This window comes from Dipteris shenzhenensis, chromosome 21 (genome assembly GCF_047967505.1).
Source record: "Dipteris shenzhenensis isolate YYH24624 ecotype China chromosome 21, Dip_SZ_1.0, whole genome shotgun sequence".
NCBI lineage: Eukaryota > Viridiplantae > Streptophyta > Polypodiopsida > Gleicheniales > Dipteridaceae > Dipteris > Dipteris shenzhenensis.
The window spans coordinates 13,264,157-13,408,335 of record NC_141616.1 but is presented as its reverse complement, the minus strand read 5'-3'; the positions used below and the strand labels follow the sequence as shown (position 1 = coordinate 13,408,335).

Sequence of the window (144,179 nt, the reverse complement as noted above, 5' to 3'; positions counted from 1 at the left end):
CACACCTTCCTAGTGTAGTCATCAATAAACGTCACATAATAATGGCATCCACCAATAGAAGCAGCTTTGGTTGTCCAAACATCTGAATGGATCACTTCCAAAGGTCTTCTGCTCACCTTAGCATTTTTGGGAAATGCATGTCTGGCCTGCTTACCCATTTGGCATGCTTCACATACCTTTTGCATTCCCTCAACTCTGAATTTAGGCAAACCTGCAACAATGTTTTTCGTTTGCATAGATTTCAGCCTTTGTATATTCACGTGCCCAATGCGCTTGTGCCATATCTCAATATCTGCAATGACACCTCTCCCATGCGCAAACATAGCAGCTTTCACCTCAGGCATATCAACATCCAAGGTGAACATTCTGCCATTTTTGTTGCCTTTTGCAACCAAGCGGCACTTATTTTTCAAGTCCTCAACAAAGCATCCATCAGGATTAAATCTAACCTGCAGACCTTGCTCAACCATCTGGCCAACTGAAACCAGGTTCTTAGTGATTTTTGGAACATGAAGTACATCTGCCAAGTACTTCGTTTTGCCATCCTGCATAGCCAATGGCACTTTACCAACCTGCGTAATTGGGTGCGCAGTATCATCACCTGTTTCAACATAACCTGGCTTATCCATATTCCTAACATCATGAAACCACTCACCATGACTGGTCATGTGGTTAGAGGCACCTGAATCAACATACCAAACATCATTGCAAGCTGCAGCATCTCCTGACATGGAGTTAACCATATGCTGCATCACAAAAAGGTGCTCATTTCTGTCGTCACCATGCCCACTTGATGATGCATAGTTGCTTTGCTGCAACTTCCCAAATTTGATGTCATTCTGCTTTTTATAGCATGTATTCTCCTTGTGTCCAGGCTTTCCACAATAATAGCATTCTGTGCTGCTATTTACTTGCTGGTTCCTTTGCCATGAACCACGGCCTCTTTGGCTCCCCCTGCCTCTAGAACTACCACGTCCTCCTCCATAGGACTGGTTTTCCTGTTGTTGCTGTTGGTTCTGATTTCCTGCACGGCCACCAAAACGGCCTCTTCCTCTACCTCTGCCTCTACCTGTATTCGAGTAGAAAGCAGTCTCTTGAGAAGTTGAGGTGGCTGAACCACCATTTCTTTGCTCTTCACTCAGCAAGAGAGCAATAAGTACCTGAAAATCAGGAAATGTTTCACGGACTCCAATGGATGTCTGAAACTATGCATAATCTTTCCCAAGACCATTCAAGGTCACGGACACTAAGTCCTCATCATCAACAGGTGCTCCAATGGAGGCAAGAGAATCTGCAAGGCCTTTCACCTTCAAGGAATACTCATTTATATTCAGATTTTTCCTTTGCACATTGTGCAACTCCTGCTTTAGCTGCATCTTTCGTGCTTTGGTATTTGTGCTATACAGCTTCACCAATGTATCCCATGCCTCCTTAGGCGTCTCTACATCCTGTATATGCACAATCATAGAATCTGAAATGCTAACAGGACAGCCAATACAGGCATTTTCTGGCTTTTTCATGCCATTCTTTAAAGGCCTTCAATTCAGCAGGAGTGGGAGCAGCACCCAAAACTGGTTCTGCAGTTTCACCACTGATGTACTCCCAAGCTCCCTTTCCCATAAGGAAGTTTGTCATCCTGAACTTCCATGCTTGGAAGTTGTTCTTGTCAAGCTTCTCACTGACAATGGTAGACAGATTCTCAGACATTTTACAAATCACGAATTGCAACAGCAACCTGTAAACACAGCAAATGCCTCACAAGGGCAAATAGCAAAACTTCTGCAAAAAGCCTCACAGGGGCAGATCTGCAACACTGACGAAAGTGGTATTTCACCACACAGTCACTTCCTAGTGACGATTTTGCATCAACAGGCAACAGGCATGAATCTGCAACTCCCAATATCTTTGCACACAGGTGGCACCTTTCCACCGACTAGCCGCGCACAGCGAAAAACAGGGCCTTTTTCTGAGTGCCTGCGAAGAACTTCCGCCTTCAAAACGGGCCTCGAAACGGCCTCAAATCAAAAAAATAAAGTCACCGAGGGCTTCGCCATCGCTCGCAGCATATACTACGCTCTCGCCACACCGGAAGGGCCTCTCAATCTGAAACAGTGCACTCCTGTTCTTCTGGCTATGCTACCTGCAGAGATTTGCTCCCAAACTCGAAATAGGAAAGCAACACTGGTCCTCTTCCAGGACACCACAAACTTGGCTTGCTTTCTTGAGCTCCTTACCACGAACAAGGCTCTGATACCATGTAAAGAATAAGGGAGAGAGATAGGAGACTCAAGTTCAGCTTTCTTCACAACACACAAAAGAGAGAGGACACAAGGTTGGAGGGTGAAGCCTTTCTTCACTTTTGCACACAACAACAATACAATAGAAGAGGGAAATACCCTATATGTCAAACCCTAGAATATGTGGTTCATATGTGAACCCAAACCAAAAACATACGTGGTAGTCTAACTACACCACGAGTACAACTAACATAGGCGGTGACATAAATGATAGTCATCCAGGAGATATATCGGGGGTAGAGCTTGATATCTCAACATATCTATAGGAGAATCTACAGTAGTTATAAAAAAGTTAAGTATGAAATACAGCACCTCATAGATAAACTATTTCCGTGATTGTCTTTTGGTCACTTACTCGTCCTTCAAATAATACATTTTTTCCCTCACGAGGATGCTTTAAGAATTGCTCTATTATATCTTTGGCAGGACACAATCCATTGTTTGACCATAAATCATTGGATTGATCTACCATAACATTAACAAACAAATGAACCCAACATGCCTTGAATTGTGAAAACCTGGCACAGTTGCACACCTGCCTTGAATAGTGAAAACTTGGCATAGTTGCACAGATTGAATTGCTACTTCATTCCTCTCTCAACTGTGATAGCTTACTATTGCATCACATGAGAAGTTATTTTAAATTCGGTTTCTTACAGAGGCTCTTTCAAAACATAGAATGTAGAAGATACCTTCTTTACAACCACTTTTTGTCAATATAACTATTGAGTCAAGTCGATGTAGATCCCATCAAAAGTGTGTTTCCAATCTGCTATACCTATGCTTCTGCATTTCATGTATAAGAGGTAAAAAGTAAATTCATTCATTGGAAATATCGTCCAGTAGGAAGGGCATGTACTATGTCACATACAACTTGATTTACTAAGACGTATGCATATGACAGTGAAGGCATAAATGTCTTGGAAAGTCAGAAAGAAGACCATGTTTATCATTGGACATTTATATCACATAAAAAGTGCTGTAGGTCGATTCTCAAGACACCACAATGTGTCCCTCAAGCTGAACATGTTTCTGTTCATCTTTGTTGTCATTCAAGCCTAGTGACTGACCCCAGATTTGATGGCAATCATTGCTGGATCATCAACCAAACATTGCTACTTCAATAATTAATAAAAATCTTGCATTCGTTATATAGGCCCTAGAGGATAGGACAAAAGTGATAATTTTTAAGGTTCACTAGAGCCTTTTCCTAGGAGGGTTTTCGTGGTGTAATGGACATAGTTAGCCTTTGTTTGAGGTATGAACATGTTCTAGAGGTATTCATGGAGTTGTGTGCACCTGAACTTACTCATATGCATATCTTCAAGTGTACACTCACGTTCTTCTGTCAGTGTGCTTACTTTAACAAAAACAAGCACTCCTTATGAGCACTCACCTTATCGGAGGCCATACCTATTTACTTTCCACTAGACTCTTAATATTCTTAGAATAATTGCATGCATTTCTAACAATTCCACGTATCAAAAGTGTCTATATGTGCATGCATGCGTGTGTGTGTGTGTGTGTTTATACATACATACACACACACACACACACATATATATGTATACATATATATAGATACACACACACACACACACACACACACACACACACACACACATATATATATATAGTGATCATGCATGCTTAATCTTGGTGGTGGGTGAGTAGTGGCTAGTAGTTTTAACTGCTCTGCCAGCCCAGTGGAATGATAGCCATGACAGACATGGCTGATGACAGCCACCACCATCGGGTAGTAATTCCCACAAAATCATGAAGCCCAATCACCTATAATCCCTCATTACCATGCACTCTAGTACTCTCTTGAGCATGCAAGCCCACTGACTGGTAATTTATTATACTTGTAGTATTATATATATATATACATGTATATGTGTGTGTGTGTATACATACATACAACCATATGTATGTATGTATGTATGTAGGCCATCATCTCCCGGTCTTTTAGAGTCTTATGACACTTACTACTAGTGGTACCACTAGGACACTGTCCTAGGGTTCCCCTTTGGTTGTTGATGTGATGGCTTTTAGTGTTTTGCTCCCTGTTTGTACCTTCTTTCGCTTCCTTGAGCCTACAGTGGTATCAGAGCACGTTCATTGCTCTACGCACATGCTCCCCTTACTTTGCCTTGACCCTTGCTGCTCTTCAAGCTCATGCCATACATCCTTGTATGTACTCCAGCTGCAACAGCAATCATCTGTATAGACGTACAACGTACCTATGTCAACCGTACCACGGCAGCTTGTACAACCCTGCATACAAATCTATTGCAAATCTGCATCCCTCCGTGGAAGTGTCATATAGATTAATGGCTTAGCGCTGGTCATCCATACACACAATTCTAGGGTACACTACGTATAATAGGCACCGTACAACATGTTCACTCTTGCCCGCACAAATTTGTCACCAAGGTATAGATTTGTGTCAACTACTTCATGCTACCCAATGCCATGCACAAAGGAACTGCTCATCAATGCTTCTATCACCACCAGCATTGTGTCTTCATTAGTCATCATTTATGCCTATGTGTACACAATGCCATTAGCAATCGGGAGTTTTAACCATTGCACACAAGTGTGAGATTCAACCATCTCTATGCAAGCCACCATACAATAGCGTGTTGATGATTTCTACATGAAATGTGTCCTACAAGTGTTATCCTTCCTTGCAAATTGTCATACTATGCAATCATCATAGCAACAATCGTCAAATTTGGGGCTTTACAATCAACATAGCAAGAATCATCAAATTTTGGGGCTTTTGCAGTATTTGCCCTTCGTTGGCTTAATTTCATTCCAAATTTGGGGCTTTTGAGTGCTTTGATGTCATATTGCCAATTTGCAGCAATTTTTGGAGCCTTTTCCTCAATTTGCCCTCTTTTGCTACAATTTGCCCTTTAGAAATTGGGGCTTTTTACATTGAGCTTGAATTTTGCAAAGGACAAGGCCTTTGGAAGATTTGTAGATTTGCAAGTTATTTTGCCACATTTGCTCAAAAAATAGTGACATTTACCTGCTTTGATCTGAAATTGGCAGTTTTCAATGAAATTGACAAGAAATTGCAGAACATTGCAGGACATTTGGTCACATTTGCAAAGTTGCAGCTTAATTTGAGGCTTTTCCACATTTGCCCTCTTTTTGGCCATTATTCCCTTTCAGATTGTGAGGCTTTTGCCGTACAGCCATTATTGAGTGACGAGCGGTCACCAATAAGATTTTCTTTCACCATAGCAAACACGAGTGCTCTCATTGCAGGGAGGCAAATAAAAGGGGACGAAGTGGACAGGAGAAGGAGAGAGAAGGAGAGGGTAGGGGAGGAAGGAGGGAGCAAGGGGAGGAGGAGGGAGGAAATGAAGAAAAGGAAGGAGGTGGGAGAGGCAGAAGAAGAGGAGAAAAAGGTGGGGTAATGGCAGGGGGGCATGCTGGTGGGAGGGTTGGAGGGCAGGAAGAGGTGCAAGGTAGCAAGGAGGGGAGGCAAGGAGGCGGAAGGGGGGGGGAGGACGGGCAGAGGGGGGGCAAAGCAGGAGAGGCAATGGGCAGGGGAGGCGGAGAAGCGGGGGAGAGAACAGGGCGGGGGGCCAGAGGTGGAGTGGGGTAGATGGCGGAGGTGGAGAGGGAGGAGGAGTGAGGGGCAGAGGTCCCCCCTATATGTGTTGAGGGTGAGAAGCTTGCATCCTGATTCATTTTCAACCATGTTCAACCACCTCTGAAAGCATGAGAACACTTCAGATTTGGCTTTTAAAGCATATACCTAGCAATATCTTGTGAAGTCATCAATTAGAGTCATGAAATATTTGTACCCTCCAATGGCATTTGTCCTCATTGTGCCACAAACATCACTTTGCACTAGCTACAATTTCCTTTGTGAGAATTTTGGACAATCTTTTTGAAAAGGAAACCGATGCATCTTACCCAAAAGACAACCCTCACACACATATTTGGAAATAGTCTGCGTTTGAGGTACATCATTTGCCATGCCCTGTGAATGTAAGTTGGTAAGAGCTCTATAGCCCCTTTTGCAAAGTGCCAGTGAGAACTATAGCATTGTCATCATGAAGATCATATACTAGGCATCTGTATCCATCAAATATCACTGTGAAACCTAAAGTGGCAATTGCTGAAATTGAAATCAAGTTGACTTCAATTCCAGGCACAAAAAGAACATTTGTCAAAGTGACAGGATGACTTGAAATGGATGTCAGCTGCACATCTCCAATTCCTTTTATAGCATAGGAAGCATTATTAGCACATGTGACAGTCCCGCCTCGAGGTGCATTAGCCAAGGAATGAAACAACTATCTACAAGAGGTTACGTGCTTGGAAGCACCACTATTAAAATACCAAGACTGAGCATCATTAGCAAAAAAGAATGCATCAACTTTGGAGGGATCAAAAGAGCAATGGATAGCCCATGCCCAATCATCTTGGAGAGCATGTGCATGTGAGGCATCTGCTGGCTGATGGGATTCAATTGCATGTGAGGCATTTACTGTCAATCCTGCTTTCTTCTTCTTTGAAGCAATACGCTTCTTGGAGTCTGAAATTTCATGCCCTGGCTTGCGACAATAGTTGCATCTTTTCTTCTTTGACTTATCTACTATATTTTGAGATACATTGGAGGAATTGCCACTATTAGACGCATATTTAGGCTTGCCCATAGGCTTAGAAGCCTTGCCTTGTCCTTTTTGTTGTTGCCAAAGCAAATGCATGATCAAGAATAGTAGCTTGCCTATTAGCATGAGTTTGCACTTTCTACAAAAGCAAAGTGACTTACTGATCAAATGAGTAGCGATCAGGATTTCCATTGGCCAAAAGTCTTAAGGGTTGTAGCAAACCCTTGATATGTGTCTGGCAGTCCATTCAATGTAGTGCTAACAAGCTAAGAATTAGGCACCACTTCATCAATATTTGCAAGTTGCTCCATGAGGTCCTTGACCTTTGTTAACCATTGTCATTGGTGCCATTAAGATTTAGAGACTTCTACTCAATTTTGTTGGACTTGTTTTGTATCTGTGTATCTGGCATCAGGACTTTCTCTTCTAGTTTGTAGCTCATAATGTGACATGGCAGTACTCTCCAATGAAATGGCTTTTCTCTACTGCTACAAAGCTCAATTGATAAGGTTTCTTATCATCCTTATTATTTAACACGAAATCCCCCCTCTTTGATTGTCTAGTTAGATGAGCTGCCTTGTATGCAAGGCGATTTTGTCCATAGATGTTAGGGAGGATGAGAGGAATGGTTTTGAGAGACTATAGGTGAGGATCTTATCTCAGATGATTTTGGGGGAGAGATCCATACCACATGATATCATTGTAGTTTGTAGTGAGGCTTGCTATAGTTTGTAATGAGACCCTTACACATAGATGTATCATTCTAGATTATCAAGGGAGTCGAGAGGTGTAGGTCTACATGAGTATCCAAATGGCTCCAATTGTATGGAATGTCTATCATCACCACCATACCAATACTCCCTAGATGCCCCTTCATTGTGCTTGAAAGAGTATGAGATCAATCAGATCATTGAGACTTATGGCAGGTTTATGTCCGTAGGACATGGAAATCCCCTTAGCACCCATGTGTGACTAGGCCAGGATACCTACAAATCCATATCTCATGCAGTATAGATTGCCATAGGCTAGCTTAGGACATCACACCACATGACATTGGAGAGATATGCAGCTCTGCACACTATGCGACATACAAGAGGCAGAGATTGAGGAGCATGCCTTCATGTATTGCCTGCGATCGTATGAGATCCTAGGGAGGTACCATGGTATTTTCACCAAATGGTTTACTAACATAATTTGAGTCACTAACCATCTAGTACAATCATCTATACAACATTAATCATGATTCAGGTCCAAGCTCATCAGACAATACAAAATCCTAACATTTAGAGACATCAAGGTAGTAGGAAGCGGTGTGGAGTCTGATGGACCTTGATGTTGAGAGCGTTACTGGCTCTTTATTGTTGCTCAAGTAAAGAAATTAAAATAGTTGCCTTTGCAAGCTTCACGTTACACAATGCCCACCCACTTAGCAGCCACCTTGATGGCCATCTATAAACATCATGGCAATCTGCACCTCTATTGTGAGGATGCTCCTTGGGACTATCACTATCCAATGCCAAAGATCATCTACCTCCTTTCGAAGATCAACAATTTTAGCTTGGGTGCATGAGGAAATTGTTCCTATTGGATACAAGTTCCATGAGCGCTTAACCCATTTGAGGTGTCATCATAGCTACCTCTCAACATTACCAGTGTGACATCACCCCTGAGTATGCCTTATAGAAATGAGTGAGGTGCGCTAGCGTGACAAATTTTTGCTATGTTCGAGAGACATCACAACTCTGAATGGGATCCTAGTTGGCATAGAGCTTAGATCATGCACCTCAGACAATGCTGAGCAGGCCATGACATGACATGCACATTTAGAGATATCAACTCTCTCTCTCTCTCTCTCTCTCTCTCTCTCTCTCTCTCTCTCTCTCGCATGTGCATGTGCATGCGCGCTCGTGCACACACACATGCACGCATGCACACACACACACACGCACATGCGCGTGCGCGCGCGCGCGCGCACACACACACACACACACACACACACAAAACACACACACACGTATCCTTTTTGCTCTAAGAGGCAATCTTGCAAGGAAGATGACATTTGTTTGCAATCTACAGGTATCAAAGGAGAAGGAGAAGCATAAGAAAGATAATAAAAGTCAAAACTAGAGGAAATTAAGCTCAAATATGTAAACAAATGCTCCAATTGCAGGTCCCACTTCTTGACTTGCGAGACAATTCTACTTTGCTGCCAGATATAGACCTAGATGATGCAGGTATGATACAAGTATTTGCTGATAGGCGGGGCCGCGGTCACATCATATGGGCATGCACTGTTGTATATGGGTAGGATGCATGATCTCATTATTTACAATGGTCTCAGTCATTGGCCCTCTTTAGGTGGTTTCACATATTTTCCATAGGGGAAGGCTCCAACATAGTTGACTACATCATGGGATCCCCTGCCTTGACATATTGTATCCACTGACTTCTCTTTTGCACACCTCCCCTAGGGGTAGACCACACCTACCTCTTCTTTAGCATCTCCACCCCTCGTCTTGCATTACAACCCACATCACTCATGGCTCACGCTACCTGGGTGAAAGCATGATAAGGTCTCCAAAGTAGTAGTATCCCCTCAGACATCTGCTATTTGAGTAGTAAAGCACTCATCTTTAAAGTCTTATATAATATATCATTACTAAAATGTGCTTTTTAAGACTCTATACTATCTTTATTTCATAACTTGCATCAAAAAGTCAAAGAATTTGATTTATCATGATAGACATTGCGTGCTATTTTTTAATGTATATAGCTAAAATAGCTAGACACCTTACCGTGCTTTCACCCACCTACCATGACATACACTTTGACTGTAGTCTCTCACATAAGTATTATACCCACCTATACATATTGCTCACATACATCGATCACATATTATTGTTTGGGGATTGTGCTACTTTGATCACTCGCTCACTTCACAAGGCTGCCCTTCATGCCTTCCCTTACACCACTCACTCCACATGCCCCCTGCCCCTTGGCTTTGTCCTTTGCAATAACTGGTTTGATTATGAGTACAATGCTCTTCATCCTCAACTTTGATTTGAGACTAAGCATAGCCTTCCAAGCAAACTAGAGAGCATCATCGATTAGTATAGCCAGATGAAGTTGTCTTTTATCTGTTGAAATGCAGAGGACTTACTATACATTTTGTTTAGCAACAACTCCAAGGACTTTTTGAAAAAATTCCTTGAGTGGCAACCCCCATCACCCCTCACAAGCACCCACTACACTTGCATGCTACATGACATTCCACACCAGCTTGCTCCTGACCTCTCACACACCCCTCATCCTACCACGCCAAGGGGGTATCAAGGATGCGATATTGAAGCTTCATAATGCTTGAGAGAAGGATCATGAGGGGTTATGTACTGAGTATTTTCCACTACATAAAGGATTGACATCTTAGCCCCAATCTTAGCAAAGCCCTTCAATGAGGTAGTGTGTCGAGTTGGCTTTCCACACATTGGGACTCTCAACACCATCGCACCCTTTCATAAGGTAGGGGATCTCATGAGTTTGAAAAACAATAGGACCCATCATGATTGGACATGTCATGTCTAAGATATATGCATTAGTACTCAATATCAAGGTCAGCTAATTCACATAGATGAAAGGACTCAAACCAGAGGGGCAAGGCGGCTTCTGACTTGACCTCATGACCATGGATCACATACTCACACTCAAGAGTGTCATCGAGGAGGCTAGGGCATGGAGATAGAGGGTATATTGTGGCTTTGTGGATTTCGCAAAGCCTTTGATACTATACTGAGGTCTCTCCTTATTAAATGTTTATAGGAGCTTGGGTTATTACCATGAGATCACGAGCTATTATGGCACTTTATGATAGAGTTTTGAGTAGGGTCTAGACTAGAGCTGGATGGACAAAGGAGAGCATGAGCACTACCAGGGTCAAACCTCCAATCATGTTGGCCTCCTACATAGATGAGCTAGAGACATTTATAGAGACATTAGAATGGGCTGGATGTTCTCATGCTGGCTCCATGATTTAGATCTCGTTGTATGCAGATGATATTGTGTTGTTATGCTCCTCTGCAAGGGGTCTCTATAGACACATAAATGCATTATAGTCATTATGTAAGTCACATGGTTTGAAGATCAACCTAGATAAAACCAAGGTCATGATCTTCAACACATCCCTTGTCCTATTTTTACAATGAGGTTGGCAACATAGGCCCTTTTAGTAGAGGGTATGCCTCGTTCGCTAGGTTGGAGTGAAACTCACACTTTTAGGACCCTTGGACCAAGGCTCTCCTTTTCCACTCCTTGGTCCAACCAACGAGCATGTACAATAGCCCTTATTGGGGATCGGATCTCTTTGATGTAGAGTGGGATCAGTTATAGTGTCTCTAGGTTCTCATGCTATCATGGATGATATGCAGTAAGATGGAAGTTTTGCACCAGATCATTTAGGCTAAGTTTGGCTCCTATCCACTCTACGGTTTGATGTGACATTCTAGGTCATCACTTATCTGTACCATGTGAGGGGATATGATATTGATCTGTCTACCAACTAAGCTAGGAAAATAAGTGTATGTGGTCTGTGTGTGTGTGTGTGTGTGTGTGCGCGCGTGCGTGTGCATGCACGCGTATGTGTTTGTGCATGCACGCATGCACGTATGTGCATGTGTATGTGTGTGAGTGTGTGCACATGCGCGCGCATGCACCTGTGTGCATGTGCACATGCATGCATGCATGCGTGTGTGCACAATGTGCATGCATGCATGTGTGTGAGTGTGTGTGCAAGCACATGTGTGTGTGTGTGTGTGTGTGTGTGTGTGTGTGTGTGCATGCATGCATGTGCACGCATGCACGTGTGTGTGTGTGTGAGAGAGAGAGAGAGAGAGAGAGAGAGAGAGAGAGAGAGAGAAGGAAAGATACACATTCAAAACACTTTAGAAACTAAACAAAATTTTGGGGGGGGGGGAGAGAGAGAGAGAGAGAGAGAGAGAGAGAGAGAGAGAGAGAGAGAGAGAGATCTATTAACGTATGTGGGAGAACTCATGGGTCTATGACACAAACCCAAAAAGTGACTTATTACATCTAGATAACTAGAGAGTTAGGGTAGTGCACAAGGCTCACCTCCACTTGAGTTATTATAGGGCATAGCTTCATTCTAAGTCTAAGAGTCTTTGGGTTTGGATTTGAAGTCTCTAATCATTGCATGCCCATTTGCTTGCTTTTGGATGGTTCCTTTATTCTTGTGAGCTCATTGTTTCTCTATTTCAGTTGGATTGGTGTGAGCTCTTCAAATATCCAAATCTTTGTACCCTTAAGCTTATGTGTTTATCTGAGGATCTTGACTCTTGCTACCCTCCCTCTAAAGTAGACCTGTGCTTGTGTGCCATTATTGCATATATCATGTTCACCCATTCAAGTTGGATTACTTCCTTCTTAAGACATGATTATTTCATCTATGTCTTTCTCCTCATCTTCATCAAGGAAACCCTCTTTCATCACCCCAATGCCTAATATTTTCTTATCGCATGCTCTAGCTCCCTAGTCTTTTAGTTCCACATAAATATCTACTCTATTAAATTTATTGTTGTCATTGGTAGCCATTTATTGCTTGATTGAGCTCACTTGATTGGTGATCATGTCCTCAATCATGGAGACAAGTATCGGTGCCAGTGGAGATGCATTAAATTTATGTATAGCCTCTATAGGAATTTCGTGCTTTCCATTGCTCTTCATATCTTGCCATTTCCTCTCAAATGCTACAAGTTGAGGCTTGAGCTCTTTGATTTCTTGTTGCAAGTAATAGATTTGTTCCTGTGGGTTTGCAATGATCCTTTGTCCCAAATGAGGCTTTTGCATATGGAGCGGGAGTCGATAATGCTACAATGGTGAAGTATGAGGGTTTGCTAACCAGAGTTAAGGTAGGAAATGGCTTCATACTAGGAATATCCATATTGGCCTACATAAATATGAGTCCCCAATGATGTAACTAACTCCTAGGTTGGGGGCCAGGAGTTTATCCCAACCTTGGGGGTGGGTGTTTGGAACTTTGAACCTTAGAGTTGACCTAGAATTGAACAAAGGGTACTGAAAAAAACTAAAAGTCGATTTCAACTAGTGGCACTGAGAAAAGGATCTATGAATTGACAAGCTGATGAGTTAGGAACACCACAAATAGAACCTGGCTTTGAGCTACATGCGACCTTCTTCTCTACTGGCGACACTTGTATCCTTCTTGGGTGGTAATGTTGGAGTTGGTTGTCTCCTAGATATTAGCGATGCTATAGAGGGAGGCCAAGGAGAGCTAGTATTAGATGGGGGAGCTCTACTACTAGGCATTTGAAGGAGGAGAGTTGCTAGGCCATCTAGGTGGCTAAGAGAGGAGAGCAGCCAAGGTAGAGCTAGACAGGGCTAAGGGAGGTTGAGCAAAACTAAAATGGAGAGGTTGAGGTACTAGGTGGCTAAGAGAGGAGAGCTACTGTGTGTGTGTGTGTGAGAGAGAGAGAGAGAGAGAGAGAGAGAGAGAGAGAGAGAGAGAGAGAGAGAGAGAGAGAGAGAGAGAGAGAGATTTTTAAAGTCTTCAGAAGATTCATGGGTCTATGAGACTATGAGAAATCTAATGCTAAATGCTAAGTAGTACGCAATCATAACATCATTATCATCATATCAGAACGCATCCAATGTCAAGTTTGGTCAGATACATGAAATACATGAGGGGAGGCCCCAAAAGGGGGCATGGGAAATCATGATGGGCCTTATGGTGGGTGGGGCTGTGCTAGCATGAGGTCAAAGATAAAACGTTGGCAATGTTTTATCTCATCTCAAAGATAAAACGCTAGCAACATGGGTGGGGCTCTGTAATCATACTCTGAGATGAGCCTCTCTGTGTGTCCAATCCATATCTTTGCGATCTGAGTAAAAATTCTATGTGCCTAACAACCTCATGGATGATGGTGGCTAGGCATCTCTGATCTGGATAGGAGAGGAATCAAGAGAGCCATTTCTGAAGAGATAGGAGAGGAATCAAGAGAGGAGTCCACAACCATCTCTAATTTGGATAGGAGAGGAATCAGGAGAGGAATCAAGAGAGGAGTCTGCAGCCATTTTTTAAGAGATAGCGATAGCAGCCTTGAATCTAATAGTATACAAGGCATCTAAAAATGAAGTTCTCCTCATACTCAATCTCTTGTTAATCACAGAAGGTGTAGATGCTACTTTCTGTGGGTATTCACTTAGCTCATCCACTCTCCATGGAGATTCGATGTGATGAAATATGAAAATTTCCGATAGAGATCCTTACTGAATGTGGGAGGTGGATTCGAGTAAACCCTGGAGGATCAACAAAGCCCTCCTCAAAGATATGCAAGCAATGATCCCTATAGAAGCAAAGCTTAACTACTAGGAGCTCACACTCTATGCCAACCAATCTTGAGTGTGTAGCCATAGAATATCCTCCACACTAGTTGTTACAGTATAAGACAAATCCAAGGCTCCTCTGAAAGAAATGAGTGTCTGAGGAGGGGCATGCAAAAAACAAAAAAAGTAGTGTCATCTGCCAAATCATAGCTATGAGTTTCTATTATGTCTCAGGGGAAGCTTCAGCCCAAAAATATCAGCTTGTGATCTTTGAAAAATGTCCATAGCTTCAGCCACAAAGAGAAAAAGAAAAGGGGCAAGAGGGCATCCTTGATGGACTGATATAGAAATATGAAATCTCTCTCCCCCAATTCCTTTAATAAGTACCTGGCTATGGGCTACTCTGTACAAATAGGAGATCCCTCTAATCCATGCATCTGAGAATCCAAAACGATGAAGGTTGCCCTTTAGGAAATCCCAATCTACTGTATCATAGGCTTTTTTGAAATCCAAGAGTAGAATGGCTTATTTATGGTGGCCACTTTGCATAGCCCAATATGAAGCCTCCCAAAAAGAACAAATATTATTAAAAAAGATCCTTCCATGCACAAAGCCCATCTGCATGTCATGGGGATGAGGTTCAAAAGATAGGGTTGCAATCATAAGCTAATCGCTTTTGCTAGAATTTTATATAAGGTGCCCAAGAGAGTGATTGGTCTCCATTGTGACACCAAATTTCTACAACCCCCTTTTGGAATGAGATGCATGAGATTCTCTGTAACTCATCCAGAAATAGTATGAGCATCCCAAATACCTCATAGGGTTGAGATGATGTGTTCCCCAATCTCATCCCAATGAGCAATAAAGATTGCTAGGGAAAGGCCATCTAAACTAGAGCACTTGCACTTATGAAGAGGAGTGTTGAATTCTGTATTGGTGAAAGGTGCATCTAGCAATGTCCTCATCCTTGGTTTCACCAATAGTGGAATATGCTACCAAATTTGGACCCTAGTAGCATATCCGACGGCGTATCAAGATCTGCCTGCAATGAGAAGGGAGGCATTAAAATCAGCTATCCACATGAAGGTATGTTTATCAATCTGCAGAACCCCATCTGTGTCAATGAGGTGAGTAACACTCTCTCTACATTGTCTTAGGCCATGAGCAGAGAAGAAGTGCTTATTGACTCTACCACGCATTTGAGTCCAAAAGGACTCTCATTCATGAAAGGCATACTCTGCTCTCTGTGATCTAGAAATATCTCTTGAAGAGCCCTTGTTGTAGCAAGGATCCTAAACTAGCAATCCTCATTGGCGAGAGAAAGCAGCAAGGAATTCCTTACCCAACCCAAACTAGTGGCGAAAACAAACCCTTCGATGGGGGAAGAACTCCTTCTTGAAAAGTGAAGGAGAGGACCAAGTGCAAAAAAATCTATGGGTGAAAGAACCCATCCTTCTAAAGAGGAAGCCAACCTGGAATAAAAAATAATACCAACCCCTTAGGTATCACTATGGTTTTAGTCTGAAGTACTGCTAATGTTGCAACCTGAGGAGGATCATGAGAGGTCACTAACCACAACCAAAACGAAAATGTCCAAAGCCCCTAGTGTGGCTAGGTCAAGGGTGTGTGAGGTCCTCTGAGATGTACGAGTCTGAGGTGGTGCTAGAGGAACACTCTGAGGAGGAATAGTCAAAGGAGGTCGTGGAGGAGCTACACCAAAAGAATTTTCGGGCATCTTTTTCTTTTTCAATCAATCCCTAGAAAAATGCCCAAAGGTCTTGTAGATCCTCTATTGGTCTTGTCTGCTTGCAATCTCAACTCGCTATTGAAAAAAGCAACCATCAAGGCACTAGAGCATGATATGATCATCGAATAACTTAAGGTTGTCAACAATAACCCTCACTCTAGGAACCCCATCTAATTTGACTGCCTCTACTACTAAAGAGGGTAAATCAGGGAGGAGGGGGATCTCAGTGACAACTTTGAAGCACTCTCCACTAAAAGCAAGAAGTTGATGGTAGGCTCGGGGAAGTCCAAGAGACCTACTGAAGAGTGCAATGCCATGACTATCCTCTTCCACTAATACCGAGACCATGTCCTATACCATCTGGAATTGCAATGGTGCCTTATGGTCAAAGCCATGGAACCTCTCAAAGTCTTACACGGGATGAGACAATCTTCTATATAGAGAAATATCAGAGCCCAGAGTGCCCACTACAAGTGGTTAGTAGATACACAAGTAGATACCATATAGAGATGAGATGAGGGACATAAGAAGAATATGAGGGTCAGGCGGGGTGGTGATACTTTACAGATCATCCCTTATCAAGGCAATCTTTGTAGAGAGGATGGGAAAATTTTCATATTACTCACATGGCAATTCATGACCTTTTCATCCACAATATGCTATTTCACATGGCAATTCACGACCTTTTCATCCACAATATGCTATTTCCCATGCAAGATATTCCACTTTTCTAGAGATGTATGTGAGGAGGCCAAGACGTCACCATATGCAGCCCTTCATCTAGACATTATAGACTTCTTGAGACATGGATAAGTCCTCGTTGGGGACTTCAAGGCAAGGATACGTGCACATAAGGTACCACTTCTAGACTTTTGAGATGATGCAATCTTGCTGTGAGATATGACCTAGACAATGCAACTATGATATGAGTCTTTGCTAACAGATGAGCCCTAGTCGCATCATATGGACATGAAATTTTGGATGTGGTTGGGGTACATGATCTTATCATTTATGATGTTCTCAGTTGATGGACCTCCTTAGGTGGTTTCACCTATTTCCCACATGGGGGGAATGGGGGGGGGGGGACTTCCAGTGTAGTTGACTACATCATGGGATCCCTTTGCTTTCATATCACTAACTTCTTTGTTTCACCACACCCTCTAGGGGAAAACCACACCTAGCTCTTCTTCAGCATCTCTACCCTTCGTCTCACAACACGACCTACATTACTGATCACTCATATCACCTACCATGATATACACTCTGATTGTAATCTCTCACTCAAATATTTTGCATGCCTATACACATTGCTCACATACATCGATCACATACCACTATTAGAGGACCGTGTCTCTCTGATCACTCATTCACTTCATGAGGATTCCCTTCACACCTTCCCCTACACGACTTGCTTTGCCCACCCTTACCCCTTGGTTCTACACTCTACAATAGCTAGTATGATGGTTTCTTCATTCTCAACTCAGATTTAAAATCTTTTGAGAAAACCAGAGATGATGTGTGAGTACTGTCGATTAGTATGCTCAAAGAAGCAAGATTTTGTTTATCAAAACCAGAAGTAATACATATTTTGTTTTAGCAACAACTCTAAGGATTTTTTGGTGGAAAATCCTTGAGCGGTGATCCCTATCACCCCTCATAGACACCCAAGTCTAGTACACCTATGTACACACACTATATGACATTCCCCACCAACCCACTCCCGATCTCTCGCACTCACATCGTTCTACTTCTTACACTCTTTTCACCAAGGGCAATGTCAAGGATGCATTATTAAAGCTCCATAATGGCCAAGAAAAAGACCATGAGGGACTATGCACTGGGTTTATTTCATATAGGACAAACATCCTAGCCTTGATCTTAGTGAAGTTCTTCAATGATGCAGTCTGTCTTGGCTTTCCACACACTTGGAAACTTAACAACATTGCACCTATTCGCAAGGCAGGGGATCCCATGAACTCGAAAAAGTACATGACCATCATGATCGGACATGTCATGTCTAAGACATATGCATCAATACTTGACACAGAGGTCAATCGATTCACAGAGATGTAAGGACTTGAGGCATAGAAGCAAGCTAGTTTTTTACGTGTCCATGACCACATACTTACACTCAACAATGTCAACAAGGAGGCCAAGGTGAAGGCAGAGGGTCTATTATTTCTTTGTAGATTTCCACAAATCCTTTGACACAGTACTGAGGGCCCATCTTACTAGACATGAGCAAGGTTATGATGAGGAGATCATATGGGCTATTATGGCACTACAAGAGGGTCTCAAGTAGACTTTGGATAGGAGCTGGATGGATAGAGGAGATCATGAGCACTATTGGGCTAAGGAAAGGTTGCGCACTTTCACCAACCCTATTTGGCCTCTATATACTAGGGGGGGCATGGTTCCTTGATTTATATGTAGATGATGTGGTGCTATTAGAACAAGCTCGAGAGTTTTATGGAGACATTATGGAGGGCATGGTTCCTTGATTCAGATCCTGCTATATGTAGATGACCCTAGGGGGGGGCATGGCTCCTTGATTTAGATCCTGCTACATGTAGATGACATGCTACTATTATCTTCTTCTATAGAGAGCCTCTAAAGACACCTAGATGTGTTACATGCATTCTGTGAGTCGCACAAATTAAGGGGCAAGCTTTATAAGACCAAGGTTATGATCACTCCAAGATATTCACCCCAATAGCTATGCATGGAGAGCAGTTCACTTTTGATGGATCATCAATGGAGATTGTTTCATCACACACTTATCTAGGAGCTCTCTTCTCTATTCTTGTTTCATGATGAGATTGGCTATACAAGACCACTTGAGTAGAGGATATTTTTCATTAGCTCAGCTAGAGAGACAATGCTTTTACTCATACATTCGGGACCCTCAGGCCAATGCTTTTTTTTTTAACTCCTTAGCTTGACTAGCAAGCATGTATGGTAGCCCTTGTTGGGGGTTGGGTCTCTTAGATGCAGATTGGACTAGGATCACGATAAAATCCAGGTTCTCATCTTATCATGAATGATATGACATGCCAAGATTTCAACTTAATACATCCAAAGAGGGTTTGTAAAGTAGGAGGGGCAAAACAACCCTCCCCATTAGGTGCAATGTGGAATTAGTTAATTAGTCAATATGAGAGAGAGAGAGAGAGAGAGAGAGAGAGAGAGAGAGAGAGAGAGAGAGAGAGAGAGAGAAGAGAGAGAGATTTATCAATCACATGAAAGGCCAAAAGGGCTTATGAGAGTACTAAATGTTTACTAGTCACTCGACTAGTAAAACTCTACAACATTTTTTCTAGTCAATTATTGACTAGATATCTAACTTTATAACATTTTTGTTGGTGGGCCCCAAAAGTTTAGGCATCATTTGGTAATGTGCCCACATTTGTTGAGCAATGCTCTGTATTTTCTATGTGTGTTTATAGCTAATGGGAAAGGTAAAGTAAGAATGAACACATGAATATTACCTTTTGATTTTGGCTTCTTAAGTAGACTCCATATTTTTTGGGGAAAGTGTGCTAATGCTTTACAATGCAGAGTGATAAAAAATTGTGCATCACAAATCAACATCATCGTGTGGCAACTCTGATTAACAAAAATTCAATGTCTCATGATGATAAATGCCGATTCAAATTTGCAACCATGTGGCCATCACAATATTGATGTTGGCATGGGGTGGCAATATGTCTATGTAACCAATGATCAACTTTAGACTATTATTTATAGCTTGTGGATTAACCATATTTTAACATTAAGCAAGGAAGTTTTTAGTTTTATCTTCCTCAATCTAATCGATGGTGCTAATATAATATTTCTTTTTTTGCATCGAGGGAGAGATAATGGTGGAGAGCCATGGTTGAGTAAATGGGAGCTCCAACTAAATACCCTTCAATGGAGACCGCACAGAATTGATCTCTTGCATTTCCAAAGTCCGCAAATGAAGCTTCAAACCCCACCTTCTTCATCTTAAATCAAATAGTGCAAACTTTTTGAAAGAGTAGATATACAAGGAAAGTACTCAATCAGGGTCTATGATTGGTTAGGAACCAATTGGTGTATCTTGATCTCCCTTTGACTTTTGGCATCCAAGTGGATGATTTATCTAAGAGGTTAAGAAAAGTTATAGGTGTTGAAAAGGAGTACTTCAAAAAGGGCACCCCCACAACGATGCATCCACATTAGATTTATAGTTCAAATACTAAAATTTCTCATAATGGAAATAAGGGGTAACATTTTAGATAGGAGGCATTATGTTTTAAGCAGGGATGTTTTTATCGAAGCTATACTAATATATTAATATAAAATCTTGGTGAAAGTTTATAGCGGTAAATTTTTAGTTTCGTAATATTAATATAACATAGTAAGGTTTTATATATTTTCTTCTCAAATTTGAAGTAAAAGATGCAAATCCTGGCGAAACTTCATATTTTTTTGTACAAAAGTTTCAAATTGTGGCGATTTTTTCAAACATTTATTTTTATTAGGACATACAAACTTTCGGCACCAATTTAAAAGTTTTGCTTCTTAACGAAACTAGCCTGAAAAAATCATCCATGGTTTTAAGAACTTAGCAAATCATTTATCCTTGCGTTGTAGTTGGATATCTAATCAATCATTGACTAGCATAAACAGATGTCTCAAAAGACAAGGAAAGAAAACAACAAGGTGATTATTTGGCAAATAAGAAACTCATAAAGAATATTGAATTATATTTGACAAATGTTTACGAGCACTTGTTAAGATTATTGACAACAAACAACAATCAAGTAGATATTGATGGGGCCAAGATTGGCTTTCTTAATATCTAGGCCCGTAACAGTAGGGGGGATTAGGTCTTTGGAGGATGCAAGTCAAACATTGAAGCCCAAGTCAACGAGACAAATAAGAAGCAAAGGGAATGAAAGACACAAACTACAATGCATGAAAGCTACATGAAAAGGGAATGAGAGACACAAACTACAATGCATGAAAGATGTGATTTTGTATTTGCATGCACCATATTGCCAAGAATATGCTAGAAACGAATGCAAAATACAAAAATAGAGATATAGTAGATTCCTAGGGTGCATAACAATATAGCCTTAGGTACCAAACCAGATAATCTATGGTTACTAGACTCCTATAGCCCCTTTTAATCTGTTAATGTAATTAACCAGTCTTGACTAAGGAGCAAGTATGATTGTAGGGAGTCCAAAGTATTACTAAAATGCAAGAAATGCATTAGAGATCAAAACACAAGCAATGACCATTTTCATCATCCTTTTATTGGGAGGTGGTTGTCACAAATCAATGCCAAATGGACATGAAACAATATGTTATGCAAAGTGGGTATATGCCTTGCACACTATTACTCCACCAAGGGCTATATGTACAATTGATGCATATGATAGTTGATACACATATAAGTATTATTTGTAATAGCCAGTGGATGAGATCGGTTGAGTGGTACCAATTCAGGATGGAGTTGTACGTGTTTATGGATCAAAAAATATTTGAGTGTATTGGATAGTTATAGTGGCCCGTAGGTGCAAGATGTACCTCATGGGGCAGTCCCCTGGACATAGTCCTTTCAACCAACATAGCAGAGCATATTTTTTAAATAGCTAAATGCTAACTTGATTTATTTAATAATATATTTATTGATATTTAGAAACATACAAATCCCAGGTATTGGTCAACTCTAGGGACACAACAACTTTTGGTCGACTTGTTGGAGATGGCATTTTACCTTGAGTGAATATACTATCACTTTTATCGCTTTATTTTTTTCACAATAAGTGAGACTTATTTCAACTACGTCTTAGTGCGTAAGATTGATATTATTTTTTTTTATAGATTCGTTCTCAAATCGAGTTCTTTGTTGCAACTCCAAGTTTGAGACTAGTTTTAAGGGGACACATGCACCAAGGAAATTATTATATTGTTCCTCGGTGAGTTGAGGGGGCCAATAGACCGGATCTTTGTATGCTTCTTGGGATACAAAGAGTGTGTAGGATGGTATGCATTTTTTTGTGGGCAAAATGGAGATTACGTATATCAATTTTGCATTTTATTCATGCTCCTGCACATAAGTATTCTAACTAATGAGTTGCAAAAGTCTTTTGGTTTGACAATTGTAGTTCTTAGCTTGATTTATTTGCCTTGAATAGGTACAATATGGATTTCTGAGACTCCACAGTACAAATGTGATCGACACCCACGTGGGACTGCAGTAAATAGATGTAGGATTTTTTGATTAGGACAGTTCATTTCTTCCCCTCTTTATGAATGGGCCTCATATATGGATGTGTTCCTTTGTTTATCTATCCATATTTGTGACCTCCTTTTTGGGGGACAAAATACACTCAAGATTTTATGCTGTGGTTCCCCAAGGAGTTGCTGGGATCATTAGACCACATAGCACCTCTATTCCCATTTGGGATACAGGGACTATGTGAGCTTTGGTGTTTTCCCTGGGAATCTTATGTACATATTATATCCTCGCATATTGATACATTATTCTCGTATGTATAATTTGAAGTACACTTATTCATAGAGCACATTTTTTGTTAGCTTGCATTTGATATTAGTTTGCTTTTTGTGTCTTATAAAAGCTCTTTTGTTATGTAGTTGGTATAAGAGATCAACATACACGCCTTTCTAACAGTGCTAGCTCTAACCATGACACACTTGATAAATCTGGTGATGTTAGTAGACTAATTGCAACCCTTTCCCTCATGCATAATAAAAGTCTCTCTCTCTCTCTCTCTCTCTCTCTCTCTCTCTCTCTGCATGTGTGTGTGTGCGCGCACACGTGCGCATGTGAGTGCACAAGTGCACATTTCTGATTGTGTTAGAAGGTGGGGGTTGTGCACAAGGGGGGGGCATTGCACAAGTCTTTTTGCAAATTTGATCCTTAATCCTTTAAATCCCAAATTTTAAAATTTTGGGTAGTACATCCCCCACTTAATCCAAAATACTCCTCCCCCTTGTACTGAAAGAAAAGTAGTGCATAGGATGGCCCAACTCCACCCTATTGAAAGGATGGAATTTTCTTTAAAAGATAAAATTCCCTTGTTTAGCATCCCGAGACTATTGTCTTGTCCTTTTGGATAATGCAAATGTTTGTCTCATGCTGTTTTTCTCTCCATTTTGGAGCATAATTAGATGCCTCTTTTTCTGTCCTTTTAGATTCCTTTTAAGCGGTGGCTCAATTGTTCCCTTCTCTACCTTATTTTTTCCTTTTTGCCCAACCCTTTTTGGAAGTTTTGTTGCCTTTCCCTTTTGTATGCCCTTTAGTTTGAGCTTTTTCTTGTGTTAAAAGGGTTGATTTTGCAACCATTTCTACAAGGGTTTTACATTAAAAAGAAGAAGCATGTGCAATAGGTTCCATGTTCCATATTCATGGTTAATTATTTTAAGATGTATTTTTGATTTGGTTGGTCTTGTGTTGCATGTTGACATAGAAGGGTGAAATATTATGCACGTCTAAGATGTCATGATTTTAAAAGATTACAATTGTGAGGCAAATACATTTTACAATTTCAAGTGCAAACAGTTGCAAAAACACATCTCAAGAAAATAAGTTTTGCATTTCACATGTTCATTACATAAAAATTCTAGCACATAGCTAGCAATGTGTGAAAATACCTAATGCCCAAGGGGAACTAGCTGCATTGATTTGTCTCAAGAACTAGAATTCCTCATCAAAGTATTGGGAATACAATGAACGTCAAGCATATCCATTATTAATTGCCAATTCATCATGCCAAGTTTTGTGATCTCTACCATGGTATTTCATGCACTTTGAAAAGTATATCTTGCAAATACATTATGGTCATGTCTGTTATCACCACAAAACATTGGGGCACTAATTGATGCATTTTTTATTGTATCAAACTTATATTACTTTTAAAAAGTTGGATATGTGCCCGTATTACTATTAAAAATGTAATGTTAGTATTATCATTAGTATAAGTATCAACACAAGCATCAAAATAAACGTAGAAAACCTAAAAAAGTTATCGACACTCATGCTAACGCTATGTATACAAAAAAATTTCCCTAATCTACCAATTTTTAGTAATGATAATATGCTTACATTGTTTGTACAGTATGCAAGGACTTTTCCAATGACTCATTTAGACCCCTTTCTACAAAGATACCAAAATGTCACATCCTCTCCCCAAAAATCCATGAACATCTTAAAGTATTACATAAATTAGTTTGAAGAGGATCTCATCCGAGCATTACATTAATCATTCATGAATAAGGACACATCCTCATCCTCATGCCCTCATCGCCCATTCTACTCTCTCCTTATCATCCTCATCACCCTAGGTTCCACCTCCCTTTTCAAACTCTATGCTCAAGTGCCTATTCCCTTGCATCTCCCACTTAATGCCAATGCAAAGTCATTATTTGAATTTAAAGTTCACAAAAAAAGTAAGAACTTAAGAGTTATGTATTCGAACACTTATATTGATGAAGAGTTTTCTGAAAGTCTCACCCCTTTGCTCCTTGCCTATCCCATCGTTGTATGCAATCTTATACTCATGGGTAGTGCAATAGCAATCTATCTTCATTTTTAGTGTAGCACAAAGATGCTTTAGCTAACATAGTCACTTTAGAAAGTACACATGTATAGATAGCACCAATTGAAGTGTAAAAGAGGCTTTGCACCACTAATCCCATCAAAATTAAGGGGTTGCACACTTGTTTCCCTACACAATGGCCTTTACCCACCCCATATGGGAAAAATGTTCAGGATGAAAAGTGCCAAAAATATCACAAATAGTTAGTTGCATAAATTGTCTTACGAAAAGCTCAATCATCAATTCAAAGGGCTTTGCACATTTATTGGCCGAATCGACCATATTTACCTACCCCATATATGTAGAGAGTTAGCAAGAAAGATTGAGGGACCAATGGCAAAACTAGCAAGAAAGATTGGGGAACACTATTGTGATGGGGCTTTTATGAGTAGCGAGAGAAATGGGATTGAAAGGTGAGAGGGGCCAATGGTGTGAAATGCCACAGTCCAAGGTGGAGGACCATAAAAGCTAGAGAAGGTATAACCTCCTCATTTTTCTTCCTCCGATTTCAATGCTTAAATCAATGGCTACGGAGGCTTAGACAAAACCTTCAAATTGTGTACTAACACTTATACCAATGTTTATTCAATATTCTATGTTTTGATGCTTTTGGATGATTTTGCACTAATTTATAACCCAAGGTGTTCAACTTGTCCCAAGTTCAAGATAGGATTATATTACAAAGAGGATACCATGCGTATTGTAAGAGATCGTCCGAGTGTCAATGAAGTAACATTTGGTCATATTCAAAAGTACAGTCCGTGCAAGGCACTTCCAAATTCTAGAACCAGAGGTTTGATATGAGGCCACAGGCCACCAATCCACAAACCTCTAGATTATTGCATTGATGTTTTTTTACATCCCAAGATGACAAGGTGCCATGACAACATGCATGGACCAAGGCAATGAGCATCATTGCACAATTGACCTCAAAAATATTTACTCCATCTTAACCATGGATGAGCATTCAGAGAGATGTATGCAAGTTGAGGAGGATGTGCATGAAAATAAAGGGATACAACCTCATGAGTTTGCTTATGATGAGTCAATGGATGGCTTGATATGTGCATTCTATGGTAGAGAGGAAGATGGGATAGCCTAGTTTGCCAAGGATAAAACTCGTACCATCGTCCCTGGATGGCATAGCTTATGGATTGGCATGCTCAAATTTGCTTGATAATGACACACTATTGTAAAACCGTGGCAAGCCACGGGCTATAATAGTGCAACTCCATGAGCATAATTTCTCTGAAAGCATGCATGTTCATCAATCCGAAACCTTCTTCCAAGTAAGTGGTATTGCCAATCAACGTGTGTAGGGCCAGATACAAGGGATCGCAAATTGAGTCCCATCACATCGGACGACTAGCAAGAACACTAATGAATGCCATCTTGTGTTGAACTAGGGTAGCAAATGGACGTGCTGTCACCCTAAGAGCCATCTGCAAAGAATAGAAATAAGAAGACAAGTCACTTCAATCTTCGAAAAAGTATCGTGTGGAATCATGCTTTCTTCACGGAAGAAGGTGAAAGCATTATGCCTGCAAGGGAGCAGTAGTATGCAAACATTATTCCTTTTGCATAATTTGCATGCAAAAAATGCAGCCGCCCAGCTGCTGCTGATCGACTTGGTCCCTCATCAATTTGGGTTGCTCTTGCATCTTTGTGTTGATTTGAGAAGGCGATGATTTTGCTTCTTCTTCTTCCACCTCCCCAGTCTCCCCATATCCTTCCTTGTTTTGAAGTTTCCTCTACACCATCAGCCCCACTGCCTCCAACTTGCTCCTCTAGTTCCACGCCACTACCTCACCCCCTCTTGCCACAGCTGTGCCTCCTCACTCACCCGCTTCACCCTTTCCTCTAGTTCTCCATTCCTGGACCTCGCTTTCTCCAACTCCTCCGTTTTAGTCCTCCCTCTATGGCCACTAGAATCTGACGAGCCTTGCTCTCTTCTCCTCCAAGCATTGCTTCATCTTTTCCCCTGTCGACCATACATAAAATATCAACGTGGATTACACAAATATCATCTTCTAAAAAGCTTAAAAATTTGGCGCGGATAGCTGCTCACCTGGATTTTGATCACTTGTTTGATCTCATCGTTCTGCAATTTGTTGGTCATCATCGACATGAAAACTGAATCAGTGTTTAACCTCCCGCTTGTCAGAGGTATAGGAGGGTTCAATCAACCCGCATCAAACAACACACGGACATCACTTGAGAAGGCTCTAGCTATTTGAGAGGCGCTATTTGGAGGATCGTTACCATCTTGATAGCAACCCATCTTAGCCATAGAGGTGTTCTACCTAGTGACCACATCTAGAAATTTTCTGGACCTCTTAACCGGCCCTGCTATATTGCATGAAAGCCCATGGGCAGAACCGCCGTTCCAAAGAACTTGCTATTATAAATCGGTTCCTAAAAAGAGATGCATTCCTACTTCCGCAACATCATGTGTTTAATTAGCCATTCCATAACGGAAAACCAATGCGTGAAACAATTCGAAATGAAAAATCCTGCAAACAGGGAAATTCAATAGTTGTCACCTGTAACATAGAGTCAAGACTCTTTTTTGCTAAGTTGGGACTAAAGCTTTTCAATAAAGCAGTTGCTGCAGCGTGAGAGGAGTTCCAAATGGGTTGGAAGCAACGAAAGAGATGACCCAGCTCCAAAACTAGAGATCCTCAAGCATGGAGCGTCAGATTCCACTGATAAACGGACTGCTCGACGTGTTCCAACGAGAGAGAGAGAGAGTTCTTAGGCGACATGAGATGTGAGAGGATGGACTCTATAATTGACTGATTACATTTGACGGTCCAAATTAATTAGATCAATCCAAGGGCCGAGATTCTTTTAATGGTCCTAACCACTTAGTCTCCTTAATATAGTATAGATTGTAGAATCTTGTAGATGGAAGGTCTTGGACAATATACAAGAGAAAAAGGTCACGGCTCAAGGAGTCATGCCATTTGCACCTTGACTTGGCAATGAACACAATAATTACCTTTGGTTGTCAATCGACCTCATGGTCGAAATGGCCAATAATTGGAATAAATCGTGACACCCTACCATGGCTTACAATAAAGAAGAAACACCTCATGTTGGCACAAATCGTATAGGTCAAGTACAACATCAAGAACATGGATACGATCTTGCCTTGGCGATGGAGTTGAAAAATTGTGGGCTGCCAAATAGGTCTGCTACATTTCTCGACCCATTGGGTAGAGGCTGTTCAATGTGAAGGGCAATTTAATGTGGGACGATGCACGACTAACCTTGGCTGCATGATTGCTTGGATACTCTTGGTACCTCCTTGCACCTTCTCATGTTGCTCTTTTGTACTTTCTCTTCCATACTCTCTCTCTCTCTCTCTCTCTCGCTCTCTCTCATCCATTGCCTATTACGGCATTTGTCTTTCTTAGAGCTAATGATTTTGGTATATCATGCATGCCCCCCCCCCCCCTCCTTGCTCCTCAAGGACCTCAAAAAAACCGTGTATGAGATCAAAAACACTTTCCTATGGATGGCATCAATCAATAGGCTATGGTGGGGTTTAGCAAATGCAATACATGAAAGGGACCTCCAATGATGACCGAACTTTTTCATCATCTTTACACTCCCTTAATGTAGGCATCCAAACGTGACTCATAAACAAATCCAACGTGCACATTCAATGGAAGCATCTAATAGAGGAGGAGAGCAAGGGACAATGAAATGACTTGCAGGTGGAGAGAGTAAAGAGGGACACGTTGGTAAGGATAGAATCAAGCGCAAGAAAGCTGAAGGAGACCATGGGTATCAACAAAGCTTGAGAAAAAAAATGTGAAGAACATGATTGCTAGCATGAGATTCCCATTGGGACACGTGCATTCTTTGAAGGCAATTTTATTGGAAAACAAATTGCACAAGAAGGCTGAAGGAGACCTTGAGTATCCACAAAGATTGAGAAAAAAACATATGAATAACATGATTGCAGGCATGAGAGCCCCATTTGGACCCGTGCGTCCTTTGAAGGTAGCTTTATTGGAAAGCAAATTGCCATTTTCCATGCAACAACTATATTGAGGCATCTCTTTATTCAAATCTGACAAGAATTATGCAGCTAAAGCAAGAGCTTAATCCACAAATCTGAAGTACCACAATGACTACTGCTACATACGAACGCCACATTAAGACCAGAATGTTCTCCTCGTGCAGTTTTACCTCCAGTGTTTCTTTTCCCGCACTAACACCATACAAAAGGATGAACATCCCGCTTGATTCATATTAAAGTGTCTGTACATTGGCTTGGTCACTTTAAAAAATTCGCTCCATTCAAGACCTGAAGGTACCCTAGGTAGCCTTCATGAATTCCAATGCTTGAAAGCCAGGAGGTATGTACTTCTGTCAAAATTCTATTCAGAAGACAGTATCTCCAACCCTGCAACTTTAGGGGCATTGGAATTTATATATCCACTCTTCGAAGCCATGATCATGCCTTAAAATGTGTGTGCGTCAAAGCATTGATTGTGTTGACTTTCATGAAGATGTGACTGCTGTTTGAGCCTGCATCAGAAGATGGTCATACAGATACCAAGATAAGAAATAAAGAAGCCAGCATAACTATGCAGTAATGCACATTTATTAATTGGACCTGTTCTTTTCTGAAGGTCTATTACAGAGACTGGAGTAAATAAAGGGTGTTACTTGACACACTGATTAATATTTATCAAGAAGTGTATATAACTTTATTCAGATGCGAACCATGGGAAAAAGAGTGGTACCTCTGAAACTTGGGCATTCTTTTGACGAATCCTTCGAGTTGGTGTTCTCATAGTCACTAATTCCTCTGCTGCTGTTGGATGAATGCCAATCGTGGAATCAAATTGAGCTTTTGTCACCTCAGCTTTGACAGCTATTGCAACCCCCTGTGGATAACATACATAAGCAGCAGCAAATATGGAATTTGGTTTAGTCCACTACATCTGGAACCCTGATGTGTAAACAAAACTATGCAAAACCAAAAGATCCCCCTCTTCCCCTCCCTCAGCCAAGAGAAAGGGACGTTGTTTTGGTCCTCGTTTCTTAATAAAAAAGGATGGACAGGAGTCTCTGAGAAAATGCTTTTAAATTAATAGTTTTTTGGAACATAAATGAAATAACTAGGCATTTTGCACAATCCCCCCCAGAACCTTGGAAAAAAAGGAAAAACTAATCCCTACAGCTTTGTGTATCAACTCAACTTCTCTTTTTGCAAAGGAACCTGGCAGACTTGCTGGTCCGCTGCCCTTTTTAGCTGTCCATCCCCATACAACCCTCAGGCCCTCTGTTGCTCGGCATACGTAGAGCCTGTACCTTAAACTCTCATATCAGAGAGATTGAGGGGCTCTTTGCTACCTTCTAGAGAGAACTTCTAGACACTCCTAAGCAAGAAAAGAACTCCTCAAGAATTGACATTCACTTGTTAGACGTTCGTGAGTTTAGGCAATGCTCGACAGGGAACAAAAAATGGGCCTCTTACACAGGGCAGTTCTTAAGACTCCATGTCGTATTAGATTAAAAAAACACAGAGAGAATAGACCTCATGTTGTAAACCACAACAATAACATACTATTTGCAGATGCTAATCAACCTGAACCTCTTGATTTTGGCTCCACCTCCGAAACATCAAAGAAGGTATGAAACAAGTGTTTTGAGGCCCGAGTAAAAGGAGGATTCGACAGACATCAGATAGGGGATGTAGCATTCCAAGGTCCATGTGGCCAATGACATCCAAGGCACTTTGGAACTGAAACGATATCCCATCATCGGAGAGGACTACTACATGGACACTGGATGACATGACAGAGACTCACCCTCGAGTTGACCCACAAAGGAGGACCGCAAATATCTCCTCTTTACAATTCAACTTGAGGAGACAAACCACTGAAGTGACAGCAGTGCTTGTCAAATGACGAGCTACCACTAAAAGACCCCATAGGAGGAGACAGGGACGCAAGCAGATTGATCAGGCTGAGCACTAGCAGCTCTGTATTATTGATTTTCTTCCTTGATGGAGCTAGAGCCACTATCCGCTAAGATCATCTCTTCCATCCAATGAAAACAATACGACGAAGGGGTAAACAATAGGGCAAAGGGAAAGAGAGAAAGGGGGCTGCCAAATGGGCAGCACCTCACAACAAAGGGAAAGAGGGTGACATTAGCAAAGGTACGGAGTCGTCATGCAAGCTGTACGAATGCTGCAGGGTGAAATAAACTGCTGCAGATCAGGGCTGAGGTGGTGCAACTGTACGGGCAGATGGAGAGAACCCTACGGCAAAGGTTTTCGGACCCTACGGACAGGTTTGGGGGGCAAGAAACTGGGCTGGACCAGCCTGGGCCAGGGCTGGAAGCCATGTGGCCAGGCAGGCCAGCAAAGGCCCCAAACTAGAGCGATACAAGGCCATTTGTGACTGAAGGTGGTGGTGCCATTGGGTGCTACCAAGTATGGACCTGTGTACCAGACTCGTGTGCGAAAGTGGAACCAAAACTAGCGGAGCAAGAGCCACTGGTTTAAAATCCAGAGAAAGACTTTGATGACGGCAAAGTGTTCCAGAGGGCTACAACACTGGAGCTACTGGAGGGCAACAAACTGGGCTGGACCAGCCTGGGCCAGTGGCTGGAAGCCATGTGGCCAGGCAGGCCAGCAAAGGCCCCAAACTAGAGCGATACAAGGCCATTATAGGCCAGCCTCCTGTCGGTTTTGGTACAGGATGAGTTTGCTGGTAAGGGGGTAGAAAGTCGGCCATTTTCGGGGGCCAACCAGCCCCTATAAAAGGGAGGCCCCTTGGCCTCATTTAACATCACTTGGAGCAGCAATCCAAGAGAAGGAAGGAGCAGCAGGAGGACCACCCTTGGGCCTATACACAGGAGGTGAAGGTGACCTACAGAGGGCTGCAGACTTGGCTAAGGAGCAGCCCACCTAGGCTGAGTTTCTGGACAGCAAGGTGGAAGAGATCCTTTGGACAGAGAGTCTACATAAGCTTAGTGGAGCACACGGGCTCAGAGATCTAGAGTGCCACACATTTGGTATTGTATATTGTCCTATTTGTGGACGGATGGAAATACATAAGAGTTGCTTCTATATTGTCTTTAAGCACAAGGTCTATTTGCTAGTCTGCACACACATGAATGACATGTTTTTGAAGCATGATTCCATAGTGAAACACTTCCGCGTGTAATTCCTCGGCTATCCCTCTGGTGGGATCTCATTTTGTAACATGGTATAAGAGCCCTAATGGAAGTTGTCAGCAATTGGAAATTGAATGCTGCAGGGCGGGCGAAATAAACTGCTGCAGATCAGGGCTGAGGTGGCACAACTGTACGGGCAGATGGAGAGAACCCTACAGCAAAGGTTTTCGGACCCTATGGACAGGTTTGGGGAAAGACACTGAGCTGGACCAGCCTGGGCCAGTGGCTGGAAGCCAGGTGGCCAGGGCTGCAGACTTAGCTGAAGGAGCTGCCCACCTAGGCAGAGTTTCCGGACAGCAAGGTGGAAGAGATCCTTTGGATGGAGAGTCTACATAAGCATGCGGGCTCAAAGATCTAGAGGTGCCAGGCATAGAGTAGGAGAACCTTTTGGTATTGTATCTTGTCCAGTTTGTGGATGGACAGAAATATATAAGAGTTGCTTCTATTTTGTCTTTGAGCACAGTCTATTTGCTAGTCTGCACACACATGAATGGTTGTAAAGTACACATATGTTGATGAAGCTCGATTCCATAGTGAAACAGTTCGTGAGTAATCCCTGGGCTATCTATCAATCTTCCGCTGCGGGATACCCGATTCCATAGTGAAACAGTTCGCGAGTAATCCCTGGGCTATCTATCAATCTTCCGCTGCGGGATACCCTCTTGTGGGATTTCATTTTCTAACAGAGTGTGCACCAGCAAGAGGGGAAGAGTGTGTGCACAATGAAGGGGGTGGACCTCCTTTAATAGATGCAAGAGGGGGGGCTGCTTAAGCACAGGAATTTGGTCCAAGATTGACAAGGAGCAGATGGAAAGTCCCCAAATAGCATGTAACCATTCTTCCCATTTAGAAAGTGGTTGTGGCTTCCCTTAAATTTTGGTGGGAATGGAAAGTTCCTAATTAGCATGTAACTATTCTAGCCACTTGGAAAGTGGTGGTAGCTTCCCTTCAATTTCGGTGGGCTGTGGAGTGACAAGTGGTGCTGTAAGTCATTGGTGGCTCTACCACGTCCTTTGCCACCTCATAGACTGCCAAATCGGCATGCCATGCTATATTATGGACTAAACCACTCTAAGTTGCCTAGCTAATAAATTCAATTTGGGTGGTCAATACTAGTCCAATTTTAATTATATTTTTCATTCTTAGGTTTCTTGGAGTTAGCAGAAAAGCTAGTCTATGATTAGGCCTACTTAGTTAAACGCCTTGTCTTGTATCTTTTTTACTCTTTCATGTTCATGAGCTGATCCCCAAGCTGCTGCAAACATTCTCTGGATTCTATGCATTTGATTAGTCCTGTGTTTGGGTACTCCAATGGGGCGTGGTCTTTACACTTCTCATACAAAGATACTTCTTAACTTGTGGGACATTGATGCCCGTAACCCCTCAATGGGATTCACCCTCTAATGCTAGATCCTACCCAAATAGTACCTAGCTGAATAGTAGGAAAACATATGCATTCTTTTGGCAAACATCCTAATTTAAAGCGCTTGAAATTTCAGAAAATAAAGATATGTTGCCACTTTAGCTCTAGTATGGCCTTTGTACAATATTTGATCCATTTGGGATCCCTAGGACATCTAGGGAGGACAATTGGGCCACTTAGGACAGTAGGGTGTTCTTGGGTCTATATGACCCTGTGACCCCTCACTTGCATTTTATCCATTTGCAAGTACACTCCATTATCTTCTCAGCTTGTCTTCTTCTTCCACTCCACTGCATCCAACAATGGTATCAAAGCAAGTTCTTGTCCATGAAAAGCTTGACCTCTTTCACGCTACTGTAGGCTCAAGGAAGCGGAAGGAGGTACAAACATGGAGCAGAACGCTGAAAGCCAACACATCAACTACTAGAGAAAGAGAGTACAAAGCACAAAATAAAAGGGAACCCTAACACAATGTCCTACTGGTACCACTAGTACTAGGTGTCATAACACACTAAAAGTACTAGGTGACCTAAGTGCCAATAACTAAAGCTACTTGGCACATACAAGGGCCTAGAGGGCATCAATACGACCGGGAGATGACGGGAGATGATGGCCTACAAACCCCCCTCCATGGTATGGGCTGAAGTATTGTGGAAATGTCTCAGAATACCTAGTATTTTCTGGTCATGGTGGCACATGTTCATCCCAAGAGATATAGCCACCTATGAATGTACAAGGTATGCAGATCATGTAACAAAGGAAACCAAGTGTAAAGCCTTCGAAAGACTTCAAACTTGGGACGAGGAAGTGCCTTTGTAAACAGATCTGCTATGTCCTCCTCTATGGGAAGATAGAACAACTCTATGTCTCCTGCTAATAACCGCTCTCAAACATAATGATAGTGAACCTCAATGTGCTTGGTACGAGCATGAAACACTGGATTATGTGCAATAGCCAAAGCACTCTGGCTGTTAGTGTGACTAAGTGGAGGATGTCTGGCGGATACCAAGATCTACAAGTAACTGTTGAAGCCATATACACTCTACTGTAGCAGTGAAGGCTATCATGTACTCAGTCTCACAGTTGGATGTGGCAATTGTTGGTTGCTTCTTGCTGAGTCAAGGGATACATGAACTGCCAAGCAAAAAACAATTGCCGGTATGTGACACTCTAGTGTCGGAACAACCTGCCCAGTCACTATCCATGTAAGCATGCATGGTAATTGAACCCTGATCACCATAGAAGAGGGTTAAATCATGAGCGCCTCTGAAATATATGAAGACTCTCTTCATTGCCTGCCAACGCTGTGAACTGGGCATGTGCATGAACGTGCTGAACTAGGATACTGTATACTGTAAGTCACGTCTAGTGTGGCACAAGTAAATGAGACATCCAACAGCCTATTGGTAAAGAGTGATATCACATGGTGGGCTCCCATCATAAGCTGAAAATTTGAAGCGAGGATCCACAGGAGTAGAGATTGGCTTCAATCCTCAAACTGAAAATAATCAAGGAGCTGTCCAATATACTTGGACTGTCTCATCATAATACCCTCCTCAACATGAGCAAACTGAATGCCCAAATAACAGTGTAGCTGTCCCATGTCTGACATTTCAAAAGCTTGCTACAAATCAGCCTTGAAAGCTGCAATATGCTGAGTATCAGGGCCCGTGATCAGCACGTCATCCACATATTAAATCAGCACTAAAAAATCAGATCCACTCCCACGGACATAAAGAGTGGGCTTTGTTGGGCTATTCTGAAAACCAAGGGACAGTAAGTGTGCATGAATTTTAGCATACCATGCCCTGGGTGCCTGCTTCAAACCATTAAAGGGCTTTTCTCAGCCGGCATACCTGTTTTCAGAGCCAACAACCTCAAAGCCAGGAGGTTGTGTCCCATAAACTTCTTCCTGCAGATCCTCATGAAGAAAGGCAGTCTTGATGTCAAGCTGGTGCACTTGCCAATGGTGATGGACTGCAATGGCAATGACACATCTGATAGTAGTAATCTTGGAAGTGGGAGCAAAGGTCTCCTCAAAGTCAATGCCTTGTTCTTGGGCATACCCTTTTGCAACAAGACGGGTTTTGTGTCGATCTATTATGCCATCAGATTTCCTTTTTAATTTGTAGATCCACCGGGTAGCAATGGCATGCTTGCCAAGAGGTAGATCTACTAATTCCCATGTGTCATTTTTGGCATTAGATTGTAGCTCAGCTCTCATTGCATCCATCCACTCTTTGTTATCAAAAGCATCTTTATGGCACAAAGGCTCTTCATTGCAAGCTGTAGCAAGGAGTGCAAACTCAAGAAAGTGACCATGCATCTGTCTATTCCCTAATCTTGTTTGGGCAGCAAGAGGTTGATCTTGTTTTCTGTCCCTCAATGTGTCAAGAAGCCATCTGGGAACTTGCCTTTGCTGTCTATTGACAGCTCTTTCTTCAATCACTGCATCATGAATATTGGGATCATTTTGTGCTCGAAGAGGAGCCTGCAAATCAGCATGGGGTGCTGGCTGATCATTGCTCGTTGGAGGGCCTGCACGAAGCTCATGTTGCTGGTCAAAGTCTCCTCCTGAGGGGAGAAGAGGTAACCATGAGTCAAAGGCATCAAACATGTCAAATTCTAGCTTTGCTTTGCAGTCCACAAGAGGAGAAGCTGAATGTTCAGCAAAGATTACATCTCTCCTGACAATAATCTTCCCAGTATTTGGTTGGTACAACCGATACCCTCTGCTCTCCTGGTTGTAACCAATAAATATGCATTTGATTGCCTTATCATCAAGCTTATGTCTAAGTTGAGATGGTACATGTGCATATGCAAGAGACCCAAAAACTCTCATGTGTGAAAGTGAGGCTTCCTTCCTTTCCATGCTTCATAAGATGTAACAGTCCTCAATGCCCTTGTAGGTGATCTATTCAGCACAAAGTCGGCACACTTTACTACATCAAGCTAAAATTTATTGGGCAAGGACTTGGCCTTAAGCATGCATCTGGCCATCTCCATAGTTCTTTCTTTCAAGAAGAAGATTATGCTGAGAGTGTAAAGAGTAGTGCATGAATGAACAATGCCCCGTGAAGACAATTATGCATCAAACTCCTTTGACATATACTCTCTCCCCCAATCTGTGTTGAGAGTGGCAAGCTTGCATCCTGATTCATTCTCAACCATATTCAGCCACCTCTAAAAGCATGAGAACACTTCAGATTTGGCTTTTAAAGCATATACCCAGCAATATCTTGTGAAGCCATCAATTAGAGTCATGATATATTTGTACCCACCAATGGCATTTGTCCTCATTGGGCCACAAACATCACTGTGCATTAACTACAATTTCATTTGTGAGAATTTTGGACTATCCTTTTGAAAAGGAAACCGATGCATCTTAGCCAAAAGACAACCCTCACACACATGTTTGGAAACTGTGTGAGTTTGAGGTACATCATTTGCCATGCCCTGTGAATGTAACTTGGCAAGAGCTCTATAATTTAGATGACCCATTCTCTCATGCCAAAGATGAGTTTCAGCAAGCTATGAATCTGAAATAGCAAATGCTTCAATAGAAAGTGCAGCTGAGTAATAATCAAGGTGATAAAGCCCCTTTTTCAAAGTGCCAGTGAGAAATATGGCATTGTCATCACGAAGATCATATACTACGCATTTGTATCCATCAAAAATCACTCTGAAGCCTAAAGTGGCAATTGCTGAAATTGAAATCAAGTTGACTTCAATTCCAGGCACAAAAAGAACATTTGTCAAAGTGACAGGATGACTTGAAATGGATGTGAGCTGCACACCTCCAATTCCTTTTACAGCATAGGAAGCATTATTAGCACATGTGTGGAATAATGATTCTCTTGCATGATAAGGCAATACATGAGTGTGCATTTGCATCTCTGGAGTCCCATCTGATCTGATCCTAAGTAGGAGTAGTGACAGGAGTACTAGAGGAAGAAGAGTCAAGAAGATTCCCCCCTAGAGGAGTGCAGCAGTAGGGCAGCCAATTGAGCATTGGCTGGCCTCAAATCAATACGTGAAACAATATTCGAAAAGTTTCTTGCAATTAGGATATGCTTCATAAGGTAGGACCACATAGGATAGTTGGTGCCATCCAACTTATCATCTTCACGGAGAACGCCAAACAAATCATTGTTGTTGCCAGCCATTGTAAAAAGCACAAGTAAAAGTGCATTGACCAAGTGATATAAAAATAGCCTCAAGGCTTTCAACTACAAATGTGACCAAATGAGATCACTGCAAATAGAAGGTAAGGCAAAAAACCCCAGAATCTGAAAGGGCAAAATGGCCAAAAAGAGGGGCAAAATGGCCAAAAAGAGGGCAAATGTGAAAAAGCCCCAGATTAAGCTATGCACGACCTGATTATATATAATGGCCTCCACAGATGGCCATTATCTAGAGGGCTCACCTGCTTCCCACATGGAGGGGAAGTAGCACAGTGGACTACTTGATGGGCTCCCCAACTTTGCGATGTGGTTACAAGACTTCATAGCTCACCACCTCCCACTTGGCGCTAACCACCCATATTTGTTCTTCACTATCTCCACTGCATTGCCAGATATAGGACATGACCCCCTACCCCCGCCCGGGTCCGAGTACACTTTGATCATACTCTTGATGCGGTATAAATGAGCCACCTATCTCAGGGGCTGGCAACTCTTTGAAGATGATGCAAACCTCACTCACTCTTCAAAGACACTTGTTTCATTGGTCCAGGATGCAATTATCAAATCATTCCCCACGACCTTCTCTATAGCACGTCCCCCCACCGGGAAGATGCCACAAAACCCATGATTTCATGATGAGTGATGAGACCTGAGATCCCACCTCATGCAAGAGTAGGCTTTGGGACACCGAAGGCACAACGAATCTCGAGGTGTCTGACACGACGCAAGAGACGGGATTTTCTTTCGCATAGGATGGCTGAGGTGATTCACTCCTTTCAAAGAGGAGATCCTACCATTACATGGGGACTTCTGTCTAAAGGTAAGCCGCCGATTCCCTTCATAGATCTAGTTATTTGGCACACATACGTGACATCATTGTATGATGCCCCGGCTCAGATCCCACCTGATATGTCTTCCATCCCCAGACCCACCACTTGTAGGCTGTTCACCAACTATAATATGCAAGCAGGCACTACGTCGGCTTCACAACCAGTGAGCACAGGATCATGAGGGATTACGGACTGAGCACTTTGCACATGGGATGGAGTTCTTGGCTCCAATCCTTGTGCAACTATTTAACTAGGCTGTTTGTCACAAGTTCCCCCCCGCTTGGAGCACTACCACCATCATTCCGATACACAAGTCAAGAGATCCCATGGATACTGAGAATTACCACATGCTCATGATTGGCCACACACTCGCTAAGATCTACAGTTCAACGTTGGAGAGAGAGATCAGTAACTTCACAGGTACATGGGCAGCAAGCTTTAGGGCAGCTGGTGTTCAGGAGACAACACTCTACTCTAGATCACATCTTCACTCTATGGGTCATCATTAAGGAGGCGAGATCAAGATCGAGATCTCATAAAGTCTATACTTGTTTCGTCGACTTTCGGAAGTTAGAGAAGCACTTCGCCTTCCGTTGCCCACTCTACTACGAGATCCGTCGACGATACCACCGCCTTTCCAGAGATGGATTCGAGGACCTTCCCAGACTCCTCTCATACCCAAATCAGAGGTGCCTCGCCGCTTTCATCCATGAGGCAGCCCCACATAGAGAGTGCTTCATCATATTACAGAGACAAGGGCGGAAGGCCTTATCTGGACCATCTCAGAGTGTGATCACAGAATACTTCCAGCCACAACATGCTGTCCCCCCAATCACAAATAGAAGGAGAAGCAGAGACCCTGAGACCGAGACGCGGCACACTAGACAGAGGGCGGATGCATAGATCACGCTAGCTGACATCTCATCTATCAGACCTGGGATACGGCCAAAGAGGGTTACTGTGGCGCTTGTCAGGCATAGAGTAGCCGCTAGGAGGGCACAACAAACTACTCGAGACAAGAGACAGCGATCTATCACGGGCTTCTTGCCTACACGACCTAGCCCATCATCGGGAATACCTTAATGTTTCATGCCATGTGTGTGCTACATTGTATTGTATGGTATCGGATCATATTACATCTGTTATGATGATGATGACTATGGCAATATGTATGATGATGGCATTAACTATGTCTACAGTTTTCTAGCATGGGTTAGGATGCTCGCTTAGTAGCTCCACCCTTTTTCTCATTGTATCAGCTTTTCTATCAGTCTCATAGACCCATCAGTCTTTAGTAGACTTTAATAAACTCTCTCTCTCTCTCTCTCTCTCTCTCTCTCTCTCTCATAGACCTTTGGTCTCCCGTGGACATTAATAGACCTCTCTACAGGACTATCATGATTGGATATGTGATGTCCAAGATCTATGCAGTAGTATTGGATGCAACGGTCAACATGTTCGTAGAGATGAGAGGGCTCAAAGCAGAGGGTCAACCCAGTTTCAGGCGAGACCATGGGACTATGGATCACATACTCACACTAAGGAGTGTCATTGAGGAGGCCAAATCACGAAAGGAGAGGGTATATTGCTGCTTTGTGGATTTCTGCAAAGCCTTTGACACAGTACCTCGAGCTCGTCTCCTCACACGCCTACAGACGCTGGGATTTGATCAGGAGATCACCTGGGTAGTCATGGCACTTTATGAAAGTGTCTCAGGCCGAGTTCAAACAAGCGCAGGTTGGACAGATGAGATCTTGAGTACCATAGGGGTCAAACAGGGTTGTCCCTTATCAATAACCCTGCTTGGCCTCTACATCGATGAGAGCTTGAGACTTTCATGGGGGCTTCTGGAGGGACCGGTAGCTCACTTGCTAGAATCATCATCAGAATTCTTCTTTATGCAGATGACGTGGCACTCTTGTCGTCCACACCCGAGGAGCTCCAGCGACACCTGGATGCACTGTAGGCTTTTTGTTTATCCCATGATTCGGAGGTCAACCTTGGTTAGACCAAGGTCATGATCTTTAACACCTCTCGAGCAAACATGCAACGGAAGTTGTTCACTTTCGATGGGTCACCAGTTGAGATTGTATCCTCATACACTTACTTGGGGGTCATCTTCTCCGACCCGATCTTCACGATGAGACCAGCGATGCAGGTCAGACTGAGTAGGGGATACGCCTCACTGGCTCGGCTAGAGAGACAGTGCTTCCACTCCCACTTCCAGGACCCTCGGACCAAGGCTCTTCTCTTCGACTCCTTGGTTCAACCAGCCAGTATGTATGGCAGCCCTTGTTGGGGACCTAACATGTCAGAGATAGAGTGGACACGGGTGGAGCGCCTACAGATCCTCATGCTCTCACGGATGATCCGGGGGAAACCATCTGTACCACATCACATCATTCGGCCGAGTTTGGTGCTTTTCCACTCCAACTAGATGCAACATTTCAAACCATCACATATCTACACCGAGTTAGATCATATGGAGACTGCACACCAAGGAGACAGAGGTTGCCATGGTTGTCTCTTGATTCCTCCATGCGGTTGGCAGCGAAGGGAGACGAGCGATGCTGGTATGCACGGACTCACACATGGTTTGTGAGACTAGGGTTTCACATCGATAGGATACCTCCTTTTCAGTACAGTTAAGATGCCCCTCCGGTACTCCCACCCACCATCCCGATCCGGCCACACACCAACTAGGTCATTCGAGAGGATCTCCTGCAGCTACACACCTTTGTGAGTGGAAGGGAGAGAGCAAAGTGTGAGAGCAGGAGAGTGAGAGAGTGAGAGCTGAAAACGATAGTTGCAATAGATGAGTGTGTTACAACTGAAGAGAGTGATAGATTTGTCTAAGTGACAAAACCTTATCCTTCACTAACCATAGTTAGTGAACTAACTGTGGTTAGGGGGAAAAACCTCTAAGTGAGGAAAAAGTGCCCCTAACCTACTTATTACATTACATTGGTCACTGCTAAATTATAACAATAATTCTAACACCCCCCTGCAATGCCAATGTCATGTACAAGGAAATGATCAATCACCAAAAGGAGATAAGTTCAGGGCACTGCAAAATGCCTCAAACTTTTCACGTGGAAGTGCTTTGGTGAAAATGTCTGCAACATTGTCATGTGTTGACACATAGATCATACTGATCTCTCCTGCATACAACTTCTCTCTAACGTAGTGATAGTGAACCTCAATGTGCTTCGTGCAAGCATGAAACACAGGATTCTTTGCCACTGCAATAGCACTCTGACTATCAATGAGAATTGGACAAGGATCCTCCAATGAAAGATGAAGATCAGCAAATAAACGACGCAGCCAAACACATTCAACTGTCGTTGTGAAAGCTGCCCTGTACTCAGCTTCACATGAAGAGGTAGCCACTGTAGATTGTTTCTTGCTCAACCAAGAAATACAAGCTTTGCCCAAAAAGAAACAATTGCCACTTGTGGACTACCTAGTGTCATAGTCTCCAGCCCAATCTGAGTCACTGTAGGCATGCATCTGCAAGTCACCCCCCCTGGGAAACATCAAGCCAAAAGACTTGGTACTTGCAAATAACGGAAGATGCGTTTTACAGTGTGCCAATGCATAGTCTTTGGGCTGTGCATATATCTGCTCACCTGAGAAACTACAAACTGAATATCAGGTCGTGTATTGCAGAGATAAATGAGGCATCCAACAGCCTGACTGTAGAGTGTGACATCAAATGATTCACCTGCTTCATGCATTGTAAGCTTCAGCCGGCTCCATGGGAGTAGCTATGGGATTACAATCCTGCATGTTGAATCTGTCCAAGAGTTTCTGCACATACTTGGATTGAGACATAACGATGCCACTTTTCTCTTGAGTGAACTGGATCTCCAAATAAAAGTGTAGCAGCCCCAAATCTGACATGTCAAAAGTGGTCTGCAATTCAGCTTTAAAATCTGCAATATTATCTTCATTTGACCCTGTGAGCAGTAAGTCATCTACATAAAGAATGATGACTAAAATATCCCCCCCATCCTTCTTGATGTAGAGGGTGCTCTCAGTTGGACTATTGTGCAGCCCCTTGCTGGTCAGAAAGGCATGAATTTTGGCATACCATGCACGTGGGGCTTGTTTTAGCCCATACAAAGCTTTATTCAGCTTGCATACCTGAAGTGCATTTCCTGAAATTTCAAAGCCTGGAGGTTGTTTGACATAAACCTCTTCCAACAAGTCTCCATTAAGGAAGGCTATTTTTATGTCCAACTGATGAACATTCCATTGAAAATTTGCAGCCATGGCGATAACTTACCGGATGGTTGTCATTCTGGATGTAGAAGCAAAAGTCTCCTCATAGTCTATGCCCTTTTTCTCAGCATATCCTTTCGCAACCAACCTTGCCTTATACCTATTAATGGTCCCATCTGGCTTTCTTTTAACTTTGAAAACCCACCGTGTACCTATGGCATGTTTACCTGGTGGCAAATCGACAACTTCCCATGTCTCAATGGACTGCAACTCATCGTGCATGGCATTCATCCAATGCACATTATCTTGTGCCTCTTCAAATGTGTCAGGCTCCTCCTCATCAAGAAGAGTACCTGCATAAGCTGATTCAACTGAAAGAGCACCTCCCCCATACCTTACTACACTCCGAGTTCTGCCAGGTAATGGAGCATCAATTTACTCTCCCTGAGAGTTTGTAACAGCCAATTTGTTGCATGTATATCTGCAATTTCTTGCTGAACAACCTTTTCCACTGCTTGTGGAGGTGGTAAGACATCCTGTGGCTGAATCGGTGCATGTGGAGGTATCTGAAATTTTTGATTTGCATCATATATATCAACAGGGGAACCCAAGGCAATGGGTAGTGATCCCTCAAAGACATCATCGAAAGAAGTAGGCAAATCAAATTCAGCTTGAGTGTGAGCTGAATTTTCTGAAAATATAACATCTCTACTGACGATAATCTTCCGTGTGACAGGATTGTAGAGACGGTAGCCTTTGCTCTCTTCACTGTACCCAACAAAAATGCATTCGATTGCCTTATCAAACAACTTATGCCGAAACTTAACAGGCACATGAGCATATGCAAGGCATCCAAAAACACGGAAATGATCCACAGAAGGCTTTCTCCCTTGCCAAACTTCATAGAGAGTCTTCGTCTTCAAAGCTTTTGTGGGTGCCCGATTCAAAACATAATTGGCACACATGAGACCTTCAAGCCAAAATTTGTGAGGCAATTTTTTGCTTTTTAGCATGCATCTGTCCATCTCCATAAGAGTACGAATTTTCCTCTCAGCTTTGCCATTTTGCTGAGGAGTTAGCCTCACTGTAAGCTGATGTACAATGCCCTTGTCTTTCAAAAAAGCATCAAAATCTGCAGACAAATACTCCCCTCCTCTATCTGTGCGTAATGTCTGTATCTTGAGTCCTGATTCATTCTCAACCATGGCTGCAACGTGTTTGAAAACCATAAACACTTCTTATTTGCATTTCAGCCCATAAACCCAAGTGTAGTCGGAGTAGTCATCTATAAAAGTGACAAAGTAAAGATGACCACCCAATGATGGAGTCCTCAAGGGACCATAGACATCACTATGGATAAGCTGTAATTTTCGAACAGCTTTTACTGATCCATCCTTCTTAAAATGAAATCTGTGCATTTTACCAAGAATGCACCCTTCACACGCATGTGGAGGAGGCGTTTCAAGAGGAAGCAACGCACCAACCATGGCATGTTTTTGAAGCGTCATCAAGCTGCCATAATGCATGTGTCCATATCTGGCATGCCATAACTCCGCATCCTGCATAGCAGCAGTAAGAGTGGAAACTGCAAGAGCATGTGCTGGTCTTTTCTCATACATGTCAAGCTGAAAAAGACCACATAACAAAGTGCCAGACAATCTCAAGGCATAGTCATGCTCTCTGTCATGGACTGCACACTTGTCATCTTCAAAAATGACTTGAAATCCAGCTCTGTTAAGAGTGGACACTGAAAGTAGATTTTTTATGATACCAGGCGCATACAAGACATCAGAAATTTTGAATATTGAGCCATCAATGGCTGTAAGTTCAACTTCTCATGTACCACGAACTGAATAGGACATGTGACCTTTTTACCAAAGGGTGGTGGATGCAGAGATGTGAAAAGACACTTCCTGGAAGTGATATGCTTTGAGGCACTGCTATGAAAATACCATGTCTTTTGTGTCTTATTGACACTGAAAGCTGATGCATCCTTGAAAGAATTATAACTGCATGTCAAAAAAGCATAAGAGTCATCATAACAAGTGGCTGTACATCCGGAGCAGCCAACTGAGAGTCTGAAATGCAAGACAAGAAGGCATAGTCGTGCTCCACAAGGTTGGCTGTAGCTTGCTCATTGTCAGATGCATGAGGAGCTGAATCTGAAACAGCCATACCGGAGCTGTTTTTCTTTTCTTTTGCAAGCCTTTTCTTGCATTCTCCAATGTAGTGACCTGGCTTTTTGCAGTAATGACATATTCCCTTCTTCTTGGGCTTACCTGCATCACCCTTAGCCTTTTGAGAAGGCTGTCCTCAACCACTGGAAGGCTGATTTGCTGATGTCTTTGCCTGTCCCTTTACTTTAGGCTTGAATTTTGAAAGCATGGCATGTTCACCTACTCGTGAAGCCATGTTTTTCCTGGTCTGCTCTTCCTGCAACAGAAGTCCTATCAACTCGTGAAAATTGAGAGGATTTGCACCCCCCCTCAACAACAAATTCAGCGAGGTATGAAAGCTGAGATAAGACTCAGGAAGAGAATTCAAAGTAGTGGTAATCATTTCTGAATCAGGAATGATCTCATCAATATTCAGCAATTGCTCTCGTAAATCCTGTAGCTTTGTGAGGTGCACTGACATGGAGTCACCTTCGTATGAGACAATTCTCTTTTCAAAAAAGACACCTTGGCATCATTCCGAGTTGCATACATGCTCTCCAAAATATCCCATGCTGCCTTTGAGGTCTTACACGACCGGATATGTGGAATGATGAATCTTTTCACTAAAAGAGAAATACAGGACAAAGCTAAAGCATCATGTGAATCCCATCTCTTCTGCTCTGGAGTGGTAGGTATAACTACACCAATAACTTGTGCTGCAGCTGTACCCTGTGCACGACCTCTGCCTCCTCCTTGCTGGGAAGGGGTATTAGGTGCCACATTTGCTGGCCGGAACTCATCCCCATTTACATAGTCCCACAAATTATGGGAAATCAGAATATTGCATACCATAAAACTCCAGAGAGAGTAGTTGGTACCATCCAGCTTATCCTCTTGTGAGAGATCACTGAACTGAAAATGGCCATGTCTGAGAAAAGACAGCAAATACAAATCTGAATTCCCTTGCTGGGAATGGAGTGCACAAATCCCAAAAAAAATACAGCCAAACACTGGCTAAAAATGCAACTGAAATCTCTGTAATGTCTCTCTCAGAAATCTGCCAGAGCATCCAATCTCTCCCAAAACTTGCCAAAGGTGCTTCAAAACACTCACAGAAAGGCAGCGTGAACTGAAACCTGCAAAATTGCTCTCCCAACACAAAAGCCCCAATTTGTGGCTTGAAATTGCAACCAGAAAGGGGCAAATGGTCTAAAAGCCCTAAATGTTGCACAAATTGCTCTCTGCCTGCAAAAGCCCCAAATTTCACTGCAAAATTGCAGTGTGATTGCAAAAGCCCCAAATTTTTGCAATTTCTGGAACAAATGCAAAAAGCCCCAAATTTGACAAAATTCCCGATACAGAAAATGTGTCCAAATCTGCCCACAAAATGGCCTGCACAGCAAATTTCTGCCTCGAATGACACAATCCGTACAAAAGTACGAAACTGTAAGGAATGTACAATCAGGCTGTACAGCTGATGACACACTTCGTACAAAAGTACGGAACTGTACGGAATGTACAGTTAGGCTGTACAGACTTGACAGCACGAGATGTACGGATCTTACGACAGTTTGTACAGACGATGAGCTGATGGCACGGGCTTGTACGCACGGATGGGCTACAGGCTGTACGGCGCCTGTGTACGGAATGTACATGCAGAGTGTGCGCCTGTGTACGGAATGTACAAAAGCTGCACGGGCTGACGCAATGGTACAGGGATCTGTAGGGACTGTACGGCGACATACGAACGGAGCTATACGGCTGTACGGACATAGCTGTACGGCGATCTCAAACGGGACGAGGCTGTACGGCTGTACAGCGTTCTGTACGGGCTGGCGTCGAGTGTAGGTACGGGCAAGCGTGCGGATGGCATAGGGCAACTGGGCCTGGTACGGACGTACGGAACAGCCTAGAATGGTTGTATAGATTGATGCGCAGCTTGCCTCTAAAGATGCACGTACGGGCTAGACTCTTCCAAGCTTGGAATGAAGAGTGACTAGCGAGCAGACTGAAGGAGCTTAGCAAGTGCAGGTGATCGACTTGCTCTGATACCAAATGTGAGTGGAAGGGAGAGAGCAAAGTGTGAGAGCAGGAGAGTGAGAGAGTGAGAGCTGAAAACGATAGTTGCAATAGATGAGTGTGTTACAACTGAAGAGAGTGATAGGTTTTGTCTAAGTGACAAAACCTTATCCTTCACTAACCGTAGTTAGTGAACTAACTGTGGTTAAGGAAAAAAACCTCTAAGTGAGGGAAAAGTGCCCCTAACCTACTTATTACATTACATTGGTCACTACTAAATTATAACAATAATTCTAACAACCTTTAGGACCTGGTTGGAGCCGAGGGAGCTTCCAGTGAAGCTGAGTTTCTACAGAGATTATTGTCTTCGTATTTCGGAGGAGAAATTCATCACACCACCGGGGTACACTGAGCTTCATATGCCTCACTCACTACAGATCTCCATCGGACAGTTTCGGGTATCATCACACCGCCTCCGCATAGAGAGCAGCATAGCAGAGGGGATCCCTAGGGAGCATCGCATATGCATATTGTGCGACTATCAGAAGGTTGAGTCGAAGGAGCATTTTATTTTCAGGTACCCAGTGTGTACTACGAGATCCAAGGTCGCTACCACTCTCTCTTCACAGACAACTCCGGGCTCCTTTCCAAATTCGTCGCCTACCCAGATCAGAGATGCCTCGCGACCTTCATTCACGAGGGGGTCCGACACAGAGAGTACTTACTCAGGCGACCAGGCTTGGCCACACCATCAGACACCTCTCAAAGCAAGATCACAAAGTTCTTCCCATCGAGTGACATTGATCGTCAAGTCTCTAGCCGCAGACGTGACAGAGACCCCGACTCGACGACCGCAGCTCGGACACACGAGACATCGAGGGGACACACAGATCACTCTGGGGGACCTCATGTAATTGTTTAGACCCGAGATACGTCCCACGGGAGTCACGGTGGCTCTGGTCTTGCGTCCAGCCTCCTCTAGAAGACCACCATGCACGGCACCCCTTGACGGACGCCAGCGTCCCATCACCGGCTATGCACCAGCCAGGGCAACATGACATACGGAGGATTCTACTCCGCTCCAATCTTTTTTCTTTTCATTGTCACACCTAGATGTATTTGATTATGTATGATTAGACTTAGGATTCAGCACGGGTGATGATGCTCGTTTTAGTAGCTCCACTCTTACTGTGATTTGTATCAGGTTTTCTTTCAATCTCATAGACCCATCGGTCTTCCGAAGGCACTAATAAAATTTCTTTCTTTCTCTCCGCTGCTCAGCCTCCCCACTTGCTCTAGATCCGCCGTTCAGCCTTGCCTCTCCGCTGCTCAGCCTTCCCACCGCTCAGCCTCCCCACCTCCTCTCTCTGCCGCTGCATGCTAGCCTCTCCACCTGTTAGCCGCAAGCCTAGCCTAGCCTCTCCCTTCGCCAGCCCCCACCACCGCCGCCTGCTTATAGCTTGCCGTACGGGGGGGTTTTCATAAGCTAACCCAACCTTTGGCTGAGCTGAGCCCCTGGCTTAGTCTGAGATGTTAGCTCAAATAAAGGAGTCGCTGATTGCGCAGGTCTTTTTCAATATGGAGTTCCCGAAAACGAAGCTTTTCCCATCAACTCCAGCCACCAAGAAGCCATCCTACGCTGCCATGGCATCGACGCCTTCCTCCTATACTATGACTTATCACAGATTTCAAAGTAAGCTTGATCCACACGAACGGATTTACTTCCTACAGCAAGAACTCGGAGATGCAAAGCTCCGCATTGCTTCTTTGGACAGCAAGAACTTAGAGATGCAAAGGAGAAGATAGTTTCAGAAATGAAGAATGAAGGCAAACAAGAGGTAGTACAAGAAGTCCTACAGCAATGCAACACCACAGCTCGTAGTCAAGGTCCAAGAAATGGTCAACACTCAGCTCAAATCCATGGGATAGGAAATTACACAACAAGATCGACAAATGTGATCTCTATAATGAGGTAAGACAGCAGCAAAACTTAGTAAGTAACAAGAAGATTTTACGCATTGGAGGCTTGCAAGACAGCTATCTTAGATGTTTTGGAATGGAAGAGGAAGAGGAACACATTGATGCAAGCAAGATCATTCAACTCAAGAAAGCAGTACCACAAGTCAATTGGGATGAGAATGACATAAGCTTCATCACTCGAAAGGGTAACCAGGAATAGATTAACTTCAAAGAAAAAAGCTCAAGGGTCAAGATCCTTAGACAAACCAACAAGCTGAAAGGTACTACTAGGATTTGGATATTTGAAGAGCTCACTATGAACCAACTCAAACAACCGGCAAATGAACTCATCAAAGTGAAAGAAGCAAGGAAGGTAAATGGGCGGTCTACCAAGATGGGCAAGCACTGATAAGAGATTTCAAACCTAAACCCAAAGACTCTCGATGTTATTCAGATCACTCTTACATAATACCTGAATTTAGTTATGTTATGCTATTATAATAATATGGGGCTGAGTTGTTGTACTCCCCCACAAACTCTCACTCTCTAACTGATGTTGTAGTTTTGTGGTGTGTGTATTTTGTCCCATAGACCCACGAGGTCTTCCAAGGACGTTAATATCTCTTTCTTTCTTTTTTTCCTCTCTCTCTACCCACCTACATGCGTGCCTAACAATTCTCGCATCCATATCTACCATTGACCTAGAAGAAAAAGTTGTAGCAAGTAGAAAAAAAACCTGTGCAATCTCTGGAGTGTCTTCCCCACACATATGAACTCCAACAACTTTGTCAGTGGCCACATCAACAATAAGCTTCATGAAAGTTCTATCAGGAAGTCCTGACAAGTTGGACTTCATAGGCCGAAAGTTCGTTGTGTATACATCAACATCTCCGAATTGTTCAATTGCCTGCATATCATATTTACATTTAGAGACCATACTATCATCGCACAATCAAGACTGAAAACGCAGAGACAAACACAAAAGAATAATTGATAGCTTGAATGTTACAAAAGAGGAACCTGTTACCCAAACAGTCGTTAGCATCCAGAGGAGACCCACAGCATTATCTCGTTTTAACGTTCCTATTCTATCAACACATCTTTGAATCCTCCATTCAAAAACGACAGAACACAATGACAATAGCTTTGAGGGAAGACACGCACAAATGCACCTTGATGCCCCTCTTTACCAAACAAAAAAGAGAGAGCCCTGGTCTGAATTTCCATCAGCTTAACAAGAAACGCTTCTGTATCAAACATGATATCAGGTCTGTCCCCCAACACCTTAGACACCATACACAACACAGACACAATGGCCTTCCAGAGGGAGAATATGTCCTCTTCTGTGGAAATCATTATCAGTGTAAATCTATGTGACCTCATTGATTCCAATCTCTTATGTATTACATTTTTTGCATTTATATTTCTTGTGCTCCCAGTCTGGAAAACGTTCAATTATCCTCTGCACAACTTTCTTGTCCATTTCTGAGCCTGGTGCATAACAAATTACCCAATCAAAAATGTTCACAGGGATGCCTGCTGTGGCTACTCAATGGATAAGACCTTATAATGCACAATACAAAGCAGATGGTTCACATGAACCCATCATCAGTGATCTTAGTATGGCAAGATAATCCAGTGTAAATATACAAATTATAATTTTTGGGGCTGGCTATCACACAACATATTAGAATGTCCCAAAAACAAGGAACACTGACGTTTTGGACATTCGCTAGAATTTCTTTTAAGGAGTCATGGTCTGTCAATTATCCATAGCAGGGAAGATTCTTCTAGACACATGCAGGGATAACCTCAGAGCAAAGGAATTAGATTAGCTGCCCCTAAAGGTATTAACACTGCCCTGTGGATGTATAATTTGAAGACAGCAAGGGCAGCATACCATAAAGTTTACTTAAGTACATCATAGGCTGCAGCATGCCGAACTACACCTCATAGAAATATTGCAGGATTGAACCAGAGAGGTATCCTTAGTATGTATCAATTCAATTGAACCTTGGCAAAAGGTTCAACACTTGCAATTTGTTGATTCCATATCCCATGCACTACAGAAATTGTATAAATTGCTATTGAAAGCTTGAGACCAAAATGCTGACATCATGTACCTCCTGCTCCGGAAGACCCACTGTTCCAATGGGCGGCTGTGTGAAAACTGCAGATGGTACGTTTCTGTCAAAAAGAAAAAGCCAATGACATAAGACACCACTGAAGGTGCCTAAAAAGATCAAAACGAAATGAAAAAGTGTTTAAAATTTCATATATATATTATAGTCAGATAAACAGCAATGAATATTTTCACCACAGGAACATTATACAGTAAACTATGAAGTCAAGGGGTCAATTGATCTCAAGAAACCCAAGAGTCAGACAATATTGTTCTGATGGCTGGGAAAACGTGAACAGAGGCTCTATCCTATCAGCTAAAGTAAAGAAGCCTAACCTTAGATACAAGCCTCTTTGATGATTTGAGATGTACAAAAAGTAAACAAGAGAGAATTCCCGAACACTACATGCGAAGGGCTAAAACGCTGCTTCTAAGTCGAAGTCAGATTAGCTAAGCAACTAAAGCACTAGGCTGATCAGCCCCTAATTGAGTTTCTTTCCCTTTCAGGTGTCTAGGTACTGAATAAACAGGATCTTAATCATAAAAAATGAAAAGGCCTAAAAATGTGGCGAGCTCAGGCACACTTACAAGCAAAACCAACGTCCAGCCACGAGAGGTACCAGATTCTAACAGTAAAAAAATAGTAGCAGGGCACCTGAGGCTTCTGTAAAAAGAGACCACATAACTCAAAGTGGAATTGTCTGTCAGTACAATTTAATAGTAAAACAAAACCTGGAGGTGACAACAGGTCATCTTATAAGTTTCACACTCGCCTGCTCCATTAAAAACTAGAATCCGAAATAATAAAAGCGTGAGAACCGTTAAGAGTTCATCCTCCACCCTCTAGATAGCTACCTAGATCTAGATGCTCAATATGATAAGTACTACCAAATATGAGCAATAAGATAGGGCATGTAGTCATTTCATGGCTGCACAAAGGACATGGCATGAAGACCATTCCACGCATGGCATTACCATGCTTTGGGGATCCATGTATGACCCCATCCAAGGACGCTTACACCACAGCGACATGTCAGCCATGTGTCAGATGGTGATGTGGCAAAATAGTCAACAGATGATGTGGTCAAGTCAGATGCTCACATGTACAGACAGCTGACATGACACGTTGGACCTGCAGTCAGCTCATCTGGGGTCTGATATACTCTTGGACTAGACAGGGTATTCCAGCCCTATATAAGGCAAAAAGCTCGATCATCAAAACATATTTGGGTGTTTCTTACTCTATCCAACGCCTAGAGGAGCACTAGGAAGTCTACTGACCTTCAGGAAGAAAGCTTGGCTGTTTGGAGAGTTTGCTGTGACGCTTCAGCCTCTTTGTGACAGCATCACCTTTCTTAATCTTCATCTACTTCATGTGCGTGAACTACTCTTGAGATTGTTGCTTCACTTTTATGGATATTTGCATGAAGATTCTTTCACAAGGCATCAAATGTCACGATCAGTGACGTATTCCTTTCTCTATATCTAGACTTATGGATGGTTTGATTAATGGACACTTGTGGAAGGGTATGCCCTTTCGGCGGGACACTTCCTATGAGGCACAACCCTTCACAAGAGACATTCTATTGAAGAGACACTTCTATTGTAATGTACCCTCTCATCAAGGGTCACACCCTTCACAAGGGGTACACACCTCTTCATGCACATACACTTTGGAGTACACACCTTTTCATGTGTGACTCTTCACTCTCTATATAAGAGAGGCCCAATTGTATGGATGACACTACAGCTACACTACAGACACTCAAGCAATACAAATATTCCTTGTTCTCTGCTATTTCAGTCTCCTTTCTATTCCTTAGCACATTTCCAAAATATAGTAAATCTAGGATTTCTTACAGTGGTATCAGAGCAAATTTCGCTCCTGCCTATAGGAAATGCCCCCCACCTTCTAGCGCCTATCTGATACATCTTTTTCCGCTAGAAGAATATCCGTGCATATTGTGCATGGAAGAGATAGAGAGAATGAGCGTAAAAATTTTTAGTGCCAACCCTGCCTAAAGTCATCATTGGCCTCTCCATCTCCCACACATCACAAGTTGATGTGAATGGACACTACAAAAATCGAGTCTTTTCATGTGCTTGGGCTGTCCCAAAACCAAGGGACACACCTTTTCCACCATCGAACACACCTTTTGATGAAGAGTTTTGACTCCTCACCCAAGGGACACACCCCATCGTGGAAAAAAGGACACACCTCTTCGTGTGGGGACACCCCTTCATGAAAAGGTACACCTATTCCAAGGGTCACACCCCTTAGAATAGGCACACCTTTTGGCACCAAGCACCTTATAAAAGGGTACCTAGAGGGGCTAAAAAGAAAAACCCAGCCCCATACCTTAGGCCTAACCCTAGACTACCCAAGGGTTAATTAAACCCACGTTTTAATTTTTGACAACCACCCAACCTAGGCAGCCACACAAAAAAATGACGATTCATGTTTGACGCCCGTACGGAATTTCGTCACGCAGGATTCGCCTCCCTTCCACACCATACGCAGCCCTCCATCAGCCGATTTGCTGCCCTGGGTTCCTGCCAATCTTTCAGCGCCAGATCCCTGCCCATGCTGCTGCAAATCAGCCCTGGAAGCACGCAGCAAGCAGCGCCTGACGCAAGCAGTCTCTGCCAGCGAATTAAATCAGCCTGGTCCCTGCTGCGCATAGCCTGTGAACAGCGACTTTTGGCAGCCCTCCTTTTCCATCTAGCCAGGCTCGGTCCTCATCAAGTACCTTACAGGTTTCAGTGCAGTCCATCTGCGTGAGGCACCTCAGTTACATTACTTCCTCAGCACAGTCCAGGTTGTGTTCCACGAGACACGTAGATACCCAAAACCCGATATTCCTCACAAGTTTGCTGTCCATCTTTGGAGGGATTTTTACCCCTCAGCTTCAGCATCTCCAGGGTACTCTCCACCTCCTTCAGCTCCCAAATATCTTCCTATCCAGGTTGTACCTTCCCCAAGACAGTATTTACACTTTGAAGGCACTCCTCCTCCTGGATATCCTCCACATCCAACAGCAGCTCCTTATCCCTTCTCAGATCAGTGGACTCTGCAACCTACCCTTGTACTCTCACGAGCAGTAACACCCATTTCGGCCTCACCAGTGTTACCTCAGACACGACCTCCTTTACCAGATTTCCACGGTTGGTTCCATCCTGCGTTCTCCTGCCCCCTCCAACATGAGCAACCTCAGGGAGCAGCCCAAATCTTCTTCCAGGAATGGTACAAACTAAAGCGCAGGTTCGTGCTTTTTTCACAGGGATCTCCGATATGTCGCAACGCTCGTGTGCAACCTCTCCGAAAATAAGCGACTCAAGGCCAAAAAAGACCCCTGAAGTCAACTTACAAGGCGAAGCACTACTGCAACTTCAAATTTCCTAGCTTCAAGACAGCATCTCCGACTTGGTCCAGAAAGTCCAACAACTCCAAGATTCTCGTAGTACCACACATACAGAGGATGACGTGATGCAACCAGACGACTATGTGGACTCATTCCCACCAGAGGTAGAAAACACTGAACTCCGTGCCCTCTACCATTTACTCCAAGCTTTCAAAACTAAAAGGCTTGACATTAAACTTCCGGAAGCCTACACTGGTCAACGAAATAGCCGCACAGTTGACCAATGGCTCGCAAAATTACGCATGTACTTTGATACTGTTGACCTCACGGAAGGCAAAAAGATTGCCTTGGCAACGTCCCTCCTTAAGGATACAGCTTTCCTATGGTGGCAACGATGCTTAAAGGACGGCAAAAGTGTGTTAACCTGGGAACGTTTTGAACACGTGCTCCGTAAGCAGTTTATACCTGCCAATGTGGATTTCCAAGCACATTCAAAACTCTGACAGTTGGAGCAAACAAGCTCCCTATCTTCCTACATCTCTCAGTTCACCACATTGGTGCTGGAGATTGATGGGTTAACTGATGATGATCGCCTTAATCCCTCGTTACGCATTGATATCCTTAAAGCAAACATCACCACCACAGTTGGCGCTATTGCTTACACAGAGTGCATAACAAATTTCCAAAACACAGGGAAGCACAGTGCTAATCGAACATAGAACTCTACTATGGCCAAAGGTGCTCGCTCTCAAGATAACCCCAAGTTTAAAAAAACTCGGGTAATCAAGGTCAACCACAGTCTCAAGATCCCCACAAGTCTCAGAAATCGTATGCTGCATTCCAACAGAAGCACTCCTCCAAGGATCACGCCTCTTCTTCTTCACAAAGTCATCACCGTCATACCCAACATAAAGGTGCGGCCACTGACAAGAAGAACAACTCCAGCACAAAAGGACTTTGTACCATCTGTACAGGCGACCATAGATGGTTCGATTGTCCCAAGCGACCAAAGCAAAATTCCAATTTGGAACCTAGCACTTCCCAAACAGAAGATGCTACCCCAGCACAAGACAAGAAAGGCAAAGCTGTTCGAATGGCAAATACCATCCACCTGAGCCTTGCCAGCAACCCCGAACCTTCCCTGGCCACTCAAGTACTTTGTATTCAAGGATCGATTCGTGGAACAACGGTCACTATCCTCATCCATAGTGGCTGCTCTCATAACTTCCTAGCTAGTTCTATGATCGACAAACTTCGGTTGACCACCAGTCCTAGTCTCATGGACTATCAGATTGAACTCGCAAATGGAACTACCTTCTTATGCAACACCAGGATTCAAAACTTGTCTTTTCGCATCCAATATTATACGGACAAGTTGAACTTCGACATCATGCCTCTTTCTCGGTACGATGTCATACTTGGACAACAATGGCTCTACGACTATGATCCATCAATCAATTTTCGCAGCCATACTATCCAGTTTGTCCACCAAGGAAAACCTATTGAGCTAATTGGTTCTAGGGACTCTCCTTCAACCCCAGTCGCGTCTGCCCTAAGAAGTGGGTTCATAAACGTCAAGTAAAGACTTCACTTCTGTTGGTTACGGCAGTAGAGGAGACACCAACAAAGGATCCTCCTGAATACCTCAACCAACCTTTTTTCCAGCCCTACCTGGATATTTTTCCACAGGAATTGCCAAAGCAAATACCAACAAAGTATGGACACTATGAATGTTTGGTCATGCCTTTTGGGTTAAACAATGCCCCGGCCACATTCATGACACTAATGAACGACATCTTCAGTCCTTTCCTCGATTAGTTCGTCATCGTTTACCTCGATGACATCCTCGTTTTCAGCAAATCCCTACATGAGCACAAACAACATCTTCACCGAGTTTTTGAAGTTCTCCACGCAAATTCTCTCTACATCAACATTGAGAAGAGTGAGTTCTTCAAGACCCAACTCGCATATTTGGGACGTTATTTCAGCTCAAGGCATCTCTGTGGATCCCAAGAAGGTCGAGGTAATCCAAAACTGGCCTACTCCTAAGAATGTTCATGATGTCCGCTCTTTTCTCGAATTGGCAAACTTCTACCATACAAAGGTCTATCAGTTTTTCGCAATCGCAGCTCCTATGTCCGAATTATTGAAAAGCACTGCAGTTTTTCAATGGCTTCCCGAAACAGAGTATAGTTTCCAACAACTCAAGCAAGCACTCACTGCCACACTAGTGATGGCTATTGCTGACCCAAACCTTCCATTTGAGGTCATGACCGACGCTTCCGACATCGCTACAGGAGCAATCTTGATGCAAGAAGGCAGAGTTATTGCTTTTGACAGCCATAAACATTCCGATATCCAAACCCGATACCCGGTTTATGATAAGGAGTTTCTTGCCGTTGTACATGCTTATCGCTCTTGGAAACATTATCTCATGGGAGCCGACTCGGTGGTCAAGACAGACCATCACTCTTTAAAGTATATCTTTACTCAGCCAGTCATGAACACTCGACAAGCACGCTGGGTTGAGTTTTTGGCCAACTTTCACATGACCATTGAGTACATTCCAGGACTACGCAATGTCGTTGCAGATGCTCTCAGCAGGTTAACTCTAGCATTAGCTATGGTAATCTCTACATTATCTGTGGATGTTCTGAATTCATTCAAAGGAAAGTATTTCAATGATAAAGACTTTGGCACAGCAGTACAAGTTCTTTCCAAAGATCAACCTTCGACTTCCGAACAGAAGGTTTTCTCATCCTATTCTTATACAGACAACCTTTTGTATTATCAAGATCGCGTCTATGTACCACATGACAAGGATGCTCGACGTCTTTTGTTAAAAGAGCATCATGTAGTTCCTTATGCTACCCATCCAGGCATCAACAAGACTTATAGGTTACTCAGTGCAACATACTACTGGCCTCAGATGAAAAGCGATGTCATCAAAATGGTTACATCTTGCTTATCTTGTCAACAAATGAAAGCAAGCCGACGACTTCCGACAAGACTTCTTCAGCCTCTTCCATTTCCAACTGAAGGTGGGAAAGTATTTCCATGGATTTCATTACAACACTACCACGATCCTCCAGAGGTAGCACTCAGATTATGGTAATTGTTGATCGATTGTCCAAAATGGCACACTTTGTTGCTTGCAAAAGCAGTGCACAGGCTCCGAACATAGCCAAACTCTTCATACAACACATCTTCCGACACCATGGATTGCCCAAGAATATCATATCCGACAGAGATCCTAAGTTTACCAGTCACTTTTAGATTTCACTGTTCGAATCTTTGGGAACAACTCTACTCTTCAGTTCAGCCTACCACCCAGAATCAGATGGCCAGACTGAAAGAGGCAACCAAGTTCTGGAAGAAATGCTTCGACATTATATTCAGTCACGCCTAGCAGCTTGGGAAGAGTATCTACCACTCCTTGAGTTTGCTTGTAATAACTCTTTCCATAGTGCCATCAGCATGACTCCATTTCAAGCAACTTATGGACACACTCCGATTGTACCAACGAATTTTGTACTTCAACATCGAGTGGCCCTAGCTGATCAACTGGTTCAAGAAATGCAAGACATTCTACTCCAAGTCAGGGATCATATGCAAAAAGCGCAAGAGCGGTATCAACGGTCTGCCAACAAACATAGACGTCACCTGGAATTTGACACTGGTGACATGGTGCAATTATTTGTGGCCCCACATCGCTATAAGACGCTTAAGTCTGTGTTTCCTAAGTTGCGACCAAGATACTATGGACCTTTCCGGATCATCAAGAAAAATTCACCTTGAAGTTACAAATTGGAATTACCACCATCATGGGGTAAAATCCATCCGACATTTTATATTTCTTGGCTAAAGACGTACATTCCAAGCGATGAAGCAGTTCCTCCTGCAGGTGATTGTGTCCCAGAAATCAAAGATGATTATGTTCTCCTTATCCCTGAGCGTATTTTGGACCATCGACAACGAGAGACTGGACATCGACTTATCACAGAATTCCTTGTTCTTTGGCGAGATCTAGACGACTCCAACGCTACTTGGCAATCTGATGAAGACTTACAGCGGTACCCTCACATTTTACAGCAGTATTTTCAGAATTTACCGTGATATTTTCTACATCAGTTCATTATCTCCACCAGGGTCTTATTTTGAGTGGGAGGGGATGTCACGATCTGTGATGTATTCCTTTCTCTATATCTAGACTTATGGATGGTTTGATGAATGGACACTTGTGGAAGGGTATGCCCTTTCGACGGGACACTTCCTATGAGGCACAACCCTTCACAAGAGACATTCTATTGAAGAGACACTTCTATTGTAACGTACCCTCTCATCAAGGGTCACACCCTTCACAAGGGGTACACACCTCTTCATGCTCATACACTTTGGAGTACACACCTTTTCATGTGTGACTCTTCACTCTCTATATAAGAGAGGCCCAATTGTATGGATGACACTACAGCTACACTACAGACACTCAAGCAATACAAAAATTCCTTGTTCTCTGCTATTTCGGTCTCCTTTCTGTTCCTTAGCACATTTCTAAAATATAGTAAATCTAGGATTTCTTACATCAAAGCCAACCTTGTTCAGTAAAGAGGTGTTGAGGCAAGGCCTACAAGAAGCTAAGGGGGACTATGTATTACTCCCAAACCCCAGCACAACTTGTACCCTAAGAAGCCTCTCTGCTTGCTGTCCAAGAAAACAACTTGAATAAAAAATGGGCAGGACCCCATGCAGCATCCCCACAAGATATACGTTAATCATTTGGATGAGGTGCTTTCAAATTGCTTTTTTCTGAACAGCCGTTGTTTCTCAGTATTTGGCCCTAATGGCTCCAAAAACTAAAATGCATTCATTAGTTTTGCCGCGCACTCCGCGCCTCCCTCAGTATAGGCTAATTGCATTAATTAAGACTCGATCTCCCTCTTCAGAGTTGCGCTCCTCGATCTCCCCTCCCTCTACAGGCCTGCACTCCTCGATATCCCCTCCAGGCTGCTGCCACGAGAGGCTGTTGCAGATTTGCAGCCCCCCTCCAGCCTCCAGGCTCCTGAGTCCTGAGTCCTACGCTCTCATTCTAAAGTCCTGTCCTGCCTTTTATAGGGACCAGGATGTCAGTGCACGGAAGAATCTAAATGTTCGCGAGTCTCTAGATGCATTAATTCGGGCGTCCAAGCTTGCCTTAAAACCTTCGTTCGAACCACGCGGCAACTAACTAATTGAAATTCTAATTTTTTCACGCTGGGGTGCCTATTCGACCTAACAACAGCTTGGAGTGGAGTTATTTGAATAATTCCACTATATTTGAAAAGCATGGTAGGCCTTCTAGATTCATTGGGAACATGATGTACCTGATTCTCCACTTATTTGGTTGATGGAATTTGAACGACTCCTATGTTAAGAAGAATGTGAGTATATTTCTGTTCATAATGTATTTGTTTCTTTCATTGGAAAAGAGTATTGTTGAAAAGCATAACATTTCTTTTAATGATTTCACGGTTGAGTTTAATGATGGTTTTCCATCTGACTTATCTGATGGTTTATCCCCTGAGAGAGAAGTAGATCATAAAATAGGATCTACCCCTATTTGTAAAACCCCTTATAGACTTTGTCAAACAGATAAGGTAGAAAGACAGTAGCTGAATATCTTTCCACCAAGTAACTCACCTTGATCTTCATCAGTTTTACTGGTACAGATAAAGATTAGTACTATGCAATTATGTATAGATTACCAAACTTTTAATTAAATCACAATAACACATAAACATCCTGTGCATAGTCTACCAAGGAGGCTTGGCAATCCTAAGCTTGCAATCTTTGAGATCTCCTAGGAGCATCAGAACTGGACTCAAGGTCATCGACCAAAATACCAGACTCCTCATCATCAGGGAAGCCTGTCCTTCTTATGCCATATGTGCATGTTGAGGTAGCTCCTAAGCTTGTAACAGTTCCAGCTGCTGAGCTTCCTCTTTACATTTAAAAAAATACATATAATATTATGGTTTCCTATCCATGAGGTGATGACAATAATGAAAGACAGCGTTCAGAGCTCCCAACTTCAGCCCACATTTTGGAGAGCTCATCTTTGGAGTTGCTCCAATCCCACGGGAGGAGACCCGACCACATTCAGTGGTCACGTTGTTTGCTGGAGTGGTCGGGGCACAGGCTGCCCCTCAGGTTGCGAGTGTGATCAGTGGTTTCTGGGGGCTTTTCAAGGAGCGGGAAGCATTTGCTGCTCCCCCCACTTAGTCCGCATTTTGCTCTAGAAGTCCTGCTGCTGGTCGCAACCCTGCAGGTCCGCCTTGTGAAGTGTGCCAGCTCATTGGACAGCCCATAGGGTGGAGTTCTTTCAGAGGCCTTCGAGGAGCCAAATTCAGGATTGGTTACAAGCCAGCTTAGCACTAGAGGGGGGTCACATTTAGGAGGTCACCCTTTTTATGGAAGGGGCGTAATTCTTCTCCATTTGAGCTCACCTGACATAGCAACTTGTGGAGCAAAGCCCCATTTTCCTTGGCCCGCTCTTGGTGTATATGTTACCTTGGTACCATGGTATTACAATCGAGGATATGGACACAATCCACCATGTGCCTCAATTCCCGATGACGTTCCACTTACCGGGGCTCCCAAGGGAGTACAGAGCCATCTTTCTTCCAATGGACGAGCCTTTGGCATGGTGTGGAGGCTCCCCCAATCACAGTAGCCTCATAGGAGATCTACCTCGCGACTCTAGACAGGGGAGAGCTTCACCGGAGGATTGGGCAATGCCTCCGTTGTAGACACATGGGTCGATTGGGATGTGTGATTGCCTAAGAGACGCCCCCCCCCCCCGCGCACAGGCCTAACCGGAGCAACAAAGGGAGCCCCAAGTGATTGTTGGATTGTTGGATTGTTGGAGAGACTTCAAAAACCTTGAGTTCGAGGAGGACAAGTACAATGGAGCCTCCTCTCCAAAATGCCAGCACCTAAGAGGAGTACGTGGGAGCAGTTTATCGTCATGATTGGTGACAAGGATCCTTGGCAGGAGGTAGAGCTTTCCAAACTCCCTGACAACCTCCATACATAGTGCCACCATGATTGTTCTCCACCTCCAGGAGCTGCATCAGAGGTCTCTCCCAAAAAAGAACCCACATTCCATATGCCTTATTCCAAGAGGAGTAGGTCTAGCACGCGATCATTGAGATTTGGCGGGATCCGGAGACCTCACCGAAGGAAGGCTAGGCTCAGCGGGCAGCAAATGTGATTCAAAGGAGCAGTGAGGAGCTCTAGTCTCAGGCTCTCCATCGACAGCACCTCCTCTAGGCATGAAAGAGAGCACTGAGGCGAGACCAGGCCTCGATTGAGCCTCTCAAGGAGCAAGACCCAAGTTCCAAGTTGCCAGCGGATCGATATGAGTGTGTAAGGCTCAACCTTTAGGATACGAAGATCCATCACGCAGAGATTTCTTAAAACTCATCCAGGGCAAGGTGGGTACGGCAGGGTGACAGGATGACCAGACAGTTTTTCAGACCATTGGACCACGGTCGGCAAGGACACATCTATAGAGATTAAGGGATGAGACCAGACAGAGGCACTCTGATCCCCAGGAGATTCTAAAGATGACAACAAACCTTTACCGGAGTTTGTTCCAGTTCGAGGAGGAGTCTTTCCAAGTTCTTGCAGCTCAAGAGGTGGTCTGGACTCATACCTTGGCAGTGGTCTCTCCGAGCATGAGCAGACAGGTCGAGGAGCCTTTCACAATGCAGAGCTTTTGGGAGGCCCTCACGGCCCTTCCTCCATAGAAGTGCCCTGGAGAGGATGGACTATAACCAACCTTCTTCATATGCTTCTAGGGGTACACTCCCCCCTTCGTTATCCCTTTAAGGAGATTTTTACTCACGTTCTCTTCTCCAGTCTCTGAGTTGTGGTAGGATTTGTCTAATCCCGAAGGGAGGGGGACAAAGATGATCTTTGCCAGTGGAGACCGATTAAGTTGCTAGACACCACGTACAAGATCTTAGCTAAAGTCCTTGAGTTTGCAGTTGCAGCCACACTCAAAATGTAATATTCATGACATGCAGACTGGTTTCGTTCAGGAGCGCAGCATACACCTTTACCTTCTGGGAGGCCTTGGATTGGGCCAAAGGGAAGGCTCAGCCTCTCGCTATCCTCTTGGATTTTGAGAGTGGAGTGATCCTTCTTGGAGGGCACTATGCAGTGTTTAGGTTTCTCGTCTAGAGGATCAGAGAAGTCTCGGCCCTTTATGCAGGGAGTTCCAGTCAAATGCTTATTGGTGGCCACATGGGCAAGGCTTTTTTTCTTTCTCGTTCGGTTCATCAAGGCTGACCCACACCCTCTTCAACTTTCTCTTTGTCACTGAGGCGTTGGGTTAATTTTTGTACTCCCAGACGGCGGGTCTCATGGGGATGAGGCTTCCGATCCGATAGTGGGAGAAGCTGTTGGATGCAGAATTAGTAGATGACACGTTTTTTTATGTGGAGGGTTCAACAACGAGCCTGGAGGCGATGAGGGAAGCCCTGGATATTTATTGTGAGGCCTCTAGGGCTAGGATCAATTGGACCAAATCCATCGGCTTCCTCATAGCAACAAAGGAGGTCCAAGAGATCCAAAACTGGGGGCCATAGCTGTAATCTTGCGCACCATGACTTTGGGATGGCTCCAATCTCCCAGCAACACCTTTGCCTCCACGGATCCTACTCTAGGTCCTAAAAGAGATGACGCGGCCAATGTCCCACTGTGCCCAACCTAAATGCGAGTCCACTGCCAACCACCCTAATGGCAAGAGGACTTATCTAGGCTCACCCACAAGTGCCAGCCTCTCATTTAGCACCCTATCAGACCCTCTGAGGGCTTTGCATCAATGGGAAGCCCTTTTCCATAAGAGGGGCCCCTAAGAGATTCATCGTTGGGACTACTACCACTGACCACATGTGCATGGGGTATTCCGAAGAAAGCCCTTGGAGCTTCTAGGGCTTTGCACCTAGGGTGAGACCTCGCACCACTAGCTTGTCCAAGAGGGCTCTACTCTGCATCATCCCCGGGTCGAGGATGCATAGTCCTCCTAGTGCTAGGGGCATGATCACCGTCTACCAAGCCACTTTGGCTCTGGTATTCCTCGTGCCATCTGATCCTGCCCATAAGAAGTTATGTACCAAGCATTGGAGCTGCCCCATACAACCTCTATGGAAGCACCAACAAGAAGCTATGTGCCAAGCCATGGTAAGGAGAACCTAGTTGGTCACCAAGGCCCTACCTGCTTGAGATTTCATGGCTAAGCTCCAATAGAGAAGCTTGCACCACACTCTCTCTAAAACCGAGGCAATCTGCTGCTTTACTGAGGTACCCATCCCCACATGGCAGCCCAAGTATCTCACCATATGCTCCTTCGGGACCTACTAAAAGCCAAACGAAGTTGATGGGCAGTGCCATTTTCCAATATAGGGGCACCCTTGAGGATTATGTGTAAGCAAAAAGACCGAGCCCGTTTCTTCAAGTCGAGTCAGCAGGGCTCCTTCAGCCAGTTGACGTGAGAGACCCTGAGATGGATAGGAGCTTGGGTTCAATTCATTGGCAATTCATCAAGGTTGTAGGGCACGTAAGGAGTGGCCCATCGATCCTTCGCGCATTTTCGGATCAAGACGTACATAAGTGGCGTCTATGGCTCCAGAACAGCCAGCTCCTTCGCAAGGTTCAATGGAATCAAGGAAAATGTTTTGGCAAGCGAAAGTAGGACACTCATAGTAGGTGGAGGAGATGGCCTTCTTCTCCTACACAACCCGGATGGGATGAAATCTTCAGCTGGAAGTGGCAGCTTGGACTTCCTCACGAGAGAGACAATGGGTTGAGCAGCAGGTGTGACACGTCCCCGCACTCCTGAAACCTCTGATCTGCAAGCAAACACAAGAACAAACCAACGTGAGGAAACTGAGCAGGCCGCTCACCACCCAACCATGACATCTACGAGATGTGATCCCGAATCATGAGATGTCCCCTCCAAGCCACGAGTTGAGCTACTGGCATGAACTCCCAACCAGATCCTAACCAGCCTAGTGTCCCATACCACCAGGTGGCGCGTGAAGCCTAGGATCTGCTGCTGGTGGGCCTTGGGCTACGCCATGATGCAGGCGTGCGTCCCCAACTCAATCCAGGATCAGATCTAGCACCTGGGAATGAGACTTGCTCCCATTGGCTCTCTGAGAACTGAACCTCTGGGCCCCTTATATAGACTCAGGCCCCAAGCGCCAAAAATAGCGAAGACCTCTATTTGGTTCGTACCCTTGCCACTCAACCAGATAATCAAGCCTGCCTAGCTCTAAGCCTCCCTAGGCTACCTGAGCTAGTCTTGTGTATCCAGTACACGTCAGATACCAATCCGTGTACATGACATACTACCCCTCCTCTAAGAACTCACTCCTGAGTTCGCTAAAAAACTCAGGAATGACCTCTGGAGGTTCTGTAATGTCTCCCATGTTGCATCCTTCTCAACACGATCCTTCCACTTCATCTTGTATTCCGCGATAGTTCTATTACAAATCTGTCTTTCACGAAATTCAAGAATACACTCAGGTTCGTGTGGAATAAAAGTCAAATCTGTAACTTCTATTATTTCTTGAGGAGAAACAAGTTGATCATCCGCACCCAATACTTCTTTCAGTTTACTGACATAAAAGACTGGATGTACTTTAACATCAGGAGGCAATTCTAGTCGATATGCAACTGGTCCAATTCTTTTAATGGCCTTGAACGGACCACAGTATCTGGGGGATAACTTCGGAACCAAACCAGTACTTAGGCTCTTGGATTCCTTGGAAATTCGCAAATATACCATTGTTCCTTCAGAGAACTCTCTCGGTGAACGATGTCTATTAGCATAAAATTTGTCCCGATCTTGGGCACTTCTAATAGACTCTTTGCCAAACTGCAACATTTCCTGCATGTCTAGCAAGAAGGTCTTTGCAGCATCATTTTGGATTCCCTTTAACCCAACCATAACTGGTGACTTAGGTTGAAACCCGTACATAAGCATAAAAGGACTGTAACCAGTACTCGAATGCTTTGCACTGTTATAAGCAAATTCTATCATAGGTAGATAATCTTCCCATGAAGACTGTCTCTTAGAAACATATGCCTGAAGCATATCTTCAACCAATTGGTTGACCTTCTCTGTACTGCCATCGGATTGTGCATAATTTGAGGAACTCATACTTAGAGTAGTTTCTAACTTCTCAAAAACAAGTGTCCAAAAGTTACTTGTAAACTTGGAGTCCCTGTCACTGACTATGTCAGAGGGCAAACCATACATCTTAAACAAGTGGTCCACAAACTCGTGAGCCAGCTGAATAGCTGAAATAGTTGTTCTAGTGGGTAAGAATCGAGCCATTTTTGTCAGACGGTCGACTATGACCCAAATGGAGTCATGACCCTTGCACGTTTGAGGCAAACCGGTAATAAAATCCATGGAAATAGTTTCCCATTTATTACCTGGAATTTGCAATGGCTGTAATAAACCCGCGCTTCTGAGACGTTCTGCCTTAGTAACCTGACAAACCCGGCAACCTACCACAGTTTTCAATAAATGCACGCATCTTAGGCCAATAAAAGGTATGCTTCACAAGAGACAGAGTCCGCTGTATACCCGGATGTCCAGCACTAGGAGCATCATGACACTCCCAGAGAATCTTGGATCGAAGTTCCAGAACATCTGGCACAAAAATCTTTCCATTCCGGAACAGCAAGCCGTTCCTAATCATCCACTGACCTCCCACCGCCTGTACCGTAGGAGGCATAATCCCTGAGTCTTGGTCAACCATGGAGCTCCCATCCTGGACTTTCTGCCAATAAGAACTGAAATGACTATCAATTGCGCAAAGCCCTCTCAAGGATTGAAATAGGTCTGAGGATATTTCCGTAAATGACATAGCATTTTCAAACTTGACTCGACTTATGGCATCCGCCACACTATTCAACGAACCCTTGCAATAACATATCTCAAAATCAAAATCTTGCATTAATTATGCCCATCTGGCTTTCCGTCCCCTCAATTCAGACCCATCACACACATACTTGATTGACTGATGATCGGTTAATACAAGAAACTTTGAACCATACAAGTAGTGTCTCCAAACCTTCAGTGCATACACGACTTCATAGAGTTCTTTTTCTAGTGTGGGCCAACGATATTGGGTGTCGTCTAGCTTCTTACTCTCAAAAGCTACAAGTCTGTCCTCTTGGAATAAAGCTGCCCCGAGCGCAAAATCACTCGCATCAGCCTCTAAAACATAACACCTAGTAGGATCGGGTAATGCAAGAACGGGTGCTTCCTTGATAGCAAACTTCAAGGTTTCAAAAGCCTTGTTCAATGCATCATTCCAAGAGATCGGCTGGGTAGACCTGCATCCACGACCTTTCAATATGTTTGTCAGGGTTGTGTGAATAATCACCCACACTCTTCCATAGAAATACCGTAAATCCTAGGAAAGAACGAAGTTGTTTCACAGTTTGAGGAATAGGCCATTCTAAAACCTTCTGGATACGATCCATATCAATGCTAATACCTTCATAAGAAATCTTGTGTCCTAATTAAATGATCTCCTTCATAAAGAAGTCGCATTTACTCATCTTGGCATAGAGCTTATGCTGTCTTAGAATAACTAAGATAATCCGGAGGTGTCCTATGTGATCCTCGAGCGTTCGTCTATATACCAAGATGTCATCTAAGAACACTACAACGAATTTGCCCAGAAAATCTCGGAACAAATCGTTCATCATTTGCTGGAAGGTGGCAAGAGCATTGGTCAAACCAAAAGGTAATACAAGAAACTCGTAGTGGCCATACCTAGTTCGGAATGCGGTTCTATCTATGTGTTTAGCATAGATACGGATTTGGTGATATCCCGTACGCAAATCAATCTTAGTGAAATACTTCGCTCTGGCCAAACGGTCTATTAGATCATCGAAACGAGATAGAGGGTATCGATTCTTAATTGTCACTTTATTCAATCGTTTATAATCTATACACATTCTCCATGTAGCATCTTTCTTCTTTCTTAAGAGGACAGGTGCCCCCCAAGGTGATTTACTTTAGCCCATATTCAAATAATCCTGTAGCTGTGAAGCTAACTCATCCTCCTCAAGCTGGCTAATCCTATAAGGTGGAACACTAATAGGTTGAGCCCCAAGGACTAAGTCTATGCGATGATCTACTGCCCAATCTGGAGGTAAACCTTCCGACAGTTGAGCAGGGAATACATCCATGAAATCATCTGACAACGTTCTCAATTCACGGTGTTCAAACACACTTAAATCATTCTTGTTATTAACAAAGACAACAAATGAAGAAAGCGGAATCAAAACCCACTGATAGACATCATAATGAGAAGTGTTTAATATATTCCGAAGCTGCATCGCAGATACAATAGGTCCCTGAGAAGAGAGAATGTTATCACATTAAATACAAAATTGGGTGTCCTTATCCAAAAAAGAAAGAGTATGGTCCTTCCGTCCAATCTGAATATCGTGGGTTTTAAACCACTCTATTCCGATTAACAAGTCCACATGCGTTTTAAACCACTCTATTCCGATTAACAAGTCCACATGCTCCAAGTGCATGACATAGCATGTAAGAGCCGCTGTGTATTCTTGAATCCGGATAGAAAGCGCTTCAAACTTGCGGTCCCAAAATTGCTTCCCAGTTGGAAGCTGCACCTCATAGGTGTGATCGCTAGGTATCGTGGACAGTCCCATCTTTTGCACAAGTTTGTAATTAACAAAGTTGTGAGAGCTGCCCGGGTCAAAGAGAATGTGAACTCTTTGGTCCCTAACTTCTCCATAAACTCGGAAAAGATCATGGGAACCAAATAACGAAGTATTAAAAGTGCAATTACAAGAAAGTGGACAAGTAATGACATTTACAGAAATACCTGTCATCGAAACTTGATTAGCTCCCTTAGCTTTGGTACCCAAACCCGCCTGGAGCTTCAGTCCCGGTGCTTGCTTCTAGGACAATCATTCTTAGTGTGGCCCCACTCCTCGCAGAAGAAGCAACGTTCTTCCTTCTTTAGCTTCAAGGTACGAAGGAAACGGGCACCACCATTCTTCACCTGAGTCAAATGTTTCTTGGAAGTGTTGTCTACAGACTTCGACTCCCCGATACCAGTGGTAGACTAGAAGAACTTCCTCTTGTTCTTCCCACCCGTGTCAACAACTGTGGTTCCCTTTGCGCTGGCCATGGTATCATCATAAATGTGCACGTAATTCATGGCCTTTTGCAACGTGGTATACTTGTTGTTCTTGATCTATAACTTATACAAGTCAAGCAACCATCCACAAAGAAACCTAACAAGGTCACTGGATCCATCTTTGTAGCTCTGGTCTGCAAATCCCGAAACCTCTGAAGATAAACCTCAAAAGTCATATTCAGCTTGAACATATCGAGGGTTTTGAGCTTGCCTACGATATCGTAATCTTCCTCCTCCAGAAACTCTTCCCGAAGACCCCTTCTAATTCTATCCATGTTGCAAGCTTGGGTTGGAGTTCCTTCCACCACAATAAAGCCTTTCCTAACATAAGCCCGACTGCAAGCTGTATTTTCTTGTCATCTAGATAAGGGTGAAACTCGAAGTGTACTTGCCACTTGTGCAACCAAGTGTAAACAATCTCCTTGGTACGAGACTTTTGGCCTCCGGGAAAAGGATTTGGAGTGATGTTCGGACCTAACACTGAAGCCATGGCATCCACATGCGTGAGCGCCTGAACAGTGCTAGTCAAAAGTGTGAGTGTAGTATGAATCCCTTGGAGTTGTTGTGTCAACCCCATTTGATTCGTGTTAACCTGCTCAAACTTTCCATCAAGAGCAGTGGTAAATTCACTGAAGGCTTTTTTTGTAATCAGATCATCGTAGAGACCCTGGTGATCCTCCGCACGGTAGTTCATATCCTCGTCTCCCATCGCAAGCTCAGGGTCTACAAAATCAGCTATGACTGAAATCTGATCTCAAAAGAAGATAGGCTAGAGAAGAGAAACAAGCAGGTGGCCTCGGAGCTAGGAGGTAGAAATGAAGTGAAAACTAGCCAAGAAGGAGGCGATGGAAGAAGGGAAAGCTGGTCGATGAAGAAGGTAAGCTGGCTAAGCTGAGCTGAGCTGACGATTCAGCTCAGATTCTTGAACCTGGGACTCTGCTCCTGGCTGTCCGTACGAAGTAATGTAGCAAGCCGTACAAGTGTTCTGGCTCCCGGGCGTGAAGGTGTAGAGGGGCTGGAATTCTGCGCAATCTACAGGCTATGGGAGAAGGCAATTTGGCCGTACTAATAGCGGGAGAGCAGGCTTTTAGTAAAGCCTTGCTTTTCCAAAAGCTCACCCTCCAAAAATGGAGGGGTAGCGCTTTTTTAAGCCCCCAGGCCCCCCCGAAAAGCAACTGGCCTAGATTGCGATCCAGCCCTATCCTGTTGCGCACCTTCCTACACTCCCCTTCTACCTGCCATCACAACCCCTGAGCAGCCAGCCGACATGCGGGATCCCCTTTTGTTCGCCCCAACTCTACGCTCTCTCCTGACTCCATTCTGATGCCTCTACCCGGACCTCACTACTTCCTCCTAACTACACCTCTCTCCCTCTCTCTCAACCTGTCACTTCTTGCAACGAAATCACCATGCACTCTCTCTCTCTCCTTCCTTCTATCCCAATCTAATACCACTTCCCTTAAGCAATGAACCAACAGACACTTACAGGGTTTGAGCACAAATTTCGAAATTAGGGCATACCTTGAGAAAAAATCGTCCAAAATTCTCGCAACAGAAGTTCCTACCTCAGGAGTTGGCTCTGATACCAACTGACACGTCCCCAGCACTCCTGAAACCTCTGATTTGCAAGCAAACACAAGAACACACCAACGTGAGGAAACTGAGCAGGCCACTCACCACCCAACCATGACATCTACGAGATGTGATCCTGAATCATGAGATGTCCCCTCCGAGCCACGAGTTGAGCTACTGGCACGAACTCCCAACCAGATCCTAACCAACCTGGTGTCCCATACCACCAGGTGGCGCTGTGAAGCCTAGGATTTGCTGCTGGTGGGCCTTGCGCTACGCTATGATGCAGGCCCGCGTCCGCGACTCAATCCAGGATCAAACCTAGCACCTAGGAATGAGACTTGCTCCCATCGGCTCTCTGAGAACTGAACCTCTGGGCCCCTTATATAGACTCGGGCCCCAAGCGCCAAAAATAGCGAAGACCTCTAACTGGTTCGTACCCTTGCCACTCAACCCGAGAATCAAGCCTGCCTAGCTCTAAGCCTCCCCAGGCTACCTAAGCTAGTCTTGTGTACCCACTACACGTCAGATACCAATCCGTGCACATGACAAGGTGCCCCAAGAGGTCAAGTCTAGATTTTGGACGCAATTGCGCTCCAGTCGGCGAAAGATCTCTTAGTTGTTTTGGTTGGTTGCCCACAGGGGTCTCCCCATCGACCAGAGCACATGTGAGTTAATGGACGATGTTACCACTCCACCAACAAGTTCTTGAGTCGATTCCTCATTGCCTATGGAGCTGCCCTTGCGCGTAGAGGATCTAGTTGGGATCCCTCAGGATTGTTGCTCGGCTTAAGAGGATTCACCCGGACTTTACTTGGGGCATGGCGGCCTGTGATAGAGGGAGGACACACCTTCCCCATTGATGAGGTCTCCCCAACTTACACGATACATATTCAAAACATCCTTAGGATTGAGCTACATGAGGCGACTCCACTAGTTCGGCATCATCCCCTTCCCTCTCCAGAGGACGGTGTATGGAAGACTGTGGCCAGCATACGACGTGGAACATATGGGTTGCACGTTGCAATATGGTGATGGGCGAGTGTTTTGTTCCAACTGCGGCGTGTAGGAGAAGAAGGGCTCCATCTCCACTACCATGATTGCTCCGGAAAAACTGCTCTCCAAGGTGGCAAAGAGGATGACCCTGCGACATCCATAATCACCAATATGCATGGGCCTTGAGGCCCTGCTAGTTGTGGGTCAACAGCCCATCTATTGCGCTAGCGCCCAACCACTTGAATCATGAAGAGAGTGATAATCCTTAATCTCAATGTAGGGTAGGCATGATAGTAGCATTTAACCATGAGGGTACCCATGGTCGAGAAAACTATTCCAATAGACTATGGATCCTCATCTGTATAACATAGTCCCTCATGCCAAGCCTCAAGGTGGGCTCTGACAATATCCACTATTCCTAGTCCTGTTACTCTCAAGTGTGACCAAATTAATGGGTTGTTTCTCTGATGGTAGCAGTGCTAGTCTATTCCAAGACACCAAGGATCTACACCCTCCAAGTCCCAAACCTTGTGGTGGCAAATAAATAGCTCTCTCTATATCTCCACACTGCATTGAGGGCTTGGACTCAATGAAACATATATGAACAATCCATATGTATAGGGCTGCCAAATCCCCCTTGCAAACAAAGGTTTCAAGGCTTTGAGCCTACATTGAGGCCTCATACTCATGTGAGAACGAAGTTGCTTGTGTTGGTTGCATTCTGTCTCACTAGGGGAAATGGGCTATGCTTTTTTTCAGACCTTGGAACTACCATCTTTTTTTGGGTGTAGGATTTGCAGGGAAGGCAAGCTAGGTTATGAAAGCCAGCTAGTGATTCTCTATGTGTAGACAGTGTGGAGCAGACAGGTGGTGGAGACCGCACATTAAGATCCAGAGCAAGCTGAGCATTTGCAGATCTGCAATTCTATCCTGCATCCAGACCTACACACACACACAGCGATGGTATTTGCACATTTTCTTCTTGTTAATGCAGTCAAAGTGACCACCCTGTGTTTTGTATTTCTACTGAATTAAGCCTGGGCGAGGGTCGTCAATGATGAACATACTAATAGTCTCCTCTACAAGCCATTACAAGATATCTCCCTCGAAAAAAAATGTTCCTTTTCAATACGTCCTTTGCTGGTGGACTAAATCGCCAATCAAGGGGTGGGTCCCCAAAGGCAGGTCAAAAATGCTAGGGTGATGAGTGAGAAGCCACAAGCCTATCAAGGCATATCTAAGAAGCAGCATCCCTTATCCGAAGGAGCCCTATAAGGATCCAAGATTAACTCTCATTCAAATCAGGGCCAAAAGAAACCTTTCCAAGATCCCTATTCACTCCATTGCTGGAACAGACTTGCTTCCACCCAAAAAAAAGGTCACACAAAAAGTTTGGGGTCTTTGACAAATGAAGGATTCCTCCCTGTTTTGTCAGGTCAAGGCATCCTTGCAACAAAACATAAGGTTAAGGGACGAATAAAACCTCCAAGGTTACTGCCTGGCACTTACTTCAAGCTAGTGGCCTTTCTATATCAAAAATAAAAATCATATGCAGAATTATTGAACACTTACCTATAATCCGGTTTCACATCTTCTCCCCCAAAAACATTCCTAGCAAACGCCCCACCTTCCATAAGCGCAACAGGGGTTAGGTTCACCCTATCTGTGACATCACCAACAGCCCAGATTGACTTGACATTTGTCCTTGAATAATCATCTACCTGCACCCAAGGATAGAAGTTTGTAAATGCAGACCAGGAAGGATCATCAATTTAAAAAATATTATTGACACTCAACAGGAATAAGCATGATTGTGAGGTTTTACCCTAGTGATTTGAGCAGTGGGTCTCCAAAGCTCAAATCATAGGTTCAAATCTTGGAGGCACCCATCACAGTTTATGCAGTGGCTCTAGCAAGTGCATATGCTCGCCCTTGATTGCGAGAGAGGAGGGTGCAGGGAGATGGGGGGGGGAGAGAGAAAAAGATAGAAATACTAACGTCTTCTGGAGGCCCCATAGGCCTATGACAAAGTACAACAAAAAATAATTCCTCATACAAGCCACTATGGGCTGGTGCAAGGGTTCGCTAGGGCCCTTGCTGGGTGCTATACTAAAAGCCAAAATCCAAAATCCAGAGAGAAATAAAAAATCTAGAATCCAAAAGCATCATAAAATCCTTGTGCCTCAACAGTCCATGAGTGCCTACCATGGTGGGCTCCTCTAGTGGGATATGAGGATATCTCGTATCTTGCTTCTGTTGGGTCATCTCTCAATGGGGCGGAGGGGCATGGCCTCCATCATTTATGTATGTGGTGGGCTATACCAAGAGTGATACCTCGCCTTTGAAAGTAAGACTGGCCGTCAACCATCATACGTGCTGTGGTTTCTCTCTGCTCTGTGTGTGGTCTCTATCACTCTGGCCCACCGCTCCTTGTCTCCTCTTCCCACTAATCCACTCTTTCCTCATCTCAGCTAGCTTCTCCTTCTCTCCACTGTCTCCCAGTGCCAACTTGAACATGTAGAAGTCTATAACATGCTGCTGTGTCCAGTCTAGCTCTGTCTCCAGTGTCACTATCTCCTCCTGCTATCTAATCTGTCTCAAAAGAGTCTCTCTGTGTCATCCCATCTCGATCACATAAAGGTCGATGCAAACCTGGCTGTGAAAGTAGATCAGCTGAGAGAGTGGTCCAAACCGTGCCCCTCTTAGAAGAGGCATTGATATCATCCACGAATCTCATAGTAAACTGGGCATGTACAAAAAAAACTGCTCCTTTGTCTCCACCTCCTCTAGTGTGCATAATTTGCAGATCTGCTTCTCTCTAGCTGTGCATGTAGCCCTCGCCGTCTCAATCCTCAACTGGTGGGACAAGACCCGCAATTGTCAAATAGAAAATTCTCAGTGTGATCTCATCCTGTGGAATCCGAGAAGGCCGGAATCCAAACTGTACTGCAAACAAGAGTCAATCCATCTAGACACCCTGGCTGGCAAACCATATGGCATATATGTTCATACTAAAGCCCCCATGCAATGGTATGGGATCCCTCTCTAAAAACGAGGATCACATCATTAGGCTTGTGTGAGAACAGAGACCACCTCTTATGGTGCGTAAAGCGGAGATCCATTGTACCTCGGGTGGTGTCACAGGGACCTGAAAAGTCTAATGTAACTCAACTCGGGCTTAACCATGGTTAAGTCAAGTAATAGTTTGGCGGTGCTAGAGGAAGTGCAAGCTTCCTAGAAGTTCCTAGGGTCAAATTCTAGGTGTACCTACTAGGTCCTAGAGGCAAGGCAAAGGCATTAAAAAGGGGTTTTAAAGTTGGGCCCAAGGACAACCAACGTTGTCCTAGGTCAAGTGGGTCAGGACTTTAAAGAATGGCCATTTGTCATGCATGTGCATGCATGTGCTCCCACCACCTACCATCTCTCTCCCTCACCCTCCTGGAGCATTCCCAACCTGCAGAGAAAGCTGGCACTGGCTTGCACACACTTATCGCTGATTTTGACGATTTTAGGATGTCCTTCCTCCTGCTCACACGCATTTCGAGTTGCAGGCTGTCTCTCCCACGCTCTAGGCTACTGCACACTTCCCAAGGCAGTCCGTACAGCTTGTACGGACTGTTGTACGGCGCATTTAAGACAGGCCATACAGCCTTACGGACCTATATGGACTGTGCAGAGCTGAGGCACGCCATTCAAGGCAGGTGTAGGACATCTGGGCGCTGATTTCGAGATCATTACAGTTGAGGCAAGGCAGGTCATCCCCAGGACAGACATTCTGGGTGCATTTCAGGGTAAATGTGTTGCCCAAACCTCTACAGCCCTTTCTTGCCTTCTCTCCACTCTCTATCTGTTCATTTCTCTCTTTTCTTTGAAGCTGGAAGACTCCTGCACCCTGTTGGGAGCCTGGACAGGGGATAGCCGCGAGGACAGAGCTCGCCCCTTTGCCACGGACAGCGGGTATTTGGTTTTTTTCTTCCATTTGATTGCCATTTCTTGATTTGAAGCTATTTGCAGTGCATTTCCTGTGTTTGGAATCCTTACTGGTTCCCACAGGCTGAACCAAGCACTCAGACACAAGGCTGTGCCTGGGGAAAAGCTAGACGACAGTGTTGATGCATGCGAAAACCTTGAGACTACTTTGAACACAGTTTGCAATTGGTTTGGATGCTTTGATGCTTTCAGTAGGGTCAAGTCAGAAGTGAACGCTTAAGATTGCCTTTCCAGTTGGATCTTAGTGGTGTGCACTATGGAATAGGTGCCTAGAAGATAGTCAGAGGAATTGCAAGAGGAACAGTGCAAGGGTGAGCCCCCTGGTGTAAAGCATTTCCATTCAGAAGTATTAAATAATTACCAAAAGGGGCGCTAGGGCCAGTGGGTGTCTTGTGTATTGTTTTCTTTGAGTAGGGGCATTCTACCCTCCACACAGTTGTTAATAAATTTATTTCTAAGTGAATTCAAGTAAAAGAAGTGTTTGGCGTGATGCATTGTGGCTGTATTTGAGGCATTTGACAGTTTAGCAGAGGTTCACTAACCTTTAATTTCCTGAAGGCCAGTTTCAGATGGCATTGAATGCCCCAGAGCCTCCTTGCTTTCCAATTAGAGGATGTTTGTACATGCATGGAAATGATCGAAAGGCAGCATCCTAAACCACTGATACGAGTCTGTCTTAGGCACGAACGAGATCTACATCATCTCCAAGAAAGGTCAATAGGTCATAAGGCATGTGGCTCTCATAGACCGCACTAAGGACATGATCGAAGTGCCTCTGGACATGGATGATGGCCGGGGATCAGGGCCTGTGTCAGGTGTAGCGACTAAGATGGTGAATGCCAGATATAAATGGTTGACACTCATAAGGGAAGGGAGAACTGTAAAGTTGTGTACATGTGTCACAAAGGCCGGGGATCCCATCAGATATTCCACTGTACTCGTCCCTTTGCCATGTGCGAGATAGGTGAGGTCTCTTGATAACCGCCATTTTTGAAGGAAGTCATAGTTGATCAACTTGGCTATCGCCCCCATCTCCAATAATCCCATGCCCGTCACCTATGGTACATCATCCGAGTACCTCACTATCCCTCACTACCTCTTTCGATCTAGCATCTCTCCTCCACAATTTTCTCGTATTTCCCATGTGAAGCCCTCATGGCTGTCATTTTCTTTTTGAGAGGATCATTGTCTGCTATTAGCTCCTCCATTGCTTTGCATGCGGCCTTCAATACTTGTGTGGTGCAACAACACTTGAGAATTGGTGCAGCCTCCTCTTATCATACACGTGGTGATAGGGTTGCAATTGAATTTCCTCAATGCAACCACCGGTCGTCATAGGGTGGCATCCACACTGAACTAGGGGGACCCCAAGCAAACCCTTGAGGTCATGCAATCCTACACTTTCCTGCTCTTTCAGATTCGCTACATGGCTGTAGGTGAGCTGGTCTTGTAAGCGTCGCAGGCTCAGCAGCATCCAATAAGGTCCAAGAGGGCAATGGGGGGACGCAAGGTCGTGGAAGGATCGGGGAGGATCTGCAATTGGAGGCACAGAGGCAAGGGGCAGGGGAGATGGAACTAGAGAGGGAGAGCAAGCAAGTCCGGAAAGAACCAAGGGCGATGGAGTTGCGACACGAGGGAGAGGGTTGCGGAGGGGCTACGACAGGAGAGAAAGAAAGAAAGAAAGAAAGAAAGTTTATTAAAGTCTTCGAAAGACTGATGGGTCTACGAGACTGATAGAAAACTGATACAAATCAAGCAGAGAGAAGAAGAAGAAGAAGAAGAATATATTATCGTCCTCTGAAGACCAAAAATCGGCCTATGGGACCTGAAACAATACATTACCATACATACATACAGACTCCGGAAGGCCTGCGGGCCTATGAGACAAAGTATAATCAATAAATTAACTCATAAAAGCCACTGTGGGCTGAAGCAGTAGGGTAAGGCCCTTGCTGAGTGCTAATATAATAATCTCAAAACTCAGACATGCATGCAAAGAAAGAAAGAAAGCAAGAAAGAAAGTTCATTAGAGTCTTTAGAAGACCAATGGGTCTATGAGACTGTGAGAAACTTGATACAACAAGCTGAAAGGGTGGAGCTCCTAAAAGGAGCATCATCACCCATGCTAAAAGCTAAGTACTACATAGTCATAATAACATCAGAACTACATAGTCATAACATCTACATCATCATCATCATCATGTCGAATCTGATTCAATGTCAAGTCTAGACTAATACAACACATACTGGAAGCTTAAGAGTGAAGGTCATGATGGACCCTATGGTGAGTGGGGCTGTGCTAGTGAAATATATACCTTTGTAAGACTAGAATAAGTCCAATAGCCCCAACCCTAGGGCCAGAAAGGGGCCTAGAAATAATAGTAAATAAATCAATAGCCATTCTGTCCCTCAATGTGAGAGGCCTCACTGACTCTGGTAGAGCAGAAGAGGTAGCTTCTTGGCTAAAAGCCAATAATATTTCTCCTACATTTCTTACCTTACAAGAGGTCAAAGTCTTTGGAGCCTCTCTTGAACAACAAAAAACTACCTTGGGAGAGATTTCTCTTACTTTGCACTTGAGTAAAGGTCTTTCCTTGTACCAAAATATCCTTTTCACCAGCAATGACAATGTCTTGGTCATCTTCTAAGTCCTCCTCACTAATCCTAGAAGAGGTCATCATATCATCTCTATTGATGTCCTCTTCAAAGTCTTTTGACCAGCCTGGCTCTACTTAAGCATCCAAATCCCTATTCTGATTTTTTTTAATCCACTCTTCTGTCTCACTATCAGCCAAGGAATCAAAGGTACTGTTCAGCACTAGAGAGTCAGCTATTTTCAATTTACCTTTGTCCAGAGAGAGTGTGCGCTTGGCAGCACCTTCACTTAGAGGAAGGGACTTTTCAATAGTGGCAGGAACCTTGAGAATCCATTTCTCAGTCTCTTTGGGGTTATTAGGTGTAGGAGGATCCTTGGGCTTGGCTTTAGATCTCCTGTGTGGGCAGTTTTTAACTGCATGACTTGCCAGTCCATAGAGGAAGCATGAATTTGACAGATTCTTGTAAAGGAGGTGCTATTCTCTGTAAATGCTAAGAAACATTTGGATGCAAGATTCTCTGAAATTCGATTTATTCCCACCTAACACAAGGTCACAAAGCGGGGGAATACGCCATGATATGATTCTGGACCCCATATGCAAAGAGGCAGCTAAGTTTTTGGCTGACATTTTCAATCATTCAAACTATATGTCAATAAAAACTCTTACACTCCTTGGTAGAGCAAAACTACAAGATTGGGCTAACACATATCCTTGCTACTAACCAATTATGTATCCACTACCCATAATGACAAAAGCTACATTGCCCATCTATTGGCCATAATAATTGGGTTTGCGATAGAGCAAGAGAATGACTCTACATCCCTCTCAACACAAGATATAGAGGACTTTGAAACATTGATAATATCGCCAGAATGGGAATTAGACCCTCCACCTACTCTCACGGAGGAGGAGGGAGGAGGAGGGAGGAGGAGGAGAGGGAGAGGATGAATTGCAAGGTTGTCTCAGAGGGGATGAGGAGTTGCAAGGTTAGGACATGCTTTTGGACGTGGAGTGCAAGGAAGCATGGACACTTGAGACAATTGCTTGGAATACCAAAGTAGAACTCAACACAATGCCCCAAAGAGTGTGGGCTTTATTATATTATGGGGTATTTAAGTTGGACAACTTCTCTCTCTGCATGTAGGAATTGTAAGACATTCTCTCTCTACATGTAGAACTTGCATATAGGAGTTGCATGTAGCAGTTGCAAGTTGCATGTAGAAGTTGCATGTAGAACTCAAACGCTGCATATTGCATGTAGGAGTTGCATGTAGAACTCGCATGTAGAACATGCATGTAGGAATCGCATATAGAACTTGCATGTAAGAGTTGCAAGTAGAAGTTGCAAGTAGAACATGCATGTAGGAATTACATATAGGACTTACATGTAAGAGTTGCATGTAGAACTCGCATGTAGGAATCACATGTAAGAGTTGCATGTAGAACTCGCATGTAAGAATCGCAAATAGAACTTGTATGTTGAGGATTCCTACCAGAGATTATTCCTAGCCTTATGCAAGTACAAGCGAAGCTTTGCCGCTACTCTACACACACATTCTGTACTACCTAAGTCCATGTTGGCACAGAGACAACATACTCCCAGATCCATTTGATTACCCCGTCCTCGGGTTATGGCTTATTTTGATTTCGCGTATACCATACCATTTGTGGTCTGTAGTCAGGAAGCTTATCTCCTCTTAAAGAGGGGTAGACAACTGTGAATTTCAGAGGGGATCTCGTTGTTGAGGCTGCGGACTCTGCCATCGAATCTTCTTGGGATCCCAGTGCAGGGAAAACCGGTTCAGGTGCAGGGAAAACAAGTGCAAACGAGAGACAGAGAGAGAGAGAGATATTATATGATATGATTGTACTTAAGTCATGTTGAGACCTTCAGGATCAATGGGACTGGTGACCACTGTTAAACAAGTATTGGTCATTTACATCCAATTAAAGAAATGCTAGGCCAAGAACTTTGTTCAAGACTTCTTTTAGGTAGCTTCAAGCTTTTGGAGCTGGCTATGCCAGTAGATTTCTTCAGATTACCCCTGCTGCCATCTTACTTTTCCTTGATGTGTGCATAAGCTCTACACTTCATGAGTATGTGCTGCTCATCTTCCACTGCCCCTGCAGGATAGATTTTGCATATCCTTTTCCCACCTGCCCTTCTCCACCTCTAAATCATGTGAGCTGGTTCTTATTTTGCAGATTAAATGCCTTTTACGCATTGAGATGTCTTCCCCAAGATGTCTATGCATTGTGTATCTGTCTGTCGGGTTGATTGTTCCTTGATCTAGTCAAATCTTTTGTAGCAATTTCTGCGTTACTAGGTCTCTAATTGAGAGAGAGAGAGGGAGAGAGAGGGAGAGAGAGAGATTCCAGTTTTTTGGAAGATTTTGTTTCTTGACTTGCTTGTTTATTTTTGCTTAGTCACCTGCTTCCTTTCTTCTTTATTTCTTGTTTCCTTTCTCTTTTGTTTATTTGACGTATTTTAGTAAGCACTGGGTTTGCCCAAGAGACTCCGCGGGTCTTTAGAAACCCAATATAGCTGCTTATGCTTGGGCACTGATGACGACATAAGTTTTGCTTTGCTTGCTAAGTATGTCTTCCTTTTGTTTTACATATAAGCTTTTGTTTACCTCTTTTTTCTTCTCTTTCATTTTCCCTTTTCTCATCCTTCTCCTTCCCCAACATGCTCTCTCTCGCCTTCTCTTGACCAATTTCTCCTTACATGACCCCAACTCTCCCTCCCTCACTCTCACTCTCACTCTTATTTAAAACATAAAAAGCTAAATGGCCCTTTACACTTATGTATTGTTTCTACAAAGAGGCAAAAATACATTTCTAAATTGTGTAATAGTAAAGTGATCAAATTACTACATTGAGTGATAAAAGACTCCTTAGTTGTACAAAGGCGGGAAAATCTATGGAATTGGGAAGAAATGACTCCATATTTTGCCAAATCAGAAATGTTTGAGTCAATGTGAGGCATTTTTATAATGTGTAAACCACTATATTCAAGTTGTTCACGTTTATCGTATATATCAACCTCTAATCCTATGGTAGATTGAGAAAGTCTAAGATCTAAGAAAACACAAGAATCCCCTCTTGAAGTGCAGTTCAATTCCCAAGAGTCACGAGGATAGATTCCTTCTCTAAAAGCACTAGTGTCTTTGTACATAAAGTCTTGAAAGTTAGGAACATCTGGTACAAATAAATCATCTATAAAACGCCCAACTTGGCTAAGCTTATGTAAAATGATAGGGCAGGTATTGATAGACATAAGACGTTGCAAAAACTCAAATTCATAAGTGAAAAGATAAAAGTTTGCTACAAAGACGGCATAATTAGTGCCCATGGGGATTCCTATAATTTGTTGAAACAAAGAATCGCCTATTGTGATGTAAAGATTATCTAAAAGAAAATCTATCCAAGAGCAAACATCTTCCACACTTACTACCTTTGTGTATCTTTTCTTTTTAGAACCTATGTCATGATCTTTATATTTCAGCCATTAAAAGTCAAAGCATAAGACTGTTTTCTCAACTTTTAGCACTTTGCATCGACATCCGTCAAAGTAGTCTCACAAGCAGCTGCAATAAATCTTGGCTTTTTTGAAGTTTTGTGAAACTTCCAAGCAACACAAAGAAAAGGTATACTTGGATTGCAAACAAACCCAGAAGACTTGCAAAAACTCTGATGTTTTGAGATCAAATCCTTTTGAGAAACTAAGGCAAGGGCGTAAGTTTTAGCAGACGAGTTCACTTCTCTCAAAAGACATTCTAAGTAAAACTTTTTGCAAATAAAAACAAAGTTATTGGAACATTTGTCCATATAAGAAATGACAAAATTCCTATGGAATTTTTTAAGAAGAGTTTCATCTTCTTTAGAAAGATGGTTACTTTTCTTTGAGCAATTAACCGAAGGGACTTCTTCTAGTAAGAGGTTAGAGATAGAACGTTGGCGGCTATCTGTGGATGCAATCTGACATGGCCTCTTGGGGGTGGCTCTATGTCTGACAAGGGCCATAGTAATACTAGTCGGTCGTGCCCCGATCCTAAACATAGAAGAGAAGTCCCCAAGCACGATCTCTGCAGTTGCCCTCTGTCGAGTCTGTAGCTAGCTTTGGCCCTCTACCTCGTCGACTACCCGTGATGTGGTGATCTATATGGTCTGGTTGAAAGAACTATGTAATCATACTCTTAGGTGAGTCCGTTTGTGTATCCAAGCCCAACCTCCGCGATCTAAGTAAGCGCTCTATGTGCCTAATTTCCTCATGGATAGATAAAGGCGGCCACGTATCTATGATCTAGATAAGAGAGGAAACAAGAGAGGAGTCTGAAGCTGTCTCTGAAGAGACAATAGTCGCGGCTGTGGATCTCGTGGTATACATGGCCATAGTCCCAAGAAATGTTTCATCCGTTCTGGACTTTTCGGGCGAAATGGATAGGTTTCGAATTCATGCTTAATATATACCCTTATATGGGCAAATAAGATGTGGTGTATTTAAGTTAGAGTGAACAAGGAACAAGTCAAAACTTAGAAAAATCTCAGAAAAAACGTGTATTTTGATTTGGGCGAAACAAAGGCTTCGTTGAGAGCATTTTATCCCATTTTGAAATGTTTCATCTATTTAGCATTTCGAGGTTTCAAACAAGATGAAACAAATTTTCATGTGACTATGCACAAGGCATTTGAAGATGAAACGCTCTTCTGACTCGATCTCATGTAGATTAACCAAGGCACATATTGGCCTCTCTTTGGATACTCCCTCAACTCACCAACTCTCAATGGGGAGTCAATGCGATGAAAGCCAAAAGTATCCAATAGCAATCCTCAATGAATGGGGAAGGTGCATCTAGGTATATCTTGGCGAATCAATAAAGCCCTCATCGGCGATGCGCAAGCAATGATCCCTATAGAAGCTGAGCTTCATTGGGAGCTCACTCAATGCCAACTAGGAACTGAATGTGTGTAGCTGTAGAAGGTCCTCGCATATGACATGGTTGACCTCGTGATATCCGGGTGGGAGAAATAGCGCATCAATGCTGTACTAGAAGAGGGGTAGTCTGTCCATGTGAAGTCCCAATCTCTCAAACTACCTACATGTGTACGCATACCAGTATCTTTGATCACCCTCAGATGCTAGGGCCATGGAGAAGGATAGTACTAGCCATGGTACTCTAGGTGCATTCATTGTACTCTCATAAAAATATGACGACCTGAAAGGCTGCATCAAGCTAAGTGGAGATGACTCAAAATCAGCCTGGACGATTTGGTGGGAAGCTGATGGCTTACTCCATACCATCCGCGATAGCATCAATTGTTGGAGACGCTCTACCCTAGCCCAGTCTACATTTGAGAGATCCGTCCCCCAACAAGGGCTGCCATACATGCCTCATGGCCGGACCAAGGAGTCGAAAAGGAAAGCCTTGGTCTAATGGTCTTGAAAGTGCGAGTGGAAGCACTGTCTCTCCAACTAGGCTAACGAAGTATATTCTCTATCAAATAGATCTGCATCGTTGGTCTCATCGTGAAAATAGGTCCAAAGAAGAGAACTGTGAAGTGTAAGATGAAACAAGCTCCACGGGCAATCCATCAAAAGTGAACCATCCGCTATGCTTAGCTGCTCAAGATGTATTAAAAATCATGACCTTCGTTGTATCAAGGTTGAGCCTCAAATCATGCGACTCACAGAATGCCTATAGCGCATCCAAGTGTCTTTGGAGGCCCTTTGTGACATACGATAATAGCGCAACATCATCTACATACAGAAGGATCCAAATCAAGGAGCCAACGAGAGAGCATCCCCCCCCCCGAGCATAGTGTCTCCATAAATGTCTCGAGCTCATCTATGTAGAGGCCAAACAGAGTTGGTGAAAGTGGCCATTCTTGTTTGACCCCAATAGTGCTCATGATCTCCTCTAACTATCCACACTCTACTAGATATCTCCTCATAGAGTGCCATTGAAACCAACCTCTAATCACTCAGAGGACAGTGGAGCTAAATCTTTAATCACTTCAACACTTATTTACAGCTCACAAAGCATATATCACAACCATTAACCATTGCATGATCACCATTTGGGCATGATCATTTGTTCACAAACAAAACCACTGAAAAAGGGATGGAGACTAGAATGCCCCTGCTCAACAAACATGGACAAGTGCATACGATTGGCCCCAAACACCGCAAAGCCCCTTTCGGTATTTCTTTATATTTCACAGTGAAATGAGTACAAGTTGCATCTGGGAGACCTTCCCTGCAATTGAGCACGCAGCCCAGTTACACTGAGCCTTTGCAAGGCTTTCAAGCATAGAACGCCATCACATAAGTGCACTTAACCCATACACTCAATCCAAAGGCATTCTCTTTTCCGAGTGCAATTCCATTGGCTGTCCAGATGCAATCACACTGCACCCCAGCTGCACTCTCTTTGAGTGGTTCCCAGATGACATTCACAAAGCTTTTCAAAGCTCCAAAATAAAATCAGCAAAGTACCCAACCAAAGAATGACTCATGTAGCACTGCCTAGGCACCTATGAACCAAGAAAGAGGCGGCACACGAGGCCAACCAATAGCTTATGGCAAAAGAAATTGCAGCAGCAAAATCACAACTCACCGAGCCCTGAAAACTCGAACCAAGTCTTCAATCGCCAAGAAGACATAGTAGCCAATGCCCAATTGCATTCTCAGCCAAAGAGAAGTGCAAAGGCATGAAGAAAGAGCATTTACAAGAGCCGACCAGCAAGAATTCCACCGAAAAATGTGAAAAGACGCACTCAAATGCAATCACACTGCACCCCAGCTGCACTCTCTTTGAGTGGTTCCCAAATGGCATTCACAAAGCTTTTCAAAGCTCCAAAATAAAATCAGCAAAGTACCCAACCAAAGAATGACTCATGTAGCACTGCCTAGGCACCTGTGAACCAAGAAAGAGGCGACACACGAGGCCAACCAATAGCTTATGGCAAAAGAAATTGCAGCAGCAAAATCACAACTCATCAAGCCCTGAAAACTCGAACCAAGTCCTCAATCACCAAGAAGACATAGTAGCCAATGCCCAATTGCATTCTCAGCCAAAGAGAAGTGCAAAGGCATGAAGAAAGAGCATTTACAAGAGCAGACCAGCAAGAATTCCACTGAAAAATGTGAAAAGAAGCACTTCCATCGCGAAGAAGTGGGAGTTCTTGGGCTCAAAAGAAGCGTGCTTCAAAGAGGAATGCATTGAGAAGGTTTTGGAGAAGTTTCATTGGAGAAGTTTCATCGCCGGAATGTCCTCCAAAACTGAGAAAAACCAATCAACCAGCGCGTGGGACCACTCGAAATTCCACAGAAAGCTATAGCTTTGCAAGAGGAGAGGCCCAAGAGGCTGTAGAAGCAAGAAGGTCCAGAAAAACCAACTTTTGCAAATTCGACCGGCAAAAGAAGTGCTCAACTCTGCCCTTCTGCCAAACGCATGGAAGGAAAAGCATATCACTGCGAAGGGGAGGCAGAGGCAAAGCCATCGGGCCAAACGGAAGTCGAGGAATCCAAACGGGTGAGGAGTTATGAAAAGAAACGGAATTCAGCTGAAGAAGGCTGAAAAACCAGTCCAAAATCTCAACAAAGGGAGAAGATGAGAGAGAAAACCACACATGTGAAGTTTAGAAGGCCCAGGAAGGTCCAGGAATGGCAAAGGAGCATGTAGAAGGCACTAGAGCCACTTGGAACTCTAGGGGGGCCATTGAAGGTACATGGCCCTCTAGGGAGCCCATTAAAAATGTGACGTCATCATTTTTCAACAACCACTCTTTTAATTCCTTGGAATGCCTTTGGCCCTAGGGATTAATTACGCTTATGTGCTAGGCACCATGCTACATTTAATTACACATTATTAAGTCCACGCTTGGACTTTTAAAACCAAAGTTGTCACGGTCTTGTAGTACATTAAAGTACTTAGAATTTCACGCCCTCATGACATACCCCTCTCTTGAAACAACAAACCACAGTTTGCTGCCCCAAAAATGAAATACACCATGAAAGAGTATACAAGAAAGCCGCAACTATAGTATACAGAGATAGTGAAAATATGGCCAGGAGAGGTATGCATCCATCCATATACACTGCTCAAAATCTGTGTGATCCTTGGCGATCAATAGTCAAGATGCATCAATATCATGAAGTCTCACAGCAGAAATACTGTCAGCTCAGTATCTTGGATGAAACATACAGTGTCATCAAGCAACCTCATGAAATCACAGTGAGCCCGTCTGTACTGAGGGAGTGGAGGTGCTAGCTCCCTCTCGAACACCAGGTAATGCTCCAGACGCTCGCTGTGCTAAACTACCTGTAGAAGCTCGGACTGCAGTCGGCTCTAACTGAAAAGCATCAAGGTAAAGCCACAATAACCCAGGTGAATCTGCCAGTTCACCTTCCTCCATCGATTTCGCATCGAGTGATGGTTAATTTTGAAATTTTACCAAGTAGCGACAGATAACTTTACCTTTGAGCTTTCTATCTCTGTGTGCCAAAATCTGCTCTGGGACCAAAATTTCATCATGTTTTTCCACTTCAGGTTGTACCTCATCAGATAAATCCTCGAGAACATCTCCATGATATTGCTTTAACAAGCTCACATGAAAGGCATTATGTATCTTCCAATGCGGAGGCAACTTCAGCCTGTAAGCTACCTCGTTTATCTTTTCAGAAACCTGGAAAGGACCATAGTAACGCATGTTCAACTTGTGTACAACCTTTCCTTTCCAATGCAGAGGCAACTTCAGCCTATAAGCTACCTCGTTTATCTTTTCAGAGACCTGGAAAGGACCATAGTAACGCATGTTCAACTTGTGTACAACCTTTCCTTGCCTTTCTTATTTTTCAGCCTTGCCTTCTAAAAACGCAGCAAAACCCAATCACCTTCTGTGAATACCAATTCCCTGCTGTGCTTATCTGCTGCTCTTTTCTGCTTGTCTTGACTTCTTTGCAAAGCATATTTGATCTTCTTGTAAGCCTCTTCAAGGCTTTCCACAAAACGATCAACTTTGAAGATTTTCTCTTTTGTATGCAAAATGGGAGGTTTCTTCCTAGCACCTTCTATTTCAAAAGGTGCTTTACCTGTGGATGTGTGCACCATATTATTGTACGCATATTCCAGCAAAGACAAATAATGCTCCCATTTGCTTTTGTGGCCTGAGACAGCATTTAAACATATCCAAGATGATAGAGTTGTCCTGCTCAAATTGTCCATCGGACTGAGGGTGAAAAGATGACAAAAATTTCAGCGTAGTGCCCATATTTTCAAACAACCCTCTCCAAAAAAGGCTAGTCATCCTCGAATCTCTATCACTAATTATGGATTCAGGCATCCCATGATACTTGAAGACATGCTGCAGAGACAGTTTGGCCATTTGATCTACTGTAATTTTCTTTCTTACTGGCACAAAGTGGGCTTGTTTGCTAAACCTGCAAATTATTGTCTACAATCCATCATGTCCAGTAGGAGTACATGGAAGATCAAATACAAAATCCATAGCTATGCTTTGCCATGGTCTATCGGGAATTGGCAAAGGGTGTAACAACCTAGGTGCCTTCTGCCTGGCAAACTTTGCTTTCTGACAAACCATACATGTTCTCACATATTCTTCCACATCTTTCCTCAAAGATGGCTAATAAAAGTATTGCTCCACTCCTGTAATTGTTGCTGTAATTCCCCTATGTCCTGCATATGGAGGAGCATGGCTTTCCATTATGACTTTCTATTGCATCTGATCAGTGACACAGAGTCTTCCATGCATCAAAATGAAACCCTCTTTCAACATATACTGATCATGTCTTTAACCATCAAAAAGCTGATCATAAATAGTTGAAAAATCAGCATCATTAACATACTGATCTTTCATCACATCTAACACATTATTGTAAGCAATGCTCACTGCTGAAACACTGAGTTTCTGCTTCAAGCTGTTCGTGGAAAGTGCATCAGCCACGACATTTTTGTTACCCGGCACATGTACAATTTGAAAATGAAACATCGAGAGAAAGTTAGCCCATCTCATGTGCTTTTCAAATAATTTTCTCTATGTGAGAAAAAATCTAAGTGACTGATGATCTGTCTGCACATAAAAATCAGCTCCAAGAAGGTAATGTTTCCATGTGGTCAAAGCATGGATCACTGCTAACATTTCCTTCTCGCACGTCTGCAAGTACAATTCAGCATCTTTGAGAACTCTACTCTCATATGCAACCACTCTGCCATCCTGGCATCAAAGTGCCTCCTATGTTGTTCCCACATGCATCACAAGTTACAAGAAAGGGTTTTGCAAGATCTGGCAAGATAATAACGGGTTCAAAACACAACTTTTGCTTCAACTCTTCAAAAGCTGCATTCTGCTTTGGTCCCCACCAAAACGGTACAGCTTTCTTTTGTAAAGCATGCAAGGGAGAAGCAATTTCTGCAAAGTACTTCATAAACCTCACCAAAACGGTACAGCTTTCTTTTGTAAAGCATGCAAGGGAGAAGCAATTTCTGCAAAGTACTTCATAAACCTCCGATAGTATGAACACAACCCAAGGAAGCTTCTGACTTCATGCAGATTTTTCAGAATTAGCCAACTCCTTATGACCTCAACATTTGCAGGATCCATCTTGACTCCATCCTTTGATACTATATGACCGAAATAATGAATCTTATGCATAAAGAACTCACTGTTCTTGGTGTTTGTTAACAGCTTGTGTCTTTTCAACTCTTGAAACACAATAGTGAGGTGTTTCCTGTGCTCCTGTCATTTTTAGAGAACACAATGATGTCATCGAAGAAAGTGCCCACAAACTTTCTATGTGCTCTAAAAATTATGTCCATCATTCTATTGAAAGTGACAGGTGCATTACTCAAACCAAAAGGCATCGCAAGGAACTCATATAAGCCAAATGAAGTGCAGAAGGCAGTCTTGTAGCCATCTTCAGGCCGTATCCTTATCTGATGGTATCCACTTTTAAGGTCAATACGACTGAACATTGAGAAACCTTCCAACCGATCCAATATATCATCAATGCGTGGAAATGAAAAACGGTTCTTAATTGTGACTTTATTCAAAGCCCTATAATCAATACACATTCTCCAACTACCATCCTTCTTTTGCACAAGCGACACAAGAAAACAGTAAGGAGAATTACTTGGCTGTATTAATCCCTTTTCCAAAAGTTCCTTCACTTGTGACATTATCTCTTCCTGTTGTGCCTTACTGACACAATTGGGAGGTACATTAGGCGGTGAGCTTCCTGGAATTATATCAATTTAATGATCCTCGCGCCTCTTGGGAGGTAATTCTTGAGGAAGTGCATCTAAGAAACAATCCTGAAAATCTGAAATAAAAGCAGCCCTTTCTCTATCTAAAGCAGAAAGAGTAGAGCCTTCCTGAACTGGTTGGCTGTCCTCTTCGATAAAAATCAAGTACGCTGAAATATGACGCTTTATTACATTGGAAATACAAGAAGCTGACACTACAGCGATGAACTCCCCTTTCAACTTTACATCAAGTACATGATTTTTGCCTCTGTGAGTTAAAGAAATCTTCTTGTTTCTCATCTGCACATCAGCCCCCACCCTATACATCCAAGGCATCCCAAGCAAAGCATCACAGTCTAGCAAAGGCATAATGTAGAAGTCCTCTGCATCCTGATATCCCTGGATATGCATCCTCAACTTGCCAATGATAGGAGTGACAGGTGTGTTGAGTTCAAGGTTGGCCATATCACTCACACATGCCGGATAGCCCCATTTCCTCAAGCTTGATGCCAAGCCTTCCTGCCATATCAGGAGTTATGAAATTCGTCTTTGCCCAAGAATCAAAGAAAAACAAACAATTCTGATTTTTTATTTTTTCCCATGTTCTGCACATCTCAGTCTTTTTCGTTTCCTCTTCAACATGTGCATGTGGCAAACTCCCAATCACATCTGGAAGAAGTCCTGCGGAAGGTTCAGGCCTTTTGCCCTTCTGATCAGCCTGTTTATCATCATTCTTATCATCTGACCTGTCTCTTTTCTTGGATGGGCAATCATAAGAGCCATGTCCCTCTCCTTTGCATATAAAGCTTTAGTTTTGCTCCATGAGTGACTTTTTCTCTTCATCAGATAACTTGGTACGGGGCTGTTTATTAGGCTGTCCATGCCTTTGACCAGCTTTGAATTGGGCTTTTCCTCCCTTTTGAAATGGTGGTTTGCCATAATTTTTATTTTCAGATTTGATGTCCTTCTTATCCTAGTGTTTGGCAGCCCGTTTGCTGTCTTCTTTCTTGCTGTTCATAAAGCCCAAATTCTTCTCCTACATCCATGCATATGCTGTCCTTGTATTCTCAATTAATTGAGTCATAGAACCCACCTTGGTTTTGATGCAATAATCACGTAGCTCACTAGGCAATCCACAACAATACCTCTCTATTTGCTCTTTCAAAGAAACATGCTTGTAAGAGCTCAATGACAACAAAACATTCCAAAACCTCATCAAGATTCTTGCAAAGTTTGTATAACAAGTCATGCCAGTGTGAAAGTACTTCAACTTCAAAAGTTGGAGTAAGCCAAGTAAAAGAGAACACTTGCTTAAATTCCAGCCAAGTAGCAGGTGCATCTCCATGAAGCATAAGGTTGGTGTACCACTGAAGTGCAACCTTCCTCATCTTGGATGCTTCTGTAAACAAACCCCCAAGAAATGCAGCATCAAACTATTGAAGGAATGTGAGGGCTTTGTACATGTCTTGTACTCCATTATATGTCTCAAACTTGACATGAGAACCACCATCCTTAAATTCTTTATATACATTTGATGTTAGCTGTCCCAAAGATTGCTGTATTTTTGCAGCATTCCCTTCACTAGGGAGAGCCATGCTTGGCTGAACATTAGGCATGGGAGCATGTGCTGTGGCTTGCATGCCTGGCTGTGTTCCCACATTGTCATACATGGCTTGCTTTCTATGCCCAGTTGGCGGTGAAATCAACATAGCATCAAAGATAGAATCTGTACCAAAATATTCAGGTTGTTGCCTCAAATATGGCTGAGGTGGCTGAGCCACATTTATGGACTGCACATTATTATTTTGAGGAGTAGAAGTACCCAAACCAAGGCCTTGTGCTGGCTGTACTTTTTGTAACTCTTTCTCAAGTGCTCTTATGGGGGATTCCTCTCTCTTGGAAGTCACTTTCTAAGTCATTTTTTATGGCTGTCCCTCATGGGAAACTAATGCATGAGTGTGCTGTCCGCCATGAGAAGCTGATGCATGTGTGTACTCACTCTTTCCGTGCTTGTGCTTTCTTGATTTCTTCTTCTTCTTGGCATTTGTTTGCACAATCTAAGCCAAGTTTTGAGTTAGTTGAGTCAAAGCAGTCACTACAATTGCAAGCTGCGCATTCAACATAGTAGCATCACTCACTGCTAGAACCAGTACCACCCTTGAGCTGAGTTGTAGCTTCATGTGTGGCTTGCTCAAAAGGCATTTGTTGTGCTCCCTACAGCTGTACACTAGCTGGATCATTAAGGCTTTCTTGCCTTCTCCTTTGAGGAGTTGTGGAGCTCTCTTGCTCATGGGTACTCACCATGTTTATGGCTGTAATATTCAGTTGTCAAAAAGTGCAGCAAAGATATCCTTCCACCAAACTACCGAGGCCCACCTCTTGAGAAAGAGTGTGTGGTATCCCGGCAATGGAACCAATGAAACCGGCCTCTAATTACTCAGAGGGCAGTGGAGCTAAATCTTTAATCACTTCAGCACTTATTTACAGCTCACAAAGCATATATCACAACCATTAACCATTGCATGATCACCATTTGGGCATTTACCCATTTATTCACAAACAAAACCACTGAAAAAGGGATGGAGGCTAGAATGCCCCTGCTCAACAAACATAGACAAGTGCACCCGATTGGCGCCAAACACCGTGAAGCCCCTTTCAATATTTCTTTATATTTCACAGTGAAATGATTACAAGTTGCATCTGGGAGACCTTCCCTGCAACTAAACACGCAGCCCCAATTCATTGAGCCTCCGCAAGGCTTTCAAGCAGAGAACACCATCACATAGGTGCACTTAACCCATAGGCTCAATCCAAAGGCATTCTCTTTTCCGAGTGCAATTCCATTGGCTGTCTAGATGCAATCACACTGCACCCCAGCTGCACTCTCTTTGAGTGGTTTTCACATGGCCAAGAAAGAGGCGGCACATGAGGCCAACCAATAGCTTATGGCAAAAAGAAATTACAGCAGCAAAATCACAACTCACCAAGCCCTGAAAACTCGAACCAAGTCCTCAATAGCCAAGAAGACATAGTAGCTAATGCCCAATTGCATTCTCAACCAAAGAGGAGTGCATAGGCATGAAGAAAGAGCATTTACGAGAGCACTGAAAGATGCAAAAAGAAGCACTTCTATCGCGAAGAAGTAGGCATTCTTGGGCTCAAAAGAAGCGTTCTTCAGAGAGGAATGCATTGAGAAGGTTTTGGAGAAGTTTCATCGCCAGAATGTCCTCCAAAACTGAGAAAAACCAGTCAACTAGCACGTGGGACCACTCAAAATTCAACAGAAAGCTGTAGCTTTGCAAGAGGATAGGCCCAGGAGGCCGTAGAAGCAAAAAGGTCCAAAAAAAGCCACTTTTGCAAATTCGACCAGCAAAAGAAGTGCTCAACTCTGCCCGTTCTACCAAACACACGGAGGGAAAAGCATATCACTGCGAAGGGGAGGCAGAGGGGAAGCCATCGGGCCAAACAGAAGCCGAGGAATCCAAACAGGTGAGGAGTTATGAAGAAAAACGGAATTCAGCTGAAGGAGGCTGAAAAACCAGTCCAAAATCTCAACAAAGGGAGAAGATGAGAGAGAAAACCACACACGTGAAGTTTAGAAGGCCCAGGAAGGTCCAGGAATGGCAAAGGAGCATGTAGAAGGCACTAGAGCCACCTAGAACTCTAGGGGGGCCACTGAAGGTACATTGCCCTCTAGGAAGCCGATTAAAAATACCATGTAATCATTTCCCAACAACCACTCTTTTAATTCCTTGGAATGCCTTTGGGCCTAGGGATTAATTACGCTTATGTGCTAGGCACCATGCCGCATTTAATTACACATTATTAAGCCCATGCTTGGACTTTTAAAACCAAAGTTGTCACAGTCTTGTAGTACATTAAAGTACTTAGAATTTCACGCCCCCGTGACAACCATAACAACCCATATGATATCTTGGTTGTAACCTAGCTCATGTAGTCATCTAAGAAGGTAGGCCCTCGGTACTGTATCAAAGGCTTTGCGCATGCCGAAAGTCGGCCTGCCCCTCTGCTCTGAGTCCCTGCATCTCTGCAAATCGGCTGACCTCTGTATCAAGTATTGATGCATATATCTTAGACACGATATGTCCAATCATGATGGTCCTATATTTTTCCAGGCTCATGGGGTCTCTGCCTTGTGAATGGGTGTGATGGTGTCAAGAGTCCAGGTGCCAAGACAAGCTGCCTCATTGAAGAGCTTTGCAAAGATCAGGGCTAGGACATTAATCTTGTATGCAATAAACTCTATGCATAACCCCTCATGATCCTCCGCTCGGCCATTATGAAGTTTTAGTACTTGAGACTGCCCTTGGTGAAAAGATTGCAGTAGGTAGGACGAGGTAAGTGCAAGAGATCGGAGGCAGGCTAGTGTTGAATGTCATATAGTGTGCGACCGAGCGAGCGAGAGAGAGAGAGAGAGAGAGAGAGAGAGAGAGAGAGAGATGTATTAACATCTGTAGGAGGCCTCACAGGCCTATGAGACAAAGTACAAGACCAAAAGTAACTCATACAAGCTGCTATGGGCTGAAGCAAAGGGTTCACTAAGGCCCTTGCTGAAAGCTAAAGTGCTAAACTAGTGAGTAACATACCAGAGTACAAAATAGTATCACACGCTCAGACCTAGCGCTCCTGGTACACGCCCAGGCTCCATATATCCAAGTACCCTGGTGGTTATCTGATGGGATGTGAGGAGATCTTGTATCTCTGTCTGTCGAGCTGTCTCTTGATGCACCGGAGGGCATGGTCTCCTCAATCTCTATATCCGATGGGCTACGTCAAGGGTGACGCCTCGTCTCTAGTGGTCTCCTCTGAGGAGAGTTGAAATAGACCAAACCTCGAGCATGCGTGCTCTAGTCACTCTCTGTGCCGCATGTGGAGTCTGTGCCTCTCGTCTAGCAGCATCATGGTAGAGATTCTCACTCCTAATCCATGATTTTTTTCATCTCATCAAGCTCCTCTGCTTTAGCATATACCTAGATGAATCCAGGAACATTCCCAAACTCATCCTCTAAAAACACAACATAGTGCAGTTTCAATCTCACGATAGTCACTCATAAGATTGAAAACCATAAACCAGGAACTACCTACTATGACATCCCCACTAACACCATCAGTGCCCAACAGTGGGTGTAGACGATACTATAAAAATGTGCTCTCACACATACAAATCCTCTGTCTCAGCATCCCCGGTAGTTGCCTCAAATGCATAGAAGTATGTAACATGTGTCTATGCTCGGATAATCTCGATGACCTGTTGCATCGCCTCCTGCTGCTCTCAAGTCGATCGCATCAAAATATCTATGTGTCATCACATCTCAATGAGATAGAGCCCAACACAAACCTAGTCGAGAAAATGGATCAGCCGTGTAAGCAGACCAAAGCCATGTCCCTCCTGAAAGAGGTAGTAATATCGCCCTCGCATCTCATAGTACATTGGGCAGACACATAGAAAGTGCTCCCCTGTCTCGACCTCCCCCATCTGGCATAGTCTACAAATCCTCTGCTCTCTAGGTATGCCTGCAACTCTCCCTGCCTCAATCCTCAACTGACGTGACGAGACTCGCAACTGCCCAATGGCCATCGTTAGTGCATGTGAGACTCTCCTATCCTCAAAGTACTCACGTCTGATGACAAGACCATACTCCGACACCCTCAGGAAGTGGTCATGGTAGAACTGGATCTTGGTGGGGAGCTCCTCTCCCCTCAAAGTCCTGGACGTATGGAGCTAGAGAAGGTCCAACCATATGATACGGTTGATCTCATCTCGTGGGATCATCTCAGTTGGTGCATCCATGTTGTACTAAAAGGGGGGAGTCTGTCCATCTAAATGCCATGACTACCAAACCATGTGGATACCCGTGCATACTGCTATATCAACACCGCTTCTGCCAGTCGCCTGGAGAGAGAGGTGTATTGACGTCTTCAGGAGACCTCGCGGGTCTATGAGACAAGATACAAAATATATGTAACCCATACAAGCCACTGTGGGCTGAAACAAAGGGCTCACTAAGGCCCTTGCTGAGTGCTAAGTGCTAAGTGCTGAAAATGCAAAAAGCTAGTACAAAATATAGTAGGAATCAAGAACTGCTCCCAAAGCTCCAAGTACATGTGCAGGTTCTATATAACCTAGCTCCCTGATGGCCCTCTAAGGTGATGTAAAGAGCTCACATATTTGTGTCTGCCGGGCTGTCTCTCATGGTGGCGGGGGGCGCACTCTCCTAGATCTCTATATACAATTGGGCTACATTGAGAGTAATGCCTCGTCTCTAGCGGTCCCCTCTGAGGAGAGCTGAGATAGGTCGGACCTCAATCGTGTGTGCTCTGGTTGCCCCACGTGTCGTGTGTGGTCTCCATGTCTCTCGTCCAGCCACATCCTAGTGACGGGTCTCACTGCTGATCCATAGTGCTCTCGTCTCCTCAAGCTCCTCCCCCTCGGTCTCATTTGGTGCTGGCTCGGATGCGTAAAAATCAATGACGCGTGTCTGTGCTCGGTCTAGCTCGGTGTCCTGAGGCATCAACTGTAGCTGATCTCTGGCCTGCCGCACGAGGAAATCTCTATATCTCCGCATCTCAATCAAGTAGAGCCCAATACAAACCTGTTTGGGAAAATGTATCAGTCGTGTGAGTGGTCCGAAGCCGAGCCCCTCCTAAAAGAGACAGTGGTATCACCATCGGATCTCATAGTAGGCCAAACAGACACATAGAAAATGCTCCTCTGTCTCGACCTCCCCCATCATGCATAGTCTACAAACCCTCTGCTCTCTGGTATGCCGGCCGCTCTCCTAGCCTCAATCCGCAACTGGTGGGACGAGACTCATATCTGTCCGATAGCAATCCGCAAGGTGTGAGACTCTCCTACCTCGAGGTATTGGGGCCTGATGATGAGACCATGCTCCGATATCCTCAGAAAGTGGTCATAATAGAACTAGGTCTTAGTGGGGGAACTCCTGATTCCCCCCCCAAGCCCGAGATGTGTGGAGCTGGAGAAGGTCTAACCATATGATACAGTCAAACTTATCATGTGGAATGAGCTCCGCGGAGAGAAGAAGAAGAAGAAGAAGAATGTATTACCGTCCTCTGGGGGCCGAGAAACCGACCCATGGGACCCATGAAAATCACAATACAAGTGTCTCCCTTCTTTTATGGAAGGGGTAGGAAAACAACTATTCTGAAATACATTGAGTAATACAACATTCCCGATATTGAAGAATCTTGGCAATAAAATTGCCCAGAGTGGCTATATGGGTATGTGAAAGCAAGCTTGCGAGAGAGAGAGAGAGAGAGAGAGAGAGAGAGAGAGAGAGAGAACTTCTCATACTCTCAAGAAAGGTATGCTTGTCTCTTTTGGGGGGCTTAAACGTACGCAAATGTAGGGTAGGAAAAAATATTATGTCCGCAGCAAACAAAAAAATTAAGAGCATTCCGAATGCAAGCTGATGGAGTTTTCTTCATTGGAACATACCACAATTGCACCCTTGTTGTTCAGAGTGACCCCAACCTCGTCCAGCCCCAAATTCTGCACAAGGAAAATTAAAGTGTCACTAAATTTAGCATTTTTGTTACATATCTGCATAAAGCCTACTATACTTTGCATTCTATAATAATACAACATGTGTGTGGCCCTGACGTTGTACATTCAGGCATTACCACTTACAACATCTGCCCAAAAGTTGTACACCCACAACCCATTGCGCAGCAGAATACAAACCTCACAGTTCCCAGTCTATAGACACCAAAACACTAAACTATTGTCCCTCTTAAAATCAAGTCAAAAAATAAGGATATTGAAGCAAATAACGACTTGTTATCTTATCAGCCTTCCACCTTAACTAAAGAATGAAAACCGGGGTTACAAACAGTTCCAAAATTATAATGTTAGAAAGAAGAACCCGCTTCCAAAGGAATGAAACCATGGGTCTATCTTCATGCAAAGCACAGTAGCAATGTCTAACCTCTTCAATACTGTGACAGTATTAAGTAATAATTCCTTTCTTTCGGGAATAATAAAGATTTTATTGTGTCTTACCCAGAAGTTTGTCCCAGCTTGGGGAACTTCAGAGGAAGCTGCTTTACTCACTATGGATTTAGCCTCCAGAGCCCGTGTGGTGAATTTAGTAACTTTTAGCCTCTGCTTGGTACATCATTTCATGCTGGTGCTTCTCACAATCTTGCATTGATCAGATTAGGAGATTTATATGAAACTTCCTTTGGTCTGGCCTGGAGCTCACTCTCATCTTGCCCTTGCATCAGGGTGGCCTTAAATATCATTGATCCTGACATCCAATGCAGAGCCCTGTTAGGCAAGCCAGACATTGAGGACTTCTTTCTTCACACAGGTGTACTCCCTACAAAGATGGTGAGAAAGGCCGAACACTAGATGGATCTTCACAGATGCACACCTCAGACTTTCATCAACCCCCCTCTTGACAGCAGTTATCAGAACCTACCATCAGATTAGAGCATCTCATTTCTCCTGAGAGTCAAGGTGAGAGGGAAAGACAACTCATCATGTGAAGGACCTCTTTGTTGATGACTTAGGATGTCCACTGGTTTATTCAGAATACATGCAGTAGGCCAGATGGGAGAGGGAGAGAGGGCATGTCTCCACTATGGGAGCAATTCAAGCAATTGCCCTCGTCAGAACACCATAACATCACTCAAGATCCGCAAGGCACTCACAAACCCCACAGATTGGCACAGCCATAACACTATGGATTGGCCTTTGTCCTAGTTGTCTATAAATGCATGGATGCTGAGGGCCTTGTCAGGCTGAGTAAAGAGTCCTCCACGGGTTAACAAGCCATGCAGTACTTGCCAAGGCTGTATACCTTTGGAAGAGTGGGCCATGTTCCCAAGTTGGATCACCATTTAAGTCATCACTTTGGGCACTCAATCAATCGTTGGGGGGTGTGGAAAAAAGGGTGCCGAGAATGTGAACCGGGATCTATGGCTAGTCTCACACAGTTTGATCCATAGATCTTGTATGAGGAGAAAGTAGATCAAACAGCACTTTTCTCATAGCCAAGGGACCTGTTTGATCTAAATGCAGTGCCTCCCTCCTTGCACATAACATAGAGGCCCCATAGGCCCCGCTTGGGAAGTCATTGCTAGTCTCACCGCATGGCAGATTTTGGAGATCTACATGCACAAAGGTCCTGAATGGGACTCAAACCTTTCTTTCGCACTGATCAAGCAGGATATCTTACATACCTCATGGGCATTGGAGCATAATACAGGGTCCCTCACATGTAGTAGTGGCTAGGGGAGCGGCCTTCATGAGAGAGAGTGGGACCATGGTTTATTCTTCGCACTCACAGGCACAGGGCCTTTATGGCAATTCCTCACTCCATATTGATTACACCAGCCTCATAGAATTTTATATATATACCTTTGTAAGACTAGAATATATCCAATCATAGAAATTTAGATTTTTTGTCCAAAAATCTACACAAAAAATAAAAGAGAAAACGAAGAGATGAAAAAAGAGGTAACAAAAACTTTTTGAAAAACAAAAGGAAGACATACTTAGCAAGCAAAGCAACACTTATGTCATCATCAGTGCCCAAGCATAGGCAGCTATACAAGGTTTCTAAAGACCCCTGGAGTCTCTTGGGCAAACCTAGTGCTTACTAGAATACGTCAAATAAACAAAAGAAAAAGAAAACAAGAAATAAAGAAGAAAGGGAGAGGGTGACTAAGCAAAAATAAACAAGCAAATCAAGAAAAAAAATCTTCCAAAAAACGGGAATAACTCTCTCTCTCTTATTTAAAACATAAAAAACTAAATGGACCCCTTACACTTATGTATCGCTTCCTACAAAGATGCAAAACTGCATTCCTAACTTAGAAAGCACATGCATACTCAATCAAACTCTCTTTTGAAAACGGGCTATTCAGCTCCCCACTTTTTTTCAGCTTATACCTAGATGAATCCAAGAACATTCCCAAACTCATCCTACACAACATAGTGCAGTTTCAACACGATAGTCACTCATAAGATTGAAAACCATAAACTCCATCATGCATAGCAGGGACTAGCTACTATGACATCCCCATTGATGTCATCAGCGCCCAACAGTGGGTGTAGACCATAGTATAAAAATATGCTCTCACACATACAAATCCACACCCCCACACATGCTTCAACATCCATTTATACAAAGTCTTCGTACTGAGTTTCTGTGCGCACTCCAGAAGTGAAGGGCAAACTCAGCCATGACGAAGGCTAGCACTAAAGGAGAAGGCTTATGTTCAATCATTCTAAACATGCCTAAAGCCGATACACCATAGATAAAAGACTTCATATCTAAGATTGTTTTCAGCTTATGTTCAATCATTCTAAACATGCCTGAGGCCGATACACCATAGACAAAAGACTTCATATCTAAGATTGTGCGTACTTTTTTCATTATTTTCTTGGATTATACCTCTTGTGTACTAGTAAAGTGATCTAATTACTAAATTGAGTGATGAAAGACTCCTTAGTTGTACAAAGGCGGGAAAATCTATGTAATTGGAAAGAAATGACTCCCATTTTGCCAAATCAGAAATGTTTGAGTCAATGTGAGGCATTTTTATAATGTGTAAACCACTATATTTAGGTTGTTCACGTTTAACATATATATCAACCTCTAATCCTACGGAAGATTCAGAAAGTCTAAGATCTAAGAAAGCACAAGAATCCCCTCTTGAAGTGCAGTTCAGTTCACAAGAGTCACGAAAACAGATTCCTTCTCCAAAAGCACAAGCGTCTTTGTACATAAAGTCTTGAAAGTCAGGAAAATCTGGTACAAATAAATCATCTATAAAATGGGGCAGGGATTGATAGAAATAAGACGTTTCATAAACTCAAATTCATAAGTGAAAAGATAAAAGTTTGCTAAAAAGACAGCACAATTAGTGCCCATGGGGATTCCTATAATTTGTTGAAACAAAGAATCACCTACTGTGACGTAAAGATTTCTAAAAGAAAATCTATCCAAGAGCAAACATCTTCAACAGTTACTACCTTTGTGTATCTTTTCTTTTTAGAATCGATGTCATGATCTTTATTATTTAGCTAGAAAAAGTCAAAACATAAAGCTGCGTTCATAGAGTTCTGTCATGATTTCATGTATTTCGGCCCTACTTAATAGAAGTTCATTTTCTTGCAGCCAAAAAAAAGAAAAACAAAAGGGAAAAAAGAACACTACATAGATGCCCCCCCCCCCCCCAAAAAAGCCCCAACCCAAAATCTACCAAAAGTGGATTGAGGTCATTCTCCGACACAGACAAAACAAAGCCTCACAATAGAGTAGACACAAAGAACTAGCAACAAAGTCCACCTTGAGGATATTGATAGAATTAACCACCGCATGCGCATGTTCTATGTGTGTGTGCAGGGAGGGCATCTTTTTTTTTTAAAGTTTGTGCGCACCTCTCTCTCTCTCTCTCCGCGCTTGTCAGGTGTAGAGTAGCCGCTAGGAGGGCACGACGGAGTACTCCTCCAAACAGTAGACAGCGATCTATCACAAGCTTCTTGCCTACACGGCCTAGCCAGGCCTAGCCAGTCACAGGGCATACCTTGATGTTTCATGCCATGTGTGTGCTGCATTGTATTGTATGGTATCAGATCATATTACATCTGTTATGATGATGATGACTATGGCAATATGTATGATGATGGCATTGACTATGTCTACACAGTTTTCTAGCATGGGTTAGGATTCTCACTAAGTAGCTCCACCCTTTTGCTCCTTGTATCGGGTTTTCTATCAATCTCTTCCGAAGACTTTAATAAACTCTCTCTCTCTCTCTCTCTCTCTCTCTCTCTCTCTCTCTCCATGACCAATGCTTCTGAAATCGCTGCAATGCTTCAATTCTTCAATTCGTCCCTCTCTGAGAGAGCGGATTCAAGTTTTGCTCTAAATTATCCTTTGCTTTAGTTCTCTTCCAAAAGTTGTCACCCGGTTCCACTTGATCGAAAGCATTATACTTGTAGACTGGCATTCTCTCTGGGACTTCTAGAGGCTGATAATGAGTTCCTCCAAATCTCGGTTTTCATGCTCTGATTCAACATTCTGCATTCAAAACAACAGAGCCTTGAATTCACAATTCTCTCAAATGATACTCAGCAATGTGGATATGCGAATGTCACAATACTCTAGCTGTTCTTCCAGCATCTGGACTTTCACTGCCTCTTGCTTTGCCTGTACATTATACTTTGCTGCCTTCAACTGTTCGACAGGCTCATTGTTACAATCTGAAGCTTGAGTGCTCAAAAAATGACCAAGCCCCCCTTAGTTTACTCAGATAGAGTCTCTAGCTTGCTCAGCCACCCTCCCTTGGTCGAGAAACCTATTGCAATTGGTAGCGAGAGCCCTTCCAAATAATCTGTAAACACTGGCTATTTCCTTCAAGCCTTGACCTAAAGGCACAAACCCAGCCCAATGTGGCTTGAAGATACAAATTTTGGAACCTTTCATCTTGTTGATGAAGACTATACACTCTGATCTACAAAGTAATATAAGAGGGAACAAGAGGTTGCATCTAACGCCGGGAGGGTAGGCAGTCCCTAGATGCCATCAGTGTAAATACCTTTACTATAAAAATCCATCCAAAAGTTGTGGTCTTTTGCTTAACATAATGGAATTTTTAGAGCCACTAGGACCTTAATTCGAATGGCATATCTGTTTGAAGATCTTCTCAGGATAGGATGCTCCACAAACATCATTGAGAAAGAGGGAGATTGCATGCAATACTTTTATGTGCAAGCTCGACTAGCTACAAAATATGAGAAGTTAGGGTTATGAATGTAATGATGAGGAGGTAGAGAATGATGAAGAGAAAACTTACCAGAAAGCCCCTTAAAGGTATAGACAATTCATTATCTTGCGCTGTTCATCACTTCTCAACCAGCTTGTGCCCACCCATATTTCCCTATCTATTAAAATGTTTCTTTACCAAAAGAAAAGAAGTCCCACAAAAAAGCTATTTGTTTCCCTCTAAAACAGGGGACCAAGGATTATCACATATTTCTCTGATTACCTACAGCATAGCATGACATCGTATATTATTCCAAAGCTAAAGTTCATATTCCTTTCCCAAACCTGAGAATGTTGAGTTTCTAGTACTTCTCCACTTAAGTTGATGAAACAAAAAACAATCACAAAATCTCCTACATATCAAACAAAAAATGTAGCCATGATAATCATATTCTAGAAATATGGATACTTTGCAGTTTTTAAAAATAGGCATAGAGAACCATAATGTCACAAACTCTCAACACAAACATACATAGCAGAAACAATAAATGGTTGAGAGTTCTTCTAGAGATGTATCACGACATCTCTCTGAATGCCTGAATGAGAGGACTAAACATACTAACAATACCATCATAAATCCCTTGGATTTAATGCCAATTCTAGAAACGAAATTCCCTCAACATTTGCCTTCTCTATCCCATTGACTCCTAAAAGAGATGCATTTGAAAGGAAACCTTGCCCACTCATTAACATTATTTCGATTAATTTAAGTGGCAAGTGATGACCTTAAGTGTCTGGCATACCTTGGTATTAGGCATGCGGCCAGTTGCAAACATAATATGCGAGAAGGACTGTTCAGTGCTCTTAGTGGTCTTTAGAGACAGAAGCCCATCACTATCCTTCTCTATGGAAACAGGAGACTCTTCAAAGTGAAAGTTGATACCTCTCAATGCCATCTGATCTGCTACAAAATCCCTAATCTGCAATAGCAAGGACCGATGAGCATAACTAGTGGGAAAGGATAAATGTATAACCAATAAGCAAACAATGTGTAGCAATATCATATAACTATGACCCTGCCAGTCTCACCTCTTCATCAAATCCTCTTAAGACTTTCTTCCCACGAACGAACACATGAACCTCACTCCCAAAACCATTGAAAATGCCTGCAAATTCTAAAGCAATATAACCACCTCCAACGATCCCAATTTTCTGAGGGCATGATGGTAAATCCAAAGCTTCATCTGAGATAATTGCAAACTCTTTCCCGGGAATGTCCGGAACAAAAGCACGCCCTCCAACTGCCACTAGAATATATTTTGCTCTGTAATATTTCCCATTCACCTCCACTGTGTGATCATCAACAATCTAGAACCAAAGCACCCACCAATTGTGTCACAATTTTACAAAGGCTTGCATGCTTCTGAAACCATGAAACAAATATGTCCATCTCAAACCTTGAAGACATACAGCATTTTAATGATCCATCAAACCCCAGCACCATGTTAAGAATAGCATGTCCAACGTATCTGTAATGTTTCCTAAGCCTTACAATGTCCCAACCAAAACTAACAAAAGCTACCGATTATGTGCATGCTTTAATAGTTTACAAAGCTTTTAAGATCTAAACTAGCATGTCCCTAACTATGTATTACAAACTGTAAAATCTCAAGAGCTAACTACTGAGGTACATGTACTCTCTCAGGAAAAAAAAAACCTCTCTGCAACAGAAAAGCAGGTAAATCATTTACAAGAATAATGCCTGCCTAATGTCTGATGGCAGACCATCAATCCTATAAGTGAAATAAGAAAACCTAAAAATCGCCTCCAAATACATTATGGTTTAGGTTTTCAACACAACATGCAGAAAGAAAGAAAGAAAGAAAGTTTATTAAAGTCTTCGGAAGACCGATGGGTCTATGAGACTGTGAAAATCCTGATACAACGAGCTGTGGTAGTGGAGCTACTAAACGAGCGTTCATACCAATGCAAAATGCAAAAAATGCAAAAATGCATAATGGCAGTACTAAGTCCTAAGTACAACATAGTCATGTTGATGGTCGACTATATATATCAATCTCAGCATCGTCATCAATATCATCATCATCCCAGCAACAGCAAGATATCAGGATGGATGAGGCAGTGGAGGCATGAAGTCGGCAATAGAGTGCTGTCGGCCACTCAGAGGTGCGGTCCTGGCACGTCTCCTGGTCATAGCTTTGCGTCTAACCAGGGCTATTGTGACCCCCGTCGGTTGGGCTCCGACTCTAAACAAGGAGGGGATGTCTCCAAGTGTGATCTGTGTGTCGACCCTCTGCCTAAGCTGTCGGGTCACGGGCTCCGGGTCACAGTCATGTCGAGGCCTCGTCTCGTTGGGGTCCATGTGATCTAGCTGAAAGAACTCCATGATAGAGCTCTGAGAGGGATCAACCGAGGAAGAAGTCTGCTCCTATCTCCGTGCTCAGAGTATCCTCTCACGGTGTCTAAGTGCCTCATGAATGAAACCTGCCAAACACCGCTAGTCTGGGTAGGAGAGGAAATGGGCTAAAATCCCATAACTATCTCTGAAGAGGCAGTGGAAACGTCCTCGGATCTCATAGTACACAGGACACCTGAAGATGAAATGCTCCTCTGTCTCAACCTCCTGTATGTCACATAGTGTGCATATGCACCGCTCCCTGGGTAGTCGCTCTGCTCTGCCTCTCTCGATGCGAAGTCTGTGTGAAGAGACCCGGAACTGCCCAAGAGAGATCCTCATCGAGTGGGGTAGGTGAATCTGTGTGTATCCTGGTGGGTCAATGAAACCCTCCGCTGTGATATGTAAGAAGTGATCTTTGTAGAAGCTAAGCTTCACTCGGAGTTCACTCGGTTCCAACCAGGTCCGAAAAGTGTGTAGCTGTAGTAGATCCTCACAGTTAACCTGATTGACCTTGTGTGATAAGAGGGGAGAGAACGGAGCATCCATGCTGTACTGGAAGGGAGGTAGTCTATCCATGTGGAGCCCCAGTCGCTCAAACCATCTCTCTGTACGTGCATACTAGCACCTCTGATCTCCTCCTGCGGCAAGTGCCATAGAAGAGGATAGAGCTATCCATGGTAGCCTGCTACGCCCCGAGGTATAATCCCCATATTCCCTAACTCGATACAGATATGTGATGACCTGAAATGCAGCATCTAGCTGTAAAGGGGGTGACCCAAACTCAGCCTGAATGATCTGGTAAGGAACGGATGACTTACCACGAATCATCCGTGATAGCATGAGAACCTGTAGCCGCTCCACACGGACCCACTCTATATCCGACAAGTCTGGCCCCCAACAAGGGCTGCCGTACATCCCCGCTGGGCGAGCCAAGGAGTCAAAAAGCAACCCCTTGGTGCGTGGATCCTGAAAGTGTGAGCGGAAGCACTGCCTCTCTAGCCTGGCCAATGAGGTATACCCTCTACTCAAGCGTGCCTACATCGCGGGTCTCATGGTGAAGCTCGGTCCGGAGAAGATAACCCCAAGATAAGTGTATGATGAAACTATCTCAACAGATGACCCCGCAAATGTGAACTGCTCCTGACACATGATGGCTCGAGATGTATTGAAGATCATGACCTTGGTTTTACCCAGGTTGACCTTCAAATCATGAGACTCACAAAAGGACAGTAGTGCGTCTAGATGTCTCTGAAGCCCCTCTGCTGAGGAAGACAAGAGAGCCACGTCATCTACATAGAGCAAAATATGAATTAGCGTGCCCGCAAGAGAGCAACCTACACCCCCTCTGTATGCATCACTGTCTCAAGCTCGTCAATGTAGAGGCCAAACAAGGTAGGCGACAAAGGACACCCTTGTTTGACCCCGATGGTACTCATGATCTCATCTGTCCACCCGGATCCTGCCCGAACTCTGCCAGAAACTCTCTCATGAAGTGCCATGACAGCCCAAATGATCTCCTGGTCATAACCCAAGTCCTGTAGGCGCCGTATGAGGCGGGCTCTCGGGACCGTGTCAAATGCCTTGCGAAAATTCACAAAGCAATAATAAACCCTCTGCTTCCGTGACCTCGCCTCCTCCATGATACATCTGAGCGTCAGAATGTGGTCCATGGTTCCATGATCACACCGGAATCCGGCCTGTCTTGCTGCTCTGAATACTCGACACTCTACAAGTTTGCAAACCTCGGAGTCAAGTACTGATGCATAAATCTTGGACATGACATGTCCAATCATAATGGTCCTGTAGTTCTCCGGGCTCATGGGATCCCCTACCTTGTGGATGGGTGAGATAGTGTTAATGGTCCAAGTGTGTGGAAATCCCAAACAAACCGCTTCATTAAAAAGCTTTGCTAAGATCGGGGCTAGGACGTTAATCCCATATGCAATGAACTCAGTGCATAGTCCCTCATGATCCTTCGCTCGGCCATTATGAAGTTTCATTACAGCATCCTTTACCCCTCCTCTAGTGAAGAGGGTGCAGGATGTGGGACGAGGCATGTGTGAGAGACTAGGGACTGGCTGATTTGGGATGTCATAAAGTGTGAGTGCATAATCGATCTGGGTGTCAGTGAGTGGCGGAGGGGACCGTCCTTCTAGAAATCTCTGCCAGAAGTCTTTAGAGTTGTTACTAAACAAAATGTTCAGTAGCTCCTCCTCGTTTCGACGAACGAAGTCTAGTTTCTTCCTCCACACCAGTCTACGGTATTCACGTAGCGTATCTCGCGCGCTCGGAAGACTATTTTTGGTTTCGAATCTGAGTTGACGGCGTAAGGCCTTACACTCATCATCGTACCAACTATTACAGGGTACATTTCCAAGGGGTGGTGGGCGGGTGGAGCGGGTGGAGCGGAAAAAAGCGTGAATGGCAGCCTCGTGTAGTGAGCAGGTGACAAGGGCAGCACGATCCTCTAAAAGGGGTATGAAGTCAATATAAGCGAGAAGTATGTACAGATGGCCAGAGTAAGAAGGTGAGTGATCCCAATCAAAGCGTATATCGTGGTAGGTGGAGTAAGCACTCAGTGGGGTGGAAGGTGCTGTGCGAAGGGAGGTGGAGATGCGAAAGAAAAGGTATGTATGATCAACCCCTAGGGGGAGAGGTGCTACAGTGAAGTCAGTAATGCGAGATGTGAAGACAAGGGATCCCATGATGTAATAATCAACACTGGAGCCCCCCCCATGTGGAAAGCATGTGAAACCACCTGAAGCGGGCCATCTGTCAAGACCATTATAGATAATGAGATCATGTATCCTGCCTAGGTCTAATAGGGCCTGCCCATAGGATGAGAATGGACCTCGCCTGTCAGCCGAAACCCGTAGCTATGACATGACTCTGTTGTACTTAGGACTTAGTACTGCCATTCTGCATTTTTTGCATTTTGCATTTTGCATTGGTATGGACGCTCGTTTAGTAGCTCCACTACCACAGCTCGTTGTATCAGGATTTTCACAGGATTTTCACACTCTCATAGACCCATCGGTCTTCCAAAGACTTTAATAAACTCTCTCTCTCTCTCTCTCTCTCTCTCTCTCTCTCTCTCTCTCTCTCCCCCCTCCCCTCAGTCTCCCCTCCGCTCAGCCTCCCCGCTCCGTCTCCCCTCCACTCAACCTCTCCACCTCAGCCCCCCCTCACCTGCTCAGCCTCTCCACCTCTCTCTCCCGTAGTAGCCCGTCTGCACATCCTGTCATAGCCTTATGTCTGCACATCCCATCGTAGCCTTCCGTCGTCGCCATTTTTGCATTCTGCATTGGTGTGGATGCTCGTTTTGTAGCTCCACCCTCACAGCTCATTTGTACCAGGATTTTCACATTCTCATAGACCCATCGATCCTCCGAAGACTTTAATAAACTTTCTTTCTTTCTTTCTTTCTTTCTTTCTCTCAACAAAGAGATCAGAGAGATCAGCTCCTACACACAGACACACAGGCAGCGAGCACTCGGACAGGCTGGTTTGAGGACACAGCATTCCACTCTTGATCATATCTTCACTCTACGAGTAGTCATTGAGGAGGCAAGATCAAGACGCCAAAAATTCTACGCATACCTTGTAGACTTTTAAAAGGGCCTTTGACACACTCCCACGATCTCGCATGATCAAATGACTATAGGAGATGCATATTCCAGATGTCATGATTTGCAAGGTGATGAGTTTGTATGAGTCAATCAAAGGTAGAGTACGTGCCTGTGGAGGCCTGTCAGGCTGGGTCAAGAGCACGACAGGGATGAAGTAGGTTGGTGAGTCAGTCTGAGGGAGAGTACGTGCCCCTGGAGACCTGTCGGGCTAGGTCAAGAGCACAATAGGGGTGACACGCCTATTTCGAGAATGACCCCCAGTTGACCATTTTGATCATGACATTCATTGACTACCTGGGAGGTGAGGGATCACAGCAGGCCGATCTGATGACACAGATACTATTGTGTGCAGATTCCAAATGTCATGATTTGCGGGGTGATGAGTATGTATGAGTCAAACTGAGGGAGAGTAAGTGCCCCCGGAGGCCTATCAGGCTAGGTCGAGAGCACAATAGGGGTGAAGCAAGGATGCCCCTAGCCCCCCTCTCACCGACACTATGTGGGCTATATATTAATGAGATCATGACATTCATTGACTGCCAGAGAGGTGAAGGATTGTGGCTGGCCAATTTGATGATACAGATACTATTGTAATGCAGATGACATAGTCCTTCTATCCTCCTCAGTAGCAAGGCTTATAGAAACACCTAGATGCCCTAGAGGTGTTTTGTAGAGAGAGACTTCATAGTTAACCTTGGTAAGACCAAGGTTATGATTAGTAAGACCTCATGGCAAGTGCTTCATTGACAAAGCTTCACCTAGCGAGGAGAGCCAATGGAGATCGTGCAGTCCTACACCTACTTAGGGGCAGTCTTTGTGGGGCCAGACTTCACAATGACCTATGCATCCAAAACACAACTTATACGAGGGCAGGGAGCTCTAGCTCGACTGGAGCGGCAGTGTTTTCAAGCACATTTTCAAGACCCACCGGCAACGGGATGGCTATTCGACACGTTGGTGAGGCCGACAACCATGTACGCAACACTCTTCTCGGGGGGTATGATTGAGTGGTGACATTTTAAGAGGCTACAATTGACTATGGGATCCAAGATGATACGGAGCAAGCATTCAGTCCCCCACCAGATCATACAAGCAGAGCTTGCCATGACACCACTCAAGATTGATGCCATCTTCCAGACGATTACTTATCTTCACACGGTCTAGGCCTGACCTAGAGGAAGGCTACCGAGGGTGGCACTGTAGTTGAGAGTGGGACCTTCAATGATTTGAAAGATAGGGCCTTCAATGGATTGTCTGTCCCCCTTTCAGTACAGCTTGGATGCTCATGATCCCTTGGTCCCACGGAATGAGATCGACCATATCATACGGTTGAACCTACTCCGGCTCTATACGTCACCGACTTTAGGGCGACCAAGAGTTCCCTACCAAGACCTTGTTCTACTGCAACCATTTCCTGAGAGTGTTAGAGGATGAAGTGATCATCAGACCCCAGTATCTGGAGGACAAGCAGTCTCGCATGCCCTGAGGATTGCCATCGAACAAATGCAGGTCTCATATTATCAGCTGAGGATCGAGACATGGAAAGCCACAGGTACACCTAGGCAGCAACAGATTTGCAGAATATGCAGTCTAGGAAAGATAGAGACAAAGGAGCATTTCCTATGTACCTGTCCAGTTTACTATGAGATCCGAGGACATTATCACTGCCTCTTCCAAGAGGGACATGGTTTTGGGCCTCTCTCCTGGCTAATTCATTTTCTAAACTAGGTCTGCGTTGGACTCTATCGGATGGAGATAAAACGACATAGAGATATCCTTTTGCGTCAGATCAGAGAGCAAGAGAGGGTAATGCCAAAGGACACTGTTAGAAATTAACCCAACAGAGGGTACACGCAGCGGAAGACTTATAGTAATGCCCAGGAGCTCACACAGTGTGCGGTGTGGGTGTGGAATCACAGACTTCTTTACTTATGTGCATACAATAGGTGTGCAGACTCATCAATAGACAACGAACCAACCAGATAGAGAAACCACCAAAAAATATATATTTCCGTCCACAACTATGGACACAATACAAAAGAGACAAATCCAGAGTCCCACCAATGGTGTGGTCCTCTGATCTTACCACAAAGTCCTTCTCCTATCTGCTGGCTATCTCTAGACTCGAGTCCGCGTGCTCCACCTCGAGCGTCTGTAGACTTTCCGTCTAGTGTGTTCTTCTCCACCTTACTGCCTGTGAATCAGCCTAGGTGGGCAGCCCCTGCCAAGCTTTGTCTGCAGCGCACAGGTCCCTGTTCCACTGCTCCAACCTGCTTGTGAATGGCTGCTCCAGTAGATGATGATCTCAGCAACCTTCTGCCCTAGAAGACAGTCTAGGCTCAGCCCCAAGTGAGCTCAGTCTGCAGCAACTCTGGCCCTGCTTTGCCTCCTAAAGCCCAAAGATCAGGCTTCTGCTGCTCCTCTGTCTGCTGACTTGCTGGATGTGAAATGAGGCTCAGGGCCTCTCCTTTTGTAGGCCCCAAGGGGGCTGGTGAAAAACCAACCAGCCTGTTACAGACTGGCCGACCAGACTGGCCGACCAGTCTGTGGCTGGTCCAGCCCTAAAAGGGCACACCCCCCAGGGCTTTTGGCCCAAACTTCCAGGGTCCTTTGGCCCTCCTTTCAAGGCAAGTAACCAGCCTATAAAAGGCCTGCCTCCTGCCCACTGACAGCCACTTTTCCTGCTGCATATCTGGGCCTGCACTCCCTGCCATATCTGTGCCTCTGCCAGGCTCTCTTCCCAGCCACGTGTGCAGCGCCGTACACTGCTGATGTCATCACGCCCTGCCAGGTCAGATCTAGGGCTTGTTGTCCCCGCCTTCTGCTCCTTCCACAGGTTCCGTCCTTTGCAGCCTTCTTCTCTTGTGAGGTGCTGCCCATGTGGCAGCCCCCTCTCTCTTTCTTTTCTGGGCATCTTCTGCCCTAGGTCTCCCTCCCCCACGCTCTCCTCATTTGGGGGCTTACAGATGGGGAGGTGACCTTTCCAACAGACACAAGGGTAGATCAAGCTTAATGACACGTCACAAATTTATACGCATTCGAGTCTGCTCGGGCATGTTGGGGTAGAGGAGGAGATCGACATAAGGATAGTAAGGATCAGTGGGGTGAGATGACGATGAGAGGGGATTTAGCCAGAGATGCAAATGCAAGACACCATGCAACGATAAACTAAAGCATGCACGATGTAGGTCAAGCCCATCACAGCTTTACTCAGTGGAGACCGTCCAGAGGCGTCCCTATCAAAATACCCCACGGAATACAAAGGGCACAAAGACCATGCCCCTCCCCACAGCATGAGACCAAACAAACACAGATACGAGACATTTTTGCAGCTCATAGGAGAGCCACCATGGCTCCTAGCTATGTCTTCTAACTCAATTTGAGATTGAGCCTAGCTATTAGATCCTAGTTTTGGACTTTTGAGTTTGTGTTTGTACTTTGGAGCTTAGTTTAGTACAATACTTAGCAAAGGGTCTTAGTGAACCCTTTCCCTCAGCCCATAGTGGCTTGTATGAGCATGTGTCATTCTGATATTGTACTTTGTCTTATAGGCCAGCGAGGCCACCCAAAGATGGAAATACATCTCTCTCTCTCTCTCTCTCTCTCTCTCTCTCTCTCTCTCTCTCTCCACACGCTTGGAATGCACATGCAAAGTACAAAAGACAAAGAGATGGAAGGTGGAGAAACTACTAGTTTTTCCAGCAAAGGATATGCTAGTTGTGGATATTGAGTCATATCTTATGGATGTGCTTAAGCTAAAATGTGAAGACGATGCAAAGAATGGCAAACTAAAGTACTATTGGACTCGCATCAATCCAACTATTGGGAAACATATGAACTGACACCAGGGTGCACCCAAGCTTCACAAGAAGCTATGTCTGTGCCAACCAGGTCCTAAATGTGTGTAACTGTAAGAGATCCTCCCGGATGATCAGGTTGAGCTTGTTGCCCCGAAATAGGACAAGTGGAGCGTCAATGCTGTACTGGAAGGATGGCAGCCTGTCTATATGGAAACCCAATCTCTCAAACCATCTGCATGTGCGCGTGTACCAACATCTCTAATCAACCTGAGCTGCTAATGCCATAGAAGATGCTAATGCTCGCCCTATAGTACAAGAGACTGTGAAAGAAAGAAAGAAAGAAATTTTATTAGAGTCTTCGGAAGACCGATGGGTCTATGAGACTGAAAGAAAACCTGATACAAATAACAGTAAGGGTGGAGCTACTAAAACGAGCATCATCACCCGTGCCGAATCCTAAGTCTATAACAGTAAGGGTGGAGCTACTAAAACGAGCATCATCACCCGTGCCGAATCCTAAGTCTAATCATACATAATCAAATACATCTTGATGTGACAATGAAAAGAAAAAAGACTGGAGCGGAGCGGAATCCTCCGTATGTCGTGTCACCCTGGCTAGTGCATAGCCAATGAGAAATCTGATACAAGCTGAAAGGGTGGAGATACTAAAACGAGCATCATCACCCATGCTAAGTACTACATAGTCATAACATCATCATCATCATAATATAAAATCAGATCCAATGCTAAGTTTGGACCGATACAACAAATACTAGAGGCCCAAGAGTGGAGGTCATGATGGACCTGGTGGCGGGCTGTCTCAGTATGAGGTCAGAGATAGAACGCTGGCGGCTATCTGTGGATGCGGTCTGAGGTGGCCTCTTGGCGATGGCTCTTGGATGCGGTTCAACGTGGCCTCTTGGGTAATCAATGTCGGCATAGGCTAGACATGTGAATGTGAAGTGTTCCTCATCTTCAATGTCATGACCTTCACATAATGTGCATACTTAAATCTTTTCTTTCTAGACCACTTCATGCTCTGGTTTCAATGGCCAAATCATGGAAGCGAGTGCGATCCAAACTCCTCTCATACCCAGATTGGGGATGCCTGGCAACTTTCATCCACGAGGCGGTCCGACATAGAGAGCGTCTCATCAGATCACGGAGACGAGCAGGGGGGCTTGTCTGGCCCATCCCAAGTATGATCACAGAGTTCTTCCAGTTAGAGCATGTTGCTCCCCCGGCCACAGATAGCAAGAGAGACAGAGACCCCGAGACCAAGATGCAGCACACTAGACAGAGGACAAACGCACAGATCACACTCACCTACATTTCTTCTATTTTCAGACCTGGGGTATGGCTGACCGGGGTTACTATGGCGCTCGTCAGGCATCGGGTAGCTACCAAAAGGGCACGACGGACTACTCATCCAAATAGTAGACAGCAATCTATCACGAGCTTCTTACCTACACTGGCTAGTCAATTATTGAGTGTATCTTGACATTTTCTTATGCACTATATCGTATTGTATTGGATCAATCTCCCGTGGGGATGATGATGCTAGGGATGGATGTATTCGACTATGGTGACATGTGATATCATTAACTATGTCTAGACTGACTTGTTTTTCAGTTTGTTCCTGATACTGGATAGATTGATCTGGTCCACTATGCAATTGCAGTTGACTATTTCTACTCGTGATTATGATTTTGTTAGCATAGATTAGTACTTAGCAAGGGTCCTAACGTGCCCTTCGCTCCAGCCCACTGAGGCATGTATGAGTTCGCTTTTTTGTGCACTTTGTCCCATAGGCCCGCGAGGCCTCCCGTGGACGTTAATCTCTCTCTCTCTCTCTCTCTCTCTCTCTCTCTCTCTCTCTCCCCAAATGACATCATGGGAGATTTTACAGAAATAGAGATGCTTGAGTATGTTCAACAACTCTACATGCATCCCAAGGCTCGGCCCATGGCGAGCATGTCTCTCAGTGGTAATACTCAAGGTATTTTCTCATTGGAAGATGTGCAAGATGGCCTAAAGAAAATGGCAAATGGGAAGGCAGCAGACACTATACACCTCACAGCAGAACTCATTAAGTGGTCCAATGAACACACGCAAAGGCACATAGTAATGGCACTAAACCAAGCATTCGTGTATGGTTTCCCAACCGATTGGCAAGAGAACTGGATCAAGCCAATTTACAAGGGAGGTGACCGCAATCAAGTGTCAAACTACAGAACCATTATGGTATGCTCTACTCTAGCCAAGCTATATAGTACAATAGTAGAGGCAAAGCTGAGTGCTTGGGCAGAGAAAGAAAGGAAGAGGGCAAAGGGACAAGCGGGTTTCAGGCCCAAACACTCCACTGTGGATCATCTAGTTACTCTCCGAGTGTTGATGGAGGACAGCCGCCTTAAGGGGAAGGCACCTTGTTGCTTTATTGATTTTAAGAAGGCATTCGATACGGTGCCTAGGTATGTGCTATGGGAGAGAGTGGAATGCATAGAAGTGCCTCAGGAAATAAGGTTTGCTGTCTTTAGACTTTATGAGAAAGTAAAATGTCAATTAAAATGTAAGGATGGGATGTCACAAGAATTTTATAGCAATATGGGGGTCAAACAAGGATGCCCACTCTCACCCACCTTGTTTGGTTTATGCATTGATAGACTTGAGGAACTGATGCACACAGAAGCAAGTAAAAGAGGGTTGTCCAGCCTCTACCTAGCAGATTTTGAGATTCACTTGCTTCTTTATGCGGATGATGTGGTTGTTTTCACTAATAGTGAGGGTAAGATGCAACAAATGATGGATATCCTCAGCATGTTCTGTTCGGAAAGTGGGCTGGCTGTGAATGTTTCCAAAACTAAACTCATGATAGTCAAGACTATACAGCCAAGTAATCCCCCTTCAATCTCATATATGGGTCAACTTGTTGATACAGTGCACTCATTCAAATACTTAGGCATTGAAATTCCAGCCAATAACAAATGGAGCAGCTGTGTGCAACAGAGAATTGATGCAGGATGGGGAAAGTATTATCAATTTGAAAATGACTGCAGCAATACCAACACAAGAAGGTGGCAAGTACGAAACATGATTTTTGGGGCATATGTGGTACAAACAGTGCTCTATGGGGTAGAGGTGTGGGGGGGGAGTATACCATCATCAAAATGGAATGATGTAGAAAAAATGCAGAAATCTTTCATTAGAAGACACCTTGGCATCAAGGCTACCACACCCTACTCTCTCCTACTCCTAGAGACAGGATGCAACCCATAGAGTTGCATGCCTTGAAGAGAGTACTCAGATACATCACAAAGGTCAAGCACATGAATAATGAAAGGCTACCAAAGAGGGCATGGGTAGAAAGTCAAAAGTCCCAAAAGATGAATAAGGGTAAGATTTTGGCATGTGGATGGGCACTAGATTTAAAAAAATGGTTCCAAGAATGGGAGGTAGAGAGGTACTTGGACTACTCTCCAGAGGAGGTAGATGAGGATGCCTTTCATCATGACCTGCTGAATGCACTACACAGGAAATGGCAAACAGCTGAAAACAGAGATAAGTTTGAGTACTACCGTACATTTATCAACCCCGAATATTGGGCTACTTATACAGGAAGAGAAACAGCCACGCAGAAGTACATTTGCACACCTATGGCAATACATAAGTGAAGAGCTTTGGCCTCACTTCGAACCCGATCACACCAGCTGCAGATTGAAATAGGAGGATGGAAAGATATGCCAAAAGAGAGCAGAATATGCCAATTATGTGACCAGGGAATGGCAGAAACTGAAGAACACATGGTAATGATATGCCCTTACTATACTCACATCCGAAAAGCATTTAGCTCTCTTCTCAAGGGACATAACAGACTGGCTGATATGCTACATAGCGGGTCACCCCCAGCTTTAGGAACGTTTGTCTATAAGCTTTTCAAGCACAGGAACTCACCTAAGACATAAAGGTAGTTTCTCTTAATACCCTCCCCTCCAAGGGAGGAGTCTTTGTGTATGAGGATTTTGTATTGCTCAGGTCCCATAGGCCGATTTTTGGTCTTCAGAGGACGATAATATATTCTTCTTCTTCTTCTTCTTCTTCTCCCCACACACACACACACACACACACACACACACACCAGCTCCCCCCAAATGATCACCACAGTGCTGCCAGCTCCCACCCACTCCATGAGCTCAAAGAGTAATCTCTCTTTATGTATCGATATTGTTATGATCAAGGATTTTTCCTTGTTTCATCATGGGTGTTGATGCTTGCTTACAGGCTCCACCCCTCATCTCATTGTATCATGTTCTTTTAGTCTCATAGACCCTTTGGTCTTCTGAAGACTTTGGTTAGAGGGAGAGTACACGCCCATGGAGGCCTGTGAAACTAGATCAAGAGCACAATAGGAGTGAAGCAGGGATGCCCCCTCTCACCGACACGACTTTCATTAACCGCCTAGGAGGTGAGGGATCGCTGCTAGCTGATTTAATGATAAGGATACTAGTGTAGTGCTTTGCTTTCACTATACGACTAGCCAAGAGTGGGGTCTGTATGGCATGATACGCATGCATATTCAGATGGTTTGACAGCCATGGTGTTTAGATGGACCGTCTTCCCCCTTTTAGTACAGCCTGGATGCCCTAACCTTATCTAGGATACCACACAAAAGGATGGCACAAGGAGGGGATGAATTGGATGGAATCATGGCATATGTCAGCTGCTGATAGACCAGAAGATGCACGTGAAAGTAAGGAGATAGTGACACAGAAAATGCTACAGAAACAATGGCAAATCCCAGGGACAAAAAATACAGTTCTACAAATCACTGCGTTGACCATCTCAGCTTAGCAATGCATGCAGTTATTTACCTGAAGCACTTCGTGGGGTGGTGGGAATGGTCTCTATTTTGTTCTGACACCCAGGCAAAATCCAAGCAAGGAAATTAACTCAATGGACAGCTCTATGGGATGTAGAAATACCTCGAGGAAGACATCAATATTTAAAAGGCATCTAATCTGCAAAATCGGAACCAGTTCACATGATCTAGAGGTAGAGAGGGGCAGGTGGGCAAGTCCCGAAATCCCCAGATTAGAAAGAATCTGCAAAATCTGCCCCACAGGGGAGGTAGAAAATGATCAGGATGTACTCCTAAATTGTAGAGCCTACACACACATCAGAGAAGGTTATGGGGACAGCAGAAATAACTTGAAAAATCTGCTGGAGCAGCCAGCCAAAAAACTAGGGAGCTACTTAAAAGAAGTTTTGGACCACCATCACAAGGTACTAGGGCTAGCACACAAGCTAGCTCAACAAGTACTCACTCCATAGCAAGTTTTGTGATATTTACTTTCCCTCGATGTAAGGGATCAATATTAGTTAATAGTGATCGTCTCTCTCTCTCTCTCTCTCTCTCTCTCTCTCTCTCTCTCTCTCTCTCTCTGCGCGCGCACTTGTGTGTGCGCATGTGCATGTGAACTCAAGCCCCTTTGCTTCTATGTGGCCAAACAGCCATGCAAGTGCAATCATAATAACAATAATGCACACTTAGTCCTAGCTTTTTGCCTACACAAATAAGTCACAAGGTAGACTATTTCCTTTTTCACAAATGTCACTCAAACAAAAAATTCAAAAGAGAGAGGGGGACAATCCAATTTGGAGCACCTTGCCACGGCCCTCGATAAGAGTCACACCAGCCTTTGCAAGGATATTCTTGTAAACCCCCACCAGACGTTGCAATTCCGCATTTTTTTTAGTGATCAACGTAGTCCAATCATGCTTGGGCTCGCTCTCAAAATACCATCCAAATCCTTTACTTTCTTCAAAGTCATGTGAGTATTTTGAGCCATAAACTAAGAGCTTTTTGGGTACACATCCTCGAAGCACACACCTTTTACCAAGTCACAAGAGATGATAGATAGGTTAGATAAAAGTGACTATCTTTTGACTCAACTTACTTGGAAGATAAACCTCAATCATCCAAAAAGAACAAAACGAAAACAAAGTGGCCAGCATTGCAACCATATAACTAACTCAACTCTTTGAATTAGATACCAAACATGCACAATGTGTACATTACAACCCATTGAACTACTAGCACATGCCATCACTGTCGCATGACATGCAAAGCATCATACACCAATGGTTGCAATAAGTCTAGCATTGTCCACTAGCGAGCCCCCATATGCGGAGAGGGCAGAGCTTGTCACAAGCTAGGACATTGTTGGATGTCACACCATAGCTTTATGGGCAGAGCTTGTCACAAGCTAGGACATTGTTGGATGTCACACCATAGCTTTATGTTGAAATAAAGGCTAGCAATAGAGAGACTGTCATGGATCTCTACAGCCTCAAGTATGTTCAATACAAAACAGGTCAACAGATTTATCAGAGAATCACGGAAAAGGAAGTGTACAAAGCTCCCCATACAATCTTCAGGGAACCATGTACGTAGCTTTCTATGTTTCCTGGATAAAGCAATACGTGGGACCCCCTTTACCCATACCAAAGCTGGAGTAGCCCAAGACAGTCAATCACGCCCAGATAGTTGAGCCACAGCAGATCTGGTAGGGTAGGTTCAAGAAAAATACAGCACATTTTATGCCGTCGGGTTGAAGCACCTGTTCTCGCACAGGCACCATGGATTGATGAAAACTATTTCACACAAACTACGAGCACTTCCTAACAAGGCCTTCAACCTTCTTTATCTTGTTACAGATTCAGCAAAACGAGATGTCACAAACCTCAACATCCATGGCCCTCTAGGATTACCTAGTGCAGCCACAAGAAGCTGCAGCAAAGCAGTCCACTAACAACTGCAACACGGATAATCCACAAGGGACTGCAAGGACAGCAGCCCCCCCCCCCCCCTTCATAGAGTATTTCTATAAACTCTGCCAATAGACAAAGTGAGAGGACTGACTGCTCCCCTTCTAGAGATGAACACATGGACCTTTCGGTGTTGGTGGAGTGGAGGTTGACTGTTGCACGCCTAGGAGAGAGACTCTAGTAGTTAATAGTTTCGTTCATTTTTGCTGCAAACAGGGAGGAGGATGAGACGTGCAAAACGACAGGACGAGGATCTGTGACAAAAGTGGAAGGGAATTGCTGACAAAAATTTCTTGGCGTCATAATTTTACGATGTAGAAAACCTTTGGTGATTCATTCTTATTTTTTGTTCAATCATCGTGCAAGTTGTAGTAATAATTACTACGGCAAATTGAAAAATGATAAACGTGTCATGAAGATCTTCGTGCACGGACTTGGAGCAGTGTGTGTGTGCCGTCTGTCTTTACAGAAAGACTCGGCTTTGATGATCATATTCACTTAACAAAGCATGGAAAAATATGAGGTACACGGCTGATCCAACTGGGTTGCGATCCACGTACGTTCCACCGAGGCCACCGGTGCAGTCGGAAGAGATAGTGGAGAAGGGCATCTCAACGATGGCAACCTTGGCGCCGAAGGAGGCAGCAGCGATGCGGGCAGCGCGGACACCACCGCTACCAGCGCCGATGGTGATGAGGTCGAAGTCGAAGTGACTGGGGGAGGAGTTGGCGCCATTGTGGGGAAGGGTGGAGGAGGCAAGGGGGGAGGGAGGAGAGGAAGGGCGAGGGGGGGAGGGGAGGTGGCGAGGCATTCGGAGAAGAAGGCGGTGAAGAGGAGGGAGGAAGGTAGACGATGGAGCAAAGAATGCAGAAGTTGAGTAGCGTGGAGAGGCCATCGCCATAGCCATCGCCATAGCCATTGAGCTTTAGCCACACCCTCACCCTTTCTTCTTCTTCTCTTGCCTTTCTGGTTTTGTCCCCCTTCCCTTCCCTTCCCTTCCACTTGGCACCCCCTCCTCTTTCCTTCCCTACTCCACACATCGATCATCATGAATGGAGTAGGGACAGGCCCCGGGAACTCCTTTCCCCCTCGTCACATGGCACCCGGCCGGCCAGCCCACCAGCCATTTTACAAGCCGACCTCCCTCCTTTCACTGCCGTCACAAGCATGGGGAGTGTGCCACTTGTCATTCTGCAAATCCACGCAGTGATTTCGGGCAGTTTGCAGATTTCCATTCCTCAAAAATTTTGATCCCATGCTCAGATCCTATTACAAGCAACCCCAAGCCTTTGACAGATTTCTCACTGATTCATGATTATGATACCAATTGAAACCTCATTTCTGCAAGCATACTCTCTCTCTCTCTCTCTCTCTCTCTCTCTCTCTCTACAAACACACTAGGACCCAGGACAAGAGTCGGGTTGACCCCCCCTCGAAGGTCTTTATTTATTCTAGAAAATCTAAGTACAAAAAGAGTTCAGCACAAAGCTATTCCTACAAAATACCAAAACGTGAAAATTTTACAAAGAGCTCAAGGCTCATTCATTTGGCAACATGCCACTTACCAAATCAACTAACTAAAATCTAGTTACATGCCACAAAGGGCAAAGCGCTAGGGTCTTCATAGCCCATGGTCACATGGATACCTTCCTGGCTGTGCATTGAGCTCCATATTGCTTAGGTTTTCAATCCCTCTTAGTACCCACAATCATTAACTAAAGTGCACAACCATGGCACCCATTAATGGTTAGGGCTTTGCATTCAAACAAGAATCTGTGGACTAATCCTAATCATTGTGGGCATCCCCACCAAGTAAACATGTGCACATGACATAAAACAAATTCTTTGGTTGACCGAGGTCAATCCTCTTAGTTGTAATTAAGGGGGCTTAACCATCAATCGAGGCGCCTTAATTATGGCCAAGTCTCTCCAACTGAGGTTGATGCATCTTGGTTAATCAAAGTTAACCCTCTTAGCATAAGCCAAGTGTTGTTGACCAAAGTCAACACTCTCTAACCAAAGTTAGCGCTTTGGTTCTTTAGTTGTTAACCATCTTGGCCAAAGCCAAATCTTCCTAATCGAGATTAAGCTTACTTAACCGAGGTTAAGTATGTTTGACCAAAGTCAATACTTTGGCCAAATAAATATAACACTGTGAACATAATTAAATAAATGAAGAACTCAATAATTATGATCAATAAATGGTCAACTAGAACTTTGACTTTGGAGTATTTATAGCTTGGTGACATCACCTCGGCTTCTATTCAGTTGACTTCAACTGAAAAGCTACCATAAGCCATTGACTAGATCTAGAATAAGAATTCATTTATATTTCTTAGGCAACCTTTCCAATAAAATTTTAAGGTGCCAAGGACCCCAACAATGGAGGTGGTGCCAAGCAAACTACACAGTGCCAAGGATCAAGATTGGAGGTAGTGTTGGAAGCCCAAATGTCAAGAGATAGACCTTAGAAAATGTTGTTGATGATATACTATCACGTCAAGAATGTTATGGAGACATAGAAATGTCCTTGCCCAATGCCATGCAATTGTTTTGTAAGGCCAAAGTAGGGTTGAATTGTCCACTACCACTACAGTAGTTGGTGTGGCCATTGCCATGCTGATTTCACAACCATTACTATGCCTATTGAATGTAGTAAAGTGTCTTGTTTGCGCATGTGAGCCAACGAAGGACACATAGAGAAGCCTTTCAAATCATCAAAACCATGAGAAGGTAGAAAAATGTTTTTTTGAGGTCATATGCAGCACCTGATGGCATTAAAAAGATAGCTTGAGCTATTATGAGCGATAGATGGAAGAACATATCTAAGCATTCATTATTGATATAATGGTCATCACTTTGCAATGGGCGACAAGTCCATTTGCAACACAACATGATTGTCATCATGTAGCTTGTTATATAGCACGTGTGTCAAAAAAAGACTAGAATAAAAAATGAAAAGACCTTCCTTAATGTCAAGGCCTTGGTGGTTTGAAACCACACGCAATGAGGAAATGCAACCATAAAACAATCAAATCAATGGGGTAGAAGTGCTGCATCATGGCACAAAGAGTGAGAGCACAAGTCAGGCAAAATCCATTGTTATTAGAATGAAGGAATGACCTCCATTTTATAGAAAGAGAGGATGGTGTAGGCACCTCCCCTATATTAGTGGCAATCAACCCCTACATTAGTCGGAGTAGCCTAAATCAAAGGAACCTCCCATGTGGGGGCCTTTGGCTTACATCATCACTTAGATCACACACTAGACACATCATAGCACTTGATGTGCCTCTACAACACACACACACACACACATAGATGCACACATGCACCATAGAGCAAGCCCTTGATCACACTTATCCCAACATACCCCCCCCTCAAGGGTTTGCCTCTTGCAATGTCAAGGATACATCTAGTCTCATAGTTTCTCATGCCATCTCATGGTGGTCAAGGATAAATCTATGTCTAGGATCTCATGCTAGCAAAGGTGCCCAAGGGTCAAGGTTCACAAAAATGGGATAGACCAAACACATATCACATGGCCTACATCATATGGTGACCAGAGGTGATCTACAAAAGACAAAACATATGACATTCTTTTTGGAGTACTACTCCAAGTAGAGAACCTCAAAATTTGACCAAGTGATGATAAACGAAAATTCAAAGACAAGTTGCTCAAAAGGCAAAGTCCTTGTCTTTTATCGCAAAGTTGGATGCTTCTTTTGCTGATGGACTTCTCTCTTCAACCATATTTGACATAGTCCTCTTTTTCTCATTGCAAAACTTTTCAGAGTGATTATTCTTTCCACAATATGAGCAAGGGTTGATTCTATAACAATCCTTCTCAAGGTGATTGTTTTTCCCACAGTGTTTACAAGCCTTGTACTTGCTCTTTGAAAACCTCACTGCAAGTGCCTCTATATGCATTTTGCCCACTCTTGAATTGTTCTTCCTTTCCTCTTCTTGTAAGGCACTAATGATGCCTTCTAATGAGGGTTGAGGTAGATTCTTCAGTGTAGTAACCACATAGTCAAAATCCAGAGGCATGCTCTTTAAAAGCACTGCCATAGCATCATCCTCAATGAAAGGGGAATTAATTGAAGCTAGTTGTGTCATAATACTTCTCATAGTGTTGACATGGGCAGCAACATTATCTCCCTCCATTCTAAGTTCAAAGAACTTAATTTTTAGATTTAATTTGGAAGTATGAGAGCTAGCACCAAACAATATATCTAACTTGTGCCATGCTTCAAAAGGGGATTCCAAATCTGAGTGGTATACATAGTTATCACCCAAACATATGCAATGATGGCATAGGCTTTCTCAATTCTCTTTGCATCTGCATGTGTAGAAGTAGAGTCGGTGGCTTTTCCTTTACCTTTTGTTGTAGTTGATTCACCTTCCTAAGAGGTTTGAGTTCCTTCTTTAACTAAGTCCCATACATTCTCCTTCATAAACTTTATCTTCATTTGCCAAGTATGGAATCCTTGGCCATTGAACTTGTCAATTTTATAAGTAGCCATGAGAGGGTCTTACCTTTATTAGGTAGTGTCTACTCTCTTACAAAATGACTAATCTTGTGGAACAAATAAATCTCCCTCACCATACAAATGTAGATTGCTAGAGATAAATTCAGAGAATCCTAATTGTTTAGCATACTCATACCCTGTTGGCTTCTCCCAAAGTTTCTTGGGCGGGGTCTTCTTCACTTTGAATTTTGTCCTTCTTATAGTCTTCTTCAAGTGTTTATCATTTGAAGATCCCTCAGAGCTTGTGGCATTTTGACACAAGATTAGTTCTAACTGAATTTCAAACTGAAAATACATTCTCTGAACTGAATTTTGGCATTACTTCAATCCTCAAGCATCAACATAGCATTTACTCTAGCATCAAATTTTCAAAAAACTGTCAAAAATTTAGGACAGTGCTCCAAAGGTGAAGCTGGAAAATGCTTTAGATTGCTTCAAACGAGAAAGCATCCAAAAGCCCAAAGATTACTCACATAATAATGAAACTTTCTAGCACTTAACCATGTTCAATGGTTCACAATAGAAGTAGATATCACTGTTATCCCCAAATTGAGTAGTCTGAAATTGGAGGGTGCAATTGAAGCTGAAGAGAAAAGCTTTGAGAGGGCTTTCAAAGGAAAATGTAAGCTCTTACTGAGGACTACTTCTAGCAGAGAGGATTGTCAAAAAAACACGCAACATTGCTCATGACAGGAGTGCCTTCTCTGACTAGCCTTTTGCTTTTTTCTCCTTATTACCACAAGCATTTGAGCTAAAATTTAATGATCAGCAAGCTCATAGTGTCACCAACCCGTGGCTAAGAGGAATTGGCAAAATATTGCGTCAGTAGGTGGAATTGCTTGAAAGTTCATCGAGCAGAGATTATGTCGGCACAGGCTATAGAGAGCATCTCTCCCTAATTGCTTGGTGTCAAAGGTGCACCCTAAGTAGAGAAAACTTCAGCTCAAAGGGCTCTAGGAATGGTTGCTTAATGGAGGAGAACAGAGCTAAGCAAAATTTGGAGAGAAAGAGAGTAGAAATGAAGAAGAAGATGGAGGGTGGAGAAGAAGATGATGAGGTGGCATATTGAAGCTACAATGAGCTAGGGACTTAAGGAGGCTCTGATACCAAATGTAGAGGAGTGTGGGATAGAAGAGATGCATCATGGCACAAAGAGTGAGAGCACAAGTGAGGCAAAATCCATTCTTATTAGAATGAAGGAATGACCTCCATTTTATAGAAAGAGAGAATGGTGTAGGCATCTCCCCTATATCAGTGGTGGCAATCAGCCCCTACATTAGTGGAACTGGCCTAAATCAAAGGAACCTCCCATGTGGGGGCCTTTGGCTTACATCATCACTTAGGTCACACACTAGACACATCATAGCACTTGATGTGCCTCTACAACAAACACACACACACACACGTGACTCCCCTAAGATGCACACATGCACCATAGAGCAAGCCCTTGATCACACTTATCCCAACATGATGAGGTTAAGGATATTGAGAATGTAGAAGATCATGATTGTAGTTACTACCATTTTGAGGGAGGATACATCCACAATAGTAAATATTAGTGACAAAATTGGTTCAACATTACTTTGTAATTCTTACCAAAATTATCATACTTCCTTGAAGATTTATATTGTCCTTGAAGTCGCTTGCGTCCGATTAGTAAGAAATGGCCATTCAAAATTGCATAATATAGGGCTAATTTCAGCTGGTATGCTTAAGGAAATGTGAACATGGGCTTAAGTAAAAGGTCCTTGTGTAAATGAAGCTTGAAATTGTGATTTACATAGGTGTGACTAGAGCTTGTTTAGTTGGTTTGGCCTCATTACTTTTTGGAATTGGATTGACCACCCACATGTCATTGAACGAGTAGATGTCCATAGATTGCTCTATTGACCCTATTAACTCCAAGTTGTTCACTAAGTATCCTTGATGCTTGGAGGTGCTAGGTGGAGACTTGAGCTTGGGGACCACATCATGGAGCTAGAGATTAGTTTCAAACTCAAGTAGGGATAGTGGATTGAGCAAGGATCCATGATGATGTGTCACAAGCAAAAGGAACATATGTAAGAACATGTAGAACCGTTGTGATATGAGTAAGAACATGCAATTGAGCAAGAAATGATTGTGTATCAAGTAACAAATGGTGAGAAAAATACCTTATGTAGCACAAGTCAGGAATGCGCCACTTCCTTAGAATTTATATCTCATGCAGTCAACGTGAGAAAGAAATTGTTGTTCACTAGTCTACCATCTTGGCAAACTATCTCCCACATACACTTTTATGAGCCTTGAACTAGGTGTATTGCCAATTATGATTGTCATAAGCTCATATCAAACTTAAAGTAGTACTATGATAGATGAATACCATTCTTTGACTATATTTCCTTGCCTCCATTCTACCTTGAGTGTGCTAGAGTACCCATAGTAGTGCTTTGCTACTGTACGACCAAGATTTAGGGTTTATAAGTATTAGATACTACTAAAATGCACCATTTCTATCAGTAAGGACTATATTCTTTTAGAATCATAAGTACAAGTCTCAATTTTTACCAATTTTTAGTGTTTTTTGCTGTCACATTGTAGGAATAGCTAGTTTGGTGATTGCTAAAGTGTGTGTGGTGTCAAATATCACTCAAAAACACTAAAAAATGCGTTTGGTTTAGATTGAGTTGAGGTCTGAGTGAGTTCTCAGCTGCCCCCTTAAAAAATCTCCCATTTGATGCTACAAGTTATTGCTTTTTGTGCTTTCTTGGTTTGAGGAAGTGGAATAGGTAGCATAGCATCCATTTGTGCTCACAAATCCTGAATAAGAACTCATAAAGCCTCAAAGAGAACAAAAAATAAGTCAGCAACATAGCTAGACTGTGAGTTGTTGCTTTAAGGATAATGCAACGACTTAGTTAGTCACTTTACGCTGCAACATCGATTGACACATGGAATGCTAGTTGGCCACCCACCTCACCTAACAGCACATGACATTTAATGAACTCACAACTGTCACTTCAGAAGTTAACCCTTGCTTTAAGGTTAAGGTAGTGACTTGCACCCCAATGCATTAGCAATCATTTGCTGCCATATTTGACCCACTACGTTAATTGATCGCACTGCTTACCAATCGTCTCTATTGCTATACTAGTTATTGCTTTAATCACCCATTGTGTTAATCAATTGCTTAACTAATCATGATGTTATACTAGTCATTGCTTTAATCACCCATTGTGTTAATTAGCTACTTTACCAATCACACAATTATACTAGTCATTGTTTTAATCACCCACTACATTAATTAGTCTCTTGTTCGCTGCTATAAGGACCCATCACGTTAAGAGTCATTGCTATATTGCTAATGCAGTGACTAGCTATAAAGCTAAAGCAATAAGACTAACAACGCAATTACTCAATGGGTCACTGCTTTAGGACTAATGTAGTGACTACTACTCTAAGGACCAAAAAGGCACAATGAGATTGATTTTGATTGGGTAACCAAGCTGAGTGGGCGACATATGCACTTGAGGTCTGGGAGGGTGCTAGGTATTGAACCCAAGCCGGAGGATAGCGCTTTAAACAATGTCCAGGCCGATCCATCTAATGCCGCATTGTCAATCTCATGTAGGATCTGGACCTAAAGTTCATATTCTATATATGGTCTTGCACATAGAGTCCTCGAGTTTGGAGGACACCCTGAGATCCTATACTGAAATGGAGAAGAACTTGAACCCAAACCCTAGGGCCACCATGGCTCCTAATTCTAGCTCTATAATGCCCCAATCCCCCACCCCTTCCACTACAGCCTCGCATTTGGGGGAGTCACTCTCAAATTTCATGGGATGGTTTGGCTTGTGTGACCTCGACCTAGTCAATCCCTTTGTTAGGAAAACTAGAGTGGTTGAAGAACAGCAAGACCCCCCACCAACTTCCATATCAAGTAATGCTCAAAGCAATACCTTGCTCATCTTAGCTAAGGAATCAGAGGGCTGCGTGTTCAGTTCTATGAGGGTGAACCATCCTTCATAAGGATTTTTGAGCCCCGGACATCTAGGTTCTGGCCACCAACAACTCTCGATGGGCATAGGAATGATCAAATGGACTTCGAGAAGAACACCTTACCACAATCAATGGCCCCTCGTCCTAATCTATACACAACTAGCTCTAGAATGTACTCCCTTCCCCATGGCCACATCTTATAGGCATGTGCCTAACATAAACGTACCTATGTCAATGTCCATACTGGTGTGGCTAGTAGACCAGAGCCCACCACAGATAATGGCTCCAAGTCCCACAAGGCTAGGACTAGCGGACACAATTTCTATTCGACCAACAAACTTCTATAATCCACCCCAAGGACCACCCAACTATGGTACCATGCAAGCACCTCCACTTGCACTGCAAATAGTACTCACTGATGAGGTTATGAGGATCCTAGTGCAAGCACTAGGAAGTGGGGCTATGCCACAAGTGGTTATGGGAAGAGACACTAATGCTTCATGAAGTCGTCTAGTCACGATCTCTAAGCTTATCACCAAGTTTTTAGAAGGAGATCCCATCTCCCACATTGAAAGCTTCAAGTAGATCTATGAGACCTTTTGAGATATTGATGACTTGGATAAAGTGAATTTGGGATAAGCCTTGATGGTAAGGCAGGCCAATGGTACAAGGCCTTAGGAGCTGATGAAAAGATCAATTGGGAATCTTAAGGAAGGCCTTTATAGTGGGATTTGCTCCCATTGGGCCAAAGTGGAATTTGATCAACTAGTTGTACGAGGTTAAGCAAGAGGATCACAAAACCCTATGGGAATACATCGCTAGGATTAAACATCTAAATTCCTGCTATGAATTGCACGAGAGGATGAGTGACAAACAACTTCTATCTCGATTCCTAGTTGGATTAAGGGATGCCGAGCTACATGATCACTTGCTTACCTTGAATGCCACATCCTTTGAATTGTGTAGCAAGACCACCATGCTCTTGGACGATAATATGAAGGATAAAGAACAACTAAAAAAATCACATGTTGCTCCTTCTGTAGTGTCTCATACGGGCAAGACAATTAGCACAGTCGAGGCCAAGGATGCCACTTGTGTGGCTAAGGGCATGAACATAAATGAGGTAGCAAAGGTTCTTTTAAATCAAGTGGCTTAATCGCTCAAGGGGTGCTGGGCAGAGAGGGCCCTAACAATCCACACTTGTTTCCAAGATGAGACAATGTGAGGTGTGGAATATGTATGGGAAACCATCCTACAAATGACTGCCCTTCCCTATGAGCAAGGACATCACTTTATTGTGCTCATTGTGCCATATGGGAAAACCATGAGACTTTGCAATTTAGATACCCCAAGCCAGTTCCCTCTCCCATGTACTAGCAAAGGCAACCGTTCTCTCTACCCACACCACCAAATCAATATAACCTAGGTCAACTAGCCATATAAGGAGCCCCCCGGCCAACCAAGAGCCACTACGAGCTCAAAACCTACCATTGACACTTCTAGTTCTAGATCCACAACCCTTTCCACCACCATGGATTACTCCCATAAACCAGTTTATCATTGAAGAGCCACAAACCGAGTGGGAGGACCCTGAGTGTGCCCCATCGACACTTGACCTTCTTCTTATGAAAGTCCTGCATATCAACAAGCTAGATAAGTCATTGTCATGTAGGATGAACAATATATTCCATTGTATCAAATGGCTCTAAGAATGCAATGAGCTAGGGACATGAACACTGTGAATCGTGGACTGGCTATCCAATGCTACACTTGCCAAGGTCCGCAACTCGCAAGTGATTGCCTGTAACTCAGTTGCCAATCAGACCATAGCCTGTTTTCCATGCTATGGACCTCACTTTCTTGAAGACTGCCATACAAGGATGACCAACAACCTACAGTTGGGACAACTATAACCAATTTGAACACTCCCTTATGCTCTAGTTGTGGGGTGGACCAGTTGTACAAGGGTTGTCCCATGAGGAGAACTCCCATATTGGCTCTTGACCCTAAAGCCAGAATTAACTTGCTAAGTATTGAGAGAGGCTAGGTGTCCTCAATATCATTGAATGTGATGATGAGGGCCCAAGGTAAGGCCATGAGTAAGGAGCTTTGCAAACAAGCTAATAGGGAAAGAACAACCACCTCTTAGTTTAAGTGTAAAGGCCATACAAGTGCAGTTAAGTTAGGAAAGGGCTCAGATCGAGTCATCATCCAAAACGGCTTGGATGAAGAGACTGCAATCATTCTCCACCTTGACATCATCAGGACTTGCCGAATCATAGATCCTACAATACCATGGTTTGAGGAGAGGGTAGGGCAAGTGAAGTACAATCGTGCAAATGAGATCGTGCAAATGAGATGTAAGCCCAGTGGTCCAGAACCCTGATTCAGCCATGGAGAAACAACACCTTGTAGAGGCACAGGAGTTAGTCCAAGAATGTTAAGAAAGAGGCGCTCAAGACTATCAAAAGCATGGACACCATCCATCCCAACCCTTAGACCCCAAAAAGAGCTCTAAAGCTCCTGGCTACCCTGGATAAGGTGGATGAGATAGTCGCAAATATCACATCATCGATAATGTCTCTCCTACATCAAAAGATGTTTGAGGAAGACCCTACTTGGCATCAGGCTATAGGTGAGGACCCTATGTCCTTTTATGAGATTGAAGAACCACAATCTGAAAGTCGAGGGCAGATTGGCCAATCTCAAGATGTGGCTGGACTTGCCGCATTCTTGTCCACAAAGGTGAAAATGTCCATAGTAGCCCTGTTAAGAGGGAACCCCATCTTGTGGAGAGACCATTTTGATGGGATGAAGGGACAAATGGTTGCCCCAAAAGAAGTGGCCATTGGTGTAGTTGAAACCCCTGTCAAAGAGCCAAATTTGCTGAAGATACTAGTCGATAAGCTAGGCCAATACTTTGAGAGTGATGACACGAATGTTGTGATTCTAATATTCTGTTAAAATAAGAAGGCCACGAAAATATTGGATGGTGGAGTAGGTGTCAGCATTGTCATGAAGTAGTGTTGGGAAAAATGGGGAAGGCTTGAAATGGAGAGCACCAACCTAATTGTAAAACTAGCTGATGGTACGATAACATAACCAGTGGGGGTCTTGAAGAACATAAAGAATAAGACCTTTGGTCTCACTTATTGGGTTCGGTTTGTGGTGATAGACTTCCATGGGCAGCCAGATGCCTATGATGTCATGCTAGGGAGACCCTTTATGCACGATGCAGGTCTAGTCCATGACTGAGCCTTGAATAGAATTTATATGTACAAGGATGAGTAGATTGTGAGGGTTGACCTACAAACCTAGAAAGCCAACCCCATGTCCAGCAATCTAGAGTCATACACTACTCAAATCCACACCCATCAATGTGTTCCAACCCTGTAACAAGAAGGACATGGGAGAGGACCAAGACGAGCATTGGGATACGCAAATTCTTTCAAAACTAGATGCATGTCTTAGAAACCATAGATGTGGTCAAGATGATAGGAACCAAAATGGTGGCTTACGATCCCAAGGTGCCAAGAATGGTAGTCCCCCTAAATATGATAAATGTCTTGAGGGTGCTAGCTGATGACTCGAGAGTGCAGAAGGTGAAGACGGATCTACATTGGCTAAGATATGTGGATGTTGTTATAGCACACCAGGGTGATGATAAAAAAAACACACACGAAAACTTGATAGGAACAACATCTTTTAATCCAAAAGCCATCCAAAATGGTGTCATAGTCGTCATGACTTGTAAGCTATCCAATATGCCCATAACATAGAGGAAGATTTTCATCCCAATCCCTTTGGTGTGTACTTGCTATCTCATTTGTCATGACTTGTAAGCTATCTTATTTGCCCATAACATAGAGGAAGCTTTGCATCCCAATCCCTTTGGTGTGTACTCACTGTCTTTGTGCACATAAGTTTTAGATTTTTATTGGCTAGCTTGGATTGTCCATTACACATGGGGTGGCATCTTGTAGCCACCTAGTATATGACCATAAACTCTTTTGTTAGTAACTCAAATAACTCATTCATAGATCAGTGCCTTCATGATTGATAAAACTCAATGAGGCGTCCATATTTGTAGATAATATTTTCAAAAATGAACTTAGTTATAGCCAAAGTCGAGTTATCCTCTAAGCTTTTGGCTTCTTCCCATTTTGTAGCATAATCTATAGCCACAAGTATATATTTGTTCTATGAAGCCATACTTTTGGACTGATTAAATTGGGGCCCCATTATTGAATACTTCCCATGGTTCCTTCGGTTCCAAAAGCATGTGATTTGGAGGAAGCAAATGGCATGTGCGCTTGTAAACATCACCTTGAACACTGCAACTATGGGCATCCTTAAACATAGTACTCCACCACAATCTAGCTTGCAAAACCTTTTGAGAAGTAAGCTCATCACCAAGCTAACCTCCTGTAGGGCTTGTGTGGGTCTCACTAAGTACTACATCTCATTCATGTGGCAAAGTCCATTTGATAGAATTCCATCAGCACCCTAACAATATAAATGCCCTGTTGGAATATGGAAGCAAGAACTAGAACTAGAAACTGGAAATGAAATAACAAGATTGAAAGCCAAGAAATACCTTGAGAAGAGTGTAGACAAGACACAAGCTAGACAGATAGATTGCAATGATGTGACCCATGAATATATGGGCCAAAGTACAAGACATAAAGCAAGAGTGCTTATGGGATAATTGTAGAAGTGCCACATGGCACACACTCAAGACATAAAGACTAGACTTAGACTTAGACAAATGTAGACTAGGAAATAGTACACTTAGTGTGCACTTATCTCCAACACCCTCCTTAAGTGGACACTAGGAGTAAGACAAAAAGACAAGACTAGAAGATAGACATAAAGACTGATAGACTGAGAGACAAGATAGAAAACATGACAGACAAAAGATCCTGAGACACCCCTCCTCAAGTGATATCCTCATATGGGTCCATAAGGGTAGGGACAAGATGGATCTAAAACACAGTCAGATTGATAGACAAATAGACAGACAGACAAGACTAGATAGACAAAAGATTGACTGTAGACAAATAGAAAGACCAAGACACTAGAACCCCTTGACCTACATCATTGGTGGTCAAGGTGGTAGACAAGACATAGAAGTAATCAGAAAGCCCACTTCTCATCATGTGAGGAAGGAACAGCAGGATCAGCTGATGGAGATGTTGCAGCAACATGGGCTGAGGTAGATGCAGGGGCTGATGTAGAGGTTTTGGAGAAGCAGTCCCTCTCCTGGTGATTATCACGGCCACAAATGGTGCATGGATGAGCCTTGAAACAGTCCTTCTCCATATGATTAGTTTTGCCACAATGGGTGCAAGGCTTTCTTACCTTAAAACTTCCTTTCTTTGCTAAAAATGCAGTGTCAATTACCTTTCGTTGTTGATTTCTTTCTTCCTCTTGGAGAGCATTGATGCTACCCTCAAGAGAAGGATTATTATGATACTTGAAGGTAGTGACAAGAGTAGCATAGGTGTCAGGTAAGCTTTTGAGAAGCACAGCAATAGCAATATCTTTAGAGATGGGAGACTTGACTGACGCAAGCTGAACCATAAGACTGTGAAGATAATTGACATGAGAGGCTATAGTAGCTCCTTCCTGCATATGTAGATCAAAGAATGAGATCATAAGTGCAATCTTAGAGTTTTTAGATCGAGCTCCAAAAAGGGTATCCAAAGTGATCCATGCTTGAGGAGCAGACTATATGTCGGAGATGTGATGAATGTAATCATCTCCAAGGCTGAGCAATATGATAGCATAGGCTTTGTCGTTCTTGGCAGTGACAACTTGCTTAGAGGGACCTTCGGGAGCAGCAAAGTGAACAATGTCCCAAAGACCTTCTTTCATAAGATGGCACTTGATTTTGATTTGCCAAGTATGAAAGTTGGACCCATTGAATTTGTTGAGAGAATGAGAGGAAGATGCCATGTGGGAAGGTCTTACCTCTTGCTAGGATGCAAGGGCAGTGCCTATTCCCTTACAATATTGCAGAAATAAATGAGAGGAGAGATCCAAGAAGCTAGTTCTCTCACCACTTTGTCAAGGCCATAGCATATGATAGCCCATCGAAGCAAGAGGAACCAGTAAAAAAGAGAGACTGCTTAGCAAACTTGAAAGAGGCAAAGCACAGTACCTTAATCCAAGGCAGAGGTAGAGGTGCAAAAAAGGGCGCAGTCTAGGAGGTCGAATAGATGGTGCAGATCTCTGTGAAGATGGAGCAGATTTTGAACAGCAGCTGGAGAAGTCGGCCTGTGCAGGTATGGATTCCGTACAATCGTACGGACTGTACGGACTGTGGAGTATGGACGACATACGGACGGCGTACGGAGTACAGAGTACGGACGACGTACGGTCGGCATGCGAACGACGTTGATCTGTACGGATAGCAGGTACGTTGATGCAGGAGCGATAGCAGGAGTGGGTGCAGGAGTGACAGCAGGACTGCACAGATCTGGTGCACAATGGCGGGGCAGAAAGAGGGAGAAATGAGAAGAGGGAGAAATCTGAGAAGAGGGGTAGATCTGCAGCGAGGGAGAGATCTGAGAAGAGGCATACTGAGGGGAGAGAAGAGGGATCAACCTAGCTCTGATACCATGTTGGAATATGGAAGCAAGAACGAGAACTAGAAACTGGAAATGAAATAACAAGATTGAAAAACAAGAAATACCTTGAGAAGAGTGTAGACAAGACACAAGCTAGACAGATAGATTGCAATGATGTGACCCATGAATATATAGGCCAAAGTACAAGACATAATGCAAGAGTGCTTATGGGATAATTGTAGAAGTGCCACATGGCACACACTCAAGACATAAAGACTAGACTTAGACTTAGACAAATGTAGACTAGGAAATACTACACTTAGTGTGCACTTATCTCCAACATGCCCACCAATCAAGTTGTACTTCCAAGCCTTCAAGGCCAAATGCCAATGCTTGTCCTTTGGCATGTGCTCGGGAAAAGTCCCTTAAGGTGAGTAGCATAGCATTAATCATATTTGGTTTCATTGAAACAGCAAACAAATGGGCATCTAAAAATTTAGTAACAACCCCTTTACTGTCATCTGAGGTTGGTAACCTAGATAAACAATTAGCTCTTGCATGTGACTTCTCAAGTGTATGAATAATTCTAAAATTGAAATCTTGTAATTATAACATCCCTTTGACCAATTTGCCTTGGATTACTATTTATTAATAATGTATAGCAGAGCTTGATGACCAACATACAAGGTAAATTGATTTTTGAGAAAATAGTCCCTAAACTTTTGGATATTATACACCATACCAAGAGCTTCTTGCTCAATTGTACTATAGTTACACTCAAGTTGAGTCATCAATATTCTTGCATAATAGTTTGGGTAATTTGGCTTCCCATTTTGCTGAGCTAGTATAATACCAATAGCCTATCTAGAAGCATCTACGTGAATATGGAATATAACTACCACTTAGGTCATCTAAGAATGGGTGTTTTAGATGCATGCTTCTTTAGTAGTGTATAAAATGCAACAAATAACTCATCATTGATCAGCTTGCTAAAACTTAGTGTACTTCTTAGCTCATACAGTTGAGCTCTATCTTGCAACAATCCCTAATAAATCTTCTATAAAAACGGATAAATCCCACAAAAGACATCAATTAAGTTAAAGTCTTAGGTTCAAGCATATTTTCTATAGCTTTTATCTTTCATGGATTAATTCTAATGCCTTCTTAGGAAATGAAATGACCAAGTAAGACACAAACTTGTTGGATGTAGAAAATACTTTTGGCAGGATTCAAGAAAATACCCACCTATCAACACATTTCCAACGTAAATCAAATGCCCAAAGATAGCCGAGTAAAGAAAAATTTCTCCAAGTAAATAATAGTAAACTCAATTAGATAGTCTTTGAAGGCTTCTACCTTAAATCTTTGAAACTTTGATGGTGCATTTCTGAGTCCAATAGCATAACCTTTGTAGCGTAAACACCCCATTCAATAACAAAAGTAGTTAAAAAGGAAAAAAATAAAGAAACATAGTTTTAGTTTGATCCTCGAGTGCTACTAAAATCTCATTGTATCAATTGTAACCATCCATTAATGAGAACATCTCATGTCCTACAACTTTTTCAAGAATGCCATTAGTTAATGGAATAGGAAATGGGTCTATGCAATTTAAGCGTTCAATTTTTTGTAATCCACACACACTCTAAGTTTGCCATTTTTCTTTGGTACTACCACAATGGGAAACTACCAATGGCATAAATGAACCTTGCTCAAATGAGCTTATCTAGATTGGCTTTGACTTGCTTAGCATAATTAGGATTCATCTTGTATCTTTGCTATCTAATGGCCTTTGCAATTGGAACAAGTGGTAGGACTCTAGAGGAACTCATTTCAATATAAATCCATAAAAAAGTCTTTGACTTTTTGAAGTTTCTAGCCAAACACATGGTCACTGATAACCACTATTTTTGGTTGCTCTTTTATTCCCAGATTGAGTTTTTGTATTGGATTTGGAATCGGTTCTTCAAAACGAGATGAGTGACTATCAAATTTGGCTCAATTGACTCTCTTCACCACTTGGATAGCAATTCTGCTATTCTATTATCATGTTAACTTTTATCTCCTATTTGAGCTCAGTTGCCACCTAAACTAGGTCGAGCTCTCCAACTAGTAGGATCTAAAGTTCTATCAACCAAATTTTAATATCTTATGGAAATTAATCTCAAAATTTTAGATGCTTTAGCCAGGGTCTCCCGAGTAGAATTGGATAGTCATTTTCTTCCATTGGAATTACAAGTAGAATTGGATAGGCATTTTATCCCATTAGAATTACGAGCAAACTAACTATAATGCACCCCACGAATGGTAATAAAAATATTAGAGAGCATACCATTATGGTTCAATAGGACATTGGTATGCCATACAAACCCAAAATGGAGAAGGTTTCAAATTCTTAAGTAGTAGGTGCTTCATGACAGCTTCTGAGATTATATTTACTCTAGATCCACCATTTACAATCGCACTCAACACGTTTAGCTTCTTGATCTTCACATTGATCACTAGAACTTCTCCATCTCTATTGAGGTGTTAATGAATAGAATGGTGACAAGGGAATCAAATTCTTTGATTCGCTTCTCCTCTTCTTAGAGCTACTGTAGAAAAAACTCTCTGAATAAGAAGTAATTTTCAATAATTCAACTACAATCATGTTGATTTCCATATTTTGGAAAATGTCCCATGCTTTTGCCATTTTTGGAGTCGGTTCTCCATCAAAACTTGGTTCATCTTGAGATTTTCTTATGGAAGCCTCAGTTGAGTTATCAACTAGTGGTGCCACTCTCAAATCAAGTGCCAGATATATAGCTGGATGATCCATTTGTATCTCCAAAACATTGCCAATTATTCTTCTCTCATAATGGCATGGATGATCAAGGATGTCTCTTTGTGCTACATGAGAATTGATCTTTCGAGGTATAAGCATGGATCATGATGATAGAGGCCATAACCAAATCCGACAATAAGGGAATGACTGCTCTTACAAACGAAGGGCAATCACTATAGAATGATCTAAAGAAATGGGTAAATGATGAGGAGGAAGGGAAAATAATGAGGAGAACAAAAACTTGTCTAAGGGGTGCCATCAAGAGAGGACATTCTTTATTTTCCCAAAATAGAAGAATTAGAACTTGGATAAGATGATATAAAATGATCTAAAGAAATGGGTAAATGATGAGGAGGGAGGGAGAATAATGAGGAGAACAAAAACTTGTCTAAGGCTTGTCTAAGGTGGATGAGGAGGAAGGGGTGCCATCAAGAGAGGACATTCTTTTTTTTTCCAAAATAGAAGAATTAGAACTTGAATAAGATGATATTGAGGACTTGCTTGATATTCAATACTAAACGTAAAGTGCATGGCTAGGATGGCCATATTCAATAGGCTGACTAATAACCTATGCAAGATGTTTTTTCTTTTAACTTTACTGTAAGTTTAATGAACATTTGCCACAGTCTATATGTTTGGAACAATAGCATTGGGTGACCCACAATTAAGAATACTTGTAGATTATTTTATAGAAGCATCTATTTTCTTGAATGCCAAACAATTAAACTCATATTAATAGATGATGGAAAAAGTCATTACATTATATGAGATCATTGGTCTTGATAATGAATGTTTATAGATATAATAGTAATGTAGTTTAACCTATAATTACATAGATTCAATGCTATTCTTGGAATTCCAAACACTTCCATGATTTTAATAAATACTAATGCACAAAAGCAACATGCCTACACATAGGATGATTACATGAGATCTTTGGTCCCGATAATGATTGTTTTGGAGGAGTAACACATCAACCTATAATCACATAGATTTGCTATTCCTAGCTCATAAGTATTGATCCCAATAATGATTGCTTTGGAGGAGAAACACATTAACCTATAATCACATAGATTTGCTATTCCTAGCTCATGAGTTAATATAAATTTAATTGTACTCTTCACAAGGCTAATTTCGGTTGCTTATAAAGTGCCAATGCATATATATTATACATCTACCCTTTGGTGGGAAACCTTTGTAGCATCAAAAATAGTACTAAAAGCACCTTTAGCGCTACCGAAATTCTCCATACATCTCCCCTATGGTAGAAAGCATCAACACTAAAACTCGAGCGAAGTTGGCCAAATTTGTACAAGGTTACAAACCAGAACTCAGGATTCCATCACGGATAGCTCGGCTAGCTGCCACGAGAGGACTCACTAAAACTAATTTGTTTGACTAGATTCGAAACTGAGCGAGCTAAGGAAGCCACGATAGCAGCCTTCACGTCGCCTCGCTGAGGCAAGGGTCTGGGCTGACTTGAAGAGGCCTTGCGTGGAGAGCCTGCGCCTTGGTCGATACCCATCACAGACAAGTGGATCTGGGTAGGAATAAAGTGGGCGGTAGACACCAAGAAAGCCTAGTAATGCGATGGTTTTGCAGTCTGAGAATGCGAGCGGGTGTAATATATAAGTTTCGACCTGCATTGCGAGCTGCAATATTCTAAGAAGATTGGATGATGGGTGGCGTGACAATCCAGCAACAAACCCATGGCAGATATTGCAGACTCAGGAGTAGGCAGCGTTTCGTTACTTAAAATGACTGTTGCTGCAGATAGACCTCACGACTGTTGCTTTAAATGATTCCGTTTTGTTGCTTGAAAATGACTGTTGCTTACAGATAAAGACCTGAAGACAGATGACAGATTGATGCTGTGGAATTCCTTATCTGGAAAATATCTTCAAATATGACAGATATATATTCCTCCGTTTGTGTTCCAACTCAACCTTCATTCATTTAATGTACATATGTGTAGCTTTTAAATCCAGATTAGGATCTTTGTTTGCAATCAACTTGATCCTCAGCCTAATAACTCTCTCTCTTTTAGGTAGAAAACTCCACTTTATATATGTAAACTCCGCCATGAGAACCCCACGATATGAGGTATTTAATATAAAAAGCTGTTCAATCTCCAAAAGTCTAAAAGAAATATCTATCCTTTAGAGATGTAATAATGTAAGGAGTCTGAATAATAATTAGCTTTTGAGTTCTTTTCTTTGAGATATAAATTAGTGTCTCTAAGAATCAATATGGGACACGTGTTTACATAAAGCAGAAAACTTATATCCAATGGAATCATTAACTAGTTTTGGAAGAGTTTTGAGCACATTCTAGTAAGAAGTAGATAAACTTTAAAAACCATTGCATGAGTATATGCTTGCCACCATCAGCTCATGACTTGTTGCACATCTAAAGGGAATCCAAATGCCAATGAATATTGACTTTCATAAATATCTTGAAGGTCTTATCTCATAAAATTATAAGGGCTAATTTAAATAATGGAGTTTCATCATAATCTTTGCATTAGTTAAATGGAAGTTTCATTTGTTATTATCTTGCTAAGAAAGTGCCATTTAATACGATGCACTATAGGAAAACAAGGCCCATTTTAACACTATGTTTAATGCTATTTTGACAAGTCTATTGCATTCTAAAAATATGTCAGAAGTAGTTTCTTTTATTGTTATTAATGTTGGTATAAGCATTAACAATATAATATTGATATTAGCATCGGTAATAGTATAAAAAAAGCATTTGAATGATATCGATATTGGTATTTATAGTCATGTCAAAAAAGCATATGAATGAGCATTATTACTATTCAAGTGAGCTTATCATATTGATGCCTTTTTTCAAAATAAGAAAAGATTGCCCCAACCTTCCAATTTTTATGAATGGAGAGATGTTTGCATTATCGATACAATATGTAGATTATCATTGAAGTATACATTGTTCTCAAAAATTAACATTTTGGACTTGCCTGATGAGGATACATCGAATGACTACTCTTTGAAGTAGGCATTTTCATTTTTCAAATCCTTTTTGGGAATTTCGGGAAGCTAGAGTACACATTGTCACTACCATCATGATTCTTGCCCTCTTGTCAATCCATATCCTCTTCTTATTCCTCTTACAAAATCCTCTTGAAGTTCTTCTTCCACATCAGTTCTAGTAGTTCCTTCCTCAATCTCTATCCACTTTAAACTCATGCTTAAGACCAACATATGTGAAGGTTTCATTGTTTTTGGCTTTTAGATGTCATAAAAAAGTAAAGCTTGAAAGTAATCGTGGCTTATATTGGTGAAGAAGCCATCAAATTTCCTGCCTTTCACCTTCTTTAAGTATTGGATGAGCTAGGCATCCCGTTTCAAATAGTAATGTCGCTTGCAATCCCTTTTGCACATTATTTATTGCTCATACATTCTATGTATACAACAACATACTTTAGCAAACATAAGTGTTTTAGAAAGTACATGTGCATCACTCAAAGAGGTAGGGAATGATACAACTTGCAAAGTAAGCATAAAATCGGTTTGACCCATTAAAGCTCAAGTGGGATTCACTTGAGTTTTGTAGCCTGTTGGAACTGTGGGGAGACACGAAGTGGATAAAGAACATGAGAGTGTAGTCCAACCGCCTTTCCCGTTAGCGCTTCCTTGCTGAGTATTTCCAAACTAGAAAGGCTGCTGGCACCTCCCGATTGCACGCAAAGCCCCTGGGCAGCTCTCTACCTATAGCGCCAATGCATCAACGACCAACCAATGGCTCCAGCACTTGCTCCAGCTTCATTGATGATTGTGCCATAGCCTCTAACTTTAAAGCCTCTCCATAGCTGCTCCATAACTTCTCATCATAGCCTCATGCGCCCTTGCAGAAAACCACCACAAGCTCACAAGCTTTCGAAACTGCAGCCACGATGCTACCACACCATCTCCATTTCTCTACTTCTAAGCCATGTGGCAGATAGGACTAGACCATGGTTAACTCTAGGTTTGGTTTAATGGTCTTTGGTCAAAGTTTTGCCATGTGGTAGATAAGACTCCATCCTGATCTGGTTAACTTAACCCCCATGGTTAGAGTTAGGGTTAGTAAAGCCACATTAGCATGCACAGCCAACAGTGCCACCCAAGCACAATCCTTTTGTAAGCACAGTCCTGCATGCAGCATATGAACCCCTAAACCACATCATCAATTGGACCCCTCTTCTTCATAAAACTTCGACAAGTTGTAACTTCCAATCCAAAAAGAATTTGCACATGCTCCAAAAAGGAAAAGTGATAGCATTTTTGAGCTCTACGTGCTAGTTAAGTTAATTTTGTTGTATGCAATTAGACACTGCTAGATTTGAAAGTTTCTTCAACTAGTATGACCTTTGCAATGACAATACACACCCCAACTGTTGAAAAGTTCACCGGGGAAGGATTTCACACTTGGTCTACATAAATGAGGTATCTCCTGATGCATCAAAAGCTTTGGAAGACTGTAAAAGAAGACATACCCATTGCACGAAATGATGCCTGGAAGGAAAAAGATGAAGCAACACTATCAATCATTGGTTTGCACTTGGGTCCAAACATAATTCATCATATAGACTCCAAGGATCATGCCAAGGATGCATGGGATGAGTTGAACACAATGTTTGGTGCAAAAGACAAAAACTAAGAAATTCATCTTAAGATTGAATTCTATGGTTTCCACATGAGCTTCAATGAATCGATGGCACAATTTGTCAACAAAATCAAAAGCATCATAACCCAACTAGAAGGCATAAATGCAAAAGTAGGGGAAAAAGATGCACTTGCAATCCTCCTTAAAAGCATGCCTACAAAGTACAGCGCACTGACAACCACCGTGAAGAATCTCCTAGATCCAAAGTTTGAGGATTGTGTATCCTCTCTTCTTGAGAAAGAAAGAGAGTTGAAGGCATTGACATTGACATCGACATCTACATCAACACGCATCAACAATAATAAAGAACAAGCATTGTTCAATATCACTTGAGGAGGAAGTTTAGTGAGCCTCAGGAATCCTCTCTTGAAAGGATTTTCCTAGCTTAGATCTCCACTCCACTATTCTATTATTACACTGACCAGACCAAACATGACTCATTGTTGGGGGCACATACAAACTTTCATTCTCTTCAACCACAAAGGCAACTTTCTGCAACTGATCCTTTTCAAGCTTTTTAAATAAAACTTCAAACAAAATATCCCACAAAATTTTTACTATCTCTAGGTGAACGACCAACACACAAAGAATAGATTGATCCATAATCCATGTATGCCCGGGCTATAGAGGTATTGAAAAATTGTGTAAAACCTAGTAGTAATGTTCACCCTAACATTGATAATTCAAGAATATATTGTTAGAACAATCATACCAAATATAGAATATGTCCTTATCTCACCCTCTATATGGAATATCTATAGGAGGCATGTGATACATGTTTTGCATGATTGTGCTACACTCCAATGAATATAGATGTTGAATTTTCTTCTCTACTAAAGGCAAGTGCAATACTCTTAATTTTCTCAAGAGTGATCAATTTTTTGCAGCCTTAAAATACAGGAAAAATAAATTTTATTTCCATATATCTCACAACTAAGGGTCAAAGCAATGAAGGAACTATACTAATATTCTTCTTTGCCCTACATCAATCTCCTTCTTCTGTCAGCTGCTATCTCCTCCATGGAAACTATAGCTTTAATCCTCTCTAATGCTTTCTTAACATCCTTGTTAAATTCAACCTATACCACATTGAAAATGCAAAGAGAATGTACCACCATACAAAGATACACAATTTATGAGACAATAACCCAAAAAGTCAACATGGAAATTAGAAAAGAACTAAAGGGTATCATCCTACATCCCCTTTCAACTCCCTAGTTCTTGCATTGTTTATGACATGGTACTCTTGGGAATTCAAGGAGCTCATCAATTCTTTAGCATTGCACTCACAAATGTTGTCCTTGTCTCAAGCTTTAGATGCTGGCTTTTTCTTTCTGGTTCAAAGTTGACTAGAACATTTACATAGTGCTTGTTTACATAGTGATTGAGTTGAATGTTTACATAGTGCTCATTCAATCTACAGGCATAAAATTTCAAAACAAAATAAATCAATAAAATTTTGAACATAAGTCTACTCCCAATGGAGCTAGGTACTCTAAATGCACCCTTTGCTGGTAGCCCGTGATATCGCGACCTCCATAGAGTCCTCTCCACTCATTTTTTTGGCCTTCCAAAAGCTGCCTTAAGAGGGAAAGTCGATTACCCATCATGGACAATACTTAAGGGCAGTATGCTTGAAAACCTATTTGGCAATTTGAGCGCTGGGCCAAATGCTTAAATGTAATGAAGTCTCATTGTTGGATACAAAGGAGATCTCAATTAAATGCTGTGTAAGTGTCATGGTTGCATAGCAAAAAATGGGAAAAGGACATCTTTTGTAGACGAAAGGATAGCCTTTGAAAGGGCCAAAAAAAGGGGCAAATAGGTCTCCTTGGAGGTCACTATATTGCGACCTCCTTGGAGACTTGTTTGCCCTTTTTTTTGCTTGATCAAATGCTAGATCAAAACTTAGGTGTCATGGAAAGATAGCCAAAAAATTGGATAATTGGGGCTTCAAGGAGGCCGCGATGTCATGGCCTCCTAAAAGTACTCGTCAACAAATTTTTTAGCCATTTGCTTGACCTCAATGAGCTGGCTTTAGCCTCCAATTGAGCCCAATAACTACACACCTTTTCAACTTTTCTTTTTATGAAATCCCATTTAAATCAATAGCCTTTTTTTTGGTTGCTTAGAAGAGGTGGAGTTAGCTAATAGAAGTTAGGGTTTGAAAGTCCAAAAAGAATGCAAATGGAGAGTCCAAGGAGGTGGCCTCCAAATAGCCTTAGTTTTCCTTTTTTTGACATCTTCTTGGCCTAATAAGTGCCTCCATAGGGGCCAAAAAAATGGGTAAAGGGGGATCCCACAACTATGGAGGATGAAGCAACACCCAAATATGCCCTTTAGATCAACTAGCTTCAGCTGGCATTTTTTTTTGCCATCCTCTTACTCTAATAGGTGCCTCCATAGGGGCCTAAAAAATGGATAAAGGGGGCTCCTAGGAGGCTATGACATTGCAGCCTCCTGGGAGCCCCCTTTACCCATTTTTTTAGCCCCTATGGAGGCTGAAGAAATGCCCAAATGGTAATGGAAGAATGCCCATTGGGGTAGTTGATGCAATGGCAACAATCCTTGAAATGCCCTTTAAAAAAAAACCAAAGGCCTTTTGAATGGAAAAACAAGGTCTTGAAAAAGACAAAAATAAGGGCAGAGGGGCCTCACAGAAGGCCGTGATATTGCAGCCTCCTGTGAAGCCCCTTTGCCCTTTTTTTTTGTCTTTCACATATGCCCTTCATTCCATTAAAAAAATGAGCAAATGGGGCTACACAGAGCCCGCGAATATCGTGGCCTCCAATGATTCCTCTCCACTCCCCCCTCCCCCCCCCCTCCAAAAGCTGCCTTAAGAGAGGAAAATCCCACTTCTCATCACGAACATTAATCCTATTGTGATGGTATGAGTGCGTGTACATTGATTTCCTATATGCACATTTCACTTCATAGGGAAAAAGCAAATGAAGGACAAAGCATTCCTTCATGCCACTTTAGCCCCATAAAAAAGTTTTTTTAAGGGGCCAAAAAAATGAGCTAAAGGGGCTCCTTGGACACCGTAATATTATGGACTTTAAGAAGCCCCCTTTGCTCATTTTTTTCTTTCATAGGGCATCTTGCACCTTCAATCTATGAAAAGTTGAGCCTCAGGTACACCAAAACAGGAATAGTTAGTGTCTTCCACAAGACTGAGATATCGTGACGTCCTAGGAGACACTTTCTTTAAATTTTGGCTATCCAAACAAAGGGAAAACAAACAAAGGCTCATGCGGGTACTATGTGAAGAAGCTCAAGTCGAGTTGCTCTTACGAGGAGCTACAACTGAACTACTGCGACTCAGACTGGAGGTAGGTATTCAATACTAAAGTAACATTTACTTAGTATTTAAGACTAACTAATAAACTTGTG

General features: G+C 43.2%; 1 protein-coding gene across 3 annotated transcripts; it reads right to left on the bottom strand.

Moving 5' to 3' along the window:
- Nucleotides 1-28,544: 28,544 nt before the first annotated feature.
- Nucleotides 28,545-119,200, bottom strand: GR (glutathione reductase). 3 transcript variants are annotated; one of them, XM_087392239.1, is made up of 10 exons: nt 118,773-119,200; nt 117,049-117,274; nt 102,629-102,907; nt 102,343-102,519; nt 96,259-96,312; nt 72,497-72,645; nt 50,753-50,816; nt 49,366-49,536; nt 29,381-29,532; nt 28,545-28,835 (listed from the first exon to the last, which is right to left on the bottom strand). In XM_087392239.1, exons 1-10 carry the CDS (start codon nt 119,129-119,131, stop codon nt 28,700-28,702), a joined length of 1,767 nt encoding a protein of 588 aa, XP_087248365.1. In that variant the 5' UTR covers nt 119,132-119,200; the 3' UTR covers nt 28,545-28,699. The 3 variants fall into 3 exon arrangements, with proteins under 3 accessions (XP_087248365.1, XP_087248367.1, XP_087248366.1); XM_087392241.1 differs by having other exon boundaries at nt 28,722-28,828; nt 29,369-29,532; nt 118,773-119,199; XM_087392240.1 differs by lacking the exon at nt 28,545-28,835 and adding an exon at nt 28,877-29,170 and having other exon boundaries at nt 29,389-29,532; nt 118,773-119,197.
- Nucleotides 119,201-144,179: the final 24,979 nt, after the last annotated feature.

Excerpts from the sequence above, each read along its gene's own strand:
- GR (XM_087392239.1), bottom strand. The coding sequence starts at position 119,131 with ATGGCTATGGCGATGGCTATGGCGATGGCCTCTCCACGCTACTCAACT. Across the intron at positions 117,275-118,772 it reads ACCGGTGGCCTCGGTGGAAC|GTGTGTGCTTCGAGGATGTG; the intron begins GTACGTGGATCG and ends ACTTGGTAAAAG. Across the intron at positions 102,520-102,628 it reads TAAGAGGATTTGATGAAGAG|ATTAGGGATTTTGTAGCAGA; the intron begins GTGAGACTGGCA and ends TTGCTATTGCAG.